The sequence below is a fragment of the Acomys russatus genome, chromosome 10 (assembly GCF_903995435.1).
Source record: "Acomys russatus chromosome 10, mAcoRus1.1, whole genome shotgun sequence".
Lineage (NCBI taxonomy): Eukaryota > Metazoa > Chordata > Mammalia > Rodentia > Muridae > Acomys > Acomys russatus.
The window spans coordinates 52,770,496-52,892,716 of record NC_067146.1 but is presented as its reverse complement, the minus strand read 5'-3'; the positions used below and the strand labels follow the sequence as shown (position 1 = coordinate 52,892,716).

Genomic DNA, 122,221 nt, shown 5'->3' with positions numbered 1-122,221 from the left:
TCAGCCTATGTCACCTAACACCCACCCAGCGGTGGGGAATCCAGCATGGCCATTTTAAGAATGCCTAGAAAGTCTGCACGTTATCTAAAATTAGCTGTGCCCTGTTTGGGATGCAGAACTGCCCTCAGCTCAAAGCAGACAGCTGTGATGTCGCTGGGTCTTGGAACATGCACAGGAGTGGTAGTGCTGCATGTTTTCACATGCAGGCAAGTGGCATTTGTTGCTGCCTTCCCCCTCCTCCCACACACAACCACTAGTTTCTGACTTGTACCCTCATCCTCTCTTCCAAAAAAAATTGCTATTTTTCAAGCTGTTGTAGACTTCCATAGTCATAGTGTTCAAGTACCTGTGTCTTAGCTCAGCTCTGGGATCAAAGTCTGACAAAATGGTTGGGTCAGACGTGGACTCAGGAGAGGGTGATTGAGCTCAGAGCCGCTGTTCACCCAGGCAGCCCCTAGGAAGATGACTGAGACTTGACTAGCTGCAACCTTCTGCTGGCAGGAGTGTCAAGGCCCCAGCTCTGACTCCTCTGCTGGCTTAGTCACTTCTCTCCCCCTTTACACTGACCAAGTCCTCTCACATCTTAGATTGTCATAGGTCCCTACCATCTGTCCAAGAGACCCACCCAGAAGCTCCTGTGATGGACAAGGAGACAAGCAGAGGGAAGAGCCTTAGTCAAAGTGACTCACGGTCAACCCAGACCACAGGTCACCTACGTCCTGGTCCAGCACTTCAGTGACTTACAGTGTGCTGCTAACCAAATACAGGTTAAGTGAACAAACCTAAGGAGTCCTCCAAGCCTCTAAGAATGTCCCCTCCACTCACCTACTTACTCAGGACTGAGATGCATGTGTCCAACAGCACACTTTTTTGTTTGTTTTTTCGTTTTTCGAGACAGGCTTTCTCTGTGTAGCTTTGGCTGTCCTAGACTAACTTTGTAGACCAGGCTGGCCTCAAACTCACAGTGAGCCACCTGCCTCTGCCTCCCGAGTGCTGGGATTAAAGGTGTGCACCACCACACCCGGCTCCAACATCACTGAAAACACACAGCAACTCTTGGTATGAACTGTCACTCATCCATGTGCTCATGTGCCAATGAAAACAGCAAGATGCAAGGGCAGGGAGACGGTATAGTCAGACCTGAGTACCCAGGGCTAGAGCGATGGCTCAGCAGTTTAGAACACTTGCTGTGCTTATAAGGATCCAAGTTCAGTTCCCGGTACTTCCATATTGGGTACTCACTACCCTGTCTCCGGCTCCAGGGTCCCAGGGACTGTGTGCATGTGCACGTATATACAAGCAAAGTCAACAGGAAGACCTGACTATAAATCACTAACATCCACGAAAGATGATGGGCACACCAACACACTCCTGTAATCCCAGCACTGGGGAACTAGAGTCAGGAGGATCCTTGGGGCTTGCTGGCCAGGCAGTTTAGTTTACTTGGTAGGCCCTAAATTCAGCGAGAGACCCTGTCTCGGAAAATAAGATGGAAAACCGTATAATCCATCAGATCCACTCAAATGAAGCTAAGTATAAAAAAAACAAAAAAAAATTTTTTTTCTACAAAAATGCATTTTTAAAAAGCCAGGGAGGGAGTGGTGGCATACGCCTTTATTTCCAGCTTTCAGGAGGCAGAGGCAGATGAATCTGAGTTTAAGGCCAGCCTGGTCTACCGAGTGATTCCAGGGCTACATGAAACCATGTCTAAAAAAAAAAAACAACTTGCATACAGCTCCGAATTCACCACCAACACCCACTTCTCAAGCAAATAAATCTGTGGTGTGCTATCTCCCAGCACAGTGGCTGTTACCATAGGCTACACTGACATGGAAGAGAGATGAAGTCACAGAGCTGGAGCTATAGATGGTTGTGAGCCACCTAACAAGGTGGGTACTAGGGACTAAGCATGAACCCCTGCTAGAGCTGCAAGCACTAAACTTCTGGGTCATCACCCCAGCCCTTGTGGACTCAGGTCTGATGGCTTTCTGCTCTGGCCCTGCATTTTGCTTTCATCACAAAGAGATCCTGAGGCCGGGGGTGGGAGGAGCACACCTTTTTTATTTTTTAATTGGTTTTTAGAGACAGGGTCTCTCTGTGTAGCCTTGGCTGTCCTGGACTCGCTTTGTCGACCAGGCTGGCCTCGAAATCACGGCCTGCCTCTATCTGGTGGCACACGTCTTTAATCCCAGCACTCAGAGGCAGAGGCAGGTGGATTGCTGTGAGTTTGAGGCCAGTCTGGTCTACAAAGTGAGTCCATGACAGCCAAGGCTACACAGAGAAAACATGCCTCAAAAAACTGAGGAGGAGGAGGAGGAGGAGGAAATCCTGCTCCCTGGCATACTCTCAAGTTCCCCTTCAGCTGCCTTATACGTCCCAGGCCCACCTACCTAGGGATAGTATTGCTTACAGTGGGCTGGGCCCTCCTACATCAAGTATCTACACAAAGGAATATATATGAGTCATTTGTGTGAAATGGCACATGAACAGTTGTTTGAAGTTGTTTATAAACTAGACTATGGAGGGAGAACTAAGAACAGTTGCCTTAGATGGAGAGAGAAATTAGGGCATAGAGGAACATTCTAGCATGATAAAATATTGTGACTGAGAGATTGGTTGTATAAATAAATACATTTGTCAAAATTTAGATATGGTAGTGAGAGAACTTGGCAGTTAAGGGCATTTGCCACTCTTACGAAGGACCTGGGTTCAATTCCTGTTCTCCCCATGGCAGCTCACAACTCTTAACTCTAAACAAAGGGAATTTGATGCCCTCTTCTGCCTTCCTGGGACACTGCACACAAGTGGTACACAGACATACATTCAAGCAAAACACCACTCATTCACATAAAAAGCAAAAAAGCAAAAAAAAAAAAAAAAAAAAAGTAATGAAAAATGATTGAGAAAGGCAGTGTTGACCTCTGACCCACACATTATCAGAGACACACCAGTGTGGAAAACAGCAAAATGCATGTATAACTGCCCATTTGTTAGCTAAAGACTGACCTACAAGGGCTAGCATCATTTTTCAGTTACATAAACTGCGTTTAAACTTTGTGTACAGGGCCAAAGAGATGGCTCCTAGGGAAAGGGCACTTGCCTCCAAGCCTGGTGACTTATTTGATAAATAGCATCTACACAGTAACAGGAGAACTGACTCCCATGTGTGCTCCCTGACCTTCACATGCTCACCATGCATGTACACAGACACAAAGTATAAGTAAAATTGGATTCACAGCTTCATGTTGAACAATGAGGTCTTTTGTTTGGTTGGTTTTTGTTTTGTTTTGTTTTGTTTTTGGCTTTTCAAGGTAAGGTTTCTCTGTGTAGCCTTGGCTGTCCTGGACTTACTCTTAGACCAGGCTGGCCTCGAACTCACAGCGATCCTCCCATCTCTGCCTCCTGAATGCTGGGTTTAAAGGCATGTGCCACCACACCTGACTCAATGAGAACATTTTTAAGCATTTTGTCCTTATGTGAATATCTGAGTAAACTTGGAAAAAATAACAGTGGCCACAACTGTCACTAGGTCATGTAATTGTATGGACTAATAATTGTCACTGCATATTTGGTCCACTGCCAAAAATAGGACAGTAGGAGTGAAATGGAGACGCGGGGTCCTGTTTCTTTGTGTCAGGATTGGGATCTCAGTCACCATTGGACTTGAAACCTCCACAAACACAATGGTCCCTGACATCCATCTTTGCCAAGGCCATGGGTTGATCATGAACCCTCTCCTAGTTTGCTTTCTGTTGCTATGTTAAACACCATGGCCAAAACCAACTCTGAGAAGAAACGATTTATTTCAGTTTACAGCTTGCAATCTATCCTTGAGGGAAGTCGGGCAGGAACTTCCAAACAGGGAAGAACTTGGAGCAGAAAATGCAGAGAATGTTGCCTTCAGGCTTGCCCTCAGGTCAAGTTCAGCTTCTTTCCTATACAGCCCAGGCCTACCTGCGTAGGGCATAGCACTGCCCATAGTGGGCTGGGTCCTACTCCATCGATTATCAATCAAGAAAATACCCCACAGATTTGGGAACAAGGCAATCTGATGGAGACAGTTCTTCAACTGAGGGGCCCTCTTCCCAGGTATGTTCAACTTGACAACCAAAGTTAGCCGTCACCAACTCCTTTGTCAGTGATGGCTTCTGAGTGGCTGAAACACCCTGATTTCCTGGAAAGCCCCAGCAGCTGTTTGTCTGTTGTTGCCTGGTGAGCTGGCCAAGGGTTGTATCAGAGGGCACCGAGGACGTCATCAAGTACACTAGCTCCAATGTGCGTATGCACAGCGGTGATTTGAAAGGGGGATGTGTTTAAAGCTACCACAACTCAAATGGTAACACTTTATTTAAAACTGCCATCTGGAGGCATGCCTGGAGAGACAGGTGACAGTGCTTTGTAAATGAATGACTGTGTTTAACACAGCTGAAGCAGAGCTCAGACTAGGGACATCTCTGTTTCTGGACCCACAATTCCTAGGATGTGCTACCTTGAGTGGACATCAGCTCATCAGCTCTCATCCATGACCTTGTACTCCATACAGCAGACACTGTGTTTGGAGACAGCACAGTGCAGATTTATTCGTTTGTTTTGAGGTGGGGGTGTTGGTGGTGATTGAACTCAGCTATATAAATCTTGGGGTTTTGTTTTGTTGTTTTTCTTGAAACAGGGTTTCTCTGTGTAGCCTTGGCTATCCTGGAACTCACTCTGGAGACCAGAGCTGGCTTTGAACTCAGAGATCCACCTGTATCTGTCCCTCTAGTGTTGGGATTAAAGGTGTGCACCACCATCGCTCAGCTTTTGAGACAGGTTTCATGTAGTCCAGGCTGGCCTCAATCTGCTTATTTTGCTGAGGATGACCTTGAACCCCGATCCTCCTCCTTCGACTTTCCCAGTGCTGGGATCACAGGCATGTCCCACCATGCTCTATTTATTCACTACAAGGAGTTGTGCATGCTAGGCAAGCCCTCTACTCCTGGAGCTACGGCCCCAGTCAGCAAATCTGCCCTTCAAGACACAAAAACAAGGGCTGGGGAGATGGCTCAGAGGTTAAGAGCACTGGCTGCTCTTCGAAAGGTCCCAGGTTCAATTCCCAGCATCCACATAATGGTTCACAACCATCCATAAGGAGATCTGGTGCCCTCTTCTGGCCTGCAGTAGTTACATGCAGGTAGAACACTGTATACATAATAAATAATACATCTTTGGGGAAAAGAAGATACAAAAACAAGAGTGGTGGCTCACATCTGTAATTCCAGCACTCAGGAGGCACAGGCAGGATGCCTCAAAGTTAAAGCCAAGCTCACTGCTCGAAGCTACAGAGCATGTGACTCTACCTCAAAAAGAAATAATGAATGCAAACAATAGTATTTTTGTACAGCACTGTTTTATTTATGTAGTGTTGTTGTTTTGTTTTGTTTTGTTTTTTTGGAGATAAAGTCTCCCCATGGAGTCTTAACTGGCCTGGGACTCACTCTGTAGACCAGACTGGCCTTGAACTCACAGAGATTTTCCCGCCTCCTGAGTGCTTGCATTTTAAAGGCATGCACCACTATGCCCACCTTGTTGGATTTTTAATTTTCCTCTAATATTTTCTAATAATTTCTCCTCTCTCAACATAAGATTCTTGTAAGATTCCTAAATTTTCTCCCTTGATTTTATTTTGAGACATTTGGAAAATGTTCACACACAAAAAAATGTGCAGGTATAATCTCCGCTAGCCTGTCTTCCACCTGGACGCCTGCTTGCAACACACATGCTTTCTCTTTTACCAGGTTCTCTTAAGACCCACCTACTCTTTTTTGTTTGTTTGCTTGTTTTCTTTTGTGTTTCAAGACAGTGTTTCTCTGTGTAGCCCTGGTTATTCTGGACTCACTTTGTAGACCAGGCTGGCCTTGAACTCACAGAGATCCACCTGCCTCGGCCTCTCTGAGTGCTGGGATTACAGGCATGTGCCACCATGCCTGGTTTCCACCTACTCTTTTCTTTTTTCTTTCTTTTTTAAAAAATCATTTATTTTTTTTTATTTTATATGCATTGGTGTTTTTGCCTGCATGCATGTCTGGGTGAGAATGTCAAATCTTGAAGTTACAGACAATTGTGAGTTGCCTTATGGGTGCTGGGAATTGAACCCCGGTCTTTTGGAAGAGCAGTCAGTGCTCTTAACCTCTGAGCCATCTCTCCAACCCCCACCTACTCTTTTCTAAGTGTGCAGAGCAAGCAAAGCAGAGGACCTCACTTAGATAACTCTAACATTCACTGTGCTCCCTCTGTGGCTGAGGAACCTGGCTTTAATTTAATCAAAGTGCCCACCTTGAGGCAATGACTGACATCCTGCTCTAGAGATGGCTGCACACTTTACAGATATGTTCTCATATCTCAAGACTCATGTGGAGCTCTCACAAGCTGAGAATCAGTGATCCATACTTGGATTCCACAGCTGCAGAAGAAATCTAGAGACCTGGACCCAGGAGATCTGGCCTGAGTTCCCCCACTCAGCCACACTTCACCTCTTGGTGATGCTGAAGGTGTGATTCCTGCACTAGCTGCACCAGGTCACGTGGGAGACACAAGAGTGACTGGTAACCTCCACCTACCCATCCCCTAGCTGTCCACAGAGAGTGTGAGAAGAGTCAAGACCATGCCGAGGAGGTGGCTCGGGGATAGGGTATACTAGGCCCTAGTTCCACTCCCAAAACTTTATCCCTCCCAAGAAGGAGAAAAAGCGGGCTGCAGAGCATAGGAGACAGGGATGCATACTGTAGGCGCTGGGCGCATGATATGTGTTAGGGTTATTTTTGTAAAACTGTATTTCTTTCTCTTAGTTTCTCTCTTAACCCGGCTATCACACAAATAATTGAGTCTTTCCTATGTGTGTTTATAAGGCCTTATAACACAATCTTGAGCAGTTTAAGTCTGTTCTTAACCCTCTTTGTTATCCTGACTCCATCTTTCCCAAATTCCCCAAGTTACTTGCTTTTTTGTTCTTTCTTTGTTCCAGCTGAATCTTCTTCATCTCTCCTGTGGCGAATCCCCTACTTCCTCTTCTAACTCCTCCTCCCCTACCTAACAGGAAGTCCAGCCCTATTCTCTCACCTGTTCAGTGATTGGCTGTAAGCTGCTTTCTTGGCATACAAGGGGCCAATTGGGGAGCAGTGTTTATACAACATTGAGACAGGAGCTTCTCAGAACAAGGCTTGAAACCAGATATGGGGGATACAGAAACTGGCATTTGAATTACACAAGAACCTTATGCCAACTGATATATCTCTTTTCGTCTACTGCATTTGAACATTTGGTGCTTAGATGGTGGCACTGTATGGGGAGGTTTAGGAAGTGTGGCCTTGCTAAAGGAAGTGTGTCACTTGGAGTGGGTTTTGAGAGTTTAAGCCCTGGCCCTATTTGTAGTTTGCTCTCTCTGCTTTGTGCTTGAGGTTGAAGGTGTGAGCTCTCAGCAGCCTGCTCCAGCTGCCTGCCGCCTCCAACCTGCCATTATGGACTCCAGCTCTTTGGAACCATTAGCCAAAATAAATTCTTCTACGAGTTGCTTTGGTCATGGTGTTTTATCACAACAATAGAAAAACAACTAGTAGCGTGCAACTGCACACTTGCTTCTCGGGAGGCTGCAGAGGGGGAGTGAGTTGAAACTGTAATAAACTCCACTGGATGTTTCCTCCAGATGAGAAGTTGCCATCATAATGATGCCATATCTCCCCCAGCTCACTGATGGTACTACACAGACTGTTGTTTTATTGATAGGCACAAGAATAGTAGCTGGAGTTGTCCCACACTCTGCCCTGGCATTCCTATAGCCGTTGCCCATGGACCTTTCAGTGTGCAGTCTCAGGGACAGATGTCCTCCTAGACAAGTGTCCCCAACCCTGCACTCCACAGCCCCACCCCTCAGCTTTAGAACATAGGTACACAATGGGTCAGAATTCTTCAGACCAGACTGTTCTGCCCCTTGTATAGCTTCTGTGGGTTACACCAACTCACAAAAGGGCATTGAGGGGTGAAGACACCATGTCTGAGGGGTGAGTTGAGGGCTGGAGGGGGCATAGAGCAAAAGGCTGTACTGAACCTGAGAGACCTGGGCAGAGAGGCAAGCTGGGTGCAGGCAGACCTTGGGTGGGTTTGGGCATTCCCACGGCCGCTGGTTGCACGTCCTGGGACTGGTTGTCAGTCTGCAGACTTCCCTGGACTATTCATTCCAGCTCCAGGGCTCTGGGGAACAAATGCATTTCTCCACTCATGCCTCAACCATTACATCAGACCAGTGGACGAGGCAGTACCTTTACTTACAAAGGACTCTAGACTCCATCCTCACCAGAACGCCCAGGCCCAGGCTATCGCTTTCCCAGACTCTCAAGCCTGGTCCAGGCCCCTACTCTCCTTGCCGATCCATCAAAGACCTCAAACCCCTTATCCTAGACCTCCAAGCCAAACCTGTGCTCACTCATTCTCCAGTTGCCCCTCATGTCACTGAAGTCTACTTTGGCACCACGATGAGCAGCACTCCCTCTGGAACACCCCAAGGCAGCAACTCTGTCCCCTGTCCCCATTGTCCCCTCTTGGTGGTGCTGGTGGGCACACAGTGAGTGCACTTTCTCTAGAACTTACCAACGCCTCTGGGAGGCCTCCCACGTGACTCTAGAAGAGGCGTTGGAGAAAGAGCCAGCTCTGCTCGAACCCGTGCCCGCCCGGGAGCGGCAGAGCTTCCAGTATAAGCTCTCGGTGCTCTACCTGTACTACTTGGGGCTGTTGCGCCGCTTCGATATGGCGTATGACCAGATGGTGCAGCCACAGAAGCGCCGGCTGCTGAGGCGCCTGCTGGACGCAGTGGCAGGCCGGGTGCTGGAGCTCAAGGACGAGTTGGTACGCGTTGACCTGTGCGAGACCCACTGCCTGGACCGAGTGTTGCAGGATCTTAATCTGACCCCGGTGGGTGTGGGAGCAGCCACCCAAGGCGGGACGGGGTTTGGCCAGTTGGGCCCCTGAGGAGTCATGAGTTGGGATAGTTCTATTAGGGAGCAAGGTGATGGGAGTTGGTGTTTAGACTTTCAGGAACTCGGGGGCTTTTGAGAGAGTCGGCTTCCCACACTGCGTCTGAGAAGATGGGGGATGGGCAAGGAAGGTCTACTGGAGGTTTGCTTCCCAAAATATGATCCCTGGTCATCAGCTCGGAGCTTGTTGGAAATGCAGAATGTATCTCAGACTCACTAAATCTACACTCATTTCTCAAAACATTTCCAGGAGGTCTGTGAGTTCTAGGGGCTTGGCTAGAGCAAACCACTAGACACTGTCTAGTTCTGTCCTGCCCAGGCCTTGCTCCATAGCCAAAGGAGTCTTCCAGTAGACTTGGGGATGAGAGAGGGAGAGGGGCTCCCATGAATGGTTGTGGGAGTCAGGATGACAAAGGCACTATCAAATACTTTCCTGTTGCTCCTGAGGCATGGCTGGGTTTGGCCCGCTCAGAATTCATCTCAGACAGATGAGGGTCAGGATAACAAAGGGGTGGACTCTGGGGGGGAGGTCCTAAATCATAATCCATAAGTCTACCACCCCCAGGGGCTCTAGGTGGGAGGGAAATGGAAGAGGCTGAAAACCCAGGAGATGGACCTGGCTTTCTCATTTCTGACCCTTTTTCTCCCTCTATTGTGCTAAAGTCAGATCTGGAGGTTCCCATCCCCAGGTATTTTCAGCTGGAGCAGTCCAGTGCGATGAAGGCACGGCAGAAGATGCTGGCTGACATCCTGACCAGACTGGAGCCGCTGATTTCTTCGGAGGTAAATGTTGCCAGAGTTATTTGGGTCAGTACCTGACTCCAGGAAGTCTTAACAAGATAGGCAGGTTCAATAACATGCCCCCAACTGGCTAGTTAGACAAGCCAATGGTGAAGAACAGACAAAGATGTATCCTCTGTGGCCTCCCTGGGAAGAGGCACAGAGAAGCAATTCCGAGTTCACCTTCAGGATCGTAACAGGAGCTTTAGGTTTAAGTAGTGGGCCAGAAACGACATAACTAAGTAGTTCCCTCAAAGTCCCACCCATCCTTGTCTAGGCTCCAGTCTCTCCTGCAAGGTGGTCTGTAAGGATCTCTTTCTGGGAGACAAGCTCGTCCCTCTGGCTGGCACCAAGCTTCCAGAACTTATACTGGAAGCTCTTTTCTGAGGGCGGCGAGGGGGGGGGGAGATTCCAATTCCTTGGGGGAGGGTCCATTGTCTCAGTCACCTGACAGCTAAAGAGAGGGACCGGTGTCTCTTCAGAGCAACTTCATTTCTGCCAGGATGCTAACTGTAAGTGGGGGACACCCTCCCATACTCCTATTCCCACTTCAGTGGTCCCCAGCCTCTCTGGGACTGCTCTCGTATTCTCTGGAGCTCTCAGACACTTTGCAGGACAGATATCAAGCACCCAGGACTGCATCTGTAGCTCATCCTCGATGACTGATCTCTCAGAAGCTCACCCTGGGTACAAGTTCTCCCTCATGGCTTCCCGTTCTTTTGCCCCTGTTATGGCCAGATTTTGCAAGTAATGAGCCGGACTGAGGCCCTAATTCTAGTGCAAAGTGCTGAGCGGGCCAGGCAGGGCCGACTACGTGCCACATTCATGCGAGAGATTAGAAAAGAGGAGGAACGGGATCGGAGGACTCGAGAGGATGGGCGACAGAGAATCAATCAGGACCAGGGAGCCATTGTCATACAGAAGGTAACCCTGGGTGACAGAAAGAGGGCCAGGGTAGACCCACCTCTCCAGGGAGTGAAGGTGCCTCAAGTCTATGGTCCCACAGCTTGATGCTAAGCCTGGGACCTTAATCTGTCAATAAAGCCCAAGACAATAAGACACTAAGGTGTCTTAGGATGGGCGTGCCTGACACCTAGGAAAGTGCTTTCCTGGTCCGCTCTATACCTAGGTCCTAGAAAGGTTGTGTCTCATCTCTAGCCCAGTTCCTTTAGGTCAAAACTACTGGGAGGGGGCTGGAGAGGTGTCTCAAGGTTAAGAGCACTGGCTGCTCTAGAAGAGGCTCTGAGTTTGGTTCTTAGCCCATCGTATGGCAGCTCACTACCATCTGTGACTCCAGTTTCAGGGCAGCCACCATGCTCCTTCCTCCAATCCCACCCTAACCTCCTGTACCGAGGAGACATCCGTCAGCAGGAGGCCCCCCTGCCTGCTCCCCACTAGGTCTGAGGTCACATGGCCTGGAGAGCATCTAAGTGGCATGTGTCTCCCACCCCAGGTGTGGAAAGGTTACCTGCAGAGGAAACGCATCAAGCAGGATCGGCGCGTGGAGATGGAGTTCATTGGCATGGTGAGCCCTGGCTGGGCCCTCGAGGGCCCCTCTTTCATCATCTTTGTCCTCCGAACCCCTGTCTCAGGGTCTACCTCCTCCACTGAGGCAGGGCAGGAGACCCTGGGGAGTGGGCAGAAAGAGGTATACAGACAGGGAACTTACTGGGCTTTCCCGCCCTTCCCCCTTACAGAGCATCCCATAGGATCTCAAATGTGTCTGTGTGTGTGGGGGGGGTGGAGACAGGAGAGCAATGGCATAGAGCATCCTAGACCTTGCATCCCTGCCTCAGCTAGGAGAGGCTGCAGGGGTGGGTCCTGCTGGAGCATTCCCTCTTAGTCCTTAGGCCTCCTTTGTCTCAGGGAAGCTCTGGACGTCATGTTGGGGTAGGGATACTCACCTAATCCAGGACTCCTGAGGCCACAGGCTCTCCTACTTGCTCTGGGAGCCCAACTGAGTTTCTCTTCTCTGCTACGAGTGACTGTACACAGAGAATGTAGTGGAAATGGGTGGAGACCTTGTATGTTGCACATGTGCTTGTGTGTGTCCAGTTGGAGTGAGCAACCCCATTCTCTTAAAGTGTCCTCTGCTCTCAAACTCACCCTTCATCCATCCAGTCTCTGTTGAATGCCCTGACAGGATGCCAGTCACACTCTGGGAAGAAGAGCTTTGCCCTGGATGGATCCTGTGGAGACCTGCCTGGCAGAGGGTTGGGAAGGGAGGAGTTGGGGGGTGGGGTGGAGGAGGGGAGTCTAAGGCCAGAAGGACTACAAGGAAGGTTTTTCTGAGGTGCAGGCTAGATGACTATTACTAGGGGGTTGCTGTGCAGGAGTAGAGGTCAAAGACTTGCTAGGAGGCTGCAGAACGGGACCCCCAGGAGGGAGAGAAGGGGTGGGGGCAACGGCAGTGGGTGAGGAATGAGCCTGGCCACCCGGGCCCATCAACAGTGTGAGCTCAGCGTTTTCAGTAATTGTCTCTGCGCAGAGTGATATTTAAAATACATTTGGGAGCCAATGAGGCGGGAAAGTGGCTGTGAGAGCGGCTGCCAACTCGGCCGCCGGGCGGGGCATGTATGAGGGCTGGGGCCCCAGGCTCAAGGGGGAGGGTTGCTTGCGGGAGGGGGGCAGCCCGGATGCATCTAGCAAACTCATTACCAGGGTAATTTACACAGACAAATTTCGGCTCCAAACACAATTTCTCCTGATGCAGGCATGCCCGTTGTTCTGTGAGGGCATGTGCACAAGACATGGGTGTACATGTGGGTGTGTTGACGTGGAGGCAGGTGTGTGTGTCTAAACACGGGGCCTGGGCCATCCTATGTAGAACCCTGAGCCCCCTTGCCTCTCTCTCTACTTTCCCTAGCTCCCCTCGTCCAACCAGACAGCACACCTGGACATCTTTAATCAGGCCACCCTCGCGGAGGAGTCGCGGAGGGTCCGGCAGGTGGAAAAGGAAGAGGAATTCCAGACTGCCATAGGCAAGACCCACGATTCTCTCATGGAGACTGAGGGACCCGACATGAAGGAGAAGATGAAGGATCAAATCCGACAGTGGTTTATTGAGTGCCAGTCAGTGTCCCCAGCTGCAGCTGACCCAACCCTCCATCCCTCACCCCTTCTTAGTCCATTGTCTCCAAAACAGCTACCACCCCATCCTACCCTGTTCTCTCTAAGACTCTTGGTCTAGACCACAAGCCCCACTGTAAGACTATCTCCACCTGACTTCCCGTTCCCTGAGAGAAGAGGTGCCAGGACAAAATAGGAAGAGTACCGTGAATGGCCCTATAGCAGTCAGCCCTTTCTTTTCTAAACTATTCTTTCCACCATCCCTCATCTCTCTTTCATCCATTTATTTTTCCTTCCTCCCATCTAATGAATCACCCCATCTCTGTACTCTCCACCCACTCATCTGTCAGTTAACTCAGTTAATCATCTGCCCACCCACCACCCCTCTGCCCACCCACCCATCACCATTTTGCCCACCCACCGATCCCTCCACCCATCCACCCCCTTCCTCCCACCTACCCATCCCTCTACCCACCCACCCACCCACCCACGCACTCACCCACCCACCCACCCACTCACCCACCCACCCTTCCATCCACCCACCCATCCCTCTGTCCATTCATCAAGCTCTCTCCATTGTATCCACTCAGTGCCCTTACTGGTCGGTTCCCTGATTATCCGGATGAGGCTCTGGGCGGATCCTACCTCATCTTTGCAGACAGGACTCCAGAGCAGGTACTACTGAGATGGGGTCAGGCACAGACAACAGTGAACGTGAGCTGAGGTGGCAGTGGATGCGGAAGGGCTAACCTAAACAGAGAGAGCTCTGGCCAAAGGAAAGATGAGTGGCTAAAAGGCACTGCATGAGGCTGAAGACAGTCATGGCTCTGAAGAAGGAATGGTCTGGTGACATCACTGAGGCTCCAGAGTCACATGGTCCCAGAGAGGGCAGTGGCTCTGATGAGACCGGTCCATCTCAGCACCCTTTTCTTGTGTGACCCCCAGTGCTGCTCAGCACACTCAGCTGTCTCTACCTTGGCAGTTTCCCCAGGCTGTGAGAATCCAGGTCGGCCTGTGCCAGCCTTTGGGTCCTTCCACTTCTGTGAAATCCCCCTCAGTCTCCACAGCACTGCTTGTTGTTGGATCCAGGTGAGAACAGAACTGGAGGCACAAGCCCAGGAGAATAAAAAGAAGGAGCAAGAGAAGAATAAAGAGAAGGAGAAGGAAAAAAAAGAGAAGAAGAAAAAGAAAGCCAAGGATGAAAAGGCCAAGAAGGTTAGCTAGCTCCCAGCAGAGGCGCTGCTGGGCAGGGAGAGAGCCGCAGCATCAGGAGCTCCCTGTCGCCTAGAAGCGCAGGCAAAGAGGCAGCGGCCATCTTGTCTTTCCCACTCTAGGAACCAGAGGTGACTTTCAAAGTGTTGCCATCCAAATTCATCCCCGTGATTAATGCTGGCCACGAGGAATACACAAGTAAGAGGGACAGGGCTGGGGATGGAGTGTCCCGGGGCCCTAGGTCATGGAGAGAGGAGGTATCTGCACCAGGTGTGACACTGAAGACGGAGAGGCAAGATGTTAAAGAAATGTATGATGGCCGCGTGGGTGGGAATGTTACTGGTTTTCCTCTGAATTCTGAGGCAAGCAGTCAGGCCTACAGTAGAAACAGGGACGGGCAGCTAACAGTAGCCAGGAGGTTAGCTAAGGGATTGTGGGGTGTGTGTGTGTGTGTGTGTGTGTGTGTGTGTGTGTTGCCTTAAAAAAAAAAAAAGATGTATTTATTTATACAGTGTTCTGCCTGCATGTACACCTGCACAGATGAGGGCACCAGATCTCATTAAGGATGGTTGTGAACCACCATGTGGTTGCTGGGAATTGAACTCAGGACCTTTGGAAGAGCAGCCAGTGCTCTTAACCTCTGAGCCATCTCTCCAGCACCCACCCCCCCTTTTTTTTTTAATGTGGTCAGGTGTATGGAAGAGCCGGAGTGACAATAAACACCCAAACCAAAACTATGACTCTGAGACTCTCCGGGAAGAGAAAAGAAAGGAAGTGGAGCTAGAGATCCGGGCACAGGTGGGCACACAGCCTGAGGCTTGCCTCAAGCTGCTCTCTCGCACCCTTCGTCCACCACTGGAAAGCCTGGCCACTTTGGACCCCTCCCCACCCATGTCCTCAGTTCCCCACCCTGAAGTCCAGCCGGTCTTCCATGAACCTCTCTTCTCTGTGCACAGGCTAGGTTCTGTCTGCTGCCCCATCACTCACACTGTCCCTAGCTTGTCCAGTGCCCTCTTTCCCCTCGGGGACCAATGAGGAGTTGAGGGCAGGGGAAGGGGCTCAGAGCCATGGTCAGACTGGGCACAGCAATGGTCGTGCCTCCCACCCCTAGACATTATACCTTATGACTGGGGTTGTCTGCTGGTAGGGATATGACGTTCCTCAGACCGTCCTTGGTAGGGATCTGGCTTCCAGCAGCCCACGTAAAACCCATAGCTGCTTAGGTCACCAAGATTTTAAGGGGTAGATTCCTGTCTTTGACTCTATTTTGTGGATTCTATCCCAAGTGGGATTGCTGGTGAGGGAGGTTTCCCTTGTCATGGAGAGGAAACTATGGGTTCAGATCTCCTGTGGAATGGGAGCACTGGAGGGAAGGAGACCTGACAAGTCTCTGATGGAAAAGCCTTGGTGGCTGTCTGAGGCTGCTCCTGTTCCTCCTCCTCCCTCCTCCTTCCCTCCTCCTCCTCCTGTCTCTCTCCTATCCTGCCCGGCACACACCCTGCCATGTACCCAGGTGGACGAGCTCATGCGCCAGGAACTAAAGAATTTGCGTCTGGCCGTGGACAAGGAGGAGACCAGACCTCTGAAGGTCCCAAAGGTATATAAGGATCTATAGCTGGGGGAGGGGTGAGGGTGCCTGGGAGGGGTGAGGGTGCCACGGGGTGGTGGGGGGGATAGAGTTGGGAATCAAAGATAATCACCTAACTACTCACTCCCAGCAGAAAAAAGCTGGGAAAAAAAGTGGGAAGAAGAAGAAGGAAAAAGATCTGACCCCAGACAGGTAGTGGACCCCACGGCACACACCTTACACTGTGTAGGGGGGAGGGGCCCAGGATGGAAACCCCGACTTCTGGGATTAGAGAAGCCACTTTGCCTCGCTGACGCCCTAGCCTTGTCCACCAAGCTTCCGCCTTTAAAAATGAAAACACCACTGAGCAGCTCGGTGGTGTCTGACTTTAATCTTAGTACTCCGGAGACAGAGGCAGGCAGATAGATCTCAGTGAGTGCAAGGACAGCGTGGTCTACAGAGCAGAGCAGCCAGAGCTATGCAAAGAAAACCTGTCTTGAAAACATAGCAAAAAAAAAAAAAACAAAAAAAACAAAAAAAAAAAAAACCCAAAAAACAAAAAAACAAAACCAGACAAGATCTGGCTGTGGTGGTGGCTGCCCACTTGTGAGTCAGTAGATGAGGTGTGTGGGGGACGTAAGTGGGAACATAAGTAGTTCATTGGCTAGCTGGTCAAGCAAAATCGACCCACTTTCAGTTCAGTGAGAGACCTTGTCTCAAAAAGTAAAGGTAGAGACCGAGCAATCAAGGAAAGGCGACTTGATGTTGGTGTCTCTGATTTCCACATGCGTGTTCATGCACATGTACCTGCATGTTTATATGACTCTCTCACGGACAAAGCAGAACAACACACCTGGGGTTTATAATCATCACACATAGCAATCCCTCCAACCTTTGACTGACTCCTGCCCTTCAATCGGCCAGAGAGCCTTCTACTCACTAACGCCAGCTGCCTGAGGGCCACACTCACAAGGGATTCACACCCACACTTTGTGTGGGAAGATGGAAGAAAGGGATGTGCTGAACTCAGATTTCAAACGGTGGACACGAAAGGCTGGAGGAGGGCATTGTCACAGGGGGGCCCTCTGGCTTCTGCCACATTCCACAGGGCACCCACTTTGTCCCCTGACACGACGGTGGGCAGGACCTCAGCATCTGATTCTGGCTGCCCAGAAGCTGGGCTGACATTTCTTATCACAGAATGTCACCAGGGCACCCCTTGTCCTCTCTTCTCATGCCTACACACACACCTCCACCTCCACTTCCTTGTCCCTTGTCCCCTCTCACTAATGTCTGTGGGGTCCTTCGGCACCACCCTGCTCAGGTCTGTGGACTCATTGTTTGAAGAGCTTGTTGTTATTGGCCTTATAAAGAAGAGTTTGCTGGTGACACTGAGTGACTACATTGGTGAGGTCCCTCCCAGGCCCCTGCACCTACGTGTGGCCTCCTGACCCTTGCCCTTTCCTGAGGCCTCTCCCCCAGCAGATCTGCCCTTCAGACACCCACAGGAGTGCAGGTCATCAGCTAGGCCCTCTCTGTCGCCACAGGTGATTGCCTCTATCTTGGGTCTACTCTGACTTTGGCAAACAAGATGCCCATGCCTTCCCTGTTTGATATACGACAGAACATAGCACTGTATGGGATTCTTCGGCTGGGTGAGAATTCAGGGCAGTTAAAAGCCAGGTCTGAGTGGGACCGTGGGGGCATGGCTGAGGGGGCCTGTGCAAGCCTGGTTTTCCCTAACATTAGTGGATGCAGGACCCTGAAGTTTACAGATCCTCTGGCAGTTACACTCAAATTGGGCTACCCTAGAAATCAAGTGACATCCTGTAGTCAGCCTCGTTTTCAGAAGGGCATCCCTGAAAGCTTATTAAGTCAGAGACTAGGAGCCTTCCAAACCAGTGTGTCATGTGCCTTTCGAGGCCACCCAGCATGATCAAGGGGTGGAGGTGTAGAGGATGGAAAAGCCGAGCTCCCTCCTGGCCACACACACAGTTCCTTACCATGGAGGTTGCTTAGCAGGCTGCGGATGCAGACTTGGGGAAGCTAGCACAGCCCAGACCCACACCTCACCCTCTTAGCCCCAGGCTTTGGCAGAACCCTCCAGAATCTTCTACAGCCTACTGCCCAATTTTGGTCCATGAACTGATCCAGGTCTGCCTACTTCCTCCCAGGCTCCCACGACATACACTGCATGGCTCCCCATGTCCGCTCCATCCTTCTGGTAGGACCCTCTGGCATGGGGAAGAAGATGTTGGTCCAGGCGGTGTGTACAGAAACCGGTGCCAACCTGTTTGACCTGTCACCTGACAATGTGATGGGCAAATACCCAGGAAAGAATGGGACACAACTACTGGTGCACATCGTCTTTAAGGTCTGCAGACTTGAGCTTGAAGAGTGGGTTGATTTCTCAGGGCAGAGATAATAGCAGGGTGGATTTTCCTGAACAGTTTGCAGGGGGGGGGGGGGGGGAGACCTACATTGTACTGAGATGCGGGGATCTCAACTGACATCTTTCCAGCAACCTTTGTGGGAGCCTGGGTTCCCCTGAAACCCCGGTGCTGGGGAATGTGAGAGGAGATGGAGGTGGAGGAGTGCAAGTGTAGAAGCTAGGGGCCTCTAGGGTCAGCTGCTGGGGTCTGGCCAGCTGGGGATGTGATCCTTGACATCTGGTTTCTACACTCCAACCTTTCGAGGTGGCCCGGATCCTCCAGCCCTCTGTCATCTGGATTGGAAACACTGAGAAGACCTTCTACAGGAAGGTCCCAAAGGAAGAAAGGAAGGTGAGGATTGTGGGCAGACAGCAAGGGCCAGGGTAGACAGCCGAGCCTGGGGCAAGGCTGCTTGGATTGCTCAAGCTTGCTTTCTTGCAAGCCAGTGATTGAAGACATCGCTAACAAGCCGGGAGTGGTAGCACACGCCTTTAATCCCAGCACTCGGGAGGCAGAGGCAGGTAGATCGCTGTGAATTTGAGGCCAGCCTAGTCTATAAAGTGAGTCTAGGACAGCCAAGGCTACACAGAGAAACCATGTTTTGAAAAACCAAAAGAAAGAAAGAAAGAAAGAAAACATCATAGACACCTTAGTCAAGTCCCCTATGCTTGATGCTTGTCACATCTCCTTTCCCTGCCTCTAAGCTGAACAAAACACCCCCCCCCCCGCCCCTTACAGGACTGACATGAAGCATTAGCCTAGGTCACATGCTCTGAGAACAGAGGTCCCACAGCCTCTGTCACCATGTCCCAAACCCATAACCTTTCCTCCTTGGAGCAGATGGACCCTAAGAGAATAAAGAAGGACCTTATGAAGGCCACGCGGCAGCTGAGCCCTGGTGACCGCGTGATGCTGATAGGGACTACGGACCGCCCGCAGCTGGCCGAGATGAAGGGCTTGTGCCGGTTCTATGAGCGTATCCTCTTCATACCCCGGCCTGACTATGCTTCCCGTTATGGTGAGGCCAGGGATGGAACCCAGAGACCACCACCCTTCTGAACCCCTGCTCTCTCCCCATCTCCCACTACTGCTCTGAGCCTCAGCTCCAGCACCAAATGACAAAAGCCTGGGAAAGCTTCTTTGGCTTCTGATCTCAGTGCAGTGGACACTGGCTGTGTAACTAGAAAAACAGCCCCATTCTCCAGGTCCCACCCCTTTCCTGAAGATGCATGCTGCTCTCTAGGGTCCAGAGCTGCTTAGACACAGGCAGAGGTCACGGCCCTGGCTCTTCTGCTGCTCGCTGACCCTTGTCAGTGACCCTTGTCGCTGACCCATTCTCTCCCCTGCCTCCAGTGCTCTGGAAACGCATGCTAGAGAGGCGAGAACAGGGCACACATTTGGTCCAGAATCTGGACATCAATGCTCTGGCTAGGATGTCCGATGGCTACACATCTGGTCACATTCTACAAGCCATTGAGTCAGTGCTGACTGACCGGCGGATCCTTCAACTGTCCAAGAGGCCACTGGCTGCATCCGAATTTGTGGGGCACCTGGCAAGGCTGGACCCAGTATACAGGGAAGAGGAGGAGTCCCTAAAGGTGAGGCTGCTAGGCCCGGCTCAGTGAGCTCAGCAACACCAGCCTGGAGTCAGCCCCCCTCCCTCATGGCATGCCTGGGGGTAGATGAACTTGGGCATCAGCTGGGAAAGGAACAATTAACAGTAGGGAGGGGGCCCAAGGTTTAAGAGCCTGAAGAAAGAAGCTGGGAAGGGCCACCTGGGCTGCTGGCTGGCACTAGGCACCACTGTTGATTTGGTGTCCATCCTCAGAGGAAGGTTAGAACATAGGAGTCACAGAGGTCTTGTAGGGGTGGAGGGAGGAGGGCATGCCTCTCAGGAATGGCTGACACCACGGCCTGAAGTGTTTACTGGTAACTAGAAGACGCCCCTGCAGCGAAGGTACCACCGCCGCCCCCCCCCCCCCCCCCCCCACTCCCAAGCCCAGGAAGATGATGGGAGAAAACTGTAAGGGTAAAGGAAGGTTGCATCCAGCGAACCGAGTCCCTGCTTCTCTGCCAAACCAGGAATGGTATTTCAAGACTCCTCTGGGAAAAAAGAATATGAAATTTACCAAGGACCAACAGGAGGCTGAGGATGCCAGGCTGTCGAAGGAGAAGAAGAAAAAGAAGTGATGGTGTGTTGTGGTGAATGAATGGGTGCTGCCTCCGGGCTTAAGGGGCAGGACAGACACATAAAGGCCCAGGTGGCTCCTGAGGGCTTTCCTCGCTTGTTCATCATCTTTATGTCTTCCTGACCCTGGACCCTGCCTCCTCTAACCCACCCCTGTGACTTTATCCTGTCATTTTTCCTGTCCTGGCTCTCCACTTTCACTTGCCAAAGGTACTTAAGGGAAGGGGAGAAAAAAACACGAAGGGAAGGGCAGAGGGGAGAAGACCCAAAGGGAGAAATGCCAAGTCTAGAGGGGAGCCGACTAGGCTTCAGGCCGCCGGCACCCACACTCCCTCTAGAACCTGTCTGTGCCTCAGTTTCCTTCTTTATGAAGTGAGCATATGAGGTGATGTTGAGCAGGACATCCTCCAAGGTTCTTCCTAATCAGGACTCAATTATGCATGCCAAAGCATCTATAGAGTGAGGGAGTGAAGGGGCTGGGAGTGGAGCTGGAAGGGCCATGGAGGATCATAGAGATGGGTAGATGCAATGCCCTCTGTGGGTCTCCCCTCCATGACAGTCAATGAACAGGATCTAGAAACACCTTGGAGAAGAGTCTCTGGGTATATCTGGGAGGAAGTTTATAGGATATGGTGGGAAGACCCAACTTAAATGTGTGGGTGGGACCAACTCCTGGGGCGGGTCATTGGACTGAAACTAAAAGAAAAGGTAAGCTGGGCACTAGTGTTCTTCACTCTGTGCTTCCTGTTTGCTGAAGCAATGTGACCAGCTGCCTCACCTTCCTGCCGCTGTAGCTACCCCAACATCATGGACTGTGATCCCTTGAACTGTGAGCCAAAATAAACCTTTCATGCTTTAAGTTCTTTTCATCAAGTTTGTTGTTGTTGTGTGAGGACTGCTTGTTTGTTTGTTGTTTGTTCATTCTTTCTTTGGGGTTTTTTGTTTTGTTTTGTCAGGCAAGGAGAAAAGTAACTATTACTATCTCTCTCCTACAAAGACCCCCTCCTAGTGGGTGGGGAACAGTGCTTTCTGTCTTTCTTTGTTTCTTTCTTTTTAAGATTTATTTATTATGTATACAGTACTCTGCCTGCATGGGCACCTGCAGGCCTGAAGAGGGCACCAGATCTCATTATAGATGGTTGTGAGCCACCATGTGGTTGCTGGGAATTGAACTCAGGACCTCTGGAAGGGTACACAGAGCTCTTAACCTCTGAACCACCTCTCCAGCCCCAACACTGCTTTCTTAAAAGGCAGACATGCCAACCTTGTAAGAGGATATGAAGAAAGTCTATCAATGCTCATGGTTAAGAGTCAGAGCGAGAGCCGGGCGTGGTGGCGCACACCTATAATCCCAGCACTCAGGGGAGGCAGAGGCCATGGATCTTCTTTGTAAGTTTGAGGCCAGCTTGGTCTACAAAGTGAGTCCAGGGCACCCAAGGCTATAGAGAGAAACCCTGTCTCAAAAACCAAAGCAAACAACAACAAACCAAAGAGTCAGTGTGAGCCAGACCAGTGGACTGCCTCAAGACTAGAGCAACCTAGAGCCTGCTCCAGGCAGATGCAATGGAGCTTAGACCTAAGGCTTCACTTCACCGTTTTCCTTCCTTCCTTCCTTCCTTCTATTTTTCTTTCTTTCTAAGATTTACTAATTTATTTTAAATATATGAGTACTCTATCTAGAGGTCACCTATATGCCAGAAGAGGACATCAGAACACATTATAGATGTTTGTGAGCCACCATGTGATTGCTGGGAATTGACTCAGGACCTCTGGTAGAGCAAATAGTGCTCTTATCTGCTGAACCATCTCTCCAGCCCCACTTCACTGTTTTCTTTCTCCATTCTCTGCCTTATACCCCCACCTTCCTCAGCAAAGGCAATCTCTGTCTTATGGTGCTGAATAGGCAGAAAGGCTTTCTCTATTACTTCCAGCTATGTCGCCCATATAATTCTGAAGGGATAGAGATTCCATGTAGGAGATGCTGGGGGCCATCCAGGGAGTGAAGTTAGCACCTGAGATGGGCAGAGGAGGCTGGCACCAAGAATGGATGGAGGCCAGCACTTGGAATGGGCAGGGAGTTGGTACCCGGGATGGGGATGGCTGTCAGCACCTAGGATGAACATTGAGGACCGCAGCAGGCAGAGTCAGTATCTGTGATGGGCCTGGGAGTGAGTCTGTGGCCGCCTGAGAACTGAGCCCAAGGTTGCCTACCAGAGATGCCCTGAGGACACCGCACTCCTTGTCTCTGGCACTAATCTCTGCCAGTTCCTTTGGGCTTGGGAGAGGAAGACTGTATTCTAGGAACAGGGATCAACAGCCTCCATTGAAGTCACAGATGAGTCATGTGGAGCTGCCTTGATGACAGAACAAGTGACAGGCAAGGAGGAGCTTAGGATCCTGGCTCCAGTCCTGGGACAGGTGACCTGTATGTCCCTGCACACCCTTCCTTCTTGGGGACGGTTTCCTGTCAAGGTGGCAACAGCTAGAACAGAGTTTCAACCTTGATGCCACTCTGCTGTGGGAGAGAGTGAAGCTCAGGGTTGCTTCCCCACCACTCTGCTCTGCCTCCTCCTCCCTTCTCTCCAGCAGCAGGAGCAGTTCCTCTGTGTGCTATTTACAGCTGGCCGGCATCTCTCTTGCTCCTCCCACACTGGGCTCCTCCTGGCTGGGGCCCAGCGCTGCCTGAACAGTCCAATTTCAGTGTGCCTCAGGTCTTGCTGCTTTGGCCTCCTTCTCCTAGAAACCAACCATGCCTGGGGGAAGGAGCTCCCCTCCTCATGGGAGACACAATCGGGGGTGCCTCCCCACTTCCCCTACCTGCCAGATCTGGAGATCTCAGTCGTACCCAGCCCAGAGGACACAGCCATTGCTGTGCCGTGACATGGCTCTACAGAATGCACTGTACACCGGGGACCTGGCAAGGCTGCAGGACCTGTTTCCTCCACAGAGCACAGCTGACTTGCTGCTGGAGAGCCGAGCAGCTGAGCCTCGCTGGAGCAGTCACCAGAGGGGTGAGGGGCAGCTGGAGATGGGGGAGCCTTGAGATGGGAACTGGGCTGGCTGCCTCAGGAACGGAGGTCAGGAACGGAGGTCCCAAGGACTGAGGGCAAGCTGAAGTCCCTAGCCACTGTTCCCCTACACCAGACTTTCCCAACAACCTAGGCCTTGGCCCAGGATAGAAGTCATGTGGAGCCTAGAATAGCTCCTGCTGGACATTGTGGCCAGGCCAGGCTCCAACGAGGGACACAGGGCCTCTGCCTGTTTTCCTCCTTTCGTCCTCTCTGCCTGTAATCTTTTCCTCTTTCCTTCTGACACCATCCTTTTCCCCATATGCTCATGAGCTGGTCCCCAGAGGAGTGCAGGGGCCAGAGAGAGCCTCAGGATGACAGGCACTCCCTCTGTGCCAGGCTGGTGGAGAGGCCTGACAGAGGGTCCGAGGAGCACCTTGAGCCTGGCCTGGGACCTATCATCATCGCCCGCACAGCTTCGGGGCCTGCCCTTGCTTTCTGGCAGGCAGTACTGGCTGGGGATGTAGGCTCTGTCTCTCGAATCCTCGCGGACTCCAGCACTGGCCTGGCTCCCGATTCCATCTTTGATACCAGCGACCCAGAACGATGGAGAGATTTCCGCTTCAACATCCGTGCTCTGAGTACGGGCCTGGGGCATGGAAGTGGCTGAGTGGGAGGGGGTGGGCTGCAGATCAAGGTCTGGGGTCCTTCATTCTACCTCTGCCAGCCTCATCCCCTTGACTGGCAGCTCTTTATCATCCCTTGGGATCTGAGGGCTCTGTCTCTCTCTTCCCAGGACTCTGGTCTCTGACATACGAAGAGGAACTGACCACTCCACTGCACGTGGCGGCCAGCCGTGGCCACACCGAAGTTCTTCGGTTGCTGCTGAGGCGTCGAGCAAGTCCAGACAGTGCCCCTGGGGGGCGCACTGCCCTGCACGAGGCCTGTACTGCGGGCCATGCTGCTTGTGTCCATGTGCTGTTGGTGGCGGGAGCAGACCCCAACATCCCTGACCAGGATGGGAAACGCCCTTTGCATCTCTGCCGGGGTCTCGGTATCCTTGAGTGAGTGACCTCTCATCCTGGACCCACTCTCAAGGGGACAGGATGGGCTGGTAGTAACAATATGTAGTCACTCCCAAGACATCTACCCATTGGTCTCACTCCAGAAACTGCAGCAGCTTCGATTTGAGATGGCTATTCTTCTCCCCCCTTCCCCCGCCTTGGGGGGGGGGTAGGGAGTGGAGAATTGGGACAGCAACCCCGACTCAAGGCCTTCACTGAGGCCTCTGGCTAGCTCCATAGTGGAGAAGATGGTATCGCTGTAAAGCTTTAATGTTTTCTGTGATCATCTGATGTTCCAGGCATTGTGCTAAGCATGGTCCTATAGGCTCCTATAGGTTCCTATAGGTCCTATGCTTCCTATAGGACCTGCTGTCCTATAGCTCCAATGGACTATAAAGGGCTGAGAAAGTCCCAGTGGGTAGAGTGGCAGAATGGATTCCCATATCACAGGGGTGTGCTCACATCCATAGACTCAAGCACAGCTTAAGAACCAGGCTCAGTGCTGCACGCTTGCAATGCCAGCTTCTTGAGAGACCGGGACAGGAGGGTTAGGAGTTCACAGTCACCCTTGGCTGTATACTGAAAGGAAAGGGGACTAGGTTCAAGGGCTGGGAATGTGGCTTGGTGGGGAAGTGCTTGCATAGTCTTCTCAGAGCCTAGGGTCCCACGCCGAGCCCAACAGAAGAAAGAACTTAAGCTCATAAGGAACTGTTTGATACATCTAAGCGAGTCTGTGATTCATCTTTTATGGGAAGTACTTCTCTGCGGGTGACTCAGGAGAGGTGAGCCTACACTTATCACTTTGTAGTCACCCTGGAATCTGAGCAGAAGGGGCTTTAGAAGCCCCATGGACACAGGTCCTCCCTCCATGACTACCCACCTTCAGAAAGGGAAAAGCCATCTGTTCTTGAGTGCCCTCCTAAGGACCCTGTCCCCTTGTCAAGCTCGCTCACCCCCCAGAGAATTTCACGAGTTTAGTCGCATTACAGTTGAAGAGGCGTTTTGTACCTAAAGTGAACTGGGACACAGTAGCACAGATCTGTGATCTTAATGCAGGGTCGTGCAGGAGGACCTGGGGCTCAGGGTCATCCCCAGCTACACAGTGACTTCTAGAACAGTGTAGGCTTCATAGCAAGTTTCAGGTTAGACCTTGTCTCAAAGAAGCAGAGCCAGAGAGAAATAGAACAAGTGAGCCACGTATGTAATTTAAAGTTTCTTAGAAGCCCAACCAAAGAAAAAATAAATAGGCCAGGTGGTGGTGCACGCCTTTAATCCCAGCACTTGGGAGGCAGAAGCAAGTGGATTTCTATGAGTTCAAGGCCAGCCTAGTCTACAGAGCAAGTCCAGGACAGCCAAGGCTACACAGGGAAACCCTGTCTTGAAAAACCAAAAAATAAAAAACAAACAAACATGCAACTGCAAGAAAATAAATATAATACAAAAGTTTCCACACAGGGCATGGTGGCATGACGTGGGCACAGGGAACCAAACAAGGGTCCATCTGAGAAGCAGCCAGTGCTCTTCTGCTGGGTCCCGTCAACTGCATCTCTGACTAGTGTATAAACCTTTGCAAAGATCCTCAGTTCTATAGCCTTGGTGTCCCCTGGGATGTGAGAGCAGTGAGGCTACCGGGGACTGAGGCCAGGCTGTCAGCTGAGCATGTTCCAAGCACATGGTAACTGCCTGTGACTTGTATTCTCATGAGGATGTGCGGGATGATTCCTGCAGGAAGAACTCAGGGTTCTGGGTCGGTGTTTTTAGATCTATTGTTTTGTATATATGAATGTTTTGTCTGCATAGATGTGTGCGTACTGTGTGTGTGGTGCCTAAGGAGGACAAAAGAGGTCTCTGGGCTCTCCTAGAATTGAAGTTTGGATGGTTGCGAGCCGCTGTGTGGGTTCCTAACTGTTGAGTGCTCTCTCCAGCCACACAACTTGTTTTTAAGTCACTGTGTTGGGGCTGAAGAAGTGGCTCAGCAGTTAGGAGCACATAATCCTCTTGAGAGACCAGAGTTTGGTTCCCAGCACCCACATAAAGCTGCTCACAACTGCCTGTAACACCAGCTTCAGGGAGTCTAATACCTTTGGGCACACACACACACACACACACACACACACACACATACACACACACACACACTTATCTAAAAAAAATCTCAGAGGCCAGGCTGGGCTGTTGTGGTGCACGCCTTTAATCCCAGCACTTGGGAGGCAGAGGCAAATGGATCTCCATGAGTTCAAGGCCAACCTGGACTACAGAGTGAGTACGAGGACAACCAGAGCTGTTTCACAGAGAAACCCTGTCTTGAAAAACAATAAAAGGGGCTGGAGAGATGGCTCAGGGGTTAAGAGTGCTGCCTGCTCTTCCAAAGGTTCTGAGTTCAATTCCCAGCAACCACATGGTGGTTCACAACCGTCTGTAATGTGATCTGATGCTCTCTTCTGGCCTGCAGATGTAAATGCAGGCAAAGCATTGTATACATAATAATAAATAAATAAATCTTTAAAAAAAAAAGAAAAACAATAAAATAAAACAAATCTCAGAAAGGTGTCACCTGTGAGCTATCATGGCTGGTGCCTGTAATCCCAGAACTTTGGAGGTAGAGACAAGAGGATTATCTGGGTTCAATAGTTTGAGATCAAGTACAGGGGATCCACTGAGAAGTCTGCCTCACGTTTCTGGGAAAGCCTGGATGGAAGAAAGGTGTAGAGCCACGAGGTCCTTGGAGCACCTGGGGTGTTAGCTGTGCTCAGACCAGCCGAAACGCAGCGTTGTTGCCCCTTCTCCTCACCTACTTTCTCTCCCTGACTAGGTGTGTGGAGTTGCTCCTTAAGTTTGGGGCACAAGTGGATGGTCGGACCGAGGATGAAGAAGAGACTCCTTTACATATAGCTGCCCGGCTTGGCCATGTGGAACTAGCAGACCTGCTTCTGAGATGGGGTGCCCATCCTGACGTCCGCAATGCTGACGGTTGGACGCCACTTCTGGTTGCCTGCGATACCCACTCTCAATCCCCCCAGGATGCCGAGGCCACCACCAATCGCTGTTTCCAACTGTGCAGCTTGCTGATCTCGGTTGGGGCAGATGCGGATGCCGCTAACCAGGACAAGCAGCGTCCCCTGCACCTGGCCTGCCGCCATGGCCACTCGGCTGTTGTGGAGCTGCTCCTGTCGTGTGGTGTCAGCACTAATGCCATGGATTATGGGGGACACACACCTCTGCATTGCGCTCTGCAAGGTCCAGCTACAGCCCTGGCCCACAGCCCTGAGCACATGGTGCAAGCTCTGCTCAACCATGGTGCTGTCCGAGTCTGGCCAGGGGCACTCCCCAAGGTACAAGGGGGGCATGAGGGGGAGGGCAATTAATTACCTGTGCCAGGTTTGCATCTGAAAGCAACTTGGAGCACTTGATCAGATAGATGAGTTTTCTTCTTTCGTGCAACAAGTAAGCAAAGGCCAAAAATAAGGCAAGGGATGCAGCAGCAACGAGTGTGTGTAAACAGGTATGTGTGCAAGTACATGTGTGTGTGTGTGTGTGTGTGTGTGTGTGTGTGTGTGTGCACTTGAGGAAGGTGGAGTGAGAGCAGAGAGCAGTGGGGCAGTCACAAAGACCGGGAAGACGGGAGAGCCAGGCCAGGACCAGCGAGGGCAGCATTGAGGGCTTAGGGCCCTTCTTCAGGCCTGCCACTGTATTGGGATCAGCTGAGCGAGATGTGCCCTGGACGTGGGCAAGCCTCCCCAAGAGCAGAGGCGGAATCTGCTCCCCAAGGCTCAAGGACTCTGAGCATTTGGGAAGGTGCCCATTCTCTGGAAGTTTAGGACCCACCCCCACCCCCCACCCCCATGCTATCTGTTGCTACACTTTAAAAGTGTTTTTCACTATCATCTTCCAGTTTTGAAATTGTATTAACCTCCCTGAAATGAGTTCCACTTGAGATGCTGGCCTAGGGTGTCCTGGGAGGGGGCCTTGTCCCACGCCAAGTCGAGCTGCCTCACAATATGGAGGTAGTTGGGCCTGGAGTGGGGACAGTTGTTCTCCAAGGGAATATGTTGGAGCTACAGTGATCTTCTGGGAGAGTGCTGGCTATGAGCAGGCCCCTGCTAGCCCAGGTTCCCCCCCCCCCCCAGACATCCCTTTTGTCCCTACCTTTCCCCTTTGCTCACAAACCTAGCAGCATCTGTCTGGATTCCTAAGCAAGACCAAATAATTAAACAGCCCGAGAGTTCGGCAGATTGGTCTCCCCTTTGGGAAAATACAAGAAAATCAACAATTAACACTAATTAATCTCCTATTAACACCAGATAATTAGGAGACGAGCAATTCCCTGTAATCTGACTGCAGTTCTGACAGCTAATGATTTCCCCGCCAGGCAGGGGCAGGAAGAGGACCTGGCACAGCAGAGAGACATCCCAGACAGGACCCCTCCCACCTCTGCCCCTGTACCTGGCCCCACCAGCCTGCTCTGGCCCTTGGGGGAAAGGAACAGAGCAAAGGACACCATTTGTCCCTTTCTCACAATCTGCAATCCTTCTAGCCTTCTAGCCTTGGCTACAGTCCCAACCCTCCCAGCCTCAGCAGTTCCTGATGCACTGGGCTTGATGCTGAAGAGACTTGGATGGGTGTCTGACTTTGACACTTGTTCCTGTGGCTGTAAGGGAGTTGCTGAAAGCCTTAGGTTCCCAAGTTCCTAGCATGGCTTACGGCCTCTGCTGAGAAACAAACCAAGTTCCAGTATCACAGAAGGGGCCAGGGCCCACCAGACTGTTCAGCCCACTGAAGGCCTACAAGCCTGGTGACCATGAAAAGACTAGGCTCTGTTGGGCAGTGGTGGCACTCAGGAGGCAGAGACAGGCAGATCTCTGAGTTCAAGGCCAGCCTGGTCTACAAAGTAAGTTACCAGACAGCCAGAGAAACCATGTCTGGAAAAACCAGAGAGATATAGAGAGATAAAGAGAGGGGGGAGAGAGGGAGGGAGGGAGGAGAGAGAAAGAGAGGAGAGAAAGGAGAGAGAGAGAGAGAGAAAAGAAGGAGGAGGAGGAGAGAGGGGGAGGAGGAAGAGAAGAGAGGAGGAAGGAGGAGCTTTGCTGCTAGGCACCTGCATGTGCAAGTCACTTAGTCTTCCTGTGCCTGTTTCCTCATCTAAAACAGGGTTCCCTACATCCTAAGTGTAGAAACACAGTTCACATATGTAACGTAGAACAGGGCGTGGCCTACGCATGGAGCTGAGGTTCATCGACTAGTGTTCCAGGATAAAGTTGATGCATCAGAAAGCTCTTGCTAAGCCAGCCAGTCAGCAAGCACAACAGTGTAAGGAGCGATCAGTTGAGGGAGAGAGCAAGGCGAGTTGGCACAGCCTCAGTGAGGGCTGGGGACTGTCTGGGCTTCTTGGAGGTGGGACTCTGCACGGCACCGGGACTCCTTTGAAAGAGGGAGGGAACAGAGTAGGCATTCCCAGCAGAAATGCAATGTAATGTTCCAGGCCAACTCAGCTGAGTTCTGATAAGCACTGTTCAGAGACAGGGCAGGAAGTGGAGGCATCGGGCACATAGAGTGCTGCCTCCAGGAGCCCCTGTGCCTGAACGAGGTCCTTCCACCTCCCCCACTCCCCACTGGCACCAGGTGCCTAGTGTATACAGTGTATACAGTGGTGTCTATGATGAGGTAGGCGCAGGTTATACATGGAAATGCTCCCCGGGAGACAACACATAGCAGTCTCACTGCCTCTGGATGCTGGGACTAAAGGCATGTGCCATCATGCCTGATTCTTTTTTTTTTTTTTTTTTTTTTTTAACTTAAAACATTTTTATGTGTGTGGGTCTTTTGCCTTTGGGCATATATCTGTGCAGCACCTACCTGCCGGGTGTTTGCGGAAGCCAATGAGGGAGGGACCTGGATTCCTTAGGACTATAGTCACAATGGTTGTGAGCTGCTGGGTCCTCTTCAAGAGCAGCAAGTGCTCTTAACCGCTGCCGAGGAGGCATCTTTCCAATGAAGGCTTTTGTTTTTATGAGAAGGGTCTCATGACAGTCTCGTGTAGCCCAGACAAGGCTTCAAACTCTCTGTGTAGCCAAAGATGACCTTGAACTTCTGCTCTTTCTGCCTCTACCTCCCCAGTGCTAAGATGACTGGTCTCCCACCCACACCAAGTTTATGTGGTACTTCAAACTGAATCAAAGGCTTGTGCGCAAGGCAGGCCCTGCCACCTGTATCCCTAGCTAGGCCCAGCTCGATGTTTTCAGTCGGCTCGGGAGCCCAAAGCCAGGCCAAAGACAGCAGGGAAAGCCAGGACAGAGCCCTGGAGAGACGAGAGGGAGAGCTGGAGAGTGTAGTAGTTGGAAGCAAAAGGCACCACTGTGCCAAGTGTGCCTGCTAGAACTGCCATCTGGCTAAGTTTCTTAACGTCTTTGTGCCTCAGTTTCCCTCATTTACACATTGGGGCCAATAGCAGCCCATATGTGGTAGAGATGGGGATTAAAGGGTCGGTACCTACAAATTGCCAAGAGAAGAGCCTGCCACAAGCCGGGCTGAACATCAGAATCACAGTTGTTGGTTTCCTGGTGCCACTCCAACAAAGTACCACATACTGGGCTGCCTACAGCTACAGAAGCCCTCCCCTGCCCAGCTTAAAATAGAGGTGCCGGCAAGGCTGTTTCCTTCTGGAGGCTCCCAGGGAGGTAGGCTATACACCTCTTTCCAGCTTTGGCAATTCTCAATATTCATTGGTTGTGGCCGTATCTCCCTGACACTCTCATGGTGCCACCTTTGTCTCCACAGGCCCTAAACTTGGGACATAACCTAGGATAACCTTGAACTTTTGATTTTCCTCTTTTCAGCTCTTAACTACTGGGATTACAGACATTACACACATGGTTTATGTGGTACTGGGGGTTGAACCAGGGTCTCATGAATACTAGGTAAATTACTAAACTACATCCAAGCCCCGTTCTTCAGGTAAGAATAACTGCCAGGCCTGGCGGTGGTGGCGGTGCATGCCTTTAATCCCAACACTCAGGAGGCAGAGGCAGGTGATAGCTGTAAGTTCAAGGCCAGCCTGGTCTACAAAGTTAGTCCAGGATAGTCAAGGCTACACAGACAAACCTTGTCTCAGAAAACCAAAAAAAAAAAAAAAGAGTAACTGCCGGGGCTGGAAAGATGGCTCAGAGGTTAAGAGCACTGGCTGCTCTTCCAAAGGTGCTGAGTTCAATTCCCAGCGACCACATGGTGGCTCACAACCATCTATAATGAGATCTGCTGCCCTTTTCTGGCCTGCAGGTGTACATGCAGGCAGAGCACTGTATAATAATCTTTTTAAAAAATCTATCTTAAAAAAAAAATAACTGCCATGTTGGCTAGAGACCATCCTAATGACTGTTGACTTGACTGAATCTGCAAAAGTCCTGTTTCCAAACTGAGCATGAAGGTGCAAATCTGTGATCCCCATCATTCAAGGATTGAAGGTCCTCTACACTACGTGGCTCACAGCAGCCTGTAACTTCAGCTCCATGTGATCTGACCCCCTGCTGGCCTCTGCAGGCACCTACAAAACTAGCATACTCACGCAGACACATAGATACATACTTTAAAAAACATTTCATGGGGCTGGAGAGATGGCTCAGTGGTTAAGAGCGCCACCTGCTTTTCCAGAGGTCCTGAGTTCAATTCCCAGAAACCACATGGTGGCTCATAACCACCTATAATGTAATCTGATACCCTCTTCTGCAGATAAAGCACTCATATGCAATAAATAAAATAAATAAATCTTTAAAAAAAAAAAAAACATTTCGCCAAGCATGGTGGCACACATGTTTAAGCCCAGTGCTTGGGAGGCAAAAGCAGGTGGTCTCTGATTTTGAGCTCCTCTTGGTTTGCTTATTGAGAAAGGCTAAAGAGATGGCTTGGTAGCTTAAAGCACTTGCCGTTCTTCCAGAGGATCTGGGTTCCAGAGGACCATGGCAGTGTGGATGCTGGGACTCAAAACCATCTCAGCCATCTCTAATTCCAGTTCCAGAGAGTCAAACGCTCTCTTCTGGCCTCCATGGCACTGCACAGATGTGGTGCACAGGCACACATACAAACAGAACACTCATATACATAAATAAACTTAAAATCTTCAAAAATAAGAAAAGAAAAAAATTTTAAAACAATCAAGTAAATAAAATCTCATTTTCAAATGAGGTCACATATATATCAACTGTTAGAATTACCATATCTTTGGGGGAGAATGTTGACTCTATAACTGCCGTTCTCGTCATCCCGTCATCCCGCATGGCCTGACAGGATTCCCTGAGGAATCTCTTCCTCCTGCAGGTGCTGGATCGCTGGTGCATGTCCCCACGGACCATCGAGGTCCTGATGAACACCTACTGTGTAGTGCAGCTCCCTGAGGAGGCCAAGGGCTTGGTACCACCTGAAATTCTACAGGTCAGCATCTGGGGCTCTGAGCGCACCACTCAGCTTGACCCTGAGAGACACAATTCCCCAAGGTACTACCTTGTCAGTCTTTCGTAGAAGTCATCCAGAAGCCCACTCATGTCTAGAAAAATAAACTTTATGGAGTGAGTTCTGAGAGTTTCTATGAAGCCCTTGGAGATCCTCCCAGGGGGGTCACCATCCTGGGCCTTGTTAGGAGAAGAAGTGGGTGCCAGTCTTCCAAGGCCATCTTCACTGAGTCCCTCCTCCCATCTTCAGAAACACCACAGGTTCTACACTTCCCTCTTTGGCTTGGTGAGGCAGCCCAGGTCGCTGCAGCATCTCTGCCGCTGTGCACTCCGCTGTCACCTGGAGGGCTGCCTGCCCCACGCGCTGCCACGGCTTCCGCTGCCACGTCGCCTACTCCGCTTCCTGCAGCTGGACTTTGAAGATGTGCTCTATTAGGTGAGCCTGGCCTCTGGGGACAGTGGCTGTACTTGGGGGCGGGCAGGGGGGTGAACAGGAGGCGAGAGGGTTGGAGGACAGTTCCGGGCTGGACTGGCTGCTTAGGCCACTGGAGTTGTCTGATGCCCTGACTCTACTTCCAGGTGTGCGCTGCTTTGGGAACTAAGCAGGCTCCCCAAAGGATACCTCTCTGCAAAGGGAGGATGAATCAAGTCAGGCCAGCGTGCCAGTACAAGGTCCATCTTCAAGTCAGGAGTGGATGCCTTGATTTACACTTGAGAGAAGAGGCCAGGCCAGCAGCTGATACCAATGCAGAGCGTGCCTGTGCTAATCTGTATGTGCACTGGAAACCTGTAGGCTGAAGGCCAGAACAGTGGTGCACGTGTTGTCTTACCCCTTGGGAGGAAGAGGCAGGAGGGCGGAGGGGGGCCAGATCGTGCTACGTGGTGAGACTTTCTCTTAAAACAAAACAAAACAAAACAAAACAAACAGACAAGTCTACGGGTTGTGTAATTTGGTATTGTCTCCAACCGGCCTCCACCGTCCTTGAGGTGATGTCCTCACAGAGTCAGCATGGGTTGCCTCTTGTGCAAGCTGTCTTACCTCTCCCTTCAGTATCCACCAGCAGGTCCCAGGCCAGCCTGCTCCTCTCCCCACACGCAATGGGAAACAGCCTCTAGAGTAAGAGCTGGTCAGAATAGGTGGCCTGGAGGGTGGGCAAAGGGAAGCTGGTGGCCAGGGGCTAGATATGGCAGGGAGAGCCTGGGGAAAGGGCTCATGGATATGGGAAAGTTAACTATGGCATGGGTGAGCACCAGGGGCCCAGGTTTAGGAAAATAACCATTTTTAACCCCCTGCCTACCTAAGCCTGTAGGTCAGGAAGCACCATCCAAGGCACATCTGGCTCTTATTCTTTTTAATCCACTTTAGTGTGTGTGTGTGTGTGTGTGTGTGTGTGTGTGTGTTTCATCTGAATATATGTGTAAACACAGAGTACATGCCTGGTGCCCTTGGAAGCCAGAAGAGCAAGTCGAATCCCCTGGAACTGGAGTTACAGATGGTTGTAAGCTGCCATGTGGGTGCTGAGAACTGAACCTAGGTCCTTAGAAAGAGCATCCAATGGGGTGCCCCTGCTAACACTGCAGTACAAGGCTGCTACAAGCTAGAGGCCTAAGCAGCCAGCAGCAGGCGGGGCAGCCCAGCTGCGGAGCGCTAAGCAAGGGTGCTCTTGTCTGTGACGTCAAGGGTCACTGGGCAGAGTTCCCTGGCTCCAGAGCACTTTCCCAGCGGATACAGGGAGCCAGACTATGTGGGGTGGGGCTTGGAGGTGGGCAAGAAAGCCGTAGAGACAAGTGGACTGGGAGGTAGGTGAACTGGTCTCTGAGCTTGGCCTTACTCTGCTTGGGCAGACAGGCCAGCCTGGGCTTCAGGTGCTGGCATGTGGCTTGAGGATTGGGGTACGACCAGAGGGTCCAGAGGTTGTCTGAATCCTTAGCTGCGGAAACCCCTGAATCCTTAGCCAGGCTGTCTGGTCTCAGCAGGCCTTCACCTTACAAGCATAAAGGTTTGGTCAGAAGACGATTTCCAGGTGCTGACAGGGAACCCACTGTGGTAGGAAGGTCCTTCATCACCTTGCGAGGGTCTCTCTGGAGATGCTGTCTTATCCCTGAGGTTTTGGGAGATATCCTGAGTTCCTTTCTTTGTCTGTAACCGCTGTGCCTCCTGTGTTCTAGGCTGGGCAAGGATGAGGCTGCAGGGGACACTGGGGCTAGCCTTCTGTCCTCCCTATGCTGCTGAAAACAAGAAAAAGTCACACGTAGCACTAAGTACACAGACAGATGCAAACAGGGATGTGACCACAGCAGGGGGCAACTTGGGATTCTTGGAGGAGGTTGCCATCTAACCTGAGATCTGAGGACAAGGGGAGCCAGGGGCTAAGTAGAATGTGGGGGAAAGCAGAAAGGTAACTGAGCCAGTGTCCCTCGGGCTGCCTGGCTGTAAGTAGCTGGCTTTGGAAGTATAGAGAACCCAGAAGGTCAGGTAGAGGCTATAGCAGCCTGGGATGCAGGGGAGATAGCAATGGACCAGCTTTGGAGCTTTTTGGGTGGATGGAGAGTGCTTGCCACCACATGTGGACCAGATGTAGGACTCACCCAGCATGCCTCACAGGTTGTTTTTGTTTGTTTGTTTGTTTGTTTGTTTGTTCGTATTGCCTTGAACAACCATGTGGGTGGAAACACTAAGGTAAGGGAGACAGAAAAGTCGGTGTTAGCCAGATTAACCTGCCAGACGTCTCTCAAAGAAGGTGTGCTCAAAGGCCAGATGGACCAATGAATTTGAGGCACACAAATTTGAAACCCTATTTCAAGAGGATCTTGTTGCCTGGGGCACAACTTTCTTTCTCCGCATCCTGTTTGTGGGTACTGAATGAGGCTCTTGTTTAATCCCTTCCGCACAGCTCATTTTGTGCTTCCTAAAATGCCAGGGTGAGACGGCCCTGGCCTCAGAGAATTATCAATACAGCAGCAGAGCCACCACAGAACACATGTGAGCCAGTCAGAAAACAGGGAGCAAGGTGTGAAGAGTGAGAGTGCTCTGAGCAATACCGGCTGTGGGGCTCTTTCTCAATGAGCCAAGAAGAGAAGACAAGGTGGCACGGAGGGGTGGGCTTGAAGAGGCTGTGCCTAACTTCATGCCTTGCCCCTTAAAGGAAGCAGTGTTCAGGAGGCCCTTTCTGGGTTAGACATCCAGACACTTGCAAGCCAGGGAGCTTCCTCCCTGGCCTCCTAGCTGATGGTCCCGCGGGCCCAGAACCTCTCCCTGGTAATTGCTTTCCGTAATGTGTTTGCTCCAAACCAATTTCACGCCTCCGTGAGGACTCCGCCCTGCACTGGAGGCGCGGACCTCCCTACTACCAACCTATCCGCCTGTAAACGGGTGGGCTCACACACACCACACAGATTCAACACCACAGATACACAGAGTTCGAGAACCCTGCCACAATAAAGATGTAGGTGCCTACATGCATACACACTAGACTTCAAGACACTAGTGTACAATTCCCGCACCAAACCTGGCACTCACAGCGGAGTAAGAAGCGCTCTGAAGCTTGGACCTCTTCCCGGATTCCAGTTCCTTTGCCCTCAACGCCTGTCCTGACTAACGCCAGGGGGCGCTGCGCACTCTGTGCCTCCCTCCCGTAACTGTAGTGGCGTTCTAGTGCCACCAGAGGGTACCCGCGGGCAGATGCCGACGAGGCCCACAGTGGGAGGAGGATTTGCCCGCCTGAGTAAGTCAGAGATATGGACCTGTTGGCTTTGAGTTTGGGACACTTTGCTCGTTCTTTGTGTCTAGGTGCAATGCCATGAAGGAGAGGCCAGAAGATGAGGCCTGATATAGGACCAAGCAAAAAGGGTAGCTAGCTCAAGGTGTAGAGAGGTGTATGCCTGTGGCGGAGGCGGGAGGGGGGCAATCTCTATGAGCTTGAGTGCAATGTGGTCTACATAGCAAGAACTAGGCCAGCCAGGCCACATAGTGATGCCCTGTATTTAAAAAAAAAAAAAAAAAAAAAAAAAAAGCAATCACATTTAAGAGCCTATCTCCATCAAAGAAAGGAAAACAAACAAATTCCTGTGCAGGAACATTTCCCAAAGCTATGAACAACAGTGAGAGTGGGCCACACACAGTTCCATTTTAGTATTTATTTTTTAATTTTTTAGATTTATCCTTATATGTATGAGTGCCTTGCCTACATATCCATATGTTCACCACATGCATGCCTGGCGCCGGGGTGGGGGGGTGGGGGATGGTGAGGGGGAGGGGGTTGTCAGAAGAGAGATTCAGATTCCCTGAAACTGATACTACAAAAGGTTGAGAGCTGCCGTGGGGTTGCTGGGGAAAGGACCCACGTCCTCTGGAAGAGCAGCCATGGCTCTTTAAGGCTGAACCACCTTCTGAGCTCCCTGGCTCCATTTTAGGAAGGACTAGGTACTGCTGACCAGGGAGTCAGTAGCAAAGTCCCCATTTTCTGCTCTGTTCAAATGTGATGGCTTTGAAGGCCGCAGCATCTGTCCTTGGTCCTGACGTGCTGCTGACTGGGTTGAGGGTGAGCCCCATATGGCCCGGCAGGTACCTGTTTCCTTTGCAGAACCCACAGAGGAGGGGCTAGCCTCACACTCATGTGATCCTTGCTTTGTTTTAACTAGTCAGAGTAGACAACACGTCCCCTCTCTCAAACACAGAGAAGTCAAACCAGAGGCCCTGCCTTGTGGCTCAGGGAGAGCCAGAATTTGCTTCCAAGTCTTTTTAAATCCCCGGCAACGTTCCCCCATTTGCAGTATGGGGATAGAAGGTGAGCTGCAGCAGCTGCCCCTAATCATGTGACACTAGCCACTGAACAGCAAAGACCTAAACAGTCACTCATCATGACCCCAGCAGAGCAAGGGGCCGATTGAAGATATAAACAGGTTATGGAGCTCAGTATCCAGGACACATGCCAGGCCAACACAAAGCCTCTGAGGTCCCACTTAGTTGTGCACGCCTGAGCTGGTTGCCCACTGGGATTTATTGGTACCAAAATACAGACCTGCACCTGTCTGCCGGCTTGAGTAGGGTGTCTGCTGCTCTGAGTATAAGTGCTAGGCAATGAGCCAAGGCTGGAGGTAGGTGACATATATTTTTAAATTTTTATTTATTATGTATACAGTATGCATCCGATCACATTATAGATGGTTGTGAGTCACCATGTGGTTGCTGAGAATTGAACTCAGGACCTCTGCAAGAGCAGCCAGTGCACTTAACCACTGAGCCATCTCTCCAGCCCCCTGATATACATTTTTGAGCTTGGAAAGTCTACTCTGGACTCCCTGAGAGTGCACGATCTGTCCTGTGCCACAGAGAATAGCAAGCTTGTTTAAGTGTGAATTTGCTATCAGAACTTTTGAACAGACGTATTTCCTAACATACGTCCTTTAGAGCTTTTGAGATTTTTGTTCCATGTGATGCTATTACCTATGCAAAAAAAAAAAATGAATGCAATTACTTTTAAAAATGGCTCTTCTCCGTGTGTTGTTTGATTGGTGCGGAAGCAGTTCACACAGCTTTAATTGCAGTAATTGTAGCTCAAAGTTCCCTCCATAATTCATCAAGTCAATAAGCCTCTATTATGTATCCAACACTGTAAAGCCATCAAACCAAGCACTTGACCTCTCCCTTCTTAAGTACAATACACTTTTGAGATCTGGTCTTCATCATCAGTACCATAGAGGGCTTGGTTAACTTCACGAAGGAGCTTGGAAAACTATCTTTAGTCAGAGACGCGTTCTAGTTCTTTATTGTGAGCTGCTGGCTCACAGCCCTAAGCTGCAGATGACTCTGAGTCCAGTCTTGACTCTTGTTTTCTCTGGGTGAACGCAGACCGAGATCTATATATCAGGGCTGCCCAGGAATGGCAGCATCTTCCGTCTGCTTCTCTGATGAACCTTGAAGACATGCCTTTCATCCTCTCCTCTCACTCACAGGGGTCGCCCACCTGGCCTGGCCTCAGGTTCAGCTTGGCCTAGAACTCACTAGGTAGCTGAAGATGACCTTGAATTTCTGATCCCCCTGCCTCTGAGCATGAGCTACAACAAAACCAGCTCAAACCCCATCTCATTGAATCTTGCCCTCTTCCTCGGTGCTCCCCAGCTGACAGCATCTTTCAAGGCACTTGGCTTGAGCACACCACTCTGACAACAGCTCATTAGCTAACACAACACTCTTGCCTGGGACATATGTCACTGAGGCCCAGCAGTCCCTTCAGCTCTGTAACGCCTTCCTCTTCACCTAAGTAGGACCGCTCTTGCACTCCTTAACTGCATCCTGTTGGACTTGCCTGGCTCTGCTATTGCTCCTTTCAAGCATTTAGCTCTCCCTGACCCCAGCTGAGCAGTTCCCTGGTCCAAAGGCTGCGCTTTTGCTGGTGAGGCTTGCTCTGCGCTCTCAAGTTTCATCTTCTCTCCCTGCTTGTCTTGTTCTCACTCTCTGACCCGAGGTGCTTATGCAGCCAAAAGCCGATGACTTCTGCCTCTTAAAAAAAAAAAAAAAAAAAAAAAAGACGACAAATCTGCTGCTGGGAATCAGAGGAGGGGGACAGTCAGGGCGGGATGGGGGAGGTGAGCACAGTCATCTGCAATTAGCAGATAATTAGCGCTGCTGACCCTTGGGGCTCATCAGCGCTCCTGGGGCCAGCCCCCAGCAATCAGCCAGGGCAGGTCGAGAGTGTCAGGCCCGAGAATGAATAGGGCTCATCAGACGAGCTGGAGCCAGGGAGCCAATCAGGGAAATTAATGGAGAGAGAGAGAGAGAGAGAGAGAGAGAGAGAGAGAGAGAGAGAGAGAGAGGCGCGGAGAGGGAGGGAGAGAGATAGACAGACAGACAAGAGATGCCGATAAAGGCAGGGAGTGAGAAAATAATAAGATAGACTGGGAGAGAATTAAAAAAGAGGTATCTGAATTTAAAAGGAGCCCAAAAGGAAGTAAAGAGTGAGAGGAAGAAAAAGAATGGAAAAGGTGGTAGAGAGGTGGAGGGGAAAAGGTGAAGGTGAAGGAAGGGTAAGTACTTGGCCCAGTATGGGTGGGTACCCAGAAATTCCCGCAGAAGCGAGAAGTTGGAGATGGAGGAGAATGGAGGGAAAAGAGGCAAGAGGCAAAGCTTAAAGAATCGAGTCCGGGCAGAGAGCGCGAAGGGTCTGAGGAGACAGTAGGAAAGCGGTCTGGTCTCCCACGAGTGGCCCCAGGCGCGCACGGGGCCCTGGTCAGAGAGCGCGCCCCCTGCTGTCTCCCGCCGCGTCCGTACTCCTAGGGACCGTCGCACCGTGAGCCCCGGGGCGGGATGCCGGCGGGAGTCTGTCCTCGCGGCCAGCACACCCCCGCCCCGCCGCGCCCCGCTGGTCCTTCGAGCCGCGCCGAGCCCGGGACGCGTGGGCTGAGCCGGGAGCAGGTCCGGGTACGGGGAGGGGACCTGGCCAGCTGCCGCCGCCACCTCCTCGCCCGCCGCAAACTTTCACAAAGCGGCGGGTCCGGCCTCATCAATCTGCATTAATAATAGTTGGTTGGGCCGCGGGGGGCGGGCGGGGTCCCGGGCCGGCCCAGCCGTTGGGAAGGCGCGGGGCGCGGGGCGCGGGAGCCGGGCGCGGCGGCGGGCGGAGGGAGCAAGTGAAGCGTAATTTGAGGAAGATGGATGAGTCCGGAGGGCGACACCCCCAGCCCGCCCGCCCGCCCCCTCCCTCCTTATGAGCGAGGGAGCGCGGCGCCGGAGCCACACTGCGCCGAGCCCGCGCCCCGCCGCCACCTCGGCCCGCGCGCCCGCAGCGAGCCCTGCGTGTCCGCGCGGGGCGCACGGCGGGGCCCGGGCAGCGCCATGCAGAGAGCGGCGGGCGGCGGCGCCCCCGGGGGCAGCGGCGGGGGCAGCGGCGGTCCGGGCGCCGCCTTCTCCATCGACTCGCTCATCGGGCCGCCGCCGCCGCGCTCGGGCCACCTGCTCTACACCGGCTACCCCATGTTCATGCCCTACCGGCCGCTCGTGCTGCCGCAGGCGCTGGCCCCCGCTCCGCTGCCCGCCGGCCTGCCGCCGCTGGCCCCGCTCGCCTCCTTCGCGGGCCGCCTGAGCAACACCTTCTGCGCGGGACTGGGCCAGGCAGTGCCCTCGATGGTGGCGCTGACCACTGCGCTGCCCAGCTTCGCCGAGCCTCCCGACGCCTACTACGGTCCCCCGGAGCTCGCCGCTGCCGCCGCCGCCTCCACCTCCTCGCGCGGCAACCCCGAGCCGGCGGCCCGGCGCACAGAGGGATCGCTGGACGCCGACGAGCTGCTGCCCGCGCGCGAGAAAGTGGCTGAGCCCCCGCCGCCCCCGCCTCCGCACTTCTCAGAGACTTTCCCGAGTCTGCCGGGTAAGTGCTGGGACCGACATGGGTTCGACCATCAGGAAGTCCCAGACCCGGGACCGGTCCAGAACTCCTGCCAGCTGCAAGGAGCCCTGTGGTGCCAGACCGCACACGGTGTTCAGCCCTGAACACCTCCAGGTCCCAAAGCCCTGCTCTGGCCTCGGAGCGCCTGAAACCTCGCCCGCAGCACGCTTCTCTCAGCATTGTAGTCCACAAGCCTCGCCCTGTCTCTTTTTCAGAATCCCTTCGTTTTTCTCCTCTCAAGGGGTTTCTGAGGACCCCAGTAGGACCCTAGGGTGACAGCATGTTGGGGCAACCGTCAGTTTAGTACGGGGCGGGGCGGGGCGTGGGGGCACATCCCGAGTCGACCCCTCAACACTCGAACGGTGGTGGGCACGGGCTTTGTGGATACAAGGTGAAAGGAGGGTCTGGTGAGCCTGTGGCTTCACCTTAGCAGAGGTCACTCTCGAATTCTCCTTTAGACTAGATTTAAACATTGCCGAATCCGGTTGGGTGCTGGACCAGGGCTGGCCAGGACTGGAGATGCTAAAGGCTGGCAGAGTTGGGTGTGGCATAAAAAGAGTCGGAGTTGAGAATCCCGCTAAGATTCAGCTGACAGGTAATTCAAGAGCCCTAGGCTCTCCCTGGGAGGACGTCTTCTCCACAGAGACGGGGTGTAACAAGCGAACCCTGATCAGAACCCATTGCCCTGAAGCTCTCTTGTCCTGACCGCGGTGTCCTGAAGCCAAAACGCTTTCTTTCACGCAGGCAGAGCCAGGTGTGCTGCGATCAAGGCTTATGCGATCTGGTGGGCTCTGATTAAGAAAAAAATTGCCTGTGCAAGGATAGGCTAGGATGGACCACTTCTGCTCCGCAGTTGACGGCACATCACTTAGCCCACGGAAATGACCCAAAGGGTTTGGAGGCTGACCGTAGCAGAGGCAAGAACAGGATCCAAGAGTCATTGGCCAGGACAGACCATTCCTGATGACAAGTTTCTGCTGTGAAACGGCCAACAGGGCTGTTTGCACTCCCAGACCGGGGTGGAGGGGGGCTGTCAAGAACCCTTTCTTCGGGTTTTGTTTTGTTTTTTGTTTTTTGTTTTTTAATTTGGTTCTGGGCATTTTGGCTGCAGGGAATTCATCTGTTGTTAATTCCTTTTCCCAATTGGTTGGCCCAAGAGGATCGGAAGTCAGTGAGGCAGCTCCCCAGGAGGACCTGAGGCAGAAGAGAGTAGATACTGGAGATAGGAAACAGTGTCCTCTGGACAAGGGGACAGAGCAGAGCCCAGCAGAGTGTCCAGCAGGAGGCTCCTAAGAAGGAAGGGCTGGGGTCATTCTGGACACGAAGAGAGGCTGTGGAGGCCACAGGGCCAGGAGGCAGAGCCAGGCGTATGTAAAAAGCCTAGAGTTGAAGGGAAGGTGGGAGGGCACCCACAGGTGGAACAGAGCAGAGGGGGTGTGCCCTAACCACGGGAGAACAAACACCTCACCCGCACACCGCCAGAACCCCTCAGTTCTTCTCTCTACTTGTATGTATAATGGGGGGGGGGTCTTTTCTAAAATTATTAAACCAAGTACATCGACAGAGAGGAAAAAGATAGAAGAGAAATTCCCAGAGGAAAGAAGTAAGGAAAGAGCCATTGCAATGGGGTGAGGGTGGGGAGGAGTCTGGAGATTTCGAATAAGGAATGGCTGGCTGGCTGTAGGGAGAGGAACTCCCGGCTGAATGAAAAGTGAGTAACTTCCCTGAAAAAGTGTGCAAGGGAAAGAGTTCTGTCATGCAAGGACCGGGAGCTGTCACGCCACGCTGACAGCTTCAGCCCCAGGAGTAGGATTCTGGGGGCGATGGGTGGCTGGTGGCACAGAGAAAGTGAGGGAGAGCAGAGTTCCTGATCTAAGAAAGATAAATGTTGTAATACACACACACACACACACACACACACACACACACACACACACACACACACGGAGAATGTGTCCTTGGAGCACAAGGAAGGGGCTTTGTTGGCAATATGATGATGGAGGGTTTTGACAGCCTCCATGCGGAAGGTCATGTCCTGGCCTGGGATGCTCTGTGGTACTATCACCATGGGTGCTGCAGAGCAGTAAGGAAGTCAGACTTCAGAGGAGACATCAGAGGGTCTCAGGGGTGGGGGTCCTGGCCTGTGACGGGAACTGCAGCTGTCCCAGCCCTTTGTCAACCAGTCACCTGCCTTCCTAGGTATGAGTTCCCTGACATGGCGGTAGAAAGAAAGATGCAGTTACTGAAATGTTAGGCATAGAATCCGTCTGGGGAATAACAGCACGTGGCCACTGAGGATGATGGGGGAATGGAACCTTCCATTGGAGGCTTGTCTTGGAGGACGTGGGATGGAGTTAGAGAGCTCTCTGCTGTGCGTGATGGAACAGGAACCTCCATGGAAGAGTAATGCAGTCCTTAGATGACGTGTCCACTTTCCTGGTGGGGATGGGCAGGTGGCCCTGGGCGGAAGTTTTTGCTCATTCACACTTGTTGAATGTTTAATGTATAATTGCTAGCCCCTATTAGTGACCTTACAGACTAGCTGGGTGTGGTGGCACCTGTAACTAGGAGGTGGAGGCTAGCGGATGAGGAGTTCAAAGTCAAGCACAGCTACATATTATGTTGGAAGCCAGACTGGGTTGCTTAAAACCCTAGCTATAGAAAAAAGAAAGAAAAAAGAAAAAAAAAGAAAGAAAGAAAAAAGAAAAAAAGAAAGAAAGAAAAGAAAAGGAAAAGAAAGGAGGGAAAAACTTGTAGTGAAGATAGGCCAGTTTGGAGAATGAAAAAGATCTATTCTTTGGGAATTACATGAATTTTTTTTTCAATTAGTTAAGAATTAAGAAAGATGTCACTCTCAGCTGGGCGTGGTGGCACACACCTGTAATCCCAGTACGCAGGGAGGCAGAGGCAGGCAGATCTCTGTGAGTCGAGGCCAGCCTGGTCTACAATGCTAGTCCAGGACATCCAGGGCTATACAGAGAAACCCTGTCTCGAACCCCCCCCCCTTCCCCAAAAGAAAAAGGAAAAGAAGGATGTCACTCTCTATGAGAACTGAGGAAGAAAAAGCCCAGGACTGCATTATAATTTGAGTGTAGGGGAAAAGCTTTCATAGGAGATGGAAAGAAGAACTATGTAAAGAAATGATGGGTAGAAAAAGCATGGAACGCCGGGCATGGTGGCGCACACCTTTAATCCCAGCGCTCGGGAGGCAGAGGCAGGCGAATCACTGTGAGTTCGAGGCCAGCCTGGTCTACAAAGTGAGTCCAGGACAGCCAAGGCTACACAGAGAAACCCTGTCTCGAAAAACAAAAAAAAAAACAAAAAAAAAAAAAACAAAAAAAAAAAAAAAAAAAAAGAAAGAAAGAAAGAAAAAGAAAAAGAAAAAGCATGGAAAATGAAAGATTGAAAAGAGTTCTAGGCTTGAAGTGTGACAAGCAGTGGGGTTAAGTGGGGACGGCCTTTTAATAGGAGTGATAAAGAGGAGAGAATTATGAACAGGTAGGGCCATTAAATACGGATCGATAGGCTGAGGTGATAGAATGCTTGCCTGGCGTGGGCGAGGTATTGAGTTCTATGCACACACGCACATGCTCACCCCACCACACACACACACACACACACACACACACACACACACACACACACACACACACGTGCCAGCAGAAGGTCCCAAAGTGGTGATAGCTACAAGAAATATCAAGAGAGACATATATTAATATGTGTATTGTAAAGGTGTTCAGTGGTTACAATAAAAAGATAACAGAAACTAGCGCACTGAACGATAACAACCTTATTTAATCAAATATATCCAAAATATCATTTCAGCATTAATCCATATCAATACTTGAATGACATATTTTGTATCCTGTTCTCATACTCTTTGAAATCCAATGCGTGTTCTACACTCCCAGCTCAGCTCTCATGTTTCAGGTACCGGCGGTCACCATAACAGCACATCCTGAGCGTCTGTCAGGACAGGCTCATGAAAGCGATAAAGGATGAGGTGGGGTGGCAGACCCTCAGCACCAGGGGGACATGCAGAAGACTGCAAGGGGCTCCCAAGGACAGGACCAGGGTCAGCCCCAGCTGGGAGGGTCAGAGCTAGCCCTGTGTGGCCAGTCACAGCAAGGCTGTGCAGCACTCAGGATGACTGGAAAGGATGCTGTGTGCTGGGGAAGGAAAACCAAGTGTCCTCTGGGAGAAATGCAGACCAAGACTTCAAGCCGAGGGTATTTGGAGTATTCTCCTGAGAGGTTGGATGGCTTGAATGCAAACGCTTGGCCCATGAGTGGGGGTGGGTACGCCACGTATAACCGTTAGATGGGTGATGAAAACACAGGGAGAGACGAATGTGAGACATGACATCCATGTTGGATGCTGAACAAATTAAAACATTTGTAGCTAGGGTGGTGCAAAGGATGGCAGGTGTGAGGGACCCACCCGAGAGATGCCGGTGTAGTGAGCAGTGTCTTTTAAAAGCTGAGTAGGTAAGGATTTGTTAATTTCCGGACAGAGATTGCAGTAATGACGATATTCAAGGTGGCGTCCAGGGAACTTCAGAGGGGCACAGTGTTCAAGAGCTGATTGCCGTGAGCTAAGCTCCTGATTGTAGCTAGGGGACGGTTTTAGGTGACCGTTAATTAATTTCTGAGTAGGTGCCCATTATGACTGTCAAGATATGATGTTTACCTCTGAGAGGGAAACCAGAAATGACATGCTAGAGTCAGAAACTTCTGCTGTTAAAAACAAGAGGGAATTTTTCGTTTTTAGGTGACAAAGACCTAGAACATATTTTCCTAGAACTTTTCAGAAAGTGCACAGAGAGAGTGACCATTCCACTGACTTTTTGTTTTGTTTTGTTTTGTTTTAAACAGTATATCCTTCAGTTGGCCAGGCTGACCTCAGATTCACTGTGTAGCCCAGGCTGGTCTCAAACTCACAGCACTCTATTTGCCTTAGCTGGCCAAGTGTTAGGAGTAAAAGCGGGAGCCATATGCTCAGCTTGCTCCATTGACTTTTCACAATTTATTTTTATTTTATCTTTCTAAGATATCTTATTTTAAACTTATGTGCATATATGTGTACGGGAGCCAGAGGACTGTTGGGTCCCCCGAAACTGCAGTTACAGGCAGTTGTGAGCCACCTGACATGGGCGCCAGGAGGAGCAACATGTGCTGCCAGGGGCTGAACCGTCTCTCCAGCCTTTTTATTTTTATTTTGAGACAAGGTCTTGTATATCCTAGCCTGGCTTCAGACTCACTATGTGCAGGATGACCTTGAACTTCTGATGTTACAGTCCCAGCAAACCTCCACTGACTTCTTTTCTTTCTTCCTTTCTTTCTTCCTTCCTTCCTTTCTTTCTTTCTTCCTTTCTGTTTTTCTTTATTTCTTTCCTTTTTTGGTTTGCGGGGGGGGGGGGTTGAGACAGGCTTCTCTGTGTAACCTTGGCTATCCTGGACTCACTTTGTAGATGAGGCTGGCCTCAAACTCAGAGATCTGCCTGCCTCTGCCTCCTGACTGCTGGGATTACAGGTGTGGGCCACCATGCTTGGCTCTTGTTTTGTTTTTTTGAGACAGAGTTTCTCTGTATAGCTCTGGCTGTCCTACAACTCCATCTGTAGACCAGGCTGGCCTCGAACTCACAGAGATCCTCCTGCCTCTGCCTCCTTAGTACTGGGATTAAAGGTGTATGCCACCATGCCTTTCTTTCTTTCTTTCCTTTTGTTCTTTTTTCTTTCTCTCTATGTAGTTCTGGCCTCAACTCACAGAGATCCTCCTGCCTCTGCCTCCTCAGTGCTGATATTAATGTCTTGCATTGCCACACCCAGAATTCCACTGACTTTTTTTTTTCTTTTTCTTTTCAAGACAGGGTCTCTCTGTGTAACAGCTCTGGCTATCCTGGAACTCGCTCTGTAGACCAGGCTGGCCTCGAACTCACAGATATCCGCCTGCCTCTGCCTCCCAAGTGCTGGTATTAAAGACGTGTGTGCCCAGCTCCACTGACTTTTAAAAGAAGACAAATTTTGGGTGGGAGAGACAGTGTCAGCTCTTGGTGTCACGCCTGAAGACTCGAGTTAAGTCCTACATGGGGATAAGAGAGGACCACCTCTCAAGAGGTGTCCTTCATAATCCATACACACACACACACACTCACACACTAAGAAAGTGATGCAACTGTAAAAACATAAAAAGAGCAATGCTGCATTCCTTTAATGGGAGACACAAGGGCTCAAGCTTAGCTTCAGCAATATTTCGCTGTGTTATTTTGATAAGACATCTGCTTCAATTAGAGAATATTTTACTGTACATTTGATATAGACTAGTACGCCATAGGCACTTTGGGAGAGTCACTGCCTCATAACTCCTTCAAGATTTACTTTCCTCAGCTAAGTAAAAATTTTCCACTGAGGGGTGTGTGTGTGTGTGTGTGTGTGTGTGTGTGTGTGTGTGTTTGGCTGGGGTTTGTTAGTTTGTCTGTAGTTGTGGTGGTGTTTTTGTTGTTGTCATCTGGCTTTGTTTTTTGATTTGAGACAGAGACTCATTATGCTGGCCTGGAACTTGCTGTGTAGCCCAGACTAACCTTGAACTCAGTGTCATCCACCTGCCTCTGGACTACAGGCATGTACCATGCCAGACCAAAGAGGAGACTTTTCATGTCCCTTTTAATTCTAGACCACGTGTTTAAACGCCAAGGACCTCCTTCCAGGAATCCACCAACAGGATGGGGAGTTACATCTTAGTAACTCCTAACTAAAAATCAGTATGTCCTTTAATTTGTGATTGTGGAACCAAAAATCATGATTGTCTTAGCAATAAGGAGGGTTTTTTTGTCATGGATATAAATATATTTCATGAAAGTTTACATTCTTTGGAGAGATAATGCTTCTTGTTTTAATAAAGAATTATAATTACATGATAAACCCAAGTTTAAATATTTGATAACTATTTTAAAAATATTTTCACTTTTAATTAAAAAATTTATTTTATACATGTGAATGTTTTGTTTGTATGTATGTATGTATGTATGTATGTATGTATGTATGTATACCATGTACATGCCTGGTGCCCACAGAAGTCAAAAGAGGGCATCTGATACATTGGAACTGCAGTTACAGATAGTTGTGAGCTACCATCTGGGTGCTAGAAACTCAGTCTGGGTCCTTAAGAGCCAGTGTTCTTGCCAGGCACGGTGGTGCATGCCTTTAATTTAATCCCGGCACTAAGGAGGCAGAGGCAAGTAGATCTCTGAGAGTTCAAGGCCAGCCTGGTTTACAAAGTGAGTTCCAGGACAGCTAGGGCTGTTACACAAAAATCTGTCAAACAAACAAACAAATAAATAAAGCTTTCATCTGCCATCTGCCAGTTATTATTATGTTTTTTTTGTTGTTTTTTTTTTTGTGACAGGGTTTTTCTGTGTAGCCTTGGCTGTCCTGGACTCCCTTTGTAGACCAGGCTGGCCTCAAACTCACAGTGATCCACCTGCCTCTGCCTCCCAAGTGCTGGGATTAAAGGTGTGAGCCACCACGCCTGGCTCAGGATTTTATTTCATTACAGCCTGGTCAAGATAGTGAGTTCTAGACCAGCCAGAGCCATAGTGAGACTCTCTCAAACAAAACCATCAAATTTACACAATAATAAAATAAATAAAACAAAATTATTTTTACCTACATGGATACATGTGTGGCTATGTGTGACTGTGTGTGCACATGAATACGTGTGTGACTACTTGTTTGTACGTACACATGAATACATGTGTGACTGTGTGTGCACATGAATACGTGTGTGACTACTTGTGAGTATGAATACAGCCTCAGAGGCCAGAAGAAGAGATTGGATGCTGTGGACCTGGAGTTATAATAGGCACTTGAGAACTTTCAGACGCAGCTGCGGGAACTGAACCTGCATCCTCTTCAGGAGCAGTTTGTACTCTTAGCCCCTGATCGCTGTGTTTTCTATTATAAAACTGCGCTCTGCTGCATAGCTGAAGCTGAGAAGAGACGGGCACAGAAGAACCCCTGAGGAGTGCCCCCTCACCCTTCTGGCAGCAGTGGAGACTTGCTGGGGGAGTGGAGCAGTGCTGCCATGCCTTGGCTTGTGTGGGGCCGAGTGGCTCCTGTAGCGATGCACGCAGATGTGGAGGCATTTATGACAGAAGATGAGAAAGAGGATGCATTTTCTTTCACTTGTTTTACACAGAGCCCTGGCTGCCCTGTACTCTCTTTGTAGACCAGGCTGGCCTTGAACTCACAGACCTGCCTGCCTCTGCCTCCTGAGTGCTGGGGTTACAGGTGTGCACCACCACTGCTGGCCTTTTATTTGCTTTTTGCTTTGGGGTTTTGAAGCAGGGTTTCTCTGTGGAGCCCTGGCTGTCCAGAGACTTGCTTTGTAGACCAGGCTGGGCTCAGATTCAGAGATCCACATGCTTCTGAATTAAAGGTGTGCACCATCATTCCCAGTTTAGGAAGAAAATTACTTCTCTCAAAGTAGTGGGTAGGAAGACTGTACTGGGAACTGTGGGAGAAAGGCAGTAAGAACAGTGGGAGGAACCAGTCAGGCATGGTAGGAGAGACTCAAGGCCTTTCTTGTTCTTGAACAAGTTTGACACCAGCCTGGGCTACATGAGACCCTCTCTTAAGACAGACAGACAGACAGACAGACAGACAGAGACAGAGAGACAGAGAGAGAGGTGGGAAAGAAAAAGAGGAAAAAAAGAAGAGAAGAAAAAGAAGAGAGGGAGAGGGAGGAGGAGGAAGAGAAGAAGAAGAAGGAGAAGAAGAAGAAATAACAATAATGTCTGAGCATGGTTGTACGTACCTCTAATGCCAGCTCTCCAGAGGCAGAGGCAGGTGGATGTCTGTGAGTTTGAGGCCAGCCTGGTGTACATACAAAGTCCCAGGCCAGCCAGGACTCTACAGTGACCTGTTGATGCTCTTATTTTAAACTCTATTTTATTTGAGGGTATTGAAGCCTCTACCTCCCTTCTACCAGCACCTTAACCCTGTGTATGAGAAAGAATGTTAGTGGGGAGAGGGGGTTGCAGACCCCTTTACTCCCTCTGGCTTTTTAGGGTCAATTGAGTTCTTTTGGGGCAATGCCAATCTCCGTCAACAGCAAGTGCAGAGGACAGTCTCCTCTGAGCCTCTGTGCTGAAACATTTCTCTCCGGCCACCACACCATCATCTCTGGTTTCTCCAAACAACTACACATCACACACCACACTTCCTCTCTCTGGGCTCTCCTATTTATCTCCCTCGGAGCCTTACAGGCAAGGGCTCTCCCTTGGAGGTAGTAGTTGGGTCTTTTCCATGAGCTGACTTGGCATTAGGAAACAGAAATCAGGTGTCCAAAGAGAGAGACTTAAGTGGGCAGGTTGAGAGAAAAGTTGAGGTGGAGGCCACAACAGGGCTTAGAGAAGTGGTTCTCAACCTGTGGGTCTCGATCCCTTTTGTAGGGCGGGGCAAATGACCTTTTCACAGGGTTCTGCCTAAGACCATCGGAAACACAGACATTTGCATTACGGTTCACAACTAGCAAAGTTCCAGTAATGAGGTAGCAACAGAAAGAATTTTATGGTTGGGGCTCGCCCCATCATGAGGAACTGTACTAAAGGCTGGGGAGGTTGAGAACCAGTGACTCAGAGGGCGTGGGGCAGAGCCTGGGCGCTGGGGGGCAGAGGCAGCTGTGTGTGAGCGGGTGTGAGCGGGTGTTAGAGAGGTGGAGCTCTGCTGCAGCCTGTGTGCATAGACACAAAGAAGCCCAGGCTTTATCAAACTGAACGTGTCGGGGCAGTTACCAGCTGGGAGGGATTTGGAGTCCTCAGGAGAGACAGCCCTAAGCTGGCCAAAGCCACGAGGTAGGGTCTTCACTGGCCATGGAGGAGAGAAGACAAGAGGGGCTCGTGTAACGCGGGGCATCTATGTATGAGTTAGATCGGAGCCGTGGGAGCCGTGGGACCGAGGGCTGTGACAGAGAGTGCCATGCAAAGGACGAGACAAACACAGAAGCAGTTCTGACCTGGGTGGCGGCAGCAGATTGCTGAACTGAGAAGTGCAGAAAAGAGCGGTTTGAATAAGGGACAGGGCAAAGCTAGAGCTTTCTTGGGAAGCAGTAGGGAGAGATGGTGAAAAGCTCTGAGAACGGAATCCCAGGAATTATGCACATAGGTGCAGAACACTAAGATGTGGCCCACATCACTGTTCTCTCTCATCAGTAAAATTAGGGCTTTGAATTAAGTTATCTTTAAGGTCATTTCCAGATGTGCCTTTTTTTTTTTTAAGTTGTTTTTTTGTTGGGTAGAGGGAGGTGTTGTTTGTCTGTTTGTTTAGTTTTTGGTTTTTCCAGAGAGGGTTTCTCTGTGTAGCCCTGGTTGTCCGGACTCACTTGTAGAGCAGGTTAGTCTCGAACTCACAGATCTGCCTGCCTTTGCCTCCCGGAGTACTGGGATTACAGGCATGCACCACCATGCCCTGCTCCAATTGTTTGTTTGCTTGTTTTTTTTTTTTTTTTCTTTTTTTCTTTTTCTCTTTCTTTCCTTTTCCCGAGAAAGGGTTTCTCTGTGTGGCCTTGGCTGTTCCAGACTCGCTCTGTAGACCAGGCTGACCTTCAACTCACAGAGATCCACCTGCCTCTGCCTCTCAAGTGCTAGGATTAAAGGCATGTGCCACCACACCTGGCACTCAATTTTGTGTTTTAATGTTCTTGCATTGATTGTTTATTTGTTTTCTTGTCTGTCTGTTTATTTAAAGATGAAGTGTGTCTTACAGAGCTCACTATCTTCCTGTGTCCCTCTCAATTAACTGGGGTTAGAGGTGGGGGCCCCCAAGCCTGGTTTACAATTCTGCTTGATCCTTAAGAATACCTTTATTGACGAGCTGTTCTTTTATTAAAAGGGTGGAGGTGGAGAGATGGCTCAGCCACTAAGGGCACTGGCTGCTCTTGCAGAGGCCCTGGATTCAGTTCCCAGCAACCAAGTGGTGGCTCACAACTGGCTGTGACTCCAGTTCCAGGGGACCTAATGCTTCTTCTGATACCCGTGGGCTCGTGTGTGTGTGTGTGTGTGTGTGTGTGTGTGTGTTAAAGGCAACCTGAACAAAGAGTCTGAGAGAATTCTGTGCTTCCCAGTGTGGGAGTGGCCATGCAGAAGGCAGGGGTGATGTCAGGCATGGGTTTAAGGCTGGAAAGACGTTACCATCACAGCCTGGGCAGGCCACACTGTGCATAGCTGTCAGAGCAAATCCGTTGAAAAGCGGAGGTGGATTTTGTGTGTACTGGGTGTGGATGGAGGGTGGCAGCAAGGGCAGGAGGAGCTGGCTGGGCTGTGGAGGCTGTGGCGGCCTTTCTGTGGTTGCCCTTCAGTTCAAAGGGAAGAGCAGCACAGTGGCGCCTGGACAACTTGTGCCTGGGACTGATAGACACAGACCCAGTGTTGCTGCTCCTCCAAGGGAGCTGGCCAAGGCTCACCTGGAAAGTCCCAGTGGCCTTTACCAGGGAAATGAGGGCCATGCGCTTATCTCAGAGTCGCCAGGTAAACAGGAAGACCCTTACACTGCATTCTGGACTTAAGGAAGGATGCTGCAGGGCTAAAGAGGTAGTTTAGCCAGCAGACTGCTCTCCTGGCAAGTGTGAAGCCCTGAACCAGATCCCCAGTGCAGGTGTGCTGGTGCGTGCCTTGAATCTGAGCACTAAGGAGATAGAGATAGTGAGGGCAGTTCCATGGAGAGACGGTTCAGCAGTTATGAGCGTTGGGTTCCCGTTCCCATCACCCACATGATGGCTTACAAGCTTTGGTAACTCCAATACCCGAGGACCCAGCACTGTTCTCTGCTCTCCATGGTCCCAGGCATGCACACACAGACACCCACACACATACAAATAAATAAATACTCGTCACTGCCTTAGCTCTTAGCTGGTAGCTTGTGGGAGATTCTTTCCTGGGGGAGGCATAGAAGAGGTGACAGTGCTGATGAAGACAGATAGTTCTGGGGTGATGGACTTAGTAAATGGCAGACTGGAATGGTATGTTGACTCACTACAGGTTCCAATTTGTCTTTGCTCTCCTCTTTTGGGGGTGCAGATAGTGACTTCATAGGCAAGGCTGGCCCTGAGCCATTTGTCCTGCTGACTCAGGCTCCCAAGTACTGGGATTACAAAAGAAAAAAAAAAAATTTTTTTTTTCTTTTTGAGACACCACCATGCCCACCTATGTATCTGGTTCTTTCTCTTCTCTTTAGACTTTCTTGTCTCCTATTTAGGCCTGAAGTTCTCTCCTGTGCCTGCTCTCTTCCTCGCCAGCCGTCCTCTTCATCAGAATTCCTATGCTCTTAGATGTGTATTTTAGTTTGACCCTAGGAACAACGCTGCTGATTGGACGATACCAATTCTCACCCGCTGGAGTACAGAGAGGGTCAGAGTCCAAATGGATTCCAAACTAGGTGGTGCTCTGAGGAACAGCTCCAGGCCACGGGGGAGGGGGAGCCACCGGGGGGGTTGGATGGAGTGTTGTAGTGTTGTGGATGTGGGGTGGAGGGTCTCATGTGTTTGCAGTCTGGCGGTTGTTGCTGCTTCTCGTGACAGCATTTGCTCTCACCTCCAGATAAGTTTTCTCTGTGTAACATCCCTGGCTGTCCTGAACTCTCTCTGTAAATTAGGCTGGCCTCCAACTCACAGAGATCCTCCTGCCTCTGCCTCCTAAGTGCCGGGATTACAGGCATGCGCCATCACGCCCAGTTTCATTTATTATTTTATTATATATGTGTGTACACTTGAGTGTGTGTATGTGGTCCACATGCCATCAGATCCCCTGGAGCCACTGGAGCTGGGTGCTGGGAACCTAACCGAGGACCTCCAGAAGAGCAGCCCATCCTCTTAAACCACTGGGCTATTCGTTCTCCCACCAAATGGGCATTTGTTGATTCATGGTGCTGCAAAGTCCTGACTACATCTGAAACCACAGATGGAGCTAGATTTTCCCTCCTGGCTCTCAGTCTGGCCCTGATTCATGTCTTTTCTCCATAAAGCACCATCTTCCATCTAGAGAGAGGTGGAGCAGGCTCAGACCAGCAGCTCTCAACTGTCACAGTTTAACATTTCTGTATGTGGGAGCTGGAGACATGGCTCAGGGGTTAGGAGCACTGACCGCTCTTCCAAAGGTCCTGAGTTCAATTCCCAGCAACCACATGTTGGCTCACAACCATCTATAATGTGATCTAATGCCCTCTTCTGGCATGAAGGCCCACATGCAGGCAAATGCTGTATGTATAAATAAATAAATAAATCTTTTAAAAAAAATTCTGTGTGTACAAGTCGGGATGATGTCGCTTGCTCTCACGTGTGGCATTTGGTTAGTGGTACCGTCCTGCCACAGGCTAACCTGAACTCAGAAGCACAGAGAAATGTGATTAATGGACTACCAGGTTCTGGGTAGTCCAGGAGAGACAAGGCCCCAAAGAAAGGGTGTTAGCGCTGAGCAAAAGGAGGAAAAAGTCACAGCATCCACTTGGCTAGAAATAAGGCAGGAAGCAACCTCTAATCTTGTGCCTTTGAGGGGTGGGGAAACCAGTGGGAAGGAGCCCAGGTTCCTCTAGGGCTAAGAAGAGCTCAGGGAGGCTCAGAGAAACAGAGCTGCAATGAGGAAAACAGAGTTAGAAAGCTTCTACCTCTCAACAAAGCTGTGGATTTTTTGTTCCAATTCCAACCTAAAGAAGCTCTGCAGGGCCTGAGGAGGAATGAGAGGATGCTGCAGAGCCAGGCATGGTGGCACACACCTTAGATCCCAGTACTCAGGAGGCAGAGGTAGAAAGATCACTGTGAGTTTGAGGCCAGCCTGGTCTACAGAGTGAGTCTAGGGCAGCCACAACTACACAGAGAAACCCTGTCTCAAAAAACCAAAGGGGAAAAAAAGAGAGAGAGAAAGCATAGAACGCTGATGCTAAAATGAAACTGTTTTCATAGCCGGCCTTTAAATCTTTTACATTTTATAGTGTGTGTGTGTGTGTGTGTGTGTGTGTGTGTAGCCTGAGTGTGATTCTGAAAGAGGCCAAAAGAGGATGTCAGATCCCCAGAAAGTAGAGTTACACAGGGTTGTGAGCTACCCAACATGGGTGCTGAAAACCAACCAAAAACCTTTGGAAGAGCCAAGGGTTTTTTGTTTGTTTGTTTATTTGTTTGGTTATTTTTTTGAGACAGGGTTTCTCTGTGTAGCCTTGGCTGTCCTGGACTTGCTTTGTAGACCAGGCTGGCCTCGAACTCACAGCGATCCACCTGCCTCTGCCTCCCGAGTGCTGGGCTTAAAGGCGTGCACAACCACCGTCTGGCAAGAACCAAGTTTTTAACTGTTACTTCAACCTGTAAGCTCCCCTCCTGAGACTTCTGTATTCCTAACTGGCTCTCAGTTCACTTTGTAGCTAAACACGCGAGCACACATGGTGTTTTGCAGTGCTGGCTATCAAACTCGGGGCTTGCTGTACACTAGTCAAGCTCCCCTAAGTAAGCTGCAGCCGCAGTCCTCCCCTCCCACCCCCCCACCCCCCATTTTGGTTGTGAACCTAGTCGTTAAGGGCTGAACCGTTAAGGGATCCAGCCCAACCTCTCCCCCCCCCCTTTTTTGAGACAGAGTCTTACCCTGTAGCCCAGGTTGGCCCTTAAACTTGCTGTCCCCTTGCCTCAGCTTTCTGCATGCAGGGATTACAGATGTGTACCACCATACCATTTTTTTTTTTCTCTTAAAAAAAAACTTACTTTATAAATTGTATTTGTATGTGTGTGTGTATAGGGGAGTATGTGTACTATGTGTGTGTGAGTGTGCATGAGTGTGTGGGTATGTGCATATGTTCCTGTGTGTGTGAGTGTTTATGTGGATCTGTGCGTGTGAATGAAGGGCCCACAGGCGATCCCCCTGGACCAGGGGTTACAGACTACAGTGAGCCACCTGAAGTGGCTACTGGGAGGGAACAGAAACTCAGGGCCTCTACAAGAGCAGAGTGTGCTCTTAGCCACTGAGCAACCTCTCCAGACTCAGAAAATACATTTCCAAAGAAAAGGAACACTAACGGGTAAGATTCTATCACACAAGCTAGCAAGGGCAAGAAAGATCTGGTGGGAATTTTGGGACTAATGGGAGAACTCACCTGCTAAAGACAATGAGATGCTTGTCGACAGGCCCTCTCCTGTGGCAATTTCAGGAATCTTCTGTGAACACATTAGGTGTAATTTAGTGATGAAATTAGGCTCTGTGTATGTGGATGAAATGAGGCCTATACTTGGATTTGATAAGAAGGTTATTTAGGGCTGGAGAGATGGCTCAGCGGTCAAGAGCACTGGCTGCTTTTCTAGAGGGCCTGGCTTCAATTCCTACACCCACGTGGTGTCTCAACTGTCAATAGCTCCATATTCCCAGGGGATTCTCTCTCCTGGCCTCCTTGGGCCCCAGGCACACACTTGTTAGAAAGACAGTTGCAGATGAAACACACAAAATAAACAATGACGTTTTAAAAGACTTTCCATTGGGGGTCGGGGGGTGGGAGCACACTAGGAAAGAGCTGTTCCTTCAAGTATGGGGGTTAGAATTTGCTAGAAAGTCTGGGATCAGTGCCAGGGGCTTCTGGAGACTGAGGTGCTGGGCCACATCCCCTAGCTGTGGGACTTAGGAAAATCACGCAATCTTTCTGCAATTCCATTTCCTTCATCCGAAGGTAAGATTACTGCTCTGCTGCCTATGCTGACAGAGTGGAGTGGCTGGAGTTCAGCTGGTGGCTTAAGAAGAAGGGAACAGAAATGGAGACAGGCGCAGAAATGCTCAGGGTTACAGTGGTGATGTTAGGGTGCCCTGCAAGGCTGCTGGGTCTGAAATAGCATGGTGTCCTAGTTTGCTTTGTGTTGTCACAGTAAAACATTCTGAGCAAAAGCCATTCAGGGAGGAAAGGGTTTTTATGGCTTATATGTCCCAATCACCGTCCTACAATCAAGGGGGGGAGGGGCCTGGACAGGAACTCAAGGCAGGAACCGAAGCAAAGACCATAGAGAGGAGCTGTTTCCTGACTTGTTCCTCAAGGCTCGCTTGGCCTGCTTTCTCATAGCATCCAAGACTGCCTGGCCAAGGGTGAAACTACCCACAGTGGTCTGGGCCCTCTCACTCAATCATTAATAATAATAATAATAATAATAACAACAACAACAATAATAATTATTCCTCAAAGACATAATTTAATGGTGGAAATCCCTCCATTGGCACTCCTTCCTCCCAGATGATTCTAGCTTATGTCAAAACAGAAAACTAACTGGGGCACATGGGGACTTGGAACTACCCCCAGCTTGTCACAAAGCTGGGAGAGGCAGGGTGTCAGTGATCTAGCGAAGGTCCTCCTGTCTGTGTGACCAAGGAAAGAGAGCCATGGATGCTCCTTATGGCATATGAAGTTACAGAGAGACAGTGGCGTGCTGACCTTGTGCAAGCCAAAGGAATGAGCAAAAAAAGAGCTGGCCTGCAAAGAAGGGCATCAGTACTGGTGCCCGGCAGGCTAGGCACCTGCGGACTGGAAAGTGCAGGTCTCTGTGGGGAAGGGAGCTGGGATTTCTCCCACCTGCTGGGGAAAGAATCAGTGGCTGCAGACTGCTGCAAGGGAGGGTCTTTGTCCTGGGAACTAGGTAGGCAAGTGTTAGTGCTGTTGTTTTCCTAGAAGAGAGAGGTCAGCTATGGGGCTCTTCCAATCACGTAGCCAGCTGCTTTCCCCCTAAGCTGTCTGACCCCTGAAGGGTGTTAGCTGGGACAACGAGGACAAGCTCAGTCTGAGAGTGTCCGGTGTGTGTGTGTGTGTGTGTGTGTGTAATAAGTCTGAACTGGTTCCCTCAGTGGCATTTCATTATCCTTGGCGACTCCAGGTGCTGCTGCCCCAGGCTGGCCTCAAACTCACCACCTCCAGCCTTGAGCACCCTGGTGCCCAGATTTCAGGTATGCACCACTCTGTACCCACTGGTTCCACTCTGCTGGGGAAATACCAGCTCCCCTCCAGCCTGACCGAACCTTTTTCCCCCTTTTATTTTTGGGATTATAATATAATTATACCACATCTCCCTTTCCTTCCCTCCCTCCAAACCCTCTCACATACCCCTCCTTGCTCTCTTTCAAGTTTATGGCCTTTTTTCATTGGGCTATTAGATGTACAGATGTATATGCGTATGTATTACTAAATACAGCCTGCTTGGCCTGTATAATGCTACTCATACATGTGTTTTCATATACATGACCACTTGGTACTGGGTAGCCAGTTGGAGTGCTCTTCCCTGGAGAAGACCATCTCTCTGACTCTCAACATTCCTGATTTGCCTATAGTTCTTCGTTCAATGCATGGGGAAGGTCTACTGAGGCCTCAGCAGACTGGCCTGGCCCCGACCCCACCCCCAGCCTCATGGGGCTGCTCAGTCTCTGGAGCTGTTGGCTGTCCCCTGGGAAGCAGCCACTGTGTACATGTTGGTGCCCTGTGTAGCCTGGGGACGGTCTCTGGACTCAGTGGTGGTTGCAGCTGTCTTGGTTCAGGCTTTGTGATTTCTGGTTCCCAGGACAATAACTCTATGAGGTGGGGCAGTCTCATGAAGTGTGCCTGTTTCCAACTAACCAGCCTTCTGCACGGGCACCCACCCTGGCCAAGGACAGCGACTTCTTCTCTACAGGCTCTGAACTCACAGTAAGCACAGAGCATGCTCTGTCACCAGCCCTAATGTTCTTCATACGAGGTCAGGACCTTTCTGCCTTCTTGGCCACGTCCCTAGTACAGTCACGTTACTTCCACTTTAAGACAGTTGTCATTTCGTTGAAGATTTCCTCCACAGAATCATCATTTTCCATTATAAAATGTTCAAGGGAAAGCGGCTGTGGTGGCGCAGACCTTTAATCCCAGCAGTGGGGAGGCAGAGGCAGGTGGACCTCTGTGAGTTCGAGGCCAGCCTGGTCTACAGAGAAAGTACCAGGACAGCCAGGGCTGCTTAGAGAGACACTGTCTCAAAAAGCAAAAACAACAACCAAACAATTAAAATACATAATTTAAAATATGTTTACTGGCATCTTATTTTGTCAACTAACCCCATTTTCAACTGGAAACCTACTTCTGTAGATCTGACATCTATCTAGTCCAATTCCTCTAAATAAAACTTTGCAAATAGAAAATTTATCAGAAAGGCTTGACAGCTAGGCACAGCAAAGTCAACCCATGCAATCCCTCAGGAGCAGGAGCTGCTACAAGCTCCCGGCCAGCCTGGTCATATGAGTCCCAAGCACAGAGCTGCTTTGAAAGACGTGGTCTCAGACAAGCAAAAAGGCTTATTGCATCCGCCAGTTTTCAGTCAACAACGAAAATGTGTGATTTTTCTTCCTTTTTTCTTTGTCCTTGTTTGTTTGTTTGTTTGTTGAGACAGGGGTCTCTGTATAATAAGTTCTCTGTTTAATAGCCCTGGCTGTCTTGGACTAGCTTTGTAGACCAGGTTGGCCTTGAACTCACAGTGATCCATTTGGCTCTGCCTCCCAAGTGCTGGGATTAAAGGCCTGCGCCACCACAGCCAGCTTCTCTTCATTTTAAAACCAGCGTCTTATTTTACAGTCCTGGCTGAGGGTCTAATTGTGTATACCAGACTAGCCCTGAATTCATAAAGATCTGCCTGTCTCTGCTTCCCAAAGGTGTGTGCCACCACACACCATTGCATTTCCTTCCTTCCTCACCCCCTGCCTGCTTTGTGTCACCCTGGCTGTCCTGGACTCCCTTTGTAGACCAGGCTGGCCTCGAACTCACAGCGATCTGCCTGCCTCTGCCTCCCGAGTGCTGGGATTAAAGGCATGTGCCACTGTGGCCAGCTTCCTTCTTCTTCTTTTTTTTTTTTTTAATTATTCATTTTATTTTATGTGTGAGTGCTTTGCCCACCTGTATGTACGTGTACCACGTACATCCTCGGTGCCCAAGCAGGTTAGAAGAGGGCATCTGATCCCCTAGAACTGGAGTTACAGATGGTGGTGATGAGCCATTTTTCCAGCCCCTGCATTTCTTTCTTAACTAAGTTATGTGGAAATGGTAGCTTCTTTTCTGTGGGTAGCTAAGCAGCCCGTTCACTCCTGGTTGCTGACTCCATCCGGGTTCTCAGTGTGTCCCCTTCTGGTGGAGCAATGAGCGAGTGAGAGCAGGATGGGACTGCTGAATGCCCTCCACCCCATTTTTCCCATCTCTGTATGGCACAGCCTTTCACTCCGTCTGAACCACCATTTAATTTTTCTGCCACTTCTCGACCCTACTTCTCTCTGGCTTTGGCCTCCGTTCTGCCTGCGCTTCCCTTCCTCCCTTTTTTCCTTATTGTTCCAAAAGCTGTCCTCTGAGGCCAGTGGCTGCGTGTTCCTCTCAGCTGCCCCACCCCCACCTCGGTCTAGAGGTGGCTTATCGGAGTCTTCAATGTCACGATCATAAAGGCGCAGACAGAAACTCTTGCCCCTGCCACTCAGTGTCCCACCGGGACCAAGAAACAGAGAGGGGCCATGAACCCTCGCTCCTTGTGTGGCTTTAAAAGCGGCACTGAGGGTGGCCTGCTTGTGTGGGCTGGAGTTTCTGGGGGTCTGTCTGAAGACAGGGGGATGGATGAGATGCTCTCAGGAGGGTCTGCCAGACCGAGGAGCTGGGAGCTTCCTCTCAATCATCATCAATTTAGATTTATTGGATGCCCCCCAGGGGCTTGGCACTGTACTAAATGGTTTCATCCTTCAAGCCCTGAAATCCAGTTTCTGTCTTTTTAACACTGTTTAAGACGGTGCATTATTGGGCTAAGTGTTTGTTAACATATTATTAATTACTACAGAGTATGCTTTAAAATTGGAGACCATAGGACTTAGTAATGGTGTTGGAATCTCTTCACTTCTTTTAGCACCATACGACCAGGAGTCTTCTGTGTATGGGAGAAGGCTTGAAGCATACTAGACGGAGGGCAGGATGCTAAGAGTAAGGAAGGTGCTGGAAATGGGTAGAGTTGGAGGGAGTGTCTTGGGGGTGGGGGAGATATGCACGCACTAGTAATAGTTGTTTTTAATTTATTAAGAAGTAAATACTCTAGAGGTAATTTTTTAAAAATATGGAACGCTTTATGAATTTGCGTATCATCCTTGCACAGAGGCCATGCTAATCTTCTCTGTATCGCTCCAATTTTAGTATATGTGCTGCCGAAGTGAACACTCTATAGGTAATTTTTAAGAGAGCAAAGTGAGCAAGAGACATATATACACACACACACACGCAAGAGACATACATACACACACACACACAGAGAGAGAGAGAGAGAGAGAGAGAGAGAGAGAGAGAGAGAGAGAGAGAGAGAGAACACCAGGAATGGTGGCGCACGCCTTTAATCCCAACACTTAGGGAGGCAGAAGCAGGTGGATCACTTCGAGTTCAAAGCCAGCCTGGTTTGCAAAGTGAGTCCAGGGCAGCCAAGGCTACACAGAGAAACCTTTTCCTGAAATACACACATACACACACACCAATGCTATAACTGTGAATTAAATATGACAGAGATCCATATTTTCATGACGCTTATGTTCTAATAGGAAGAGACACAGGGTTTTTTGTTGTTGTTGCTTTGTTTTGTTTTTTAAATAAAGTGAATGAAGTTGATGCCACGTTACAGCAGCAATGAGTCCAAGAAGCATCTTAGTTCTAAGAGGATGACACGGAAGAAGAGCCAGGCCAGCCTGGAGGAACCGGGAAAGGAGTCTGTGCTTGGTCTGGAAGGAGTAGGGTGTCCCTGACAGAGCAAGGGTACAGAAGACAGGAAAGCCACTAGGAGAAGCCAGGCTGGTGAGCAGGTGGTGAGAAAGGGCCCAGCTCTGGGCAGATCTAAAAAGCAGATTTGTGAGGGGTTTGGATGGGGCCATGAGAGGGAGAAATAGCGGTGTCCTGGTGGAGTTTGAAGATGAGGAGACTGGGAAGGAGGGTAAAGGTGAAAGAAAGGTGGGGAAAGGTTGAGGCTTCCATTTGGGACTTGAGAAACCTGAGTCTGTGGAAATGAAAAAAAAAAAAAAAAAAGAAGATCCCTTAGCAAGAGGAAGAAGTGCAGCCATGTCTTGAATCTTTAACAAAAGATGTATTTGTTTTCATTCTATTATTTTATGCATATATGTATGTTTGCCTGCGCGTATGTCTGTGCACCAAGTGAATGCAGTGCCTATGAAAACCAGAAGAGGGCATCAGATCCCTTGGCACTATAGTTCAAAATGGTTGTAAGCCACCTCGTTGCTAGGCACTGGGAATAGAATACCGTCCTCTGCAAGAGCAGCCAGTGCTTTTAGCCACTGAGCCATCTTTCTAGTCCCCAGGCCCTAAAAACCTTGCAGAAAACAAAATGTTTGTGAGTAGGGCTGAGGTAAAGGAAGAAAGCATGGGTGATGTGTGAGTGTGGTGAGGCATATCATCTGTGTCTGGAAGGTCCCTTGGGACTGGCACTTTCTCTAGACAGTCTGAGGCACCTGAGTAGGGAGCTGCTTGTGGGAGGTAATGGGCAGTTTGGAACTTGGTTGGGCTGACACAAGCTGGGGAAGGGGCAACGTGAAGACGCTGAAGTGTAATAGTGGAGTCGGGCACTGTCACAGGCAAAAGTCTCCATGGAGCCTGAGGAGAAGCAACGGGTGTGGACTCACCAGGAGGGAGCAGCTTGCTGACCACAGGCCCAGTGGGAGGGGCTGCAATAAGCAGGACCACTGTCACGTGCCTGCCTTCGGGGTGATGTGACTCTGTGCACCCCTTCTCTTCTTTATTATTTATTTATTTATTTACTTATTTACTTATTTATTTATTGAGACAAGGTCTCTCTGTGTAGCCTTGGCTGTCTTGGACTCGCTTTGTAGGCCAGGCTGGCCTCGAACTCACAACGATCCACCTGCCTCTGCCTCCCGACCCTTCTCTTTTATATACCATTCACTGGCCCCGGGTTCCGGTTTGCTTTGAGCTATAGTGTCAGCTATGAACACGTCTCGGGAGTGTGAGTGTGGGGTGGGTGATGTGGAGATGGGCGTTGTGTTACTATTCTCACCCAGTCTTGTTTTCACTGAACTCCTAAGATCCAGCCTCCTTCTGTTCTTCCTACTGGGCGGTGGGCTGTCTTTTGGATTTCTGTTGTTTCCTTGGGCAGGAAGCAAAGAATTTTGTAAAATTCAAACACTGAAAAAATATATATTTAAAGGAAATTACTTTGTGTGTGTGTGTGCACACAGGTGCGTGTGTGTGTATGGTGTGTTGCATGAGTGGTGTGTTCGTGTGTGCAATGTATGCAGGTGTGCTAGATTGAATGGGTCCATGTCAGGGGTAGAGGTCGATGTTAGGATTTTTCCTCAAATCAGTTCTTCTTTTTATTGCTGTTTTAATTACATTTGAGCGTGCAAGCGTGTGTGTGCGTGCATGTGTACATGTGTCCTTGAGTGCATGTGCAAACATGTGAAAGTGTTTGTGTGGCAGTGAGGACAAGTTTTTGAAAGCTGGTTCCCTCCTTTCACCATGGGGGTCTCCGGGATTGAACCCAGGTCGTCAGGCTTGGCATCACTTACAATGCCATCTCTCTAGCCCTCTACTTTATTTTTGAGACAGGGTCTCCCATCGACACTAGAGCTTATTATTTCGGCTAGACTGGTTAACCAGTGAGCCCCCAGGACCTGCCTGTCTCTGTCCTATAGCTGGGGTCACAGGCACATGCCACCACAACTGACCACATTTAACTCTTTGTGTTGGTGCTGGGAATCTGTGCTGAGTCCCTCATCCTCCTACAGCATTGACCTGCTGAGCCACCTCCCTAGCCTTGAAAGCACTCGAAGTGCCTTGCTTACAGTCGTGACCAAGACATTAGTGGATACGATAAACCTAGTAACTGATTTAAATTTAGAACCGAGGATAGATTAAAATGTGAATATCCTGGGATAGCAGTCACCCACTAGGAGTCAAGATGTTCCCTTCTCTCCTTCCCCTTGTCCGCCTGCCTCTTCCTCCTGCAGTTCCCACATTCCTTCCAGCCTTGCCTGCTGACACCAAGCTCTCTTTATGGATCCTCAGGAATCCTCCATGGGTACTGTGCAGGCAGCCCTGGCCAGGAGGGGTCTGTGCAGGACAGAGAGGGTGTGGCATGCTGAGATTAAGGATGCGTTCTAGAGCCGGGCGTGGTGGTGCACACCTTTAATCCCAGCACTTGGGAGGCAGAGGCAGGCGGATCACTGTGAGTTCGAGGCCAGTCTGATCTACACAGTGAGCCCAGGACAGCCAAGGCTACACAGAGAAACCCTGTCTCGAAAAACAAACAAAAAACAAAACAAAAGGAAAAAAAAAAAGGATGAGTTCTAGAAAGGGACCAGGGGACTGAGTGACATGGAGAAAGGGTGGCCACAGCTAAGGAGGTGGCTGTGCTGGGGCTTCTCTGCCACGGCGGTCTGGTTAAGAACAGGAACCACCAGGTAGACAAGGCTCGGTACCTAGATCTAGTCCATGTGTGTGTCTAAGAGCACAAGAGTCGGGGGTACCTCTTGCTCTTGGGGAGGGAGAGGATTCCTGGGAGGACACAAAGGCTACTCCTCCCAGCCAGCTGCCACATTGCTTCATCCCGGGGGGCTGCTGGTCTGGCTCTGGAGGGAAGGTGTAAGTGCACTGGACCTTGAATGGTACCAGCACATTTGGCGGGAGCTGGGAGGTGGTAGGGAGCATGCAATGGGGCAATGGGAAAGTTAAGGGGTCACCACATTGCCTGCCTGCTTTTCCATAGTGCAGTCTGCTGGTTAAAACCTGTCTTCCCATTCTTTGTCTCTCCTAACCCTTTCCCCTCTCCCCCTGGATGCCCATCCTCTCTCCTTCTGACCCATCTCTTCCTCTCCGAATGTTTTTTTTTTTTTTTTTTTTTTTCCCCTCTCTGAATATTTTGTTTCTTATTGCCAATTGCTCATTCCTGGCCATGTTTTCCATGTGCCTCTTCCAAACTACCTTCTCCTTTGCCCTCTCCTTCCCCACCTATTGGTTTCTCCCCCACCCCCCACTTGCCCCACCCCCACAGCAGAGGGGAAGGTGTACAGCTCAGATGAGGAGAAGCTGGAGGCCCCAGCAGGAGACCCAGCAGGCAGCGAGCAAGAGGAAGAGGGCTCAGGTGGTGACAGCGAGGACAGCTTCCTGGACAGTTCTGCAGGGGGCCCAGGGGCTCTTCTGGGACCTAAACCGAAGCTAAAGGGAAGCCTGGGGACTGGCGCTGAGGAGGGGGCACCAGTGGCCACGGGGGTCAGCACACCTGGGGGGAAAAGCCGGAGGCGGCGCACAGCCTTCACCAGTGAGCAGCTTTTGGAGCTGGAGAAGGAGTTTCACTGCAAGAAATACCTGAGCCTGACGGAGCGCTCGCAGATCGCCCACGCCCTCAAGCTCAGCGAGGTGCAGGTGAAGATCTGGTTCCAGAACCGCAGGGCCAAGTGGAAGCGCATCAAGGCTGGCAATGTGAGCAGCCGTTCCGGGGAGCCCGTGAGAAACCCCAAGATTGTAGTGCCCATACCTGTGCATGTCAATAGGTTTGCTGTGCGCAGCCAGCACCAACAGATGGAGCAGGGAGCCCGGCCCTGACCAGGCTCCTGGGGGGACTGGAAGGCAAAGGATCTGCACCAAGACTCACTGGGTGCTGCAGACGAGAGGGGCCGGGTAGACCCTGCTCTGGGAGAGGCCAGCTGGATTGGAGACATGATGATTACTTGGCCTGGAACTGCTCTGGAGACCTCAGAACTAGGGGTCTCAGGGATGCAGCGTTCAAATTCTGATCCTGGAGAACTTCTGGAGAGGAAGTGAACCCGTGGGGTGGGAATATGAAATACCCAGGGCTCAGAGGATCCCATAGGTAAGGCCTGAGGGGGCAACTTCTGACAGAGGGAGAAAGTCCTGAGTGGTCCCAGCCTGGGCCACCGTTTCCTTATTTATTTTGTGTAAAGCTTGTATATATGGAACTATTTTGTCTTTGTCTACACCCTGAAGGGAGACTGGGAAACTTGTTTCCTTAAGCCTCACCCAGTTTGTCCCAAACTATTGCTTTTTTTGTCCACTCTTGGATGTGCAAAGACATGAAACGGAACTGTCATGGCCTTCCATTCCTAAGCATCCTTCCACAGTACACCCCACCCCCACCCTGCACCTCCTGTTTGCTCCCATTGGGCTACTATGTCTGAAGGGAGACCCTAGTTCAGCTTGGAGAACACCCAAGTCATCTACATCAAAGACACTGCCCTGCGCACCGGGGCACATAGCCTCATCACCTCTGTCCTTGGCTATTTCACATCCAGGGCCTGGAGCGGAGACCCCATTGCCTGTCTGTCCCTACAACTTCAGCAGTGTTTTCTCCTGTCCTACGTTATGAAGGGTTAGGCTCCCACCAGCCTCTTACACTATATAAAAAAAGGTGGGTTGACAGAAGCCACTGCCAAACAGCCAAAGGTGAGTGCAGGATGGTTCTGGAAGGCTATGAGGCAGAGATGAGGGGCAGACCAAATGAATCCAGGAGCAGGGCTCTAGCTCTCTGCAGGCTGTTACAGAGCCCCACTGAGGCTGCTGCTGTGGTAACCAGCTTTTCGGAGAGAAACATGAACTGTGTGCATTAGGGAGAGAGGGAAACAGAATTAAGCAAGCTATGGATAAAGCAGTTACACACAGTGGAGGGGAAGAAGCACAACTCACACATATCCCTGCCTGCCTCACAGGCCACTCTGCCACGGGTGAGCCTGAGCGGCAAACTAGTCCACGTCACATTCAGCTGTGTGTTGATGGCTCCCATGTGACCACGATGGTCCGTCTGTTCTCGGCAGCTCAATTTTCCAGGCACCTCTCTAGTGAGGATATGCAGTTCAAATAGGCAGTCTCCCTGGTCCCTGGTGTGGCTGGAATTATTCAACCTTGAGTATGCAGTCCAGACCCCCTGCCCCTCCAATTCCCAGCTAGGTGTACCTCAAAGTCAACTCTCTGACGCCATATGCTTGAGCTACATGGGAGAAGCCACGGTGGTAGCTGTTATTCTTCCAGAGTTGTCATACAGGTTCTGAGAGGAGGACAAGGCCTGGGGGAGTGGCTGGCACCTTGGCCAGAGCTAACCAGCATGGAGCCAGCCCAGGCAGCTTGTCTTGAGGGAATCTGCAGGTAGTCTGTCCTGTACCCACTCACGATCTCGTCCACACTCTGCCCTGTGTGAGGGCTCTTAATAGACTTGAAAAGGGGATGTGGATGAAAAAAATAAAATCTGGTTTCCTCTCAATATCGTTACTTGGTTATTAACCAGCAGAGTGCCCAGGCAGAGCACCAGCCTATCACACAAACACCTGTCCAAGGGACTTTGATAAACACGGGCCATTCAGCAAGGTGATTCCAGGAATAGATCCAGCACCCAAATTAGTATCCATCCTAAGTTAGGAGAGGTGTTTCCCTGGGTTTCTGCTCAAGAATAAGGAGGGACAGCGCGAAGAGTGGGGCACCGGGGCTCAGAGCTGAGCTCTGCAGGCTAAGTCTAGAGGGTTATGGGAGGTGGAGGTGGCTCTCAGGCACCAGTGCCCTGGCCCTCCCAGCCCTGTCATCACTCTGGGAAAGCCTCCAAGAGCTCCTAGATGCTCCCTCAACACTGGCTGCAAGGTCTTGGGGTCTCTCTGGAAGGGATAACGGCCAGAGCAGGGTGTGGTCACCACACAGCACACTGCTAACAGCAGACCACTGGGCAGCGCTGAGAAGTGGGCAGTGAGAAGGGAAGGCTGCACACAGCAGGAAGCAGAGCTGGCCTCCTCTGTCAGATGCAGGACTGCCCTGTCATGCCTCACTCTTGCCCAGGAAGACTGAAAGAATTGATAGGTGACTGAGGAGGAGTGGGGGGTGGGGAGTCGGGGGTGGGAAGCAAATCTTAAAACTGACTCAGAAGCAGAAAGTGGAGGTGAGGGAGGACAATCTGAGAAGGTCAGGGGTACTGAGGCACAAACGGAGAAATGAGGCCACACATACAGCCTAGTTTATTGGCTCATCATCCACACACCACATATGTACACGAACATAAATATTCCAATGTACAAATTTTACATGGGACTCACACATTGGCCCCTTGTCTCTCATCTGGCACCCCCATCCTGTGTCCTGTCCTTCCCCACCCACTGCAGGGAAGGTTCATGGGAGCTGTCATGAGGAGGCAGGGTTCTGGAGGAGGGAGAGGTCCTGCCCCCCTCTCCTCACAGGTACCTCCAAAGGGTTCTGTCCCTTAACGGCACCATAGGGCAGAGGGCTGAACAACACACTCCTGCTCTGCCACAGCTCAAATCCCAAACCTCTCCTCCATCTCTGGACCCTTGTCACTTCCTCCTCCTCTTCACTGCACGTCCCTGTTTCTCCATCTGTCTCCTCCAGGCCACGGAGTCCTTCTGGTCCCTCTGCCCTCTTCCTGAGCTTCATAGGAGACTAGGGCTGCGGTGCAGCTCTGCGGAGGGGTTGGTGCCATTGGCAGGCTCTCTGTTGGGAGTGGGTGCTAATCCACAGCCCTCTCCAGGGCACCCATGCTGGGTCAAGATGTCCACACACTCCTGGCTGCCGGCTCGGCGGGCATAGGCCAATGGGGTCAGGCCCCGGGCATCACGGCTCCTCACGTCCACCCCGTACTGCAGGAGAAAGCACATTCATGGTTGGCATCACGTGGGAGGAAAGGCCTTCGCTCTCAGTGAAGACCGGCAGTGTTAGAAGGCTGAGAAGGGGGGGGGGGGGGGGGGACCAGGAGAGGTCAGAGGCACCAGACTCACCCAGATGAGCAGCTGTGTGAAGACCACATTAGCCATGGCACTGGACAGGTGTAGGGCTGTCCTTCCGTCACCATCCCCATAGGTCTCGTTCACCTCCTCCTTGGAGCCATGGGCCAGCAGCATCACCAGCAGCCGCAGGTCATCCTCCACCACAGCCCGAAGTAGCTGCTGCCCCAGCGGCACATCTGAGCTTGGTAGCGGGGCCAGGAAGAGCTTCTGTTCGTACTTGGCCCGGATCCAGCGCTCCTTTTCCTCTCTACAAGCACAAGCCCACCGAAGAATGAGGCAAGAAAGGAACAGAGTCCAGACTGGGTGTGCCAGGAGGTAGGAAGGAAGCAGCCATTCAAGCAAGGGACAGAGAGGGCCACTGCAATGATGAGAATGAAGGCAGAGAGGGGCCCCAGGGACACCAGCGCCTTCAGAGGGGCAGTGGGTCACACAGACAGGGTACTATTGAGTAAGGCAGGCCCCTGGGGCCAGTAGGGATATGAAAGCAGAGAGGGCAGGAGGACTCCAAGCCGGCCTGAGTGGCAGCTTATCAGGTGAAGGCCTTCGAGGAACCGTGGCCACCCTATCTACCACCCATTCTCCCCATCTCAGCATGGAGGCGTGGACACACGAGCCTGACAGAGATAGGCGCCCTGCGCATGCGCCTCCTGCTGGCCCTTGACCTACAGATAAGGGCTCAGAAAAGGCCTTGTTGTTGTGAGGTGCCTGAGTGACAGGCACCAGCAGGGGAGGGATATCTCCAGGGTCCAACTGCCAGGCAGAGCAACAGCGTTTTAACCCTTCTAATACCGCTGCTGCCACAGGTTCTGTCCACCCCGCGGTGGGCTGGCTTCCTGCTTGGGCAGCACCAGCCGGCTCACCTGCAGGCTTCGGGGCCTGGTTTCGAGTAGCCATCCAGTGCCCCCTCCCAGACACTGTTAGCCAAGGCATTGCCCATTGCAGTCATGACAGCTAGCAGTTCAGGTGGCCAGTCGTCAAGGTCCAAGGAGCGGACTCGAGACAGGTGAGCCCCCAGATGTCGGTGGATCCCTGAACACTCGATACACATCAGGGCGCCCAGATTCAGGCTGGCCCAATCTGGATCTAGGTGGGCAGAGGAAGAAAGATACAGCAGGTGGCATGCAGAGAAAAGGCTATCCCTTCTGCATACCGTCCACCTCCCCCTGCCACTTGAACCCTAGACACCCAGCTCCCAGCTCTGCTGGTCTTGTACTCACTAGGGGCTTCGCAGTCAATACAGAAGCTGTTGCCACGGACCGTGCGGACAGCCTGCACAGCCAGGGCTGTGTTCTGGTTCCCCAGCCGGGACTGCCATGACGCATGGGAGATAAGGGTAGTTATCAGTCTCAAGCCCTCTCCAGTGGCTCTCCCCTCCGCCAGGCTCTCCAAGCAGGCTCTGCCACCCTGTGCCAACCTTGTCCTTGGCGCTGCGACATCCCTGTAGGCTGGCGAGGATCTGGGCCTGTACACTCTGCACCCACAGCTCCCGTTCTTCTGCCGTTGAGGCCTCGAAGTGCCAGGTCTGACCGGTGAGGGACACCACTACAAACTCAAAGGACTCCTCTGCCTCTGGGGAGAGGGCATTGACATTGTTAGGGCTCATGGACAGCACACACAGCTAGGGCTCACCATTTCCAGAACTCCAACACTCCTCCTCCTCCTCACAGATGCCTCCTTGGCCCTAGGGCCACACTTTTTAAGGATATTTCCAAGCAGGGAAACTGAGTGCGCAAGACCCGTATAAGCCCTCCCTCCACTTGTAACCACCTGTGGTGCTAGGAAATGGCGGTGCCAGGGCCTGACTTTCTAAACTCTACAAGGGATGGACACCATGAGGGGGCATGTCTGGAGAAGGAGGCGCCGGGCGGCGCTGGAAGGCGCATGCTGGGCAAGGAGGCGGGCGTGAGCAGCATCCGTACGTGTCAGCTGCAGCTTCCTCATTTTGCAGCTCATTAAACCCAATATTCTGGACGGCGTCAGCACAGGGCTCCTGGGAGCCGGGCCCCTCCCCCACTGCCCTGGCACAGACAGGCAGGAAGGGCAAGTGGGTGGGGGAAGATGCTTTCCCCAGAAGCTGGAGGATGGGGACCAACAGGAACCCAAGGGCATCTGAAGTGACAAGCACCAGGTCTGCACCGTGACCCCAGACCCCGGAAGACAGCCAGCCAGATCCATTCCCAGAGGCCACTGGCCCTGACCAACTTCCAGTGGGCAGTGTGACCTGTCGTGGCCCTCGAGTGAGCCATGCATTCTGCCAGGGCCATTCCTGACCCTGAGTTCTACTACTTCTCGGTCCCTGCAGCCTCTCACCGCAGTGACGCCACACCCCTGGGAACCTTCACCTGCTGGGTCCCTCCTCTGAGGACCCTTAAGAATTTCTCCCATGTACAAACTGGTGTTCCTTTCTCCAGGCACCTCTCTTGATGTGACACTCAGCCTTTAGACTCTGTGAGCTCCACCATGTGGGGAGTCTTGCTCGGGACCCTAGGGCACACTGTACCACCATGACTGCATCACTCACAGACTCACTTGACTGACACCCATCCCTACAGTACTCAGAACAGAGGCAAGAACCTGTACAGAAGCTAGTTATGTGGGGACCAAGAAACTCCCTAGGGGGAAGGGTTGGGGAGACACTGGAGGAGTGGTGTCATGGTAACTGACACCATGATAAAGGCCAGAAGAACATCTTGAGCTGGAATACCTTTGCTCCCAGGAGAGCAGCTGCCAACCCTACACATGTGAGGCACCTGTCATGTCCCCAGCACACAGTACACTCATGGCTAACTGAAGAGACACAGAGAACCTGCCTTTCTTCACTCATGGCTAACTGAAGAGACACAGAGAACCTGCCTTTCTTCACTCACGGCTAACTGAAGAGACGCAGAGAGAGAACCTGCCTTTCTTCAGCAATGACAGAAGCTAGCTTGGCTCAACGGGAAGGGCCTGAGTAAAGAAGAGGGTCTAGGTGCCCAGAGGGCCGTGAGCCAGTGACTCCAGGCTCACTCACGTTTCCTCCATCTACCACGGAAACAACTGTGCTTTTAGGGTGCTACACCCAGGTCCCACTGCCCACCTCTGGGTCCCCCTAACCTTCAGCAGCACTGCTGGGGCCGTCTGGTCGGGGGGTCCCGGTGCTCTTTTTCCGGCGGTGCTTCTTCCGGTTGGAGTGGGGAGATGGGGGAGGCTCCAGCTTGGGGCTGGAACTGAGTACCTCAGCTGGGCCACTGGCTGGTGAGGGGAGAGGGGGAGAGGTGTGGAGGGAGAGAGGACAGCTGGGCACAGAGTGTGGGGAAGGCCGGGGGCTGCCCAGGCCTCCCAGCCCCAAAGCTTTCTGGCCTGGAGGAGGAAAACTAAGAAGAGTTGGAAACTTGAGGAGAACAGGATGAAGGCAGACAAGTGCTCCTGCAGCCTGGAGGGGTGGAAGGCGGCCCAGGGAGCTCACAGGGAGCTGGAGCCCCAGCAGCTCCGCACCAAATTTATCCTCAATCACACTCCCCGCTCCTCACAATTAATAGCAGAATTAGAAACAATCAGGGAGCTGCCTAATTACTGTCAATTAGAGCGCGCTAATCAAGCTCCGCTCCCACACCCCGCCCGCCCGGCGCTCACCACTAAATGTCAAACTTCATTAGAGGCAGACACACTCCCTCCCTCGCTGACTAACCCTTCCAGACTCAACAGAGGGGCTTCGCCAGCCAGAGAGGCCATGGGTCAGCGGCCTAAGGGAGCGACCCCTGGCTCCACGTTCACTTTCCTTAAGGTGGGGACATGTAGCAGCTCTTCTGGATGTTGAGCACAGAACAGAGTGGCGGAGCTTTCTGTTTGCACTGGGTGGGGGTGGGGGTGGGGCGTCTATGAGAGGGCCCTGGGAGAAAAGCAGAAGTAGTACCCTTGAGTGAGTTGGGGCTCAGGAGAGCAGAAAGGGTCTGTGGCCAAAAAGTTACAGGGTAGGAGGAGATAAGATTTGGGAAGAGCATAGGAAACAGTATGGATGAGAGGCAGTTTCTGCTCTTTGGACAAGCAGGCCCCATCAAGGACAGCAGGGCACAGGAAGAGGGCCTTTCAGGACAACCGTGAAGGGACTGGGACCCTGTCGCCATGGCAGGCCAGTGCCGCCCCAGACTGGCTCTCCTGTGTACAGCCTCCCATCTCACTCTTCTGCTTCTCTGTCCCCTGCTGAGAGGCTGATGAGCTCACTGCACAGGGGGCTGATGGGGATATAGCAGTGCCACCAGCAATGCTTGGGGACCAGGAGGAGGAGCTACAAAGCGCGGGCCTGTAGTCTGGCTGAGGGTCCAGGCTTAGGCCTGGGGCCAGAGAAGTTGGTAAGCTGGTTGCTGGAGAAGACTGAGCCTGAGGTGCCTAGCTCTGCAGTACAGAAATAAGCCCTGAAGGATGCTGCTGGGCCCCACCTCATCGGGCTCCCAGGCTCCTGGGCAACTGGGCTCAGTCTCTCTGTTGCTTAAGTAGATGCCAGAAGAGGTGGGAAGCGGCAGAGCCAGCACTCACCAGGGTGCTGCATGCTGGCAGGCAGGGCAGCTGCCTCACTCCACTGGTCAGCGCTGGAAACCGAGCAGGAGCGCTGGTGCAGCCCCTCGGGGCACAAGCCAGCCCAGGCTGAGTTGCTGAGAGGGTGCTCAGAATGCAGGGATGTGCTGCTGGCCGAGTGAGGGGCACCTGGGAGAGGGGAAGGATCAGGCTGGGAGGAGGGGCAGGTGGGCGCTGCATAAAGATAATGTGCTAACAGGTGGCAGGGCGGAGCCCAGAGCTAACAGCAGCCGGACAGTAACCAGAAAGGAGGGCCTGGGCTTCACTCTGTACCCGAAGGAGACTTCTAGCCCTCATATCCTTTCTCTGTGAACATAAAGACCATACTCATCTCTGTGATGGAGGGCTGGGGAAAGCAAGGGCTTGGGGTGTCACAAGAGGTCATCATGCCTGAGGTCTCCTGACCAAGGCTGAGTGCTGCAATCTGCCACTCCCCTTACTCCTACCCTACTTAGGTCCCTGCATCTAACATTTCGGTCCACATGTGTCATTTACTTTGCCTCAGCTTTGCTGCCATTCTGACGAGAAATAAGTGTATCAAATTCAAGTAATTATGTCTAATTAGTATTAGTAATTATCCTGTTGGGCTGGAGAAAATTAATCTTTCGGTTCCCATCAGGGAAGGATGGCAGAGCCAAGGGGAATCGAAGGCTGGAGGAGTCCACGCCTGGGCAGGCACAGCCCACCATGGGCAAAGAGGATGAACACTCAGCTTTCTCCAACCTCTCCCAGGGCTCAGAGAGCCTGGCAACAGCCATAGGCCTCAGAGCCTGTGTCTTACAGGGCTTCTTCACCTTCTTTAGCGTCCCCAAGTCTGAGGGCGATGATGACGCCAGGAAGAAATGGCCACAGAGAGCCTAAGACCAAATGGTTTCAGGCCTCCTTAGAAGCTACAGTATGGAGCTTAAGGTGAAAGCTGACGGGCCTGCAGCCTGCCAAAGCTGGAGTAGGTAGGTAGTGGTAGGCGAAGGGCGATGCTGAGCAGGAGGCCTTGCAGCCCAGCAGGCAAGCATGCTAGTCTCTGGGTGCCTAAGGGAGCCAGAGCTGAAGCAGCTGCAAGAGGAAGTGGGGAGGCCACATGCTGCAAACACCTCAAGGAGCGGCCCTTCAAGGGAGAGGCAAGCCTCAGAGCCTCATGCCTTGTATCTGCAGTAACGCACGCATGGCACCCAGTTTCCATGTCCCATCCTCAGGTCTCAGGTCTCCTCCTAGCACATTCGGCCCTCCCTAAACCTTTGAGGACCCTTGCTTCTCCCCTTACTTACTTGAAGTCCCCATACCTTTTAGGTTCCAAATAGGAACCCACCCAGCCCCTTGCCCCCACCAAAGGCACCACAGGCCCAACTTCCTCCCCAAGCCCCCCAACCCAAAACCCTGAGGGAGGGAAAGTGCTTTCCCTTTTCTTTGTTAATTCTCCCCTCATTACGCCTGCAATCCCACAATCAGTGTGCACTGTAATTGTCGAATTTGATGCTAATGATTAATGAATTAAACATGGAGCCATCAATTAGTCCTCCGAGGATAATTCTGCATAAAGCAGCGGATAATGTAATTACAGTAACAAAGATAATGAGATGTTAACATCGCCCGGTGAGCGAGAGACATGTGTGAGTGTGCATGAGGGTCGGTGTCAGCGTGCGGCAGCGGGAACTCAAGCTTAGGAAACGTCATCCATGTGTTTCTGTGTGTGGGTGCCGTAATTACAGGAGCAACTTGCTGGGGCTCCCTCCCTCATGCCACTGTGGCATCCTAGGTGAAGACTAGGTGGGTCCAGGACAGGATGGGACAGGACAAAAGCATCGGGCCGCTCCCACTTTTTGGGAGATACCCCAGCTTCCCTCTTAGCAGCCACCTTCAAGGAAAGGTCTAGTTTCTGCCACCTTTCCCCCTCCTGTGGTACCAGCACAGAGCCCCCATGCTGCGGCTACAACTCTGAAGACCTCCTACAGGTTCAGCACTCAGGACAGCATATGACCCTTCTTTTTGCCACCAAGAACAGGCTCTGCAGCCCACCCCATTCAGCAGGCTCTGAGCATGCGCCCTCACAGGTGGACTGCCTGCCTCTCCCTGGCCTGCTTCCTTCCCACTGCCCACTAGAGCTCTCCCTGTCTACCGGTTGAGAGCTCTCATTCCCACTCAGGTGGTTTAGAAGAAGCGGCAGAGTAAATCCCAGACCCCACGCTTGCAAGCAGGATGCAGATAGATTCGTTCACCGCTCAGAGCCTTCATTTCCTCATGAGAACAGGGCACTAAGCTCCACGGCACCAGCTCCAGGGACACCTACTTCCCCGGCCCCTCTTTCACCACTCTCCACACCTCCAGCCCACTCAGAACGACCACCCACACATGTAAGGTACTCTGCCTCTAACAAGGGACACTCAGAGGGTGGGGACGTAGCTCAGCAGTGGAGTACTTGCTAGTGAGCACAAGGCCCTGGGCCACATCCCGCCAGCATCTACAGTGAACAAGTCTTTATTGTTAGGTCCGTCCTGTACATGCCACGCGACTCTCAGTCTCCATGACACCTTCCCCACCTCCTTACATGTCCCTAGAAAAGGCGGCACTCTTAGGCACAGGGCCAGCACTGGTAAGACACTTGTATACTGAACAGCAGCTTGGGGAGAGCAAGATGTCATAGTGTGGCCAGGGTAGGTCTAGGAGCAAAGGAAGTGAGTGAGGGGAGGAAAAGAGATCCAGGAAGGATGTCCAGCACTAGGACCTTGAACAGAGGGCCTCCCCTGAGACCAGTGTTACTGAAGGGCCAGAGTACAGCCAGGGGCTGGAAGATGGCTCAGTGACTAAAAGCACATACTGTTCTTCCAGAGGACCCACATCAGTGATTCACCACTGCCTCAAACTCCAACCCCAGGGGATCTGATGCCTCTGGCCCCATTGACACCTGCACTCACACACACGCACGCGTGCGCACACAACCGCCTCCCCCCCAGACATAATAAAAGAGTACAGCCATATAAAAGCTGCCCTGGCACAAGTGTCAACTTGTGGTCCCTGACTCTGTACACCATGGGCAGACACAGGTCAGTGCTGCAGTCCTGAACCATGGGGTTTAGATCCAGTGCCTACTGTGCAGAGACCTTGCATTCAGTGCAGACTAGAGACAGTTGCCTGTGACCCCACACAGCTCTGGCCACTACCTTAGCTAAAACTGCAGGGAGCTGGTCCTAGGACCACCAACTCTCCCCATGCCCCAGCCCAAAGGCTACCTCAACAAGCCTCACTAGGCCTGCATCTTGGCCATGACCCCTGGTAGAGAGATCTTCAAGTGTGACCTTGGCCGGTGAGCATGCCTGGAGCTCGCACACGCAGGCTGAGAAGCAGCCGTCCCACTAGGCCCATTCACAGCCACTCCCGCACTCTGCAGCATAGCAGCCAGCCGCCTCACCTGAGCCTCCACTCAGCTGTGTGTTACTCCGCTCCATGGCCAACCCATTGGCACGGGGACTGGTGCCCGGGGCTGTAGCAGGCGTAGCTCGGGGCAGGCGCTTCCCTGGCACTTTGACCGTTGTCCGTAAGAGGTCAATCTCTTTGCCATGGATGTTCTGCATGTAATCCTAAAGGTGTACAGACGACAGAAGATGCATCAGGCTAGGCTCTCCAGCACTGACCACCCCTCACTGTCTAGACCAGCTGGGGGGGAGGGGGCAGGAGAGGCACATTTAGTCTCAAAAAGCAGGTCTCTGAGGCCCAACCAATCTACAATCTGGATTACATGCAAGTCTCCATGGTGCCCAAAGGGGTGGAGTTCAGCTGGGAAGACAAGATGAAGAGCAAGCAAAGGCTTTGGAACCAAGCCAGGGCTTAGGCCAGTGGAGGAGATGGCTTAGGGATAAAGAGATAGAGTTTGGGCTCAGGAGCCCCAAGCTCCCAGGATGCTCCTATCACAAGCTGCTATCCCCACCTGAGGAGCAATCAACCCTTAGGACTGCCCCAGATAATAATTTTAGTAGTTTATGGAACAGTCTCTGATGCTCTTTGTATCAACACACACCATGATTTTCTGTCAGTTGGACCCGTCATCAGACTGCCATTTGCCTGTCCTGAGTTGTGTGTTATACACAATATATCTATATTTCATGTATCAGTATAATTCAAATCCCAACCAACTGAGTGAGGAATTTCCAGGCTCATCTCAGACTCGTAGGAATCCTCCTGTCTCAGTCTCCAGAATGTTCTTTGCCCTATGTTGGAGACGAAGAAACTGAGACTTAGGAATGTTAATCTGCCCAAGGCCACAGTGGGTATTGGAGCTGGACCAAGTCCAGGTTTGCAGACCCCCAAGCCTTTCTTTCACAGGTGACACCCTTAGCCAGCGACCTTGGCTTGCCTGCAGGTCATGGCTCCCCAAACTACAGACCCTCTGTCCCTGTCATTTCTGGTTCAAGCTGGACCTGATCTGGAACCTGGCTTTGACTACAACTTCCCATGTCTCTCTCTCCAGACTTTGAGTCCCCACATCCTCATCAGGCTTCTTGACAGCCACGCCTGCAATCTCCATACCATATGACAAAATCTCCTCCTTCGGCATTACGTAACTTCCTGAGAGAAGAATCCAAAGTTGTATTGATCAGACATAAAATCAGATCCTCTCACGAGAGCTCTTGCAAATCTTGCAGAAGCCCTTTGCCTACATATAGCCCCATGAAGCTTAACTGAGCTTATAGCCATCTTGGTCCTTAAGGTGGGCCTGACACTTTTCCAGGCAGACAAATCTTCCAGAAGGCCCAGGCCCATCCATCTTCTGCTCCTTCACAGGGTGTGTTCAAGGAGGCGCGTCACTCCCTGCCACCACTGCTCCCAGCACCTTCCCTTGGGTCTGTGTCTCCTGCTCTTTCTATTCCTGTGACAAGGCCTGGCTCAGGCACACTTGTTCCGAGGTTTTTTTTCATTGTTTTAGATCCACAGAACAATCTACTAAGAAGTCAGAGAACAACCTTCCGACCCAGGAGGACCCTGACAATTCAGGCCTCAATGCTGTACACCCACCGAGCTCCAGCTGCAGCTCTGGGCCTCACCAGCACCTGACTACACCAGAGGTCACATTCCAGGCAACCAGCACCCCAGGCAGCATGGGGCCCAGAGCTCGGCAATGCAGTGGAGGCCACAAGTCCCCTGCTGCCCTCCTGAGCACACTGTTGTTGGTCCTCTGGTCCTTATTTTCATGTCCAGTATGAAACTTTGCTGTTTCAATCTTTCTATCTCCATTCCAGAGTCTTTCTTAGCTTAGCACCTTCTCATCAGCCCTTCCTTATATATAACCACATCTGGCTGCTCCAGACAACTATCAACAGCTGGCTGGGCCAAAGGCCCTGCTGTAGTTCCTCCTGAGGGAGGGGCTTGGGTTGCTCCAGTTCGCAAGGAGGTCACAGCGGTTATAATGGTCTTCAGGCCCCACTCAAGCTCTGAGATGCCCAAAGCTAGGCTGTAGTACGAGAAAATTACCCTAGGCCAAGAACAGAGCTGCACGGAGGGACTTCGTTCAGGGCCAAGGAGCTAGAAGCTGGCAAGAAAGGACCGGCCAACTTCTGCGCCTGACTACACCACATCCTGTGGATCCAGCAGGGTGAAACCCTTGGAAGTTTGGGCTGAGTGCTGGGCTGCACAATGCAGCCTGGGCCTGGAGGACACGGTGAGGAGCCTGGAGGAGCAGCAGCAGGAACAGGGACCCCAGGCAGAGAGCAATAGCGTTTCCCTCCGTCAGCAGAACAGGGGAGCATGGTGGTGGCAGCGGCTGCTCAGGAGAGCGGTCACCACGGCTGCCTTTATTACCCACCATCAAACAGCAATTTCTTCCCCAGCCTCCTCGCTAATTACCCAGCCAGCGTTCTCATCTCGTTTTATTACTGGAATTAACAACGAGTTCAGAGCGTGGAAAGCTATTAAGATGTGTGATTAAGCCACATTCAATTAGTTTCTACAAACAATTTAATTGATGTTGCAGATAGAATTAACAGAAGGTGATTGTGTGAATGGCTCCGCTGGCTGCAAAATGGGGGAGGCTGTGGCAGGCTCTCTTGGGCCAGGCAAGATTCGGGCTCTCGGGCTCGAAGCTTGAGGCCTGCCCACCAACTCATGCTCCACATGCTGGGCCCAGCCACTTCCATTAGTAGGAGAGGCTGAGACCCCGTGGTCCTGGCTCTCAGTTGAGACCTGTACCCTTCAGGAGAGCCAGATAGTCCCAAGTACTGAGGGGGCCTCTGTGGTGACTAGAGGCCTTTCTCTCAGTGTCAAGGTTAAGACCCCAGCATCTTAGGGACCTGCGGTTCTTGCAGGTTAGCCTGCTAGGTCACTGCTGCACTGAAGTTCTTCTGAAATTAGAGAAGATGGCGAATAGGCATGGGGGTGAGCTGGCAGCAGCAGGAGTGGGCAGCTAAGCCACAGCCACAGGCCAGGTGAAGAGGCAAAGGACGAGTGCAGGAATGAACTGGGTCTGAGGGCGCAGCCTCACAGCTCCACACTGTGTCCAGGAGGAAGCTCTCAAGGGGGACAGGCAACTCTGCTGAGAAGGTCAGGCCAGGCTGCCTGCTCTGCCAGTGTCTCCTGACACCCACCGTGAGGTACCTGCTTTCTGGCTGCCTGAGGAGCAGCTGCTGATGGACCAGGCCCCTGCCACACAATTCTCACAGAGAGCCCAACGGGACCTGGAGGGCTAGAGCCCAAGAGGCTAGGCCAGTGGTCTGGATGTCACCCTGCATGGGCATCGGGACAGGTCTGGAAGTCAAGAGGCCTCTGAAGCACACAGCGTGACAAGTATGATGAGAGGGCACGTGGATGCCCAGCCTGCCTACCTGACTTACTCTCTGTTCTGACTTTTCAGTCAGTCTCAGAGGTAAGTCTTCTTGGCAAACACTCACAAATCTGGGTAATGTTGATGATGGAGCCGCATTGTGGCTCAGTTACTAGCTTGGTAGCTTTAGCATGCCACACACCCACCGAGCCTCTATTTTCTAGCTGTGGCTGTGGAGACAATATTCCCACTTCTTCCCTTTCCTTCTCCTTCCAAAGCCTAGCCTCACATAACTAACCCTAGCCCACCATGTTTCCAGCCCTCTCCTCCATCCCGGCTCCCTTCACTCCCCAGGACAAGGACTAGCAAAAGGGACAGACCCTCACACCCAGGCAGGAGGAGGCTGAGTCCGCCCACATGGGAATGAGGTAGGGTCCTAGTCAGATGGTTCTCAAGCTCCTTGGTCCATACATGCAGAGCACATGTGCATCTGCCTGGTGGACAGAGGGTGAGATGACTCATGAGAACTGGCAGGCACTGGCATGCTTCTGGCTCAACACATAGCCCACTTCCTCTTGAAATTAGGGAGGGCACCTCAGATCCCTCTTGTAGAGAACACCCCTAAACCTACTGTCTGTCTAGCATGCATTCCTCTGGTCCTTCCTAGGTGCAGGGCTCCATGGTGAGGCCCTGTACTTGCAGAGGGCACTCTGTTGGCCTAAGAACTTTTATCTCTGCAGTCAGTGCCACCTGAATAAAGCCAACTTGCCTCCTACTGTCGTTTGAGGGCATGGGAGGAAGCCTGAGGGCTGTGTGAGGTAGAGGGTGGGTCAAGCAGAGACAAGAACCTGCTGGGGAAAATGATGTGGGCCCTTCTCCATCTCTCAGGGACCACAACTACCTGGTATTCTGGCACTGAACTGATGTTCCCTGAGCTAAGGGTAGAGACCAGTGCCCTGAGGAGTCAGAAGAGGAAAGACCAATAGGAAGCCCGAGCTATCATCTGGCCTGAATGGAAACCTCCCAAGGCCTGCTCTGCCCAGGCTCATGTCCACACCAGGTTTCTCTGGAGGGTTGTCTGGGTAGGCCTCTTAGGACCAGGGATTGGCCAGGAAATGTAAACCCCAGCACCTATCAGGCAAGGCCTCCCTGACATCGTGTGCAGATTTAAAGATGGGCTAGGGACCCTCTGAGGCAAGCCCAGAGCCTCTGGGCGGGGGTGGGGGAGGTGGGGCTGGCCACGTGCTGTGCTCGAGGGGCTTCACGGGAGAACTCATTAGCCCCACAGTGGGGTGGTGACAGAGATGGATTCTGGTGACAGCTGTGTGCTGGAGCCACGCAGTGAGGGAAGGAGAAGAAAGGAGGGTTGGGAGAGCTGCCACAGGGGCCACATTACGATCACTGGAACACCCATGTCCCCACTGCTGGGGCACGGGCCATGTGTTCTCCAAACCCTTGTACTCCTAGACCAAACTCAACATCCTGGCTCACCCAGCATCCCTAGCCAGGAACCTAGTGTTCCTCATTGGCCAACTACAGACGCTTGCTTTGCAACATCCAGGCCCTTGGCTGCTGGCAAGGGAGGGCAGACTGCCCATGACAGCCAAGCAGCAGCATTTAAGCAGAGCTAGTGGGAAGTTTGCTCTACAGAAGAGGCAAAGCCCAGGTCTTGTGTCCTTTCCAAACTACTACAGTATGGTGCATTTTCAAAGGAAACCCCAAGGACCATCAGGAGTCCTTATTCTGTCATGTGCCCTCGTCCCCACCCCTTCTCCCAGACTCACGTGCAGGCTAGGGTGGTAAGTGAGCAATCCATTGTCACAGAGCGTCACATACTTCTTCTTCCACTCCTTGTTCAAAGACTTGCCACTCCTCTTCAGCAGGATCCCCTAAGAACAGAGGTGCAATTACAGATCAGGAGTCAGCCTGTGGGTCACTGTGTCCCAGGGTCAGTGACCCTCTCACAACCAGAGGATGGCCTAAAGGCCTGGTTCTGAGGCCTGGGACTTGACCAGAGCCCAGGAACCCGCCCAGCATAGGATGGCCATGATATGATTAGCAACTCAATGCCTCACCCTGCTCTCTGCTGAAACCCCTGCACCCGAGCAGAGGGTAAAGGCTCTATAGCTCCACCAGGCAGGGCAGGAGGACCTGTCTTCCCACAGGCTTTCCTCCCGTCCAGTAGGGAGCAGTCTGAGCCACTGTTACTCCAGAAGGCTCTACAGGAGAGAAGGTCAGCTGGAAGGCTTCTGCTCAGGCGGAACAATGCCCCACACCCCATGCTAGGAAGTTCAAGCCTCTCATTCAGCCACCAAACTACCTGTGTGAACTGAGATGTCCACCGCTGGCCCAGGACTCCTGTGGGGTTGTAAGCCCTCTACCACCAAGCTATATCCCCAGTTTTCCTTTTTACCACAGGCTCTGACTAAATTGCCTACACTGGCTTCACACTCACTCTACACTCCAGGTTAACCTGGAGGGATTATCCTCCTGCATCAGCCCCCTGAATAGCTGGGATTACAAGCTGCACCACAAGGCCCGGCATGCTATGCTCCTCAAATGTGGAGGTCCAACAGGCAAGGACTAGAGCAAGTGCAAAGTCATGGTCAGGAAACCCTGGCTCTTGTCTGGCAGGGCCTCCCTGACATTGTGTGCAGATTTAAGGATGGGCTAGGGACCCTCTGAGGCAAGCCCAGAGGCTCTGGGGGCTGTCTGTTAATAATTCTTAGCACCCAGCAGAACACCTAGGCCACAGCAGATACTCAGAAGTGAATGTTGGAGAAACTGAAGAGCCCCCCCCCCAGATGGTGCTGTGTGGATATCAAGAGAGAAAGGCAGAACATAGGTCCTGACAGGCAATGCCCACCCACAGCCTGCCTTCCTTCTGACAGTCCTTAAAGATGCCCTCTGAATTGCTCCAAGACCCCAGCGCAGAAGAACATGTGGGGACACGATCACTCCAGGTGGACACCTGGTGGCTAAGATTCACAAATGGGCTGGGCGTGGTGGCGCATGTCTGTAATCCCAGCACTTGGGAGGCAGAGGCAGGCAAATATCTGAGTTTGAGGCCAGCCTGGTCTACAAAGTAAGTCCAGGACAACCAGGGCTTTACAGAAAAACCCTGTCTCAACCCTCCACCTCCACCCCCAATCACAAACTGGGAGTTGGCAGGAGGGGTTGTGGCAGACATTACTGGGACAGCAGGAAAGTATACTCTGGGCCCCCCATGGGGATAAGGGTGATACTGCCCATATGTGAAGGCAAGCAGCAGGCCCTGCCCACAGCCAGCCAGTAAAACGGCCATGGAGGGAAGCCGGGATGCCAGTGAATAGGCCAAGTGTCAGATTCAGCCACACACTTTCCTTTGAATCTTTCTTGACCTAGCAGATGAGATCAGAACATGTGATTAAGAGGAGGGTACAGTGGCGCATGACTGTACCCCCAGGGCTTGAGAGACTGAGGCAGAAGGCAAGTCTGGCCAAGATTACATAAAAGGCAATTAAGTATTTACAAGTGATCTCACCCCTGGCCACTAGGGGGCAAACCAGAGCTGAGGAAGGGTGCTCAACCAGGGAAGTCTGAGCAGTCTTAGTTCCCAGCTCACACTATTCAACTTGTCTCATATCCCGAAGAACTCCCCTTCCTCCTACCACCCCCAAGAGACAAATGTCACTACAGCAAATGCAATGACATGCATAGATCTAGGACATCCCTTGCTTCTAGACGGTGAGACTCTACCTTCAAAAGGAGCTTCTGAAGACAGCCTAGGATGTTTCTTTTTAAAAGCCATCAGTTCCCCAGTTCTATAGTTTGAAGGGCCCTGAGAAGATGGTCTGGTGCCCTGCCTGTGGCTGTAGAAGCAGAGGAGAGCCAAGCTACTCTCTCCCTGACCCTCAGTAATGGCCCCAAGGGCAAGCAGCCTCTGAAGACAGGTATCCATCAGGAAAGAGGAAGAACAGCAGGGTGCAGACTCTCCTGGGAGACAGGGCCAGGGGGTGGGTATGGGTGGGTATTTACAACTTTCACAGGCTCTCCTCTCAGGCTCCAGCTCCAGGCAGCTCACGCCCAAACCCTGCACTCGTGTCACTAATGGGGGGCACTGCCTCTAAGCCGCAGGCCCAGCTCTCCTAAAGAGCAGCCTTAAGACCACCGGACCTCCTCCACCTGGCTAAGGGGTCAGAAGTCAGCCTGCTGCGGAGGCAGCTCAGGAGCGAAGCCCTTTCCGCCCTCCAGAACGCATGGCTCCCTTTCGCTTAATGAGGCTCGTTAGCAAAGGACGTAGGCGGGGCGCCCAGGGCTCGACAGCAGGCTAGTGGGAGGCAGAGCGACCCTGACCCACGCCCTCCGCCCAGCCTAGCTGCCTCCACCCTCCAGCCTGGGTTCCCAGAGAGAGAGAAGCGGCGGGGTTCCCGCTCCCTCCCTGGCCGGCCGGCTGCGCACCGCGGAGCAGGAAGCAATCTGGGGCGGAATGGGAGCGGTGCGGAGGCGACAGCCCCCAGAGGACCCGTTCCCGCCGCCGCCTCCCTCCCAGCTCCGCCAGCCGACTTAATTGCGGAGTCCGGATTGATTGGGAATGCAAATGGCAACTGAAATGCAATCTCCACTCCCAGCAGGAGCTAGGGGGAGGGGAAGGAACAGAAATGGGGAGCACAGGACAAGAGGGCGGGGGAAGGGGAGGGGCCACAAATGGCGGAGTTGAGACCCGAAGGGTGTGAGGTCAGAAAACACCGGGAGGGCAGCAAAGGTACACCTGTGGAGAGCTCTGGCCCCTATCTCTCACGGGCGGGGCCTCCCAAACGGGTAGCTCCCCCCACTTCCCCAGGTGGACGCACTGATGAGCAATCGCATCTCCTGCACAAAAGAGATTCAGGCCTGACGGCTACCAGGACCTCAATGCAGGGAGGGACATTTTAGAGAAGCTCAGGGAATGTAAAAACCAAGTGACCCCTGACTTCCAGGCTGCAACTTGACAGACACCCTCTCCCCTCCAACCTTGCATGTGAGGGACTCAATCCAATCTGCAGCTACTGCCACCTCCAGACAGGAAAGCCAGTGGGCAAGCACATGCTCTCATTCACTCATCCAATGTGTCTGGGTGTGTATGATACCACCACCCTCCTCCGCCCTGCTCCTCAGGCAGGTGACTAGGCTGCATCCACCATGCACCAGAATCAAAGGCCCTAGCCTGCCGGGATCCTATGTCATGGTTCTGTGAACACAGGGACATGCTGGCATACAGCGGGACAGGAGGAGTACTGTGACTGCTGCCATTCTGTGCTCTCAGCCTTTTCTGGTAACGTCCCTCCCAGCAGACTGTCCCAATTGGACTGGTCCCTGATAGACATAAATTCAATTAACAGAGGGATGAGGAAAAGAAGGCAGGAGAAAGAGCAGGGTGAGCATATGGCTCCTGCCCCACCCTCTGGGCCCTCATTAGCCTCCCTGGATTCCTTCTTCTAAATACACCTTCACAGAGTGTCACAACCCCCAACACGGGGGCTTGCCTGCTCCAAGAGCTCACACTGCCAATGGGCTCATAAGCCCCTGAAAGGGTTAAACTGCTCACAGGTCCTGGCCAAACCCAGCTGCTAGTACTAGGGCCATATCTACACGTCCCTCTGCACCCACTAGATCCTTGGAAGACCTGTATCACACCAGTCAGTACCAAGAAGGGGTCATTTGGCACACTTAAATCCTAGAAGATGCCTGTTCACTGGAACACCACCTCCTCCACTCAGACTCTCACAGACACTGCCACCTTCATCAGTCCCATTCGCTCCCACGTGCTCCCCAGCACAGGCACCAGTTAAGAGGCTTGGACCACCTAGCGTGCTCTCAGAAAGGCGGTGCCACAGGTCACAACGTGACGGCTCTACTTATTTTTTCCTCTGGAAGAAGGTACAGAAAGTCACAGGCTTTCTTGATAAGCACATCTCACTCCTGATGAAAGAAGCTCCCATTTGCAGCAGAGTGAAGCATGGGCTTCAGCACAGTGACCCACACCTAGTAAAAACAGAGTAAACGATGGCAGAGGGGGCTGGAAGGATGGCTCAGCAGTTAAGGGTGCTGGCTGCTCCTCCAAAGGACCTAGGTTCAATTCCCAGGACCCACATGGTGGCTCACAACTGTCTGTAACTCCAGTTCCAGAGAACCCAACACCTTCTCACAGACATACATGCAGCCAAAACTCCAATGCACATAAAAATAGATAAATAAATATTTAAATGACATGGAATGCCCAGCCCTAAATGGAACATCAGTAATACAAGCCCTATACTTGAGACTTAGAGAACAGAACAGAAGGGGCAGAAAGATTGAAGGAGCCAGAAGACCAAGGGTGTCTTCTGGACATGACAGGGATGCTGCTGAGGAAAGAGAGCCAGTTTTCTTCAGGGAATAACCCAGACAGGCTGCCTAAGCCTAAGCAGTGAGCTTTGAACCCAGACATATAGGCAACAGTAATTGGAATCAGAGAAGAAGGAGGAGGAAGAGGAGGAGAAAACAAAACAAACCAGAGATGCTCACAATGGTAAACCTTCATCAGTAAATCCCACACAGGATCATCCCTCAGTACTGCCTCTTACTCAGGCTTTTTTTTTTTTTTTCTTGTTTGTGTTTTTGAGACAGGGTCTTGCTATGCGGTGGGTGGATCCTGACTCGAGATACCTTATATACCCCAAGCTGGCTCAAACTGTAGATACTCCTGCCTCTGCCTCTCAAGCCCTCGGGTTACAGACGTGTGCCACCAAGCCCAGCCCCTTTCCTTAGCCCAGAGTCCAGGAGACTCCCCTCTCCTGATTGCACCTGGTCTGGAAGCCAACTGTGGGCGGCAGGTGGCTCTCTGCTGCTCTCCAGTGGTAATGAGGAGGGAAGGCAGCTGCCTAGGGACCAGGTTGCTGAGCCTCAATCTTCAGACCAGGATCACCTGTCCCTGGGAGGCCCTGGGGAGCCCAGGCGCTGACCTGCTTGATGGGGATGGCCCGGCCGCTCCCAATGCTGTCCACTTTGCACTCAGCAGCCTTCTTCTCCCGGTCCAGGTCAGCACCTTTTCGAGACTGAAAGAGAAAATAAGGCAAGTGTTAGAGGTCTGGGGCCTTTTGGGGAGAACTGCCCGCCTGCAGTTCCCCACCCTCCCCTATTCCTCCCTCTTCTGGGCAGCCCTAGCGCTGGGTTGGGCCTGGGCGGCGGGTCGGGAAGGAACGGAGACACGAGTATTCCAATGGGTTTATTCTTACACACGGCACCATACAGAGCAGCACAGGTCACTGAGCCGGGCCCGCCCCTCACAAAGAGCAAGGACATGAAATACGAAGGGCGCGATGAGCACGCAGCCCAGGGTCTGGAGTTTGTTAAGTGAAGGGAGGGGCGAGGAGAGGTGGCCCGGTGGGGCTGAGGGCTGGCCAGGAGCACAGGGCACGACAACCAGGGGCAGCAAAGTTCGGAAGTGAGCGGGCAGGTGCTCATTTGCGGCACAGACACCACATGGCACCGAGCGCGTCGGTGTGGCCCAAGGGGCACAGTGGATGGAGAGAGAGAGGAGAGAGGCCAGAAGAGGCCCTGCACCCTGCCAAGCTCCTGGGGCAGAGTCCACCCAAATGCGGATCCTAGGAAACAGGGGGAGGGGCCAAAAAGAGGGGGCAAGGCAAGCGCGGTGGCGGCGGCTTCCGGAGCAGGAGCAGGAACGGCAGAAGTCCATGCAGGAAGGAGCAGAGGAGGGGAGGGGCAGGAAAGCTCCCCCCAGGAGCAGCTGGGCCAGCGGGCTTGAGTGCCCCAGCCCCTCTGGGCCTCGTCGCTTTGGCCGGCGTGGGCCGAGCTCCCTTCTTCTCCATTCAGCGAGCCTGGCGCAGCATCCAGCCGGGCCTGGTCCCCCGGCACCCCCCAGCGCGGGCTCCGGCGTTCCTAGCCTTCCCTGGGGGTAGGGTTAGTTACAAAGGTTCCTGTGGGTCTCTGGAGCGGGGAGCTCGGCGGCCGCTTCTCATCTGAGAGCAGTCCCAGGGCCCGGCCCGCCTCCGGCCCCGCACAGGGGTAATGTCCAGAGGTGCTGTGTGTCACCACCTGGTCTTCTAATTTGGAAGGAGTTGGAAAGGCCTTTTTGTTGATGAAAAGTTGGAAACAGTGGCACATATCTGCAAATATCGAAAGAATAAAGATTTTGGCAAGTTATACTTAAGCTCCGCAAAAGTCGGTCAGCACTGGTGAGGGCAGAGACCCAGGCGCCTGGGGAGAGGCAGCAGCGGGATGAAGAGGAGGAGGATGTGAGGAGGAGGACAGGAAAAGGAAAGGAGGAGGAGGCCGCCAACTGCTGGGCATTTGTGGCCCAGCAGTCCATGTCAGCAGGGAATGCCACTCTGCTGCCCGGGCCCCATCCCTCCTGTTTTCCCAGGCTGCCAGGAGGAGCCTAGGGCACAGGGTTGGGACAAAAGACTGCCAACTGCAATGTGGGAGAAAGCCCAGCAGGGGGAGCAGAAAGAACTGGGCAAAACTGCTGAAGATTAAACTGCTGCCCAGCAGCTCCACAGGCACCACTGGCCTCCAGACCGCTTGCGGCTAAATAAAGCCCAAGCCTTAAGCCCTCTGCCCCTATGGCCCCGGAGGAGAGAGGGTGGACTGCTGTCACTGGTCTCCAGACTGAACTGTCGGTCAGGATGAGCGTCATAAGGCCTACCCCAGCCAGGCTGGTTAAGCCAAGGGGCTGGCAACTACGAGAAAACCCCGGGAGACCAGCGGCACCTCCCCATGAAGGGTGGGAACTGGAACCAGGGCAAGAGTGGCAACAAATAAACACATGGGGTCATGAAGGGGAGACTGGAAACATTACAACCATGCCCAGCAAGGAGTCACCAGTCACGAACAGGCAGCACAAAACAGGATCCCCTGGAGCAGGTGGGATCCTAGGAGGGATGAAGGAAGGGTGGCCCCAACAGCAATGATGGGGTGAATTCCCAAGATACACACTCATAGAGCTGACCATGCCCTGAGGCTGCCTCAGGGACAATGGCACAAGCTAGCTCACCATGGAAATGATGAAAAGAACAAAATAAGGTCGCCACTGTGAAGATGGAGAAAATGGAAGAGCCTGGAGGGAAGACCGTGTGAAGCAGCAGGGGTGTGGTGGGGCAAGGCAGCACAGCTGAGCAGGCAGGCAGCAGAGTACACATGGAGGGAGCCCGAAGGTCCTGTGGCGAGGAGGCCATGGAGTCGGGCATGGCGGGCCAAGCAGGGAGGCAGGGATGCCCTGATGTTGAACCAGCCAGTGGGGGAAGATGGGAGGATGTTAAGAATGCAATCAAGGCGGTAGATGACTGAGACATGATGCTGATGTTGGGGAATAGGCTGTGGAGGGTGCTGATGGCGGTCACTGTGACATAGGCACCCAAGGGCTTTACAGCAGCAGTAGCAGCAGCAGCAGGTGTGGGCATGACCAGGAAGCCACCAAGGCTCTGCATATCTCAATGGATGGAACAGAACAGAAAGGAGAAGCTGTGGGTCTGGGAGGGTTGGAGCTGCATAAGCATAGTGCGCCCCAGTAGCAGCAGCAGCAGCCAGCAGCTAAGAGGCCAGTGAGCGCACACCCCAGGAGCCAGCAGACAGGGATGCAAGGCAGAGGTATGTATGTCAAGCAGGGCAGATGTAAGGATGGAGGACAGAGGCCCAGGGGCACTGGCTCTGTCTGGGCAGGGTCCAGAAAGTCTTGCCTGGCCAGCTGGATACAGGCCCAGGCCAAGAGCCAAGCCCTGGCTCTCAGAGAGAGGTGTGGAGTGAAGAGAGGGACAGGCTGCTCACCCACCTTTTGTCTGCCCACAGCTCCTGGAACAGTCCAGCCAGAGCCCCACAGAAGGGCCACAGCCGGGCAGGGAGGGACGTGGTATGTAAAAACGGGATGGGAGCGGCAAGCTCAGGGGCCAAGAGCTGAGGGGTTGACTCTGAGCAGGGTTCGGCGGACCCCGGGTAGGGGGCATGAGGTCGGTAGGGAAGGGCAAGGAGCTCACAAGGAGACAGGACAAACCTGAGCGGGAGGCACGAGGCAGCGTGGTGAAGCCCAGGAAAAGATGGCTAAGCCTTTGTTAAACCAATCACAGCGGTGGGTGGGAGGCATGAATGTTCCCCTCGGCAGTGGGGTAACGGAAAAAGAGCCGGAAGGCGGACTGGGAGGCCTGGCTGGGACTCTAGCTCGGCCAGCTAACCCTCTGTGTCGCCTTGGGCAAACAGCCTTCCGGCCTCCGGTTCATTAGCTGTTGAATCAAAGGGGGTCAGGGAAGTTAGGCCACGAATCCAGAGATCCCTCCAAGCTGATACAAAAACTCTAGGGTTTGGGAGGGAGGGAGGCTTCAAGGGGTGAGCATGTGCCCAGGGGAAGGTCTGAGGAGAGCCCCCTCTGGGCTCAGAGGTATGTCTTGGAAGATGCTGTGGGTCCCATGAGGAACCTCTAGGAGCCCTGTGTGTCTAAGTGTGAGAGAGACTGCATCCTCTTGACCTGGGGCTGCCTGCCCTCCTGCTCGGGAGCTCGGCGCAGCCCTGCCTGTGCAGTGTTGGCAGCTGGGCAGGAAGGAGGACGGGGCACGTACCGTGAAGATGTTGGACCGCCGCTTGGACTGCTTGCGGATGGGCGTGGGGGTGGAGGAGGCAGCGATGGTCTCGATGCGCAGCTCCCGCTGGCTGATGCTGGGGGTGGAGGGGACTGAGGACGAGTAGTCGCTGAAGGCGCTGCTGCCGCCATTCGTGGCCTAAGAATAGAGAGGGCTGCTGAGAGGGACCCTGGGGGGAGGGGAGCGGCATAGAGCACTAGAGGCAGCAGAGGAGCCACTGGCTCCTAAAGGTGGTATTATGAGGAGCTGGCATGTCCTGGAGGCCAACAGAATCCAACTGTCACCAGGAGGAACTCTGCATCTTTGTCCTGGGGCTCTGGAAGGGACTGGATGGGGATGCTTCTGTGCCAACCTGAGAGCTAAATCAGGGGCACAAGTGAACATTACAAAACATTACAAAACCAGGGGCATAGCCGGCAAGTGAGCAAACAGTGGCATCATGGTCTGCAGGTGGGTCAGGGGCAGAAGGCTGGGAACAAATGGGTTCCATGAGCTGGGGCTGGGCTCAGGGTGCTGGACAGTCTGAGATCTGCTTTGACAAAGTGTAGGGCATAGAAGGCATCAGCAACAGCCTGAGGTGTAGTGCAGAGCAGAGCAAAGGCTGCTGGGCACAATGAGCTGCAGATGGGAAATGGAAAAGAAGAAAGAGAAAGCAGGGGGGAAAAAAAGCTTATAGGATGGAAAACAGTACACAGAAGTGTTTTCCCAGGACCAGAGAGATGGTGCATGGAAATCAGGCCTCGCTAGAGTGCCAGGCCCCATCTCTAACACTAAACTGGCCAAGGGACTGCAATGCACCCTGCTCTCTTCAGCCTCTCAAGATCAGGCCCACCGCAAAGGGGCCTGTTGGTAGAGGTGGATGTACCACTGTCTGCCGCCTCCCGCCCCCCACCGTCCTCCTCTTTTCAGGGAGGGACAGTGTAAGGATCCTTGTACCTTCCCACAACTCCTAAGAGGAAGAGTCCTGGCACTGTAGCCAAGCTGTCATTTGAAAGCTTAGTGGTTGACTCGGCTTGCAGCAAAGGGCAGTGAAGCAGAGCAGGAAGGGTGTGCAGCTATGGAACCAAGCACTGGGCCACATGTCAAGGGTCAAAAAACTAACCCAGGAATAGGTAGGCCCAGATAGACAAGGTATCGACAAGTGGTATGATGGAACATGCAATGGCAGGGACTGGCTCAGAATCTGCATACTCCAAATGGGAGCTGAAGGCAAGCACCCTCATGAGGCCGTGCTCCCCTTCTAACATAAAGAGATTGCCACTGGGCAGAGAGCCAGCCTGGGTGCTTAGCTGGCTTAGAGATGTGAGCGACTCCCTCCTCTCTGGGAAGAAGGCACTGCATCTGCAACCAAGTGGAAGTGTTTGTCCATTAGAGAAGAAGGGGCAGGCAGGGGTGAGCACACCAGAAAGAACTTTCTTTTCTCTCCGTGCCTGCTAAGTAAGGCGTTCTTTCCTAAGCAGTAGCTCAGAAGACCATGGAATGGAGTTCACAAGAACACATGTTTTGATGTCTTAGCTAGAGCAGTTGAGAGGGAAGACAGTGGAGTGAATGGGATAGAAACTGGGATGAGGAAAAGGCCAGACCAAGGGCAACCATGCAGGGTAAACAGACCTGGAGCCACAGCAAGGCTAGGAGGCGAGAGATGAGCAAGGGTGAGGATGAGCCGAGATGCTGGGACGGACGGACGGGGACGCACGCGCGCGCGCGCGCGCGCGCGCGCGCACACACACACACACACACACACACACACACACACACACACACACGACCAGGGAGGACAGGCAGGCAACCGCACCTGATTAATGTGTACAGCTGGGATGGAGGCAGCAGACACGGCCGAGTGGCTGGGTGAGTTGGGCAGGGACTTGCAGGGCCCGATAGCCAGCTGCTGCTTCTTCCGCAAGGCTACCACTTTCTGGGCCACTGCAGGGAATAGCAAAGTCAATTTTACTTGCTGGAGAAAGAGGTTGAAAGCCCAGCTTGGCAGCTCCCAGGATACACAGAGCACCAAGTGCGTGCCTCAGAGCCACCCTACACCCAGCTCTGGGGTCCTGAGTTACCATCCTGGAAGACTCGTTCCACATTGAGCCCATAGGTTGCGCACGTTTCGTAATAGGTGCAGCGCTTCAGGTCTGTGGACAGCTTGCGGGCCCTGCTGTCGTCAATGACCCGGGGATTGGCCGCACTGATGGCATCTGGTGGAAGACGGAAGCACTCAGCTGGCTGAGAGCAATGGAGGGCTACGCACTGGTGGGCCGGCAGAGGCCCAAGTAGGCTGCACAGAGCACGGAGAACTCAGGTGCCCGGACATTGTTTTCACTCTATTATTGCCTCTTTTAAGTGAAAACAAACCAATGACTTCATGAGTCCTCACTCATGCACTGAAAATACATGTGGACAGAGCCCAGTGTTGCGGCATATGCCTATAATCCTAGATTTGGAAGGCTAAGACAAGAAAACTGCAAATTCGAGGTCAGCCTGGGCTACAGAGTGAGACACCTTGTTTCAGTAACAACAACAACAAAAACAACTGTGGACACAATAATCACAGAGATTTTGAGAATCATCCACAGAAAAGTAAATTAAAGACCGAGGGTTTAAGGCCCCATGGTAGTTAAGAGCCTGTCACTGCTGGGCAGGGAGTGGGAGCTGGGGTCTCAGGACCTGCTTATGAAGACTTTACTGGTCCACCACCATACCCCACCCAACACCATGCCCTGCCTCACCCTGTGTGCCCACCAGCACCATGGGCACCTCGCTGGCATTTCGGAAGCTGCAAAGGCGCAGGAAGTAGTTGTACACTGTCTGGAAGCTGATTTCGTCCTCCAGGCTGAACACAAACACCACCGCATCCACCCAGGCAGCAAACTGGGGGGATAAGCAAAGTCAGCACCCACTGGCCCTTGTGAAGTTGGACACTGGGCAGGCAAGTCAGCAGGCTCATCACCTGGAGCTCAGGGGGGCCTCCTTCATCCCGGATCAGCAGCAGGTAACTCTGGCCATCCACCACAATCTCCTTTTTAAACCGACCCCCTAGGACAGAGTAAAGGTCAGGACCAAATGTAGAGAAAGAAGAACATGGTGGTGTGTGTGTGTTTGTGCGCGCGCATGCGTAGACACATGGTGGAGGAAGAAGCAAGCTAGCCAGCCTCCAGGGCAGCCTCGCCTGTGATGCTCACCTTCAGGGGACTCTTCCTGGACGTAGGTCCCTGTCAGATACCGGTGCACCAAGGCTGACTTCCCACTAGACAGGTTCCCCACTATGCCCTGCAGAAGAGGAATGAGTAAAGCAGTTGTCAGAAGGCATGAGGAAAAAGTGAAGCTGGGCCTTAAGAGTAAGGAAGGACACATGCAGGTTGGAAAGTAGAGAGGCCCAGAAAAAGCCAGGGGGAAGGAGCAAGGCAACAGAGGAAAGAGGAGAAGCAGTACCCAGGCCCACAACCTAACGCCTGGCCCTCCCAGCCACAGGGCCTCTGGACCTCCCATGGGCCCACTCACCACTTTAAGCTCTGGCACCGAGCGGCTCAGGGTCCACTCCTGGCTGTTCACAAATGAGTCTGCAAAGACAGAGCCATTCCATCAGGGCCACGGTGGTGCGCGCACACACACCTGCCCTAACCTTTACAAATACCACCTCTAACACTCCTTTCAGTCAAGGCCAGACACTACTGTCCACCACAAGGCCTTGACCCTCCCCTCTAGCTCCTCCCCAGGGAACTGGGCAGGACTGCAGGCTGAGGCTCATCCTGCCTGTACTGGGCCTGTTGCCCCTGCTTGTTCTCTTCTTATGGTCCATAAGGGGCGTAGCTTCCACATGAGCTCACCTGGCCTGGTGCCTAGATGCCTCTCACACAGGTGAGAGGCTACCTCAGCAGGTCTCAGACCAGACCCAAAATGGGCAGGGCCCTGGCAAGGGGGACCAGTCTCCTTCCTGCGAGTAGGAACAGCTCACCCTTAGCAGGGTGGGGCCACCTACCACATTCCTGAGTCAGAGCGAAGAGGGAGGAGCCTCACCTGGCCCTGTTCTGTAAAGGCAGGTCCAATGAGGCACATCCAGCGTGCCCTGCTAGGCCTTCACCCCAGCACCTCTGCAGGAGACCAGCCTCAGAACCACTGGCCCCCTAGACTCAAAATTCCTATGAAGGGAAGCCTCCCGCTACTAGGTGCCCCAGACCTGACAGCCAGCACTCATCTCCTACACCCCAGCAAGTTCTAGATGGCCTGGCCTTTGTCTGGGCAGTACTTGCTGTCCTGCCCAGCTCCCACTCACTGGCCCGGCCCACAGATGCTTCACAACATTATCTCACTGAAGTCCACAATCAGTCCCTGACCTCAGCTGCTGGAGATGTCAGTCCCCAGCTAGGAACTCTCTAGTCCATTCGAGAGCCTTTTCCCTAAGCAACCAGTATAGAAAGAGGATGACAATGGAACCCAGGCCCTTCAGGTCTCTTAGGATGCCATGCCAGGATGCTATGGGCAGAGCCACTGACTGGAACTCTCACAACTGCTATCTCCTCTGGGCAATTCCACGGACCCTAGACATACCGACTGGCCAAAGAAGGCACTTGGACCAGACCCAGCTATTGCAGGCAATGCCCACCCACCCGCCTCTATCAGGTAGGTTCCTACTGTTTCTCACACAAACTTTACTGCCAGACTCCAACCAGAGGCCACTATGGCGCACAGCGATCCCCCCTTACCGCTCAGCCCACCCAGGAGTCCTGGGGTCCCGGCTGCCCGGCGGCTCCACAGCGGCGCCGCGGGCGCGGGCTCCCTCCGGCGGAAGCGGCTGGTGAGCAGCTTCCAGAGGCTAGCTGCGGCGCGGGGGCGGCCGGGCTCCGGTGGCGAGCACGGGGCGTCAGCGCCCAGCAGGTCTCGGCGGCTGGGGAAAGTACCCAGGGAGCTAGCGTCGCCGTCGCTGCGGGTGCGCGCACGAGGTGGCCGGGCAAGCAGCCCCGACTCTGAGCGCCGGATCTCCTGGCCGCGGCGCAGACGGAAGCTAAAGCTCTTCCTGAGCGCAGACAGGCCCCTCCGGGGACTCTCACCGCCGCGCCCGCCGCCACTACGGAACACCTGCCAGCGCTGGCTACTCCACAGCGACGCGCCCCGCAGGAAGCCCGAGCTCCCGGTGCGGCCAAGCCCCGCTCCCGGCGCCTCCGTCGCCGCCAGCTCTAGACGGTTCACCTCCAGGAACGTCATGCTGGTGGGCCGCGGTCTAGACGCCCGAGCCCCAGGACCGCGGCTGCGCCGGGTAGGCGCGGGGCTGAGCTCAGGGCTGGGCGGCGGCGAGCCCGGCCGTTCCGAGGGCGCAGGGCCCCGACGGCCGTGGCGCGGGCGCAGGAGGCCGAGCAGCAGGCCGCGCGCGCCGGAGGGCGCAGACCCCGGAGTCCCGGAGCACACGCTCCGTGGGCGCGCAGGCTGTTCGCGTGCGGCGCACAAGGCGGCCTGCAGGGCGGCGGCGGTCCGGTCGGCCGGGGAGCTGTGCAGGTCCAGCGAGTCGCAGACGCTGAGGGCGCGGCGGCAGACGGCGGGCCGCTCCCCGCTGCAGCTCTCCCCCGGCGGCCAGCCCCGCTCCATGCTCAGGGCCCACAGGCAAAGGCCAGGCCCATGGCGAGGGACGCGGGGCTGGGCCCGGGCCGGGGCCGCGGCCGGGGCGCACGGACCTCCGGCCTCTGGGCACCTTGGTGCGGGCCGATAAAGTCCCTTAACAATTCCACCTAGAGCCTGCAAGCCCAGACCTGGAAGGGCCTGGAGCCAGCCTAACCAGGAGAGGCGGCAAGTCTGGCCTGGAACACCCAGGAACGGCAGGGCAGCCAGCCTGCTGGGGCAGCCCCTGGGAACCCTCAGAAAACAGGAAATTCCAGCCAGGGCTCCTCCTAAGACTGGGCAGGTAGGTGAGGAGTGTCATTAAGAGCAGGCCAAATAAATAACAGTCCAAAAGCACGAGGCACTTTTGTAGAAAAGTGAACCATTCTCTTTTTCTCTAAAGAGGATGGACCAAGACCAAGGGCTCCAGGGACAGTCCGATTCGTTGGAAGCCCAAACTCTGAGCTAGGAGACAGGCAATCTTATGCCATCTCTGAGGTTCAGCCTTCTGTCTGTAAACTGGAAATTCTAATGAAGTGACCCTATCTGGTTTTGGCTTTGATGTTCTTTTTGTTTTGTTTTGTTTTTCGAGACAAGGTTTCTCTGTGTAGCCTTGGGCTGTCCTGGAACTCCCTGTGTAGACCAGGCTCACTCGGAGATCCATGTGCCTCCCAACGCATGCGCTGGGCTGGCTCTGATGTTCTTAAGGCTAAGAGGTACTTGAGGCTACAGTGGCTGCTGTTGATGACTGAGGCAGCCTTTTTCTTTCTAGATTATAAAACTCTGAAGACACTATTTTGCTTAGACTAGACCAGAGGGCAGCAGAAAACACAAAACCTCAGTGCCCAAGAGAGATTCCTGAACCCCCTGCTACCCAGTCAGGCCCTCACCTGCCTTAGCTGACACTGTAAATGAAAGCACCCCCAATTCCAGTGTCTTTTTGGCATCAGGTGTGTGGGCTGCACACAGTCCCCAGAAACTTCAAGTTCACCCCAGGATGGGGCAAGTGCTCCATGCTATGATGCACACTATCCATGTTACTCCTCTCCTGGCTTCCAGCAACCACTGGCACAGGAACAGATGGGAGGAGACCAGTTAGGGCAGCGCTTGAGTGACCCAGGAAACTGACCATCCTCCTAGGTTGCCTCCTCCTAGGCCCCTTCAGCCTCAGAATCCCGCCACAGTCCCTGTAAGAACTGGCAGATGAAAGAAAGCAGCACATTCCTGAGGGGCTGGGGTTAGGGGGAATGCCTGGGAAGGCAGAGCCTCGCCAATCAAGGTGCTCCTAGAAAGGAGAACTGGAAACTTTCAAGTCCTGGGCTGGATCTTGGGCGTATCTGCATCCTCCTGGGACTAGTTAATAAGAGTGGAGAGGGTGGTAGCTTCCCTGCCCCTAGCAGTAGATGTAATAGGTGGTTCCACAGAGCAGCCTTTCCCGGGATCCCAGGCAGGCCCAGAACAGTCACAACCCCAGAGCTCTTGACTCACAATTTCTTTTTTCTTTTTTTGGTTTTTCAAGACAGGGTTTCTCTGTGTAGCCTTGGCTGTCCTGGACTCACTTTGTAGACCACGCTGGCCTTGAACTCACCAAGATCCACCTGCCTCTGCCTCGCAAGTGCTGGGATAAAAGGCGTGCACCCGGCTAACGTAAGTAGGCCAGCCTTCCTGAGCCCTTCAGAAGGATGTAGTTTATTTTGACTTCCTGTGCTGACTGGTTTTGTCAACTTGACACAAACCTAGACATATTTGGAAAGAGGAAATCTTAAATGAGAGAAATATATCCTTAAGACTGCCAAGCTAAGCAGTGGTAGTGCACACCTTTAATCCCAGCACTCAGGAGGCAGAGGCAGGTGGGTCGCTGTGAGTTCAAGGCCAACCTGGTCTACAAAGTGAGTTCCAGGACAGTCAGGGCTACACAAGAGAAACCCTGTCTAGGAGGGGGCGGGAGAGAAAACTCCAAAGTTGGGACTGGAGAGATGGCTTAGCGGTTAAGAGCACTGCCTGCTCTTCCGAAGGACCCGGGTTCAATTCCCAGCACCCACATGGCAACTCACAACTGTCTGTAACTTCAAGATCTGACACCCTCACACCAATGTACATAGATTAAAGTTAAATAAAATATTAAAAAAAAAAAAAAAAAGAACACTGAATGCTCTTCCAGAGGACCCAGGTTCAACTCCTAGCACCCACATGACAGCTCACAACTATCGTACTCTCGAACAGACATAGGTGCAGGCAAAACACCAGTGCACGTAAGATAAAAGTAAATTTAAAAGACGAAGACTGCCCAGGCCTGTGGGGATACTGTCTTGTTGTCTTGACTCATGACTGATGTAGAAGAGCTCCGTGTACTGTGAGTGGTGCCACGCTGGGCAGCTGGTCCTGAGTGCTATGAGAAAGTGGACTGGCTGACAGAGGGGTCGCAGACACCACAGGAGCACAGCCCACAGAATAAACTAAGCAGGGATCATAGGGGCTCAGAGACTGACGTGACAAGCACAGACCCTGTATGGGTCTAAGCCAGGTCCTCTGCATGTACAACATTACTGTTGTGTAGCTTGGTGTTCTTGTGGGACTCTCAACAGTGGGAACGGGGAGTGTCTCTGACTTTTGCCTGCTCTTGAGACCCTTTTCTTCCTACTGGATTGCTGTGACCAGCCTCGACATGAGGGTTAGTGCCTCGTTATAACTTGTTATGGCTTGTTCTGTGGATATCCCTGGGAGGCCTGCTCTGTTTTTTGATCAGGGTGAGAGGGGAGATGAGGGGAGGAACTGGTAGAGATGTATGAGAAAATTAAGTTTGTTTGTTTTTTTAAGTGGGCTGAGCAAGCAGTAAGTAAACATCGTTCCTCCATATGCTGTACTGTAGTTCCTACCCAGACTTCCTTCACTGATGGACTGTGTTGTGTAAGCAAAGTAAGCCTTTTCCTTCCTTCCCAAGTCCTTTACGGTCAGGTCATGGCGTTTACTACAGCAATAGAAACCCTACCTGAGACACTCCCCCGCCTTTAGCTAGCCATCAAGCACAGGAACTGTTCTCCCACAGAATAAGACTGCCGTTACATCCCAGTGAGAATGCAAGCACAGGGCAGTAGTTACTTTAGCAGTGGGACAGGTTCTAGCCGTGTACACACCCGCACACACCTGCTCTAAGTGCTCGTGACCACCACAGCTCTGATCTACATAGCCATTACCTACAAAGAGCAGTGAGGTCGGCCTTGAAAGCTGTGTGCTGGAACTGTTCAACAGGATCAACCCCACAAACCAGCCCTCCCACAGCAGCTATTTCTTACGGCTCTCTTAAGTGCCAGGGTGTATCTGCTCTACAGAGGCTGGAAGTTTCTGAAGGATTAGTGATAAATCTCTCACAGACCCTGGTTGTGCATTCCAGACCACGGTGAGCAACTTCTTCCTTGGCCAGAGTGTACAGAAAGCAAGCACACCCCCTGTTCAGCCTGGGACTCAAGTCCCCTGCACAGGGGTGTCTAGGGACAGAGAAGTCCCTCAGCAGAAAGAGAAGGGCCCCATGGGCCGGGATGAGATGTGAGACACACTTGGGAAGAGAACATTGGCTCCTCGGCAGAAAGAAGCAGCTATGCCTAACTCCCACGGGCTCCCACCTGGTTTGCAATCACCTAGTGCTTGCTAATGATAAGCACCGAGACTTCCACAGCCACAAGAAACTGGTGGCTGCCACTCTACAAACAGAGGAAGGAACAGCTTTTGCCTAGACATCAAAGCTTGCATTCACCTTGCTTGCCAAGGAATGGATGGATGGGCATCCCTGTTCAACCTAGGACTCAAGAGCCTCTAAGACCAGCCAGGCTCTTGCTGGCCACAAGGTGGCAGCAGAGCATCTCCCTGCAGCAGCATGCTAGCATGGCAGGGCCCTAGGGCTGGCTCTTAAATCGTAAAAGGCATACAGTGCACCACCACACACAGTCCGTGGGACTGAAGTGTCTGAGAGGCTCTTCCCTCAACACAGGTATCCAGGTCAGATGTCAGGGAGTCAAGAAAAAGAATCCTTGGGTAGGGGACCCTGCCTTCTTAAAAACTGCAGTAACAACTCTGCGAGCAGTGGTAGCACACGCCTGTAATCCCAGCACTCAGGGAGGGGGAGGCAGGAAGATCTCTGTAAACTTAGGGCCAGTGTGATCCAGAAAAGCCAAGACTACACAGAGAAATTCTGTCCTGAAAAACAAACAAACAAGCTACATTAACAATTCACCTCGAGCAGGCGGTGGTGGCACACGCCTTTAATCCCAGCACTCGAGAGGCAGAGGCAGGTGGATAGCTATGAGTTCAAGGCCAACCTGGCCTACAAAGTTAGTCCAGGACAGCCAAGGATACACAGAGAAACCCTGTCTCAAAAAGCCAAAACCAAAACCAACCAACCAACCAAACAAACAAAAAAACCAACATAACAATTCACCTTGAAGTTCTACTTCCAAATTGTTCTGCCCAGGCAAATAGCAGAGATCTGCCCCTAGGTGCTCAAGCCAAAGAAGCCTGTTCCCACCACTTCCCAATGGGTCCCAGCCATTCTTGCACTTCCTCCAAAAAGGGGTTCCTTTGTCCGACAGCCCACCTATGCCACCATATCAACCTCCTAATGATCTCCTTACACTCATCTGCTGCCACACTGACATCTATATTCGTGCCCGTGGGGGTATTCATGACCTTTTAGACTATGACCTTGTCCCTGACAGCAAAGCCCTGCAGCCCACGACACTCTGAACTGCATCCCTGTCTTTGTGCCCCTGACTCTGCTTGATCTCACCTATCACCCCCACTTACCTCTACCTCACTATACAACCTCCACCTGTTGTTGGTCCTTTTGGTCACTCAGATCTCAGTGGAACTGTCCCTCCTGTGGAAGACCACAGGGTCTCAGTGATCCCTGCCAACATCACCTAGCTCTCCACTCTGAGGTGTGTTCCTCATGTGTGTCTGGCTTCCCAGCGGAGCCCACTAGAGTTTTAGCAACACGTGAGTTATGTACCAGGGCTCTCCTTAAGGAGCAGTCTGTTGACAGTACGTCACAATGGCACAATCCACACAAGCCCAAATTAGAAGAGCACAGCTGGGCTCAAACTCACCTCCCAGCACTGCAATGGATCAATGCTCACTGTCAACTTGGCAGGACCTAAAGTCACCCACAAGTCCAACTTCTGAGCACGTCTATGAGGAAGTTCCTAGGTTGGGTTAGCTCAGATGGTAAGGCATGCCCTCAATGTGAGTGCCACCTTTCTACACGCTGGGTCAGGCACCAGCAGTCACCTTGATTGCTGACTTGAGATGCAATGTGGCTGGCTGCCCCACATTGCTGCTGCCTGCTTTTCCCCACTAGGAGATGGACAGGAACACTCCAATGCCAACCAAGATAAACCTGAAGCTGCTTTCCCCCAGGCATTTGCAACACAAAAAGCAGCTAATATAGGCACCGACTAGCTGTGTGACCGCCTACACTCATCACAACCTTACTGAACTTCAGATTTGATATATAAAACAGAAAAAAACCCCACCTTCCCAGTTGAAACTGTACACAGAGCCAATGGTAAGATCCTGGGGCTGGTGGGGAGCAGCTGAGCATTGTAAGGGGCAGGACCTACTGGGTAAGAAAGGTCATGTAGACATGAGTGACTAACACCAGTGCTAGATGCCTAATAGGCTAGGTAGAATCTCAGCCCAAGGCCTGTAGTTTCACATCTGCCAGGGCAGCCAAGCCTAGGCTGGTCTCCTCTACCTTTGCTCTAGCCTTCCGAGCTGGGGGTTCTGGAGATTGGAGGCCCTACACCTAGATCTCAGCCAGAACATGTGAAAACAGCACTGTTGTACATGTACTTACTGAAGACGCTGAGGTCAGACTGGAGTGGAGCGGGCACCTGACCCTGGCCATGTCAAAAGAGGACATTTGGCCTAGCCACGCGAATGTAAATCTGTTCATGGGGGCTGGAGATGTAGTTCAGCTCTGATAAAGTATTTGTTTAGCATGCACACGGCCCTGGGATTGACCCCCAGCATAGCATAAAGCAGCCACTTGGAGCACCGTCACCCCAGTGCTCAGAAGGCAGAAGGGTCAGAAGTTCAAGATCATTCTCAGCCTCACAGTGAGTTAGGCCAGCCTGGGCCACGAGAGACCCTGTCTGTGAAAGCACACAGACACAGGGAGAAGATGGCCATCTGTACAGCAAGGAGAACCTGTGACAGATCTGCTCCTAGCACCATCAGAAGCAGTACGGCCCTGCTGGCACTTTCATCTCATCAGTTTTGTGTCCCTGAAATGAGACAATAAACTGCTATCTAGCTCATGGTAATTTGTTATAATTCTTTGCCCAAGGAAACTACAAAAGGACCCTATAGGAAAAAACTGTGCTGCCGTGGTTTTTAGGAGGTTCTCAGTGCCCTGCAGCCTGCCAGGATTTCAGGTCAGAAGCCACAGGCTAGTCTTCGGGAGGTGATAACTGTGATGCTCAGAGAAGGAAGTGTGCTGTCCAATACCATGGCTGTGTCAGGCCTCCAAATAAACACACACACACACACACACACGCATGCACGCATGCGCCACCACTGTCATCACCATCACCGGTTAAATGAGACCCATGACTTCTTAGAGCCAGCTGTGGCACCTCCAGATAGGGTAGGTGGGAACTTCTACCTGCACTTTTAAGTTCCTGGGAGTGCATACTTGTGTGCATGCATGCATGTGTTAATGGTCTCTTCCTTCAAAACTGAACAACACACAACAGCCAGGTGTGAGGCCTCAGAGTTGTAGTCCTAACACGGAGGATCCTAGGTTGATGTAAGACTGCCGTGAATCTGGAGCCAGGCAACTAGAGTGAAAGTGTCTTTTTAAAAAGGCAAACAAATGCCAGAGGCAGTGGCACAAGCTTGTAATCCCTGGATTTGGGGAGACAGAGGCTGGCAGATTTCTGTGAGTTCAAGGCCAACCTGTCCTGATCCAGGACAGCCAAAGCGACACAGAGAAACCTTGGAAAAAACAAAACAAGGCAAACAAACAAACAGAGCACTGAAGTTCCATGAATTAAAATTCTGCTTCACTTAGCTGAATGGGCTTATTTTTGAAACAGAGTAACAAGTCTCAGGCCAGCCAGGGCTATGTAATGAAGGACGGTTGGCAGGTGAAGGTAGAGCTTAGTTGGCAGAATTTTGTCTAGATAAGCAAAAGCCCAGGTGCAATCCCTAGGACCCCATAAACTCTCCATGGTAGATATACTTAAAATCATAACATTTGGGAGATGTCAAGGTCATCCCTACTACATAAATATTATGGGACTCATCCAATATCCCAGTCACCCATCAGCAGTGTTGCATGCACCCCTGCTACACAAGAGCGCATGCACATGTGCACGCATGTGTGAGCGCACCAGAATGTCCCAGTTCTGCTCTGTGGACAGGGCAGGCAGTAGCTCCTGTGTGCCTGGATGTGTGTGTGTGTGTGTGTGTGTGTGTGTGTGTGTGTGTGTGTGTGTGTGTTTGGTTGCTAGGAGAGCATCTTTTCATGGTGACTGACTACTTGAGTTTCATTTTCACCTCTCTCTCGCCCTATTCTTCGTCTCCTTTTCTCTTGGGTTTTTCAAACTTGTTTCTTAGCACCTTGCAGAAGCTCTCTGCAGAAGGGAGCACGCTAGCTGCTTAGCCGGTACACGTACATCGTGTGATGAGCGATGTAATTACACTGGTAGGCTTGCAATGGATTACAACACGTGAACACTACCACCAGCCATCCGCTAGACAAGAGCGATGTTTGTGTTTGTCCAGGGAAGGGAAGGGCATTCTGTCCACTGACACCCAGCAGGACTACAGACACAGGGAAGGACCATCAAGGCACACTAATGCCATGGAAGAAGGGCTGTATACACTTTATTTCCAGGATGTGGGGGTACCCCCTACAACCTTGCTTACTAACACAGGACAGGAGATGAGCTCTAGGCACGGAAACCTGGGTGCTACTATCCTACTGTCTCAAACGCTCTACTGATGATCAAGCAGTTTACATCATTAAACAACAACAACAACTTCTCCATACCTCAGTTTCCCTGTCTGCAAAGTGAAGTTGAAGTTGGAAAAATGATCCAAAAGGATGAGTGTATGGGGTACTATCTGGGCCACCACAAGTACCAGACCAACATCCCTCTCTCATTACTTTTCCACCTGAGATGGCAGAGCTGGTCTTGAAGGCCCAGCTCAGAATCCTGCATCTCCTCATCACTCACACCAAGAGCCTGTGACACTGCAGTACATACACAAAAAGTGCTAGAGTGAGGGGTGGCATGTTTGTGTGGTTTTAAAATACATTACAGCAGCAATTTGCACAATAAAAATCAATACTTCAGTAAAACTGTGTCTGGCTGTGCTTGTCAAAACAGCAGGCAGGTGCTGCAGCCTCCAGCAGCATCTGCATACACCCTGCCCCCAGGGCCACTAGGAAGCACCTACTCCCAGCCCTAATCCTGAATTGGCCTATTCCAGGCTTCCTATAAGGAAAAAGCCAGTCTTTCTTCCTACCTTACCCCAAACACCACCAAGGTCCTCAGCTTAACAAGGCCCATGGAATGTATCCATGTCAGCAGGGCTAAGACGCTGGGAAGGAGGGCTCCCAGCTCAAAGAAAGGAAGATGGCAACATATACCTGAGATGGCCATGCTGTCCTCAGGGCTATGAGGGCTCACCTACCCTTCCCTGGAGGGATGCCACGGCTTTACGGACCCTCTCTATCTGTTACTCATCCTTAGAGGGTCTTTGTGCGGCTCACTGTGTCCCCACACAGAAAGATGACCACCACTCTGTGAGCCTCCTCCTTTCTCACTGTCACCTGAATCCTCTGACCCTATCAATGAAGCTCCTAGCTTCTTACCCATCTCCACATGGCTAGGGACCAAACAAGTGCTCTGCTTCCTACAGGCTTTCCTCCCAGTACCACCTTGAGGCCTGGGGTGTCCTGACAGGAACATGAGCTCAAAAGCAGGGCTCTTGTGATTTTCAAGCCCCCTCTGCGCCCTTGAAGGGCACTCCTTTAGTACCACTCTTTTCCTTCACCATCTGGACCTACCTAAAATGGACCTCAGCTACTGGGCTAGTCAAAAACTAATGAATGGGTGTGGTGGCACGCCTTTAATCCCAGCACTCAGGAGGCAGGGGCAGGCAGATCTCTGTGAGTTCAAGGCCAGCCTGGTCTACATAGTGAGTTCCAGGATAGCCAGACCTCTGTAGAGACCCTGTCTCCAAAACAAACAAACAACAAAACACCCTCAACTTATGGATGCCTGTTATGGCACTCTTACTATGCCTGGCTGCTGTGACATGAGTCAGAAGAGCACATCGGCCACCATAAATGGCCCTCTCTGGCCCCAGCCCTTAGAGAAGAGTGCTGTATAGGCCCTTGACCTGGTTGCCTGGGAAACCCATGCTCACTGCCCTAGCAGCAGCTGGCCCAGGACAGCCATGACTAAAGAGCAGTCCTGACCCTTGATCTGGAAGGCCTCTCCTCAGCTGTGCCAGGAGCATGCTTTTCTAACCCAGGGAACCAGGGAGGCTCCTTGGAGGTTCAAGCACCCAGCATACCAGGCAGGTTAGGGAACCTGGAATGGCCTGGGCAGCTCTGCCACAGGCACAGGGCTAAGGCTCTATCAGGAAGTAGAGGTAAAGCATGTGACACATGGCAGGTAGGGATGGCAACAGCTGCTCCAGGTCATGGTAAAGAAGCCTATGCACTTGAGGAGAGAGGTGCTACAAGTGGGCAAAGTGAAGCTGGCTGGGTGGGAGGCTACCAGGAGGGAAAATGTGTGAGACCTGCAGTAAGCAAGACGTGCTAAGGCAATGTGTTAATTTGGGTCCAGGATGACATCTCCCCAAAACTGTTACACCGCTGAGAAGAACAGCTTCTTGGTTTGGTTGGTTTTTTGAGTCAGGTTTCTCTGTGTAACAGTGCTCTGACTGTCCTGGACTCACTGTGTACACCAGGCTGGCCTCGAGCTCACTGAGATCCTCCTGCCCCTGCCTCCCGAGTGCTGGGATTAAAGGCATACACCACCGTGCCTAGCTTGACTCATTTTCTTTTTTTTCTCAAGTTTTATCATTTATTTATTTTTATTTTATGTACATTGGTGTTCTGCGTACATGTATGGCCGTGTAAGGACATCAGACATCCTAGAACTGGAGTTATAGACAGTTGTGAACTGCCATGTGGGTACTGGGAATTGAACCCAGATTCTTTGGAAGCGCAGCCAGGGATTTTTTTGTTGTTGTTGTTTTTGTTTTTCGAGACAGGGTCTCTCTGCGTATCCTTGCCTGTCCTGGACTCACTTTGTAGACCCAGCTGGCATTGAACTCACATGACCCACCTGCCTCTGCCTCCTGAGTGCTGGGATTAAAGGTGTGTGCCACCACACCCGGCTGCAGCCATGGATCTTAACCACTGAGCCATTTCTCCAAGCCCCAATTAGAAAGGCTTTTAATTGATGGCCACTTCAGGTCAGAGTGATGGGCAAGGCAGGCCGCACCTGACTGGATGCACAGACTGAAGGTGGATCTGGGTGGATAATGGACACTGATGCTGAGCAGGGCCAGGTTCTAACCCAGTGTCCATGGAGAAAGCGTGCCATTGGGGGGAGGGGCTCTGAGATCATACAGTCTCTCTTTAGTACCCTGTTTCTGTGCTCTCAGCTTCCTGCTGCCATCCATGCTCCCCACCATGATGGACTCGGATTCTCTGGATAAGCCCAAATAACCTTTATCACCCGGAAGCTGCCTTGGGTGTGGTGTTCTATCATAGCAGTAGAAAAGTACTTTCTTGTACCATGAAAACCAGCCACAGGGTCCTGAGCACTGAGGACTAGAGATGTAGCCCATTAGACAGTATACTTGCTTAGCAGCACAGTCTTGGATTCAATCCCTAGCACCACATAAACAGGCATGGGGTGCACACGTGTGATCGCAGTCTTGGATTCAATCCCTAGCACCACATAAACAGGCATGGGGTGCACATGTGTGATCTCAGCACCTGGGAGGTAGAGGCAGGAGGAGATGACATCAAGGTCACCCTCAGAGGCCTCACTAGCAGTACTGGGTTAAAGAGGCTTCCATCGAGAGGCAAAGCCAGAAAAGCAAGTGCTGCAGGCACACGCAGAGCCCCGAGCTCCTGAGTCTGCACCTGCAGGGGAACCTTGTCCCACCCAGGCTCCCCCTGAACACCCTAAACTGCCCGGCAGCATGGGGAGCATTTACCCTGGGAATCTCATTTGGTCCTTATCTCTTGGCAACCTTGCTAAAACGAGTGATGCCCCCCCCGCCCCCCCGCCGCCCGCCTGTGTTGTCACAAAGGCCCTCCTGGCTCCTGCTTTTCCCCAGCTTCACCTGTTTCACTTAAGACTCACAACCTACGCTATGAACCAGATGCCAGTTACCCACATCGCTCAACAATGAATCCAACACAGAAAGGCTGCAGGAGCCACCCAAGGTCACATGGCTGCAAAGCAGAAGAGTAGCACACTCAGATGCATTCAGCCTGGTTCCAGAACACAGTCCTATTTACTTGTTCATTATTTTACAAGCATTTATTTATTTTGTGTACATGCATGCATGCACATGCAAGTCACAGCACACAGGTAAAGGTCAGAGGGCAGCTTGCAAAAGTTGGTTCTACCATGTAGTTCCTAGAGATTAAACTTGGGTTGTCAGGCTTGGCTGAGCCATCTCATGAACACGAGCGTGTGTGTGTGTGTGTGTGTGTGTGTGTGTGTGTGTGTGTGTGTGTGTGTGTGTGTGTGTGTGTGTGTCTCTCTCTCGCATGCGCACAGGTGTATCCTCCGGGGGTGGGGGAGGTCAACTTTAAGGAGTTGGCTTCTACTGTGGGTTCTAAGGATCGAACTCAGGTCCTTCAGGCCTGTGCAACAAGTGCTTTCAAACCCTGAGCCACCTCACCAGCCCTGGGACACGGCTCTTAAGCCCATGCCTTACCAGCTTTGACTACTTCTTCCAAAGTAGAAAGTTGAGAATAATCTTGGGAGCCAAGCGGCAGGGCTCCGAGTCACGGAAAGCAGACAAATCTTCAAACGTCTCCTCAGAATAAGGACTGTAGAGTACTCAGGGTGTTTCTGACAGGACTATCCTCCAACAAGAGGAACACTTGCTATACAGAACTGCTGTGCCTTTGAGGCATTACCAGACAAGAAGACCTGAGGGGTCTAGAGTCCCCTTCACCCTCCATCTTGGCTCCTAGTCTCAGGGGTGGGCTTTGATCGCACTCCTGAGTCGGGTTTGGATATACAAGCCACTGCAACATCAAATTAAAAAGCAAGAGACAGGGATATGGATGGTACCCCAAAGGTGCCAAGTAGGGGAGCTGGGGAGAAAAGTAGCAGGGGCTGGAAAGATGGCTCAGTAGTTAAAAGCACTGTCTGTTCTTCCGAAGGACCCAGGTGTGATTCCCAGGACCCACATGGCAGCTCTGTAATTCTAGTTCCAAGGGATCTGACACCCCTACACCAATGCACATAAAATAAAATTAAATAAATTTGAACAAAAGAAAAAGGAAAATAGCAGTGTCAAATGAAGCATCAGATACCATCATGGTCAGGAACTGGACCGCACATACATCAGGGACCCAGCTCTGTCAGGCCTACTTAGAGCACTGTGTGCCAAAGTGCTGACAAGAAAGCACAGTGCGGGGTGGAGGGACTAACTCCCAGAAAACAAAAACTAACCATTAAGAAAAATCAATACCAAGAGAGCTTAAACTTATTTTAAGCCTGAACAGATCCAGGAGTAACGAACCATAGGAACCTGCACAAGGAGCAGATTAAATCAAACGAGAATAAATGGTGTGTGTGTGTGTGTGTGTGTGTGTGTGAGAGAGAGAGAGAGAGAGAGAGAGAGAGAGAGAGAGAGAGAGAGAGAGAGAGAGAGATGCCAGAAACAGAAGCCAAGACTCTATTTAATAAGCAAGTATTCTATTCTCAGCCCAACAAACCTTTAATGACTCTTTCTACTAAAGCCAATCAAGTGGCAAACCAAGCTGTAATCACAGAAATATAGGTGGGAACAGGGAAAGCCCTTTCGTCTTTTTCTTTTTGGCTCTTTTCTCATCTGCCAGGGAAGTGGGCAGGGAAAAGGCTATCTCTACCCCTGGGAGTCAGACGGTGGCAGAAGTCCTAAAAATGTGCACACTCTGTATCTCACCATCTTTATCTGGGAAATCGTCCAAAGGAAATGATCAGACAAATGTACAGCTAGGTAATAAACAGTGTGCCCTCACCATAAATAGGATTCGGCACAGCCTTCTGGATAAGACTACCATCAACACACGGGCTGGCTACAGACCAGACACTAGCCTAACTCATGGATGGTCCTGCTGTCCTCAGCACACCAAGACTAAGACACGTCAAGTGTGTAAACTGAGGCACAGAAGCTCTCCTTCATCCCACAGGCTCTATTCCATTGGTAAGCTCCCTGTGGGCTCTAAGGTGAGACATCTTAGAGGCCATGAGAGAGAAGGCTCCATACTGAGCATGGAGTCCTCCCTGGTCCCCTACTTGGCAGCTGGAACCCCTGTCCCGAGAGCCAAGCCTGAGATGGTTCCAAATGCTGTAATGCACAGTTGTTGGGTGCACACAACTTAACTACGGCAGGACCACGGAGTGGAGCGCCTAAACTGTCTTAGCCAGGCAGAACAGAGGCGGGACAAGAACCTAGGCTCCTCACTTCCTGCCCAGGGCATGCTGATGAACAAACTGGCTTAAGTATCTTGCCGTTAAGTATCTGAGCCTCTGGCTCCTCTTCTCCCACTGCAGCATCTGCCACAAAACAGAACAAAAGCCACGAACAGGAGTTGGGGTGAGGGGTACTAGAGAGATGCTCAGTGGTTCAAAACACTCGTTGCTTTGGCAGAGGACTGGGGTTCATAGCTGTCCTAACTCCAGCCCCTCTGGCACCAGGTATGCACACATTGTGCACATTTATACATGCAGGCAAACCATTCATCATGCATGTGAAAAAGTATTTTTTTAAGTGTAAAGTCAACATAATGTCGCACACCTATAATCCCACTGGGAAGGAAAAGCAGGAGAAGCAGCAGTTCAAGGTCATCCTCGATCACATAGCAAGCTCCGGGCCAGCTGGGACCACAGTGAGTCCCAAAGGGCCTGAAGTCACTCCCTGGCACCACACAGAGAAGCTGAGCGTGGGACCATGGGCCAGGAAGCACAGCACTAGGGAGTGACACAGGCAGCAGAAGCCCTGGTAATCGCTGAGTCAGTGACAGACCTTGACTCAAAAAATGTCAGAGAACCCCTGAGGAAGACACGCAGTGCTGACGTCCTTCCTTCATGAGTACACAAACGCATGCATGCATGCAGGCCACAAAACCAAACAAACAAACAAACAAACAAAAAAAAAAAAACCCCTGTCCTTGTTCTAAGAACCAGCAGTACAAAAACCCACCAAAAAGCCGGAGGGAAAAGAGCCTAAGAGATGCTCCTGACAGCCACTTCCAGGTAGGAAGGCAGAACAAGTCATGGCTAAACTTCCTGTTTTATGTGAGCTATAACACACACATACTTATTTTCAGCACATCACCATGTATTATTAAAACAAGATTTTTAAAGCCAGGTGTGGTGGCACACACCTGTGTTGCCAGTACTAGGGAGGCAGAGGCAGGTGGATCTCTGTGGAGTTCAAGGCCAGCCTGGTCTACAAAGTGAGTCCAGGACAGCCAAGGCTACACAGAGAAACCCTGTCTTGAAAAACCAAAATCAAACAAACCAAGATTGTTTAAAAAAAAAAAAAAAGATTTACGTGTCTGTAATTTATCTGTGTGCTAGATAGTTCTCCTGAGCAACCTAAAGTCACTTGAACATCAGGAACCTCAACTGATAAAATGTCCCATCAGAGTGGCCTGGGGGCAAGCATGTGGCACCTTTTCTTGATTCATCAATCAACCGGGCATGGCCCTGGGAGGTGTAAGAAAGGCAGCTGAAGCCTTGGCGGTAGCGATGGCAGCACACACCTTTGATCCCATCACTCAGGAGGCAGAGGCAGGCGGATCTCTATGAGTTCAAGGCCAGTCAGGTCCACAGAGCAAATTCCAGGACAGCCAAGGCTGCACAGAGATACCCTGTCATGAAAACACAAGCAAGAAAGGAAAAATCGTAGGAAAGGAAGCTGACGGTAAGCCCGCAGGGCAAGCCTGTAAACAGCATTTGTCTTTCCCCAGCCACTGCTTCTGTTCCTGCTTCCCGATTCCTGCCTTTAGTACCTGCTCTGACCTCCCTTCCAGACGGGATATAGGCTGAACGATGAAATAAACCCTCCCCTCCCCAAGTTGCTTTTGGTTAGGGTGTTTGTCACAGCAACAAACACCCAACTGAAACAACCTGCATGTGTATGTGTGCCACGCGTATGTCTGAGGCCTGCAAGGGTATCGGATCCCCTGGAACTATAGTTACAGATGGTTGTGAACTGCACTGCAGACACTGGAAACTAAGCCAGGTCCTCTACAAGAGCACTAAGTGGTCTTAACTACTGAGCCATTTCTTCAGCCCTTCAAATTAGGTTTATTATTTATTCACTTTCAAATAGGGCCCCACTATAAAGGTTTGGCTGGCTGAACTCCCTACACACACCAAGCTGGCCTCAAAGGCACATTAAATCCACCTGCCTCCAACTGTTGAAATTAAAAGTGCCACTATGGTGGCTCAAATGAGATTTAAAAAAATATTTTTTTATTATTTTTATGTACATTAGAGTGTTGTCTACATACATTTCTGTGTGAAGGCATCAGATCACCTGGGACTATAGTTACAGACAGTCCTGAGCTGCCATGTGGGGTGCTGGGAATTGAACCTGGGTCCTCTGGAAGAACAGCCAATGCTCTTAACTGCTGAGCCATCTCTCCAGCCCTCAAATGAGATTTTTTTTTTTTTTTTTTTTTGGAGAAAAGGTTTCTCTGTATAACCTTGGCTGTCCTGGACTCACTTTGTAGACCAGACTGGCCTCGAACTCACAGTGATCCACCTGCCTCTGCCTCCCAAACACTGGGATTAAAAGCATGCGCCATCACACCTGCCTCCCGAGTGCTGGGATTAACAATGTGTACCACCACTACGTCCAGCCCATTTCTTTATTTTTTTAAAGAGGAGAGAAAAAGAACATAAAGTTGAGTGGGTACGAGGTGGGGAGGGCCTGGGAGAAATTGGAGAAGCAGGTAAAACATAATCAAAATATACTGTATGAAAAAAAATTTGTGGGAGAGGGGGTGCTGGAGAGATGGCTCAGAGGTTAAGTGCACTGGCTGCTCTTCCAGAGTCCTGAGTTCAATTCCCAGCAACCACATGGTGGCTCACAACCATCTATAATGTGATCTGGTGCCTTCTTCTGGCGTGCAGGTGTACATGCAGGCAGACCACTGTATACATAATAATAAATAAATAGATCTTTAAAAAAAAAAAAAGAAAAAAAGAAAAAGGTTTTTTTTTTTCCAATTCAAGAAAATACCCTTCCACAGGGTCTGCCCATTTCACCTATCTGTCCCTTATGAACACAGAGTTTAGCCACAGAGGCCCAAACTGCTATATGCCCTGAATACCACCACATACATGTTTTCAGAAACATTCCAAACACAGTCCTGTCTCCTATGGGTGGGAAACCTTCCCAATCACCATGCCCAGCTCACACTTGAGGAGAGATGTGAGACAGCAGGAGGGATGACAGCAGGTGGTACTGCTTCCCTGATGAGGGAGGTGCGGAAAATTGTGCACCCTGGAGCCCGTGGAATGAGGGCGGTTTTCCTGAGGTCAGAGTCTGAAAGCCTGGCCTCCACTTGGCCTCCCAGCTTTGCCCTGGTTTCAGAAAACCCAGCTTCATTGCTACCACTCCCAGTGCACTCTGATACCTCTTGCCTGCTGAGCCATCCCTCGAGGGCAGCTGGGCCCAGCCCTTATGGTCTCTCTTCTCCCCTTCTTCGCTTTGTTCTCCTGTGTTCTGAGGTCCCAGATGCAACTGGGCCACCTAGCAGGAGTTAAAGAGATGGAATGGGAACAAACACACTTTGCTGCCTACCAGCACCCCACATAGGCATCCTCTTTTTCAGAATCCCTAGAACCCTTGTGTGCCAAGTCCTCCATAAGCAGCCGTGCCCCCAATAAGCCCTCTCCACTAAAATAGCTAACTGTAGGAGTCACAGAGTGATAGATGTGGGTTGCAGCCCATTCCTGACCTACAAGCTGGGGCCGCTGAGTAAAGCTTGGCCACTACGCAGGACAGCAGATCCTGTGGTGAGAATCCTGGCCAGAGTGCAGACTGCTCTGAACAGTCGGCAAAGCTCGGCGCCCAGGAGCATGCTTCCCTGTCTTTTCCTTACAGCAGGGATATGGTTAGGGAAACTCCGGAACAATGGGAAAATAACAGCCAAAGCTGGCCAGGCAGAGACCGCGGCTAGAACCCTCTTCCTGCTGCTCCCTCTGGGCTTTCCCAGTGCACCTGGCCCCCTCTCGGTCTAGCAGAGGCGTGAACCAAACAGGAAGAAGCCTGTATCTCTTCCTTCCAGTTGCTTTGGGATATCACTTAACCCATAGCCTGGGTAGGAAGGCAGGGACAGTGGGGACTGCGTGAGTGAGGCTGAGAAGGATCCAGCGAGATGGCAGGGATGCTCAAAGGAGCTTCTCCTTCTCTTAAGAAATACAAACCCCAGAGAAAAACAAAGAGGCGCCTGCACATACAATAATAGCCACATGGCATGCACACACAGGCACTGTCCACTTCCAGGCCTAGAGCCCAAACCGGAAACGGAGCTGAGCTGCAGGCCCCCGCCGCTGTCCCATCCCCCACAGACACACACCTTCCTCATGGAGGAGCTCCTTCTCCAGTGGCCAGGAGACTCACTTTTCCCTGGGAGGGAGAGCAGGCTAACTGCAAGCCTGTGTCCTATCAGGCTGGGTTCGCATTGGTCTCCCCCTTCTCTGAGCCTTCATTTCTCGCTGGTGAGGCCTGCTGACCCCTGGTTCTAAATAGTTCTGGCAGTCACCTTCTGATAAGACAAGCCCTTCACTGAAGATTAACAGAAGCAAGGTGAAAAGTCAGCCCTTTGTACAAAAAAGCTCAGTGCTTTGAACACAGGCTCTTGGCAGCTCTGTGTTTATGTAATAGCCTAAGTCTGCTGGGTTTAGGGGGTTCAGTCTAAACAGAAAGAGCAAGATATACCCAAGATGCTACTATCTCCCTACTCTGGGCAAGGTAGGGACAGTGCCTTATAGAACACATCAATATGGTTAAGCAGATGGGAGAAGTCTCCTGCAGGAAGCATACAAGGCTGAACACTGGAGAAGGAGGCTGGCTGGTTGGGTTTGAGCTTTTCTTTTTTTAAAGCCTGCCTACAGCAGAAAAGCTGGGTTGAGAAAAGTGGGAAAGCCAATGGGGTAGGGGTAAAAAAAAAACGGGGGGGGGGGGGGGCGAAGGATGGAATCCCAGGAAAGGCCTAGAAGGGGAAGGTGGAAGAAGGAGCTTGGAGGCTCTCCCAGACAGAAAGGTAGCAGGGACAGGGCAGGGACACCAGAACCAAGGGTGGTATACGGCAAGCAGCTAGGTCAGTCTGGTGACAAGTATCATCAGGTCTCAGGATTGCATGATGGTGAGGAAAAAAAGCTTCTAGACTAAGCAGATGGAATGGTGGGGAGCTTCCACGCCACAAAGGGGAAGTTGCTTGGGGCCGGGCTCTAGAAGGGAAACGTCACCTATCATGTTAAGACAGAGATGGAAACCAAGCCAAGTACCTCCAGGGACCATGGCTCCCACAGAAGATGCCCAGTCAGGTGTGGGAGCAGGGATGACTTGGGTCACTAACAACACTAATAAACAGGAAGTAGATGTGGAGCCCAGCTGGCTCCATCTGTCTTCTCCTAACTCTGAAAGTCTGAGACAGCTGATCCCCCACCTCTGTGTGTGTGTGTGTGTGTGTGTGTGTGTCTGTCTGTCCGTCTGTCTCACTGGTGGCTGTCCAGTAAGTTGCTTCATCCTCCCAAAAATGCAGGAGAAATCATCTCGAGAGTTGAGGGTGCCTGCAGGAGGTAGGTCACTCCACACTCCCTCCAGAAATAGGCAAGCTCAGGGAACAGTCATTTCTGACCTCACCCTCTCTGAATCTAAGGGGGGAAAAAAAAACAAACAAAAAAACGGAATGTCTTCTGAAAAAAACATTTTTTATCTCTAAATTCATTTCTCCTGAAGACCCTGAGCTCACACAAATACCACCTCCCAATCTCCAGCCACTGCAGTGATCCAGGACATTTACTCAAATTCATGTTAATGAGTTTTTTCTGTCACCTAATTAGTTCACAGTGAACTCTACCTTGGGAGGAAAGAGAAGAAACCAGGCTGGGAAAAGATCAAAAGGAAAGTCAGCTGGGAACGTTACAACAAAGGGGCCTAGATCTAAAGGGGGGGGGGGGAGTTGACAACTCACAAAAGATCACAGAAGAGTCATCAGCTATGGGTACCTCAAAAACCAAAACAGGGCTGTTCAAGTCCACTCCAAAGTCTCAGACAAGAGGAAGAGGGGAACAGGATCTAAACTGTAGGGCCCAAATAAGGGGCATGCCCTATCGAACTCCATGTCAGCAGCAACTAGCCTTGGCTCTCCCTGCACTGCCACTAAGGCAGAACCCACCACCTGCTGGTGGGCGGCCCCCTTCAAGCAGAGTTGGAAGAGGAAGCAGATGGACCAGGGCGAGGCCCATCTGTCCAAGCTTGCTAGAAGGTCAACACTGCCACCGGGGTGCCTGTTGCTACTGCCAGGCGGCCTCCACTACACCAGAGGTCGTAGGGCTTCCTGTCAGCAGTGTGTCCCCAATTAATGTGCCCTTCAGCGGCCACAGTTCAGGGCCCAAGTGCCCACAAGAAGGAGCATTGCTGGGGGCAGCGCATGGCCTAGGGGTTACAGTCCCCCTATAGATGCAGGCCCGACCTCCCTGGAGGTCAGTCAGCATCCGGCAGCCCGATGTATGACTCGTGCTAAGTAGGCATGACCGTCCTGGGTCGGGGTGGGGGTGGGGGCTAAAGGACACAGCGCTCAGAGGGGCCATCCGGAGTCTCCCACGCGGCCACAGCTGCCCAGCCCTGCGCCAGGCCAGGCCGGAGCCCGCCTGGCCGCAGAAGCGTGGGGGTGGGTGTGCGTCGGAAGATTGAGCGGCGGGGAGCGCCACCCTCCGAAGCCTGCGGGAGAGGCCCAGGAAGGCTGCCATCCACTAACCCGAGGCTCTGATCCTCCACCCCTACTACCAGGCTGGGCCAGGGCAACATCCAAGATTACACTCAAGCATCGGCACCACCTTCACGCCCCACTAAGGTCTTCCCTTGAGCCCACCAGGCTGGATCTTGTGTGGCCAGATGTGGCCCAGGCCCTCCGGTCCTTGGCGACTCAGCGCATCAGTCCTTGGAGCTACAACTACCTTCACCTCCCGATTCACGAAGAGGGGGGAAAAAAAACCGTGCCCAATGGCACAGGATCGACACCCCTCCCCCGCCGCCCCTGAAAAGAAAAGTGTTCCTGTAAGAGACATGGAAAAACCTGGACCAGGGCTCTGCAGCACGCATTAGCAAACCGCGAACCTCAGCTCCCTAAGACCCCTGAGCGACAGAGAGGGGCCGGGCCGGGGCTGTAGAGAACCTCCCCAACCCCGCGTCCATCGCTGCAAAGGCCACCGCGCCCCAGCTCCCGCAGCCCCCGGCTCCGCTCACCCTCGATGGAGATGACGTGCTCCCGGATCTGGTTCTGCAGTGCCAAATCCTCGATTCGTTCGATCAAGTCGTAGATGGCGTAGATGTTGGGGTGTACCGACTCGAAGCGCTGGATCTCGGCCCGGATAGCGGCCGAGTTGGAGAGCGCGAACTGCTGGGGGGGCCCGCCGGCCAGCTGCTGCGAGGGGCCGCCACCCCCGGCTCCCGGCCCCGCACCGCCGAACTGCCCGCCGCCCCCCGCGCCGCCGCCGCCACCGCCCCCCGGAGCCGCCAGGCTCTGCTGCTGCTGAGGACTCTGGCCCCCGCCCGCCTGGAAGTTCATGGCTCCGGAGGCGCGGGGCCCGAAGCGGGCCCAGCCAGGGCCCGGGGCGGCGCGGCGGCGAGCAGGCGCGCGGGGCTGGCGGGACCCAAACTAGGAAGCGCGCGGCGGCACTGGGCTAGCGCATGAGGCTCGGAGCCCAGGCCAGAAGGCGCGGCCGCGCGCGCTGGGGCCGCCGCCCGGCGTTTCGCGGCGCAGAGATGCTGGCGCCTCCGAGAAGCCTCCAGCGGCAACAACAACGGGACCGGGAGCGCGCGGCCCGGGCCCTCCCCCCGCGTCATGCGCACGCACCGCCGCCCCCGCCGGCTCCGGCACACGCATCCGAGCCCCCCTCCCAGCCGCCCCCGCCCCTCGGGCGCGTCGGCCTGCGCCCCCGCCCCTCTCTCGCTTGCAGGCGCCGCAGCCTCCACCCTCTGGAAGCCACGCGTTGTCCGCGACCAACGCGCGGCCCCACCCACCCGCCTAGGCTCTTCCGCCCGCTCGCCCGCACCCACCCTCGGCGCCTGGAGGGCCTCCCGCCCGGAGGACACGAGCGGGCTGTGCCAACGTCGGGCCAGCTGTCGTTTTCACCTCTCTACCCTGCTCTAGGCCGGGCTTGAATCCTTAGGTCACTCCAAACTGTTCCCTGCGCCGGAGGGTGCTGATAAATGGGGCTCATTGGCCGAGAAGCTTGCCGGGGCCCAACGGTGCTACCTCTTAGTGCTGCACCCATTCCTGTGTCCCCAGGCCTCGAGGTCAGCCCTAGGAATCATGCCGGGATTCTTTTTTTGTTTGTTTGTTTTGTTTTGTTTTTGTTTTTTGACAGAGGGTTTCTCTGTGTAGCCTTGGCTGTCCTGGACTCGCTTTGTAGACCAAGCTGTCTTCCCAAGTGCTGGGATTAAAGGCGTGCGCCACCACGCCCGGCTGCTAATTTGGTTTTTTGAGACAGTCTCATATAGCCCAGGCTAGCTTTGAAATCCCTATATAGCCCAGGCTGTCCTTGAACTCCTAATCCTCCTATTCCACCGCCCCTGTGCTGGGACAGCATGTGTACATCATGACACCTTGTATCCTCTAGCATGACATCTCCTGGAGATCTGAACATGTATGTCGGGGAGGTGTGTTAACACAGCTGGAGAACGGGGACCTTGAAGGGTACTCTCTGGTCCCAGGAGGGGACAAGATAGACAAGGACAAGAAAAACTACGAGACCCATATGGCTTCTGGTGAGTTTCTCTAATGAACCCTCCTAGTATGGCAGGAAGAGTCTTTGGGGGGAGGGGTTGTCACTGGGAGATAAGAATTGGGACACCGTTGTTTCTAGCGTCATTTGCAGGGGCCCTCAGGTGAAACGGGGAGAACTGGAAATAGGAGCCGGGAACCCTTCCCAGTGGAGACTCAAGCGGAGAGGCAGGGAAAAGAATCCCGGCATAGCCGGGCGTGGTGGCGCAAGCCCTTAATCCCAGTACAGGCAGAGGCAGGCGGATCGCTGTGCGTTCGAGGCCAGCCTGGTCTACAAAGTGAGTCCAGGATGGCCAAGGCTACACAGAGAAACCCTGTCTCGAAAAACAAACAAACAAACAAACAGAGAAACCCTGTCTCGAAAAACAAACAAACAAACAAACAAACAAAAAACCAAACCAGCTGAATATGAGTACATGTCTAAAATCCCAGTGTTAGGAAGGCCCAGCCTAGCAGACTGACATCCCTGTCTCAAAAAAGAAAAGCAGTGGGGGGCGGTGGTAAGGTACGTGCCTTTAATCCCAGCAGAGGCAGAGGCAGCAGATCAATGAGTTCAAAGCCAGCCTGGTCTACAGAGTGAGTTCCAGGGCAGCCAGAGCTACACATAAAAAAAACTCTGTCCTGAAAAAAAAAAAATTATGTCTGAAATAATTACTATGCTGTACCAGGAATAAATGTTTAAAGGCTACTATGATCCTCACCTAACTTTGATGTAAATTATGATTTTTGTGGGGTTTGCCTTTTTAACTCTGTACTCCTAAGCTTGAAAACCCAAGTGACTTCAGAGACACGAGCCTGCCCTTGGTCTGACCATTAATAAAAAGTTAAAATTTTTAATTAACGTAATCAACATGGTTGTCAATACTATCTCAAGTGGATCATTTCACCATTGATATATGCCCACCTATGCCCACCTTCTCAGCCCCCCATCCTAGGGTGGGACTGCAAGGCCTTATTAAGCATGCTAGGCAACTGCTCTACCAATGAACTCCACATACACACCTACACCTGTCAGCTTAAAAAAACCTTATACTTGCCGGGCTTGGTGGCGCAAGCCTTTAATCCCAGCACTCAGGAAGCAGAGGCGGGCGGATCGCTATGAGTTCGAGGCCAGCCTGGTCTACAAAGCAAGTCCAGGACAGCCAAGGCTAACACAGAGAGACCCTGTCTCGAAAAACCAAAACAACAACAACAACAAAAATCTTAAACTTGAGCCAGGTGTGGTGGTGGCGCACGCCTGTAATTCCAGGATTCAGGAGGCAGAGGCAGGCAGATCTCTGTGAGTTCGAGGCCAACCTGGTCTACAAAAGCAAGTCCAACAGCCAGGGCTATGCAGAGAAACCCTGTCTCTGAAAAAAAAATTTTTTTTACATATGTGTATGGATGTTTTGCCTGTGTGTATATATGTATATTGTACACAGGCAAGTACCTGATGCCTGTGGATGTCAGGATCTTCTGAAACTAGAATTACAGATAGTTTTGAGTTGCCATGTGGGTGCTGAGAAATGAGTCTAAGCCCTCTCAAGGAACAGTCACTACTTGTAACCGATGAGCTATCTTTCCAGCCTACATGTCATTTTTTTTTTTTTTTAAACATTCATTTCCACTTCTTAGGCCATCCTGGACTTTTTCCCAAAATAAAATAACCTATTATTTGACTTTTTTTTTTTTTTTTAACACATCTCTGCCCCTTCCTACGTTTTTCTTATTTTCTAAAGGCCCAAGTAAAGACTACCCAACATAAGGACCTCTCAAACTATTTTCCTTTTGTTTTGTTTCGTTTTTTGTTTTTTGAGACCGGGTTTCTCTATGTAGCCTTGGCTGACCTAGGCTTACTTTGTAGACCAGGCTGGCTTCGAACTCACAGGGATCCACCTGCCTCTGCCTCCCGAGTGCTGGGATTAAAGGCGTGCGCCACCACGCCCAGCCCCAAGGCAGTATTTGATCTCACAAATAAGCACCATCATAAAAGAGCAGAGTAGATTGTTTTTAATTAGGACTGGCCTGAATGGAGACGGCTCAGGAGTTAAGAGCTCTTACTGTACTTTGTGCGATTGCTGGTCTTGCAGAGGACCCTGGTTCAGTTCCCAACACCTACATGGCTCCTAAAAGCTGCCTGTAACTCCAATAGGAATGCCTTCTTCTGGCCTCTAGAAGCACCAGGCACTTACATTTATTCAGACAAACATTCATACAAATATAATACAAAAGTCTTTTTTTTTAAAATAAGGATTTGCTTTGTAAGCATGAGGACCTCGATTTGACTCCCCAGCATTCATGTCAAAAGCCAGGCATAGCAGCCTATGCCTGTAACCCTAGCATAGGGGAGGAGAAACAAATAAATCCTGTATGTGTGTACACTCACACGTTTGCATCACACACATGCATGTGCAAACTCCCAAGTAAAAACTAGTCTGTGAAATCCAGGATTCAAGATTTCTGTGGCTATTGGAATCAGAGTGTTGTTTTAAATGAAAATCCCAATTGTTCAATTTTACCAAGAGCAAGAGCCAGATGCTGGGGTGAAAACCTGTTAACTCAGAGAGTCTTTCCTACTCAGCTCACATCCTCATGGAAAAGGTCCAAAAGGCTCACTAGCTCAGCTGACAGCCCAGGAGGAAAAGACAAAACAAACAAACAAACAAAAACAAAAAAGCCAAAGCTGAAAGCTTGTTAGCTCAAAGGCCATAATGCCAAAGGCCGAGAAGCTGAGGAGCTCAACAGCTAAAAAACTAAAAGCCCCTTCTACTTCTGTTGATGTCTTCAATACCCCTCAACTCAAAGTCCCTCCTATTCTTTAATCCCTGTCAGCTGGATTCTTGCTCTGCCTCTTGACCTAGGGTTAACTTTATCAAATTCTGTCAGAGTGCTCTTGTATTAAAGGTGTGTGTAAGGGCTCAACACTAAACAAAAGACAGGTTTTAAAATTTTTTTTTATTTAAGGGCTGGAGAGATGGCTCAGCAGTTAAGCGCACTGACTGCTCTTCTAGAGGTCCTTAGTTCAATTCCCAGCAACCACATGGTGACTCAGAACCATCTATGCTGTGATCTGATGCCCTCTTCTGGCCTGCAGGTGTACATGCCGGCAGAGCATTGTATACATAATAAATAAATAAATAAATCTTAAAAAAAAAATCTTACTTAATTTGAATCTGTGTGCATTGGTGTCAGGGTGTCAGATCTTGGAGTTACAGATAGTTGTAAGCTGCCATGTGGGTCCTAGGAATTAAACCCAGGTCCTTTGGAAGAGCAGGCACTGCTCTTAACCACTGAACCATCACTCCAGCCCCAAAAGACAGGTTTTCACAGTTCACAATCTCAGGGATCACCATGGGATCAAACATCCTGCAAGATCAGAGGAATAAGGAAAAACCTACAGGAATATTAGCTGTCACAGATACATCTCGACACCTTGTTGATAGTCTTTTATATATATATGTATATATATATTATGAATTTATTTATATTACATCTCAATTGTTTTTTTGTTTTGTTTTTTGTTTTTTTTTACATGTCCTCATTCCCTTGTCGGGATTGGTT

General features: G+C 52.0%; 4 protein-coding genes and 1 non-coding gene across 13 annotated transcripts; 3 read left to right on the top strand and 2 right to left on the bottom strand.

The window, feature by feature from the left end:
• Window positions 1-8,022: 8,022 nt before the first annotated feature.
• Iqca1l (IQ motif containing with AAA domain 1 like) lies at window positions 8,023-20,252 on the top strand. The gene is made up of 19 exons (XM_051151581.1): window positions 8,023-8,033; window positions 8,613-8,940; window positions 9,666-9,785; window positions 10,521-10,706; window positions 11,236-11,307; window positions 12,649-12,854; window positions 13,442-13,526; window positions 13,941-14,066; window positions 14,186-14,261; window positions 14,755-14,861; window positions 15,577-15,660; window positions 15,785-15,843; window positions 16,955-17,037; window positions 17,178-17,285; window positions 17,805-18,004; window positions 18,327-18,413; window positions 18,903-19,080; window positions 19,416-19,660; window positions 20,145-20,252. The coding sequence occupies exons 1-19, from the start codon at window positions 8,023-8,025 to the stop codon at window positions 20,250-20,252; spliced, it is 2,469 nt and encodes an 822-aa protein (XP_051007538.1).
• A 2,571-nt stretch (window positions 20,253-22,823) lies between these two features.
• Window positions 22,824-33,618, top strand: Asb10 (ankyrin repeat and SOCS box containing 10). 2 transcript variants are annotated; one of them, XM_051152174.1, is made up of 6 exons: window positions 22,824-23,261; window positions 24,055-24,322; window positions 27,135-27,654; window positions 32,630-32,743; window positions 33,011-33,196; window positions 33,340-33,618. In XM_051152174.1, the coding sequence occupies exons 1-5, from the start codon at window positions 23,000-23,002 to the stop codon at window positions 33,194-33,196; spliced, it is 1,350 nt and encodes a 449-aa protein (XP_051008131.1). In that variant the 5' UTR covers window positions 22,824-22,999; the 3' UTR covers window positions 33,340-33,618. The 2 variants fall into 2 exon arrangements, with proteins under 2 accessions (XP_051008131.1, XP_051008130.1); XM_051152173.1 differs by lacking the exon at window positions 22,824-23,261 and adding an exon at window positions 23,303-23,899.
• A 6,961-nt stretch (window positions 33,619-40,579) lies between these two features.
• On the top strand, window positions 40,580-65,889 carry Gbx1 (gastrulation brain homeobox 1). Its single transcript, XM_051151580.1, has 2 exons — window positions 40,580-41,123; window positions 65,184-65,889. The coding sequence occupies exons 1-2, from the start codon at window positions 40,595-40,597 to the stop codon at window positions 65,732-65,734; spliced, it is 1,080 nt and encodes a 359-aa protein (XP_051007537.1). The 5' UTR covers window positions 40,580-40,594; the 3' UTR covers window positions 65,735-65,889.
• On the bottom strand, window positions 61,230-61,336 carry LOC127194947 (U6 spliceosomal RNA). Its single transcript, XR_007831327.1, has one exon. It is a non-coding gene; the product is annotated as a U6 spliceosomal RNA (small nuclear RNA).
• A 2,237-nt stretch (window positions 65,890-68,126) lies between the features above and the next one.
• Agap3 (ArfGAP with GTPase domain, ankyrin repeat and PH domain 3) lies at window positions 68,127-117,527 on the bottom strand. 8 transcript variants are annotated; one of them, XM_051152164.1, is made up of 18 exons: window positions 117,142-117,527; window positions 94,306-94,364; window positions 93,987-94,074; window positions 93,755-93,840; window positions 93,534-93,675; window positions 92,868-93,002; window positions 92,603-92,730; window positions 90,787-90,945; window positions 87,184-87,276; window positions 82,006-82,110; window positions 76,880-77,048; window positions 73,438-73,605; window positions 72,019-72,156; window positions 70,340-70,494; window positions 70,143-70,233; window positions 69,786-70,008; window positions 68,917-69,172; window positions 68,127-68,778 (listed from the first exon to the last, which is right to left on the bottom strand). In XM_051152164.1, the coding sequence occupies exons 1-18, from the start codon at window positions 117,461-117,463 to the stop codon at window positions 68,572-68,574; spliced, it is 2,724 nt and encodes a 907-aa protein (XP_051008121.1). In that variant the 5' UTR covers window positions 117,464-117,527; the 3' UTR covers window positions 68,127-68,571. The 8 variants fall into 8 exon arrangements, with proteins under 8 accessions (XP_051008121.1, XP_051008125.1, XP_051008124.1 ...); XM_051152168.1 differs by lacking the exon at window positions 117,142-117,527 and adding an exon at window positions 95,508-96,087; XM_051152167.1 differs by lacking the exons at window positions 72,019-72,156; window positions 73,438-73,605 and having other exon boundaries at window positions 117,142-117,524.
• Between the last annotated feature and the right edge of the window lie 4,694 nt (window positions 117,528-122,221).

Excerpts from the sequence above, each read along its gene's own strand:
- Iqca1l (XM_051151581.1), top strand. Across the intron at positions 11,308-12,648 it reads AGATGGAGTTCATTGGCATG|CTCCCCTCGTCCAACCAGAC; the intron begins GTGAGCCCTGGC and ends TACTTTCCCTAG. Across the intron at positions 19,081-19,415 it reads TGACTATGCTTCCCGTTATG|TGCTCTGGAAACGCATGCTA; the intron begins GTGAGGCCAGGG and ends CCCTGCCTCCAG.
- Asb10 (XM_051152173.1), top strand. The coding sequence starts at position 23,581 with ATGCTCATGAGCTGGTCCCCAGAGGAGTGCAGGGGCCAGAGAGAGCCT. Across the intron at positions 23,900-24,054 it reads CTTCAACATCCGTGCTCTGA|GACTCTGGTCTCTGACATAC; the intron begins GTACGGGCCTGG and ends CTCTCTTCCCAG. Across the intron at positions 32,744-33,010 it reads TACCACCTGAAATTCTACAG|AAACACCACAGGTTCTACAC; the intron begins GTCAGCATCTGG and ends TCCCATCTTCAG.
- Gbx1 (XM_051151580.1), top strand. The coding sequence starts at position 40,595 with ATGCAGAGAGCGGCGGGCGGCGGCGCCCCCGGGGGCAGCGGCGGGGGC. Across the intron at positions 41,124-65,183 it reads GACTTTCCCGAGTCTGCCGG|CAGAGGGGAAGGTGTACAGC; the intron begins GTAAGTGCTGGG and ends CCACCCCCACAG.
- Agap3 (XM_051152168.1), bottom strand. The coding sequence starts at position 96,006 with ATGACGTTCCTGGAGGTGAACCGTCTAGAGCTGGCGGCGACGGAGGCG. Across the intron at positions 87,277-90,786 it reads GGCGGTCCAACATCTTCACG|TCTCGAAAAGGTGCTGACCT; the intron begins GTACGTGCCCCG and ends TTTCTCTTTCAG. Across the intron at positions 70,009-70,142 it reads TATTGACTGCGAAGCCCCTA|ATCCAGATTGGGCCAGCCTG; the intron begins GTGAGTACAAGA and ends CTGCCCACCTAG.